General features: G+C 42.9%; 5 protein-coding genes across 17 annotated transcripts; 2 read left to right on the plus strand and 3 right to left on the minus strand.

Annotated features, from left to right (window-relative positions):
* Window positions 1–3,698: 3,698 nt before the first annotated feature.
* LOC129471684 (TATA-box binding protein associated factor 11 like protein 2-like) lies at window positions 3,699–5,099 on the minus strand. Its single transcript, XM_055260607.2, has one exon. It carries the CDS (start codon window positions 4,326–4,328, stop codon window positions 3,699–3,701), a length of 630 nt encoding a protein of 209 aa, XP_055116582.1. The 5' UTR covers window positions 4,329–5,099.
* A 125-nt stretch (window positions 5,100–5,224) lies between these two features.
* LOC129471340 (transcription initiation factor TFIID subunit 13-like) lies at window positions 5,225–6,401 on the minus strand. Its single transcript, XM_055259807.2, has one exon. It carries the CDS (start codon window positions 6,358–6,360, stop codon window positions 5,986–5,988), a length of 375 nt encoding a protein of 124 aa, XP_055115782.1. The 5' UTR covers window positions 6,361–6,401; the 3' UTR covers window positions 5,225–5,985.
* Window positions 6,402–12,590: 6,189 nt separating this feature from the next.
* Window positions 12,591–13,276, plus strand: LOC129471685 (histone H3.Y-like). The gene has a single exon (XM_055260608.2). The coding sequence runs from the start codon at window positions 12,698–12,700 to the stop codon at window positions 13,274–13,276; it is 579 nt and encodes a 192-aa protein (XP_055116583.1). The 5' UTR covers window positions 12,591–12,697.
* A 3,741-nt stretch (window positions 13,277–17,017) lies between these two features.
* Window positions 17,018–76,094, minus strand: LOC129471384 (TATA-box binding protein associated factor 11 like protein 2-like). 4 transcript variants are annotated; one of them, XM_063630513.1, is made up of 6 exons: window positions 75,773–76,085; window positions 72,789–72,895; window positions 55,376–55,447; window positions 50,914–50,988; window positions 50,493–50,565; window positions 17,018–18,865 (listed from the first exon to the last, which is right to left on the minus strand). In XM_063630513.1, the coding sequence occupies exon 6, from the start codon at window positions 18,162–18,164 to the stop codon at window positions 17,568–17,570; it is 597 nt and encodes a 198-aa protein (XP_063486583.1). In that variant the 5' UTR covers window positions 18,165–18,865; window positions 50,493–50,565; window positions 50,914–50,988; window positions 55,376–55,447; window positions 72,789–72,895; window positions 75,773–76,085; the 3' UTR covers window positions 17,018–17,567. The 4 variants fall into 4 exon arrangements, 1 of the variants encoding a protein (XP_063486583.1); XR_010118589.1 differs by lacking the exon at window positions 17,018–18,865 and adding an exon at window positions 43,476–49,136 and having other exon boundaries at window positions 75,773–76,094; XR_010118590.1 differs by lacking the exon at window positions 17,018–18,865 and adding an exon at window positions 43,476–46,138 and having other exon boundaries at window positions 75,773–76,069.
* A 100-nt stretch (window positions 76,095–76,194) lies between these two features.
* LOC129471252 (general transcription factor II-I-like) lies at window positions 76,195–102,044 on the plus strand. 10 transcript variants are annotated; one of them, XR_010118584.1, is made up of 8 exons: window positions 76,277–76,509; window positions 80,362–80,483; window positions 80,721–80,811; window positions 82,524–82,582; window positions 83,983–84,088; window positions 93,307–93,490; window positions 97,976–98,060; window positions 100,434–100,634. XR_010118584.1 is itself a non-coding variant. In XM_063630511.1 (6 exons), the coding sequence occupies exons 2-6, from the start codon at window positions 80,364–80,366 to the stop codon at window positions 98,046–98,048; spliced, it is 552 nt and encodes a 183-aa protein (XP_063486581.1). In that variant the 5' UTR covers window positions 76,277–76,509; window positions 80,362–80,363; the 3' UTR covers window positions 98,049–98,291. The 10 variants fall into 10 exon arrangements, 2 of the variants coding, with proteins under 2 accessions (XP_063486581.1, XP_063486582.1); XR_010118580.1 differs by lacking the exon at window positions 80,721–80,811 and adding an exon at window positions 82,141–82,388; XR_010118582.1 differs by lacking the exon at window positions 80,721–80,811 and adding an exon at window positions 82,141–82,388 and having other exon boundaries at window positions 100,459–100,634.
* The last annotated feature ends 42,135 nt before the right edge of the window (window positions 102,045–144,179 follow it).

The following is a 144,179-nucleotide window of genomic DNA, read 5'->3' on the forward strand; positions in this document are numbered from 1 at the left end:
TTCCTGCTAGTTTGCTATGAACGCACATTCAACTCTGCTTTCTAAAATACAAACAGACTCTGTATCCAGAGTCTGTTTAACAGAACTTAAATTTTTCAATGCTTCTCAAGTACAAGAGTTGAACATGGCATGGTAGGTGAGGGAGTAGGAGGTAGATTTTGACAAGATTTTTTCAATTCAGATAATTTCAAATTTTTTGTTTTTATCCAAACTACAGAAAATTTTAATCAGCTGTCAATTCAAAGATCATTACAAAAAAAATTTGAAGCTAAATCACAATGTAATTTTTGAATTATGATCTCAAAAAATTTGAATAATTGGATGGCATTGCTGTGACAAAACAAGGTTTTTCAGCTCTTTCATCTTTAAAAACAAAAACCTGATGTGGAATCATCTCGTTTTACCAAACAGCAGTCTGCTCCCTTGAATATGTGCCTAAGAAAAACTAATTAAAAACAAAAGAACTTCATCTATCTCATTAATAGGTTCATATAAAATAAAATATTTTCTTATCAAACAGACTGCTAGATATTCCTATACTCGGCACTAACTTGAAATTATATGACATGTCTCTCCAATATTCATGATAGTTATTAAACTATTACAAAAGATCTGACTCCATTCATTTTGTGAGAGCATGGCCCCCTTCTCCGCCATGTATGGAAGTTACCACTCTACTTTGTATCCTTCTTCATAGAAAACGTAACACCATCAAATTATTATTTAAACTTGTCTAATTGGGTTACAGCAGTTTGTTTGTTGTACTTTTGAAGACCAGACCCTAGATACTATGCACTTGGAAACAGTGCAGCTAGATTGTTTAAACTTTACTTGGGCACAGGCTAAATACTTTTGGGGGGCAAAGGCAGGCAGGGCGAATGTTAAGGTTATTCCAGAGTGATCATAAATTGTTGAAAATAACTGTGAAGTTGTAGGCCATACGCGCTGGGTCACACCTGTAATCCCAGCACTTTGAGAGGCGAGGCAGGTGGATCTCTTGAAATCAGGGGTTCAAGACCAGCTTAGCCAACATGGTGAAACTCCATCTCTACTAAAAATACAAAAATTAGCCAGAGTGGTGGCACATGCCTGTAATCCCAGCTACTCTGGAGGCTGAGGCAGGAGAATTGTTTCAACCTGGAAGGCAGAGGTTGCAGTGAATCAAGATCATGCCACTATATGCCAGCCTGGGCAACCAAGCAAGACCCCATCAAAAAAAAGAAAAAGAAAGGAGGGAAGGAAGGGGAACAGAAGTGGAGGGGAGGGGAAGGGGAAGGGAAAAAAGAAGGAAGGAAAGAAAGGAAGAAGGAAAGAAAGAAAGAAGGAAAGAAAAAGAAAGAAAGAAAAAGAAAGAAAGAAAGAAGAATAAAGAAAGAAAGAGAAGAAAGAAAGAAAAAGAAAGAAAGAAAGAAAGAGAGAGAAAGAGAGAGAGAGAGGGAAGGGAGGAAGGAAGAAAGGAAGGAAGGAAGGAAAGAAAAGCTGTGAAGTGCCATCCCTTCATTTGTTAGTCATCTCCTCACTACCTCACCAGTTCCAGCCAGAGGCCACATTTTTCTAGGCAGTCTCCAAATGTACATTATGAGATAGACTTTAATAATAGCAGTGAAGCTCCAGGAAAACTTACATTGTTATTAACATGTAATACAACCAGCCACGAAAGCTGTCAAAGATTTTTCCTGGAAAGATATCACTTTCTACAAATTTTCTTCTTGAGAATTGTGGCTATATGACATTACATATTGAGAAGGTTTAGAATGTGTAGGGACACTGAACCTTCTCAGCGAATCCGTTTTTCCTCTTTGAAAAAACAACACTGTGTTTCTGCTCCTGAACCGACCTGACCTCTGAGACCTTGATAGGATCTTGTTTCTGTCTTCAGCAGTTCAGCTTTACTCAAACTCCACACAAAGCATTGAGATCTACGTGGGGGCCAGAAAAACGTTCTAACCTTGTGTGTCCAATCACTACCCTCACTGCTGTCTGTAGATTTTTGTCCCCACCTCAGGTTGCTTGGGCAGGGTTCTCTTTACTTCTAGTGTTCAGCGAGCACTAGACCTGCCACATCTGCCAGAACACAGCTTCCAAGACTCCCCAGTGCCATGGAAAAAGGAATGAGCTGAGAGCAGTATAAAGCCTGGGTGATATTGAGATCTTACTTATTTTGGTTGCTCAAGCACTTTAATTTCTGAGAGAGCCCTCCCAACTCCATGAGTTCTTCCAAAAATCTGTACCCTCCATATCCCTCCCTTAGACCCAGTAGTCTAACTTGTTACATGCCTTTACAAGGAAGTTGGTAAAATAAAATGAAAGCTATGTAATGTCAAAACATGGTGGTGTGAAACAGAATTTCCCCATCCTTGGTAATGTTTAAAAGTTTCTGTAATACTCACCCAATCAAAGATAGGTTCTATGTACCATAAGTACCATTTGAAGAGCAAAAGCTAAGTTTAAAAATAAATAAAGCAACACTTTTGAGGGGGTATATTTGGCTTCAGGAAAAAATAATTGATGTTACTCTGTTCAATATTAGAACTGAACTGGAAGGGGTTTTAGATCTTTTTGCTCATACTCTGTGATTTACGGGGCACAGGGCAAAGGTGAACCGTCTGAACTAGCACCATCAATATCTGCGAGTTGTGCTGGGAATGTTCACAATGATTTGATAATAAATCTCAGGTGTTTATTTTATGGTGGAAAAGTCTTCTTTGCCATAATAAAGGGAAAGTAGAGTATGTACAAGGAGACTATGGGATAACTTTATAACTCCTGATGAACCTACTTTGTTCCATATCTCAATAATTTATTTTTTATGTTGCTGTACTCAGGTTCAATTTTCTGAACAGATTGCCTCTAGAAGGCATAAAATCAAGAATACTCTGTAACAGTGTTTTAAACTAAATTTGGTTGCCTATAGAAGCACTGGTAATATTACCACATGAAGCAAACCTGCAAGATCAATAGGCTCTCTTTATATGTGTCTTTTAAACTGCAGAGGATCATTACAAATGGGTGTTCACAGGTTTTTGGAATCTGTTTCTCTCTCTCTAGTCTTATAAGATTCTCCTATACTATGTTAATTTCCAATAATGTAGATGATCAACTTGCTGACATAAAGCAAAGTAGGGAGGAATACCTATGAGAACAGTCACATAAGAGAAAATAACGCTTTGTGATTTTGTTTTTATTTCCTCAGGATGGAAGCAGTTCAATGCTGATTCAAAAAAATCCATACAAGTATTTAAAATACATACAAGGACAATAATTGCAGTGCTCCTGCTCAGACACAGCCTTCAGGGCAGAAGAACACAAGAGAAAAGTCTCTGCAGGCTTAATTTATTGATACCAGAAATAATCATAAAAGATAAGACACAGCAACTCCAGGCTTCAGTATAAAACCATACAAGTACCCTGGAAGAGGTTTCCCTCTCTGAAAGCATCTGCCTGCCCACAAAAAACTCAAGGCCCATGCACCCATCTTCTTCCAACTAGAAAGACACAGAAAAATGCCTCTATATGCCCTAGGAAACCCAAATATTTAGTCAAAGTGATTATGAAACAAGCCACTGTCTTCATCTAGGGAAGGCCAATGTCAGAGTTTGAGAAAGACATTAAAGTCGTGTGTAAACCCAGGGTAGACTGAGATGCAGAAGCTCCAGAAAACACAGTCCTGTCACTGGAAGACGGATGCAGTACTGCCTTCACAAACAGAACTTTCCCTCTGGTCTTGGGCCTAAAAGAACATTTTTTTTGTAGTTGCTGTTGGGGAAGAGGCCCTTGGGTTCTAACCTGCCAATAGCCTCCCTTAAATGCTTGGGCTGCAATGGGGGCGTTTCTCCCCACATCTCACACACGTCCAGGGCCTCTTCCAGCACCTCTCTGACGAAGACCTTGGCTATTCCAGCCATGGCAATGGCCACGTTCTCAGGCACCGATCTGCCAGTGATAGACTGCATCAGACCTGCAATGCGTGCTTTTGGGAAAGCTGAGCGGCGAAACACTTCGGAGCGGGCAAGCTGCTCCTCAGACATGACAGACAGCAGGGTTGCCATCCTCTGAGCCTCCTCCGCATCCACGGTGGGCTTCCTGTCCTTCTTTCCTTTGGTGTCTCTTTTCCGTCTTTTCGCTGCAGGAGGAGCTGAGGCTGAGGCTTCATTGTCAGCTTCTGTGAGGTCCGTGACATCCTGACTGCTGAGCTCACCTTCCTGACCCCTGGGTTCTTCCAAGTTCCCATCTAGGTCCTCAGGGAGCCCATCCTTGTTGCTGCCCTTCAGACCTTGGGGCATGGCGAACATCTCAGCAGACACACCTGTTTGCCTGCCTGTCTCCATGGGTGAGATTCAGGTCTGCTCCATGACAGCAGCTGTAGAGGCAGAAGTTCCAGCTGGGGTGGTTTGATTATGGATCTGAAGTGAGATTTTGAGAACCTTTCTTTTTTTTTTTTTTTGATTTATAGATCATGTTTATTAAGCGGCACACAAAAAGTTAAGTTTCATAAACAATAACATTCAGTGATCTACTTAAATCCAACTGTAATCCTTACTTAAACTAAGGGAAATAATAATTTTATACATAGAGTAAATACACACAAAACCTGGGTATCCCGAACTACACACATGGTTTCCACAGCCACCTATGGTTTTAGTCAAGGACACATTTCCACGATGAAGAAGTACTTACAAATATGTTAATAAAACACTCACCCAAACGCTTACCCTGCCATCAGCTTTTTAAGCAATGCCATTCCTGCTGCTGAAAGCATTTATTTTTAGAAGCTTGAATCTGATCTGGGTAAACGGGTTCTCCTAAAACTTTAACAGGATGTTATAAATCCAAAAAGATTTTAAATCAAAAAGCCTTCCAACACCGCATTATGTATTGTGAAAGCAATGTGAAACTTTCTTTCCTTTTTTGGTTTGTTTGTTTTTTTTGAGACGGAGTCTCGCTCTGCCGCCCAGGCTGGAGTGCAGTGCTGCGATCTCGGCTCACTGCAAGCTCCGCCTCCCGGGCTTACGCCATTCTCCAGCCTCAGCCTCCCGAGTAGCTGGGACTACAGGCACCTGCCACTGCGCCCGGCTAATTTTTTGTATTTTTACTAGAGACAGGGTTTCACCGTGTTAGCCAGGATGGTCTCGATCTCCTGACTTCGTGATCCGCCTGCCTCAGCCTCCCAAAGTGCTGGGATTACAGGCATGAGCCACCACGCCCAGCCTAGTTCATTCTCTTTAATAATGAACTAGACAATAAACTAGTTGTTGTCTAAAAACTTCTGAATTCATGAAGCAGAAGTCTGAGCTGTGAAGTAAAAAATGCCATTTAGATTTCACATATTAAATAGCTACAGTAGGCCAGGCACGGTGGCTCACGCCTGCAATCCCAGCACCCTGGGAGGCCGAGGCAGGCGGATCATGAGGTTCAGAGATCGAAACCATCCTGGCCAACATGGCGAAACCCCATCACCACCAAAAATACAAAAAGTTACCCAGGCATGGTGGCAGGCGCCTGCACTTCCCAGCCACTCGAGAGGCCGAGGAAGGAGAATCACCTGAACCCGGGAGGCGGAGCCCGCAGTGAGCCGAGATCACACCACTGCACCCCAGCCTGGCGACACAGTGAGACTCCGTCTCAAAAAAAAAAAAGCTACAGTATATCTTACAAGGTTACAAGGTTATAAACATACCTAACACACAAATACTACTTTATCCTTTAGATAGTCAAAAGTCAGAAGGAACGACACGGTTTGCAAGGTACTTTGACTTACGTGTGGTCATTAAAACCCAGTAAGTGATTCAAGTATGGTAATACAAAGGCAGGCGATTACATGCACCAATATCACTCTAAAATCAAAGGCATAAAAATAAAGGCTGAAAACTTTGTGTTTCTCCATCTTTCGTTTACATGGCTAGATATCAGAACCTTACTTTAGAAAATATACTATTATTATATATGGTTTCCCCAGATGGTAATTTTCAGAAACTACAAAAACTGTCAAGATCCATAATTTGCTTCATCAAACGCTTTTCTAGCTCGTTTCAACTCTTCATTCATCGTAAGCAAGTCTTTCACCCTGGCAAACTTCCTTGGGTCCTTGCGAATCAAGAAGACGATATCTTCAACCTGTACTCGACCTTGTCTTCCAACTGACATTGCCTTGTGAGTCATTTCAGTGAGAAACTTTATGACAAGATCTTCAAGAATATCCACTGACTCTGTATAAGGATTCTGGTCATCCCCAAAGCCATACATCATACATCGCAATTCTTTAGAAAAAAGTCTCCTTCTTTTACCCTGTCCACCTTCTGCACCTCCTCCAGTTTCTTCATTTCCTTCCTCAAAGGTGGGGTCTTCTTCCTCGTCTGCCATCCCACTGGCCCGCCAACCCACAGCCGAGAAACTTTCAGAGATGTTGGCTGCTATGTTTCTGGCGAGGCTTAGTTTAGCCACCGCTGGACACAGCTCCCTGCCTCCCTTTCCCACAAACAAACACACACACTGGTTTTTCTCACTTCCACAATATGGAGAAACTTGTGGATGGAGAGTGTATTAGTTTTAGATCAATGCAGAATAAATTCTCACAAATTTTGGATATTGAAAACAAACCCCAGCTCACAGGTCAGAAGTTCTACTGGGCCAAGTGACTGCCTCCTGCTCAGAGTCACACGAGGGACCTCCAGGATGGGTCTGTCTGTGTGGTCGTTGCCTTCACCTGAGAAGGGTCTGGCTTCGATCTGATTCGAGTTGGTGGCAGAATTCAATGCCTCAGGTACGTGAAACCCAGGCCCACTTGTTTGTTCTGCCAGCTGCCAGGAGGACGCTCTGAGCTCTTACAGGTGTTGCCCAGGTCTGGGCCGTGCAGCTCCCTGGGTCTGCACATCCAGGGCTGAGGAATCACCCACAGGGGAATGGAATCTCAGGGAGGTTCAGTCCCTTATAAAGAGCTCAGATGATTCAATTAGACCCAGCCCTTAACAGCTATTGTTTCAGGGTATTCCTAATCTAATCCGGGGTTTGGGCGGGCTCCTCAATTCAAGGTTCCGCCCACACCCAAGGGAGGGGCAGAGGCAGGGCTAGGCTCTGGGGGGGGGCGGGAAATGCCGGGGGCATTTCAGAATTCTGTCTTCCTCACAGAATCGCAAAGTTCACATTTCACAACAATAAAGAAAACATTGACAGTAGAAATGAGACATTTTATGAAGTTGCACATTAGAAAACTTAAACGTCAGAGAAAAAAATCTCTGACTCATAGGGAAACAAGTGGTTTATCAGATACTCTGAATATAGACTGGGCTGGGTGAGGGGAATATGAAAGTATTATTTCAATTTTATTTTGTTTTATTTTATGTATTTATTTTGGAGACAGAGTCTCACTCTGTCCCCCAGGCTAAATTGCAGTGGCCTGATCTCAGCTCACTGCAGCCTCTGTCTTCTGAGTTCAAGCAACTCACCTACCGCAGACTCCAGAGTAGCTGGGTCTTAATGTGAGTGCGACCACACCCGGCTAATTTTTATACTTTTAAATTAGAGAAGAGGTTTCTCCGTTTTGGCCAGGCCGGTCTTGAACTGTTGACTTCAAGTGATCTGCCTCCCTTGGCTTCTCAAAGTGAAGGGATTACAGGCATAAGCCACTGCACCCAGACTTCAATTTATATATTACATATGTATGTATATATAGGTCACAGAGAAGCACCAAAGAGACATATAATTATGTCACGCACGAAGATATAAATCACATTTAGGGATAATTATGTTGAGAATTGGCATAAAAAGTACTTCAGAAGATAAAGAAGACACTCAAATATCTGACTTTTAAAGAGTTTTGTTTATTCAAAATAGTTGGTAGAATATATGAAATTACTGGCCGGGCGCTGTGGCTCATGCCTGTAATCTCAGCATTTTGGGAGGCTGAGGTGGGTGGATCTTCTGAGGTCAGGAGTTCGAGACCAGCCTAGACAACATGGTGAAACCCCTCTTTACCAGGAACACATATTTACATCGTAACCTTTGTAAGTCACGTAGGGCCTTTCCTTTCCAACATTTATCAGTACTGAAGGCATGATCGGTAGGTTATAAGCACGAACAAATGGCAACTCCAAGAGGGAGAACCATCCAAAATTTGAAAATTAACCCCTGAAATAAAACAAACACAGATACATAAACTTCTCATAAAAATTAATTACCATATACAGTTATCTCTCACTATACTCTAAAAAGACACTGAATTTATCTAAGCTTTATATACTCCTCATTTTTCTCTTAAACTCTAGTGGGTCTCTAGAGAGAGAAATACTCTAGAGAGAATTCTAAATTAATGACTTCTTAAATGTAAAGATAAGAAGGCCATATGCCCCCCAAAATATGCAAGATAATCAAGGCATAAAGAACAAAATTTAATGTTGATTTATGTTTATTTTTATCTAAGGAAAAATAATTAAATTAACTGATATTTATATACAAAATGACTATAGCCCATAAATAAAGCTTATAAAAAATAAGATATATATGTTGGGCTATTCAGAAATGTTTTACAGGCCGGGCGTGGTGGCTCATGCCTGTAATTCCAGCACTTTTGGAGGTTGAGGCAGGCAGATCACTTGAGCCCAGGAGTTCGAGATCAGCCTGGACAAGAGAGCAGAAACTCTTCCCTATAAAAAACACATAAATTAGCCAGGCACTGTGTGCATGCCAGTGGTGCCAGCTACTTGTGAGGCTGAGGTGGGAGGATCCCTTGAGCCCAGGAGGCAGAGGTTGCAGTGAGCAGAGATCTTGCTACTGCACTCCAGCCTAGGTGATAGAGCAAGAGCCTATCTCATTTTTTAAAAACAAAAAGCGCTTACTGATAAGATGCAAGTGGAAAAAAATAAGAAGAGCCTCCTAGATTAACTTTTCCAAAACATAAACCTCACAGATGATAGTAACTTCAGCCATCCACTCTCTTCTGAATGGATTAGAGAGATTTCCACAGAAACCTATAAGCCAGATCCAGGTCATATTTTACAGTGCTCCAGAGAAAAATTACAGACACTTTGTACCCTACAACACACTTAGCTGCCTTCTAAGCGTCAGTGTTAGGAACATATTTGAATTGCTTTTAAAGGGATAAACGCATTTAAAGTTTTTCCCATGAAAATAATTATCATTCTTTATCTCATTACTATAATTCTTGCTCTGAAATCCCTTCTAATGTTCTTAAGCATTTCTTCCATTGCTGTCTATGCCCAATTAAAAATTTTTTTCATTATGTCAGAAACACCATTATTATTTTGCTGAATGTGTACAAAGGCATTCATAACAAGCAGAGCCTTTCCGGATGCACCCATAAAGATGCTGGCAGAGGAAAGTGGTAAAACTGTTACACCCCAAAACCATTATGTGGCTCTAATTGTTAACTTAAGAATAAGAAACATACTAATTAGATGGCTGTTTTCTTGATCCCTGACATACCCTTTGTAGACAACAGACTCAAAAAACTATTTTTCAACAAATATTTATTGAACACTTTTGTACATGCTGTGTATCCTGGAGGAAATGCTGTATTTATGAAGTTGAGCTCTCCCACCCTAGAAATTTAAAAATCTGATATTTTCAAGTATTATTCTCAATTTTTTTTTCTATTAGTTATGCTGGGAATTTCTTAAAGGATTTGGTCTGTCAGAAAACCAGTCAATGTCTTAGAGGCTCTAAGTCTATCCAGTGTAGTTCCAGGCTGGTTTCTTGTATAGTTACTGCTTTAATTATTACACAAATACTGAATGTGGATACATAATTGACAGTGTGTTAGATATTCAGATATCATAAGTTTTTCATTTTATTATCATAGAATTTCTTATTGAGTAGAAAATGCTTCTGCACAACAAAAGAAATAATCCTCTTAGGAAACAAACATCCTATGATATGGGACAAACTATCTGCAAACTATGCATCTGACAAAGGACTAATAGATACAGAATCTACAAGGAATTCAAACAAACAAGAAAAAAAATATAATCCCACTATAAAGTGGGCAAGTGATGTGCATAGAAATTTCTCAAAGGAATATACAACAATTGCCAAAAAAAAAAGAGGTAAAGATGCCCTGCATCACTAATCATCAGAGAAATGCAAAGTGAAGCCACAATGCGGTATCACCTTACCCCACCTGAATGACCATCACTCAATAGCCAAAAGCAATAGAGGTTGGGGTAGATGTGGTGAGAGGCAATGCTTAGGCACTGCTGTGGGAATGCGAATTAGTGTAATCTCCATGGCAAACAGCATGAAGATATTGCAAAGTACATCTCCCATTCGATCCAGTAATCCAAATAGTAGGTAGACACACAAAACAAAAGAACTCACTCTACCTAACAGACCTGCACACATATGTTTATCCTAGCACAATTCACAATTGCGAAGATATAACATAAACCTAAGTGCACACCAGCTGATGAGTGAGTAAAGTTGAATGGGGTTCATGTATGCCATGGACTACTACTCAGCCATAAGCAATGAAATCATGTCTTTTACAGCAACTTGGATGAAACCACAGGCCATTATTCTCAGTGAAGTCATTTAAGAATCTACAGCCAAATGGTGCACATTCTCACTTAGAAGTGGGAGGTAAGCTGTGGGTAGGAAAGGCATAAGAGTGGTAACACGAACATTAGAGACTCAGAAGTGGCAGGGTGAGGGGGAGATGAAAAACTGCCTACTGGGTGCAATGTAGGTGTAGTAGTCACGTGATGAGCGCACTAAAATTCTTGACTTCGGCCGGGCGCGGTGGCTCACGCCTGTAATCCCAGCACTTTGGGAGGCCGAGGCGGGTGGATCACGAGGTCAGGAGATTGAGACCATCCTGGCTACCAAGGAGATACCCCATCTCTACTAAAAACACAAAAAATTAGCTGGGCGTGGTGACAGGCACCTGTAGTCCCAGCTACTCGGGAGGCTGAGGCAGGAGAATGGCGTGAACCCCAGGGGGTGGAGCCTGCAGTGAGCTGAGATTGCACCACTGCACTCCAGCCTGGGCGATAGCAAGACTCCATCTCAAAAAAAAAATAAAATAAAATTCTTGACTTCAACACTATACAATTCATGTATGGAAGAAAAACCACTTACGAGTGGTTTTTACAAGCTAATGAAACATAAATTTTTTTAAAAAACTAAACAACTAGAAAATAATAATACTAAGCTCTAATTTAAAAAACACTAACAGGAATTCATTTTGTAATATTGATATCATGAAATTTATCATTCTGTGCATGAAGTCTGCATTGAATTCAACAACAATTTCTATTACAGATATCACAAAAGTTCATTAAGAGTAAATTGAAATAGACTTCACCACCTTACAATTCATCTATGGTGCCAAAAACAATTTGGTACTGTCAAAGCTATTCAAATAATGAAATGTTTTCAATATTTACTTAGCTAAGCTGTGACCTCGGTTCAGCAATTCAGTGAGGTTGGGGCTGACTTCTCAGGATCTCATGGCGTTTTCACCCTGGGCAACAACAGGATAGCTCAGTTCAGGCATCAAATCCACATTCAGAGTGGAAAAGAAGCCAAAGGGGGCATCAGTGACAGTCACATGTCACCGTTTTCTCAGAACAGCTTTGCCTTCCCCAGGAGGCTACCAGCAGATTTGCAGGAGCATCACCGTTGAGGAAAAAATGCCCCAGGAGAATCCCTCACAGAGGAGTGGCCATTTCAGGTTTCCATATTCCCCTTCCCAGTTCACTTCATCCTCATGGGACCTGATGAAGACCTCATGATCTCAAGCCTTGGAGTTTTTCCACAGACATGTAAGTTGTCTAATATGCAACTAGCTTTTGTTTTTGTTTTTGAGATGGAGTCTCACTTTGTCACCCAGGCTGGAGTGGAGTGGTGTGATCTCGGCTCACTGTAACTTCCGCCCCCCAGGTTCAAGCAATTCTCCTGCCTCAACCTCCTGAGTAGCTGTGATTACAGGTGCGTGCCACCACGCCTGGTCAATTTTTTGTATTTTTAGTAGAGACGGGGTTTCACCATGTTAGCCAGGATGGTCTCAATCTCTTGACCTCATGATCCACCCGCCTTGGCCTCCCAAAGTGCTGGGATTACAGGAGTGAGCCACCACACCTGGCCTAACATGCAACTTTAAGTAACTATTTCCTTGATGTAAATAAAATGTAAGCTTTCAGAATCCATTCGGCACACAAAACGTTAAGTGACAGATCTCATTTACCATCCCTCCCACAATGCACAATCCAGAGGTCTGACCCTCTCTCTGCTGAGGAAGAATGCAGGGACTTAATGGGCTTTCACAGCCCTGATTAGGTTAAGCATCTGCTGAAGCACAGCACGCAGTGGAAGGTATCTGGGTCGGTCTAATCCAATCATCCAAGCCTCCTATAAATGGCTGAATTTGGCTGAGATCACAGAGATCTCCAGCTAGAGCAGGACTGCCCGGGAGAAAGATTCCCCACTGCTGTGTGCAGACCTAGGAATCCCAAGGCTACTCAAGTAGACTGAATACAGGGACCTCGGACCCACTGATCATGAGCTGGTAAGTATGGGGCTGGGTTGGAAGGGGCTAAGTGTATGGGAGCATCTTCTGCATAGATCCCAACACACAGACTCTCTGAATCCTGCCCACAACCCCACCACCGTTGCTGTCTGGTACCAGCACTGCCTCCAGTTAACCAGGCTCAGCCCAGCGACAAGGGAGAGGCCACAGCCCTTCACCATGGCTCCCATTAAGCAGACCGACCGCAAAGCCACCACCTGCCAGGCCCCCAGGAAGACCCTGGCCACCAAAGCCGCCGGCAAGAGGGTCCTGGCTACAAGAGGGATCAAGAAGCCTCACCGCCACAGGCTTGGCACCCTGGCGCTGCACAAAACCGGAAAGTACCAGAAGTCCACGCAGCTGCTTCTGCACAAGCCGCCCTTCCAGCACCTAATGCACGAGATGGCCCAGGCCATCAACCCAGACCTGCGCTTCCAATGTGCGGCCACTGGCGATTTCAGGGGAACAGCGAGGCCTACCTGGCCCCCCTCTTTAAAGACATCAACCCATGTGTTATCCATGCCAGGCGTGTCACAGTTATGCCCAGAGACATGCAGCTGGCCCGCCACCTCCGCGGAGAGGGTGCTGAGGAGCCCACGCTCCTGGGAAATGCTGCGCTCTAGACGACTTTGTTTCCGTTTAGTTGTGTTTTTCAATTTCTCTGTGGTAATCATAGTTCTGATATTAGCAGTTCTCTTCACTTGTGCTTTTATGTCCCTCACGGGGTCCAAAAGTAGCCCTGCACATGATTGGGAGTAACAACACAGGCAGATATAATGGGTATGAGTATTTCTGTTTTCTTTTGTTTGTAAACTTCCCATCTTCATTGATGGTCTAATGCGTTCATGTAATCTGGGAATTTCTCACTGAACGCCTTTCAACAGTTCAAATCAAGAACAATTGTGAAAAAATTTGTTCATTAATATTATTGAAAACCAAATAAATTTCTTATTGGTGGCAAATAGATAACGTCTCCTGCATTTGATCAAACAGCAGATGCGATCCACACTCGCAACTCTGTGTTTTCAATGTTCCCTGTCTCCTGTGATGTTTCCGCTACTCTGCTATGAAAATACATTAAACTTCATTTTCTGCAATTTAAATAGACTCTCTAAAAGTCAATGCATATTATGAAAGGCAGTGTGGGTAAAATCCAGTGGGGTATATCTGTGTGTTGAAGGGAGTGAGAGGAACCCACTGGGTGTCTGATGCAGTCCATCCCTGGTGGTCTAAATTCTGGAGTGTGGTCAATGTCATGGCTGGAATGGTCAAGGCCTTGGACACAAAGGTTGTAGAAGAGGCTCTGGACATGTGTGAGATTTGAAAAGGATTTGCCTCTGAGAAAGCTTGCCTGTACATTCAAGTTTAAGGGCCACATTTTTATCAAGTACCAAAAAATTATGTGATTTCCAGCCCCAGACTAGAAAGGTAATCCTGCTCCTGAGGGAAGAAGTACCGGCTCCATCTTCCCATAACAGAAGACTGTGTGCTGGAGATTCCATGTCTCACTCTACCCTGGACTCACCCTCAATTTTAACATCTTCCTCAAACTCTGGCATAGTCTCACCTAGGTCATGGAAGCAGCCTTTTTCATAATCACTTTGACTAAATATTTGTTCCTCCTTGAGTGAATTGAGTCATTTTTCTACATCTTCCTAGTTGAAAGGAGAAAAGTGCACGGTCCTTGAGCACCTTTCGATCCAACAGCTGCTTTGAGAGAGAAACACCTCCCAAGAGACTGTGACGGTTTCCCACTGAAGCCTGAAGCTGCTCTGCCTTACGATTATTTCTGGGTTTCCTTTTCTTGTCATAATCAGTTACTAGTTCATATTTTCTGTTGGATTTTTAAAAAGGACTTACTGATGTGATTATGGCTTTCTCATAAAAAATATTACTTTATTAGAGAGAAAGTGTATTAAAATGAACAGTACTTGAATTCCAGTACTTACAATAGTTGAACATGGCATGGTAGGTGGAAGTGAGAAGTAGAATTTGACAAACACAATTTTACCAAACATTATGTTCCCTTGAATATGTGGCTAAGAAAAACTAATTAGAAAAAAGAAACACTTTATCTCATTAATAGATTTGTTTAGAAAAAAATATTTTTTACAAAATGCTAGCTATGTCTTGATATTCCTAGACATGGCACTAACTTAAAATTTCATGAATCGTCTGTCTAATATCCATGTTACTTGAGAAACTACTACAAAGGATTTGACTGCATTCATTTTATAAGAGCCCTGCTCTCTCCTCCCCTGCATATGTATGTTAGCACTCCTCTGCGTTGTTCTCTCTTCTGTAGAAAACACAAATCCATCAATTTATCATTTCAACTTTTTTAGTTTGGGTACAACTTTTTGTGAGTTATACTTTCAAACTTTTTACATTATATTTTTAAAGACTAGACCCTAGATAATATGTGCTTGAGAATAGTGGAGCTAGATTGCTTAAACTTTATTTGGGCACATGCTAAGTACTTTTGTAGGGGCAAAGGCAGGCAGTGAGGATGTTAAGCTTATCCCAAAATATTGAATTATTGAAAATAGTCAAGTACAGTCACTTTACTTGTTAGATATTTCATCACCACCTTACCAGACACCACATTTTTCTAGGCAGTCTCCAAAGGCACATTATGAGATAGACTTTAAGAATAGTGATGAAGCTCCCAAAAACTTTATTGTCATTAATATGTAATACAGCCAGCCATGAAAGCTAACAAAGATTGTGCCTAGAAAGATACCACCTTCTACAGATTCCTTCCTCGAGAGCTGTGGCTATATGATGTTACATATTGAGAAGACTTTGAATGTGTAGGGACACTGATCCTTCCCAACAAATCCATTTTTCCTCTCTGAGATACAGCACTGTGTTCCGGCTCCTGAGCTGACCTCTGATCTCGATGGGATCTTGTTTCTGTCTTCAGCAGTTCAGCCTTACTAAGACCCACTCAAAGCATTGAGTTCTATGGGGGGTCGGAAAAACGTTCTAAACTTGTGTCCAATCACCACTGTCACTGCTCTCTGCAGTGGCTCATCCCCACTTCAGGCTGCTTGGGACAGGTTGTCTTTACCCTAGTGTTAAGAGACTGCTAGGCCTGCCACATCTGCCAGAACACAGCTCCCAAGACTCCTCAGTGCCATGGGAAAGGAATGAGCTGAGAGCAATCTAAAGACTGGGAGATAATGAGTCTCTTTGATCTTACTTCTTTTGGTTGCTCAAGCACTTTAATTCCTGAGAGAGCCCTCCCATCTCCACTAGTTCTTCCAAGAACCTGTGCCCTCCTTGTGTCTCTCTAAGACACACTGGTCTAACTTGTTATATGCCTTTACACGGAACTTGATAAAATAAAATGAAAGCTAAACAATGTCAGAATATGGAGGTGTGAAACAGAATTTCCCCGTGCTTGGTAAAATGTAGAAATTTATGTAATGCTCGGCCAAAGATAGATTCTATGTACAATAAGTTCTATTTTAAGAGCAAAAGCTGAGTGTATGAGGAAATAAAACAACATTTTCTGGAGGTATATTTGGCTTCAAGAAGAAAGAATAGATGTTATTATCCACTCAATGTGAGAGCTGAACTGTGGGAGGTTTTAGATCCTTTTTGCTTATACTCTATGATTCAGGGGGCGCATGGCAAAGGTAAACAGACTGAAATAGCACTGTGGATATCTGTGAGCTGTGCTGGGAAGGTTCACAGTGATTCCATAATAAATCTCAGGGCTTTTTTCTGTGATGAAAAGTATGCTTTTCCACAGAAAAGGTAAAGTAGAGTATGAATAAGTGGAGTGTGGAATAACTTTTTAACTCCTGATGAACCTACTTTGTCTGATGTTTTAATAACTTCTTTTCCTCTGTTGCTGTACTCGGGTTTGATTTTCTGAACGGATCACTGGCAGAATGAATAAAATTAAGAATACTCTAGGCTGGTCACAGTGGCTCACGCCTGTAATCCCAGCACTTTGGGAGGCCAAGGCGGGCAGATCACGAGGTCAGGAGATCGAGACCATCCTGGCTAACACGGTGAGACCTCGTCTCTACCGAAAATACAAAAAATTAGCTGGGCGTGGTGGCGGGCACCTGTAGTCCCAGCTACTCGGGAGGCTGAGGCAGGAGAATGGCGTCAACCCAGGAGGCGGAGCTTGCAGTGAGCCGAGATCGCACCACTGCACTCCAGCCTGGGCGATAGAGTGAGACTCTGTCTCAAAAAGAAAAAAGAATACTCTAAAGCAATGTTTTGAACCAAATTTGGGTACCTATAGAAGCACCACAGCAAAACTGAACTGTCAATACGCTCTTTCTATCTGTGTCTTTTAAACTGCTTAGATGATCATCACAAATGGCTCTTTGCAGAAAGATGGTTTTTGGATTCTGTTTCTGTCACTCTAGTCTTATAAGATACTCCCGTATTATGTTACTTCATAATAATGTAAAGGATCACTAGCTGACATAAAGCACAGTAGGTAGGAATACGAGAACAGTCAAATGAGAGAAAAAATGCTTTGTGATTTTATCTTTATTTCTGCAGGCTGGAAAACAGTTTAACAGTTTATCTGTTTTTAAGATGACTCACCAAAATCCATACCAGAATTTAAAATACATACAAGGACAACAATTCCAGTGCCCGTGCTCAGGCACAGCCTTCAGGGCAGAATATCACTAGGGAAAAGTTTTTGGAGGCTTCACTTATCAAAACCCAGACATAAGCATATGAACTAAGGCACAGCAACTCCAGGCTTCAGTATGAAACCATACAAGACTCTTGGAAGGGATTTCCCTCTCTGAAAGCAGCTATCTGTCTACAGGATGATCAAGACCCATGCATCTTTCTTCTTCTAACCAGGAAGACATATAAAATGACTCAATATGTCCTAGGCAACCCAAATATTTAGTCAAGGCGATTATGAAACAATGTCACAGTTTGAGAAAGATTGTCACTAAATCCAGGGTAGACAGATGCAGAAGCTCCAGCAAACATAGTCCTATCATAGCAGACTGGATGCAGTACTTATTCCTGCACAAACAGGCCCCTCCCTCTGGCCTTGGGCCTAGAACATGATTGTTTTGTAGTTGCTGTTGGGGAAGAGGTCCTTGGGCTTTAACCTGCGAACAGCCTCCCTTAAATGCTTGGGCTGCAGTGGCGGCGTTTTTCCCCATATCTCACACACGTCCAGGGCCTCTTCCACCACCTCTCTGAATAAGACCTTGGCTATTCCAGCCATGGCAGTGGCCACATTCTCAGGCACCGATCTGCCAGTGATAGACTGCATCAGACCTGCAATGCGTGCTTTTGGGAAAGCTGAGCGGCGAAACACTTCGTAGCGGGCCAGCTGCTCCTCAGACATGGCAGACAGCAGGGTCGCCATCCTCTGAGCCTCCTCCGCATCCACAGTGGGCTTCCTGTCCTTCTTTCCTTTGGTATCTGTTTTCAGTCTTTTGGCTGCAGGAGGAGCTGAGGCTGAGGCTTCATTGTCACCTTCTGTGAGGTCCATGACATCCTGACGGCTGAGCTCACCTTCCTGACCCCTGGGTTCTTCCAAGTTCCCATCTAGGTCCTCAGGGTTTCCATCCTTGTTGCTGCCCTTCAGACGTTGGGGCATGGCGAACATCTCAGCAGAGACGCCTGTTTGCCGGCCTGTCTCCATGGGTGAGATTCAGGTCTGCTCCGTGACAGCAGCTGTAGAGGCAGAAGTTCCAGCTGGGGTGGTTTGATTATGGATCTGCAATGAGAACCTTTCAAAGATTTTGGCTGCTGTGTTTCTGCTGAGCCATAGTTTAGCCACCAATGGACACAGATCCCTGCCTCCCACTCCCACACACAAACACACACACTGGTTTTTCTCACTTCCACAATGTGAAGAAACTTGTGGATGGAGGGTATATTAGTTTTAGATCAATGCAGAATAAATTCTCACAAATTTTGGATATTTAAATCAAACGCCAGCTCACAGGTCAGAAGTCCCACTAGTCCGAGTGACCGCCTCCTGCTCAAGGTCGAACAACGGACCTCTAGGGTGGGCCTGGTTGCGTTGACGTTGCCTTGACCTGGGAAATGTCTGGTTGTGATCTGATTCCGTGGTGGAATTCGATGCCTTAGGGTTGTGAGACCGAGGCCCGCTTGTCTGTTCTGCCTGGTGCTGTGAGGATGCTCTCAGCTTCCAAAGTTTCTCCCAGGTCTGGTCGTGGGGCTCCCTGGATCTGCAGAGCCGGCATAGGAGAATCTCCCACATGGGAGAAGGGGGGCAAATCTCCCTCTGGCTGGAGGGCTCTGTCATTTCAGGGGTTATAAGCAGAAACAAATGGCAACTCAAAGAGGGGAAACCATCCAGAACTTGAAAATTAACCCCTGAAATAAAACAGAGATACATAATCTTTTAATAAAAATCAACTACTGTATATAATTATCTCTCATTCTGATAGCTCAGATGATTGAATTAGACCCAGTACTTAATGCCCATTGTTTCAGGGTATTCCTAACCCAATCAGGGATTTGTAGGCACATTAATTTCATGGTTTCATCCACACTCAGGGGAGGGGCAGATGCAGGGCGTGCCTCTGAGGGGCAGGAAATGCATGGGACATCTCAGAATTCTGTCTGCCTCAGATATTCTGAATGTTTCCATTTCACAATAATAAAGGACATATTTTCTCTGAAAATTTGATATTTTATGAAGTTGCGTGTTAGACAACTTAAATATCTGAGCAAAAATCCCCCACTGATTTGGCAGCAAGTCGTTTATCAGGTACTCTGAGGATAAACTGGGCTGGTAAGGGGAATATGGAAATATTAATTTCAATTTTTATATTATATACATATATGTATACACAGATTACAGAGAAGCGCATAAGAGATAAAATTATTTCAAGCAGAAAAATATGTATCACATTTGGAGAAAATTATGTTGGGTAAAAAGCATAAAATTAGCTCAGAAGATAAAGTAGACACTAAAATACCTGACTTTTAAAGACCTTTCATATATTTTAAAACATTTGGTAGGAGATATGAAATTACTATATTATTGCCATTACACTGAACATATTTAAAATAATGATCTAGTTATTTTATTTTTAAATAACAAAATTTGCAATATGTCAAACATCTTTTGCAACTATTTAAACTTGTAATGAAAACTTAGATGTCTACATAAAAATATATGAGGATTATAAAGATTTAAAAACTTTTAAAGATTGAAAACCAATGCCCCCCATACTTTGTTTATGCCATTAATTACTAAACTGAGAATTACTCAACTTCTCAGTTCAATAAATTAATATAAATGTTAAACTTAGAAGTACTCAAATTCTAAGCAATTTGCCTTCTCAACATTTCTTTCCTAATTCTGGTTTTGCTGGTACAAAATCAAAGGTCCTAAAAAAATCTGAGAACTTGGCAGCACTTCACTGCATATGAATTAGTCTGTACTTGAATCAAGTAGTTGAAGCATTCTTTTGATGGGTTTTATTCTTCATTGAGAAAATAAAAATAAATTTATATTTTATTATATTGTCCTCTAATTAACATCATACTGAGTACTAAAGAAACTAGATTTTAATACTTCAATGTAAAAATTGGTCCATGTTTGATATGGGCTTCTTTGACTTGCCTTCTGGTATTTAATTGAATGCAGAACATGATGGCAAGACTTGGAACTCACGTGACAATGATATTTAACACAAGTTCATTTAATAATAACATTGTTGAAAATTTTTCCTTGCTATAACATTAAGGATAATCTAATCACTTGGATTACTGGTGCTTCCGGAATAAGATTAACAATGAGAATAACATAGTGATAGTCTTCAATAAATAGAGCTGAAAATGGAATCCATGACAGTCAATGAAAAGAATGACTCAAAGTTCTGAGACCTTATTATACCTTGATACTAAGTAACCAGTTTTACTTAACTCACCTGAGGGGGCATGAATGTGGTATAAGAACACCTGTGAAAGTCATGCATCATCCAACACCTTCACTCCCCCATCTCAGCAACACATATTTACATCACAGCCTTTGCAAGCCACCTAAGGCTTTCCCTTTTCAATATTTACTAGCACTAAAGGCATGAGCAGTAGGTTATAAGCAGAAACAAATGGTAACTCAAAGAGGGAGAACCATCCAAAACTTGAAAATTAACCCCTGAAATAAAACAAACAGTGATACATAATCTATTAATAAAAATCAACTACTGTATACAGTTATCTCTCATTATACTCTAAGGAGAGACTGAATGTATATAAGCTTTTCATATCGCCCTTTTCTCAAAGACTATGTGATTCTTCACCTGCAGGGTAGAGAAAGGCCTACATTTATGATTTCTAAAATGAAGTGGGGATGAAAAGGCTATATACCCCAAGAAATATGCAAGATAATTGAAGCATAAAGAAAAAAAATTAATGTCAATTTATGCTTAGTTTTATCTAAAGAGCAAGAATTAATTTCTATATTTAATATACAAAATATAGCACATAAATGAAGTTTATAAATAACAAGATATATGCTGGATTATTCCAAAATATTTTACTGGCTCATGCCTATAAGTCCAGCACTTTGGGAGGCCAAGGCAGGCAGATCACTTGAGCCCAGGATCTGGAGACCAACCTAGGCAAGATGGTGAAAACCTGTATTTATTGCAAAAACCTCAGTTGCTTTTGCACCAGGCTAATACAAAAATTAATAAAATTATCTGGGCATGGTGGCCTGTGCCTGTAGACTCAGCTACTTGGGAGGCTGAGGCGGGAAGATGGCTTGAGCCTAGGAGGCAAAGGTTGCAGTGAGCAGAGATTGCGCCCCTGCACTCCAGCCTACGTGACAGGGCAAGACTCAGCCTGAAAAAAAAAAAAAAGGTATATGATCTTCTGCACAGAATAGATAACCTCCATGTAAACTATCACAGATGGGAGAGAACCAGCTCACATTTTATAGTGCTCCAGAGAAAAATTACAGTCACTTTCTAAGCATCAGTGTCAGGATAATTTTTGAATTGCTTTTTAAAAGGATAAAAGCACTTAAAATTTTTTCCACCAAAAAGTGTCATCATTCTTCATCCCATTATGCTTATTTCAGAGCATTATTCTTGCTCTGAAATCCCTTGTAATGTTTTTAAAGCATTTCTTCCATTTCTATTCTATGCCCAATTAAATTAAAAAAAAATTATGCCAGAACTGCCATTATTATTTTGCAGAATGTTTGCAAAATCATTCATGACAGTCAGAGCATTTCTTGATACATCTATAAAAGTGCTGGCAGAGGAAAGTGATAAAACTGTTACTCCCCCAAAATAATGGTGCGACTCTGGTTTTCAAATTAAAAATAAGAAAGAAACGTACCAATTAGGTGGCTGTTTTTCAGGTCCTTGACAGCCTCTTTTTAGACGTATCCTCTTTTCTAAATACATACTCAAAAAATATTTTCAACAAATATCTATTGAACATTTTTCTACATGCTACATATCATGGAGGAAATGGTGTGAATATGTACAAAATTTAAACTCTTCCTCCCTAGACATGAAAAATCTGATATTTTAAAGTATTTTTTATTTTTTTTAAATTTTATCCCTGGCAGGGGAATTTCTTAACCGTCATGGTCTTTCAGAAAACCAGTCAATGCCTTGGATGCCCTAAATCTACCAAGCAAAGTTCCAGGCATTTATTTCCTACTTGGTTTATCCTGTTGTAACTTCTTTAATTATTTCACAGACATTGAATTTAAACACATAATTGAAAGTGTTTATGATATTCAGAAACCATAAGTGTTTCATTTTATTGTCGCAAAATTTCTTGTTGGGTATCAAATAGGTATAAGCAGAAGTTAGCTCTCTGATGACTCTAAAATGAATCTGAAGTTTACAAAAACCAACACTGTGCTTACAAATTATTTTGATGCTTCCTTTTTTAGCTGAACAATATAAAAGGGAGCTGGGAAAGAAAGATGAGTTCCCTTCATGGTAGAACATAGAAGCTACATGGACGGGGAAGATTAACTCCAACTCTTCATTCTACCAGATCTGAATCGACTCTGCTCTCTAGTGGGCACCCCCATCCTTTAACATTGGGGTATGGAAAGATCAAGACAGAAGAAAATAAGAAGAAAATAGGGGAAGGGAACAGAAAAGAAAGAGTGGTATGCTCCATAGGAACTGGCATTTACTTAGGAGTGGAACAAGAAAATTCAAACCCAACTACGCCCCTCCATCCCCTAACCTTTCCCTATCGAAGCAAGCTGCCTCCTCTCAACCACTGTACTGAGATCTCTAACAATGCTGTGCCAGCTTTCCCCTGCCTGGTTCCTCTAACAGCTCTCCTCCCATCCTTGAATAATGAGAATCAGCTGACGAACTCTGGGTCTAAGAGATCTGTATGCTTCACTTGTTTTTAGCATTGGGCATGAAGATCCAAGGGGGTGGACAATCACAGGGCATGGTAAGAAACACGTATTTATTTCTAAAGGCTTTCAGGTTGACTGTAGGGTGCATTTACATTGGATGATTTGATTTCTGGGGTGTGTGTGTGTGCGTGGGAGCATGTATGTATTGTGTAAGGATTGTATTACCACTAAAACTCTCTGGAATATAGGAAGACCAATTTAGATTTAACACTTCGGTTAGTTGGTTGATTTTATTTTATTTTTTCTCCATAAAAATAAATGATTATTTTATTTTATAATTTCTGTTTAGGTAAAATCACTGAGTGTTATTAAAAAGGGAAAAAAATGCAAGCTAAAAAGAAAAAAGGGAGAAAAAGGTAATTACCAACAAATTGTTAAGAGTATATACATCTGTTTTTTTAACATTGCTTATTAGCATTTATTCCATAAGTATTTAGTGTTCACTGAGATTATAGGAATAATCTCCAGCTTCTCAGCAGACCACATTGTCACCTCCCTCAAAAAATTATATATATGTATAATATACAGTACTTATATCTATTATATATTATACTTCTATATTATTTTTATATATAGGTATGTATATCTATATGCCTATATAGATATATACACACCTATGTGTGTGTGTGTGTGTGTATATATATATATATATATATATATATATATAGCACATATATATCAGATGGAAACGCATGGATTCCTACCCTTAAAGGTGTCTACATCTGTATCCAGATCAGAGTTTTCAGATTTCTCTCTTCTCTTTCATCACAGTGATGATTCCTCCCCCACCTATAAATTATTCTCTACCTGTGGTCTAAGTCTCACAGTAGCCTCTCTGAAAACGTCCCTTATTTATTTCTGTCTGTCTTTCCTATCTACTACCTTTATCCCAGAAGAAGTTAAATACTGTCAAATATCTCCTGCCTTGAAAATAATTAACTTCACTCTCCTCATCTACCCACTAGCTATTGGTTATTCTCCTCCCACCTAAGAACTGGGCTCTTTCTGAGAATTGTCAATCCGGCCTGTCTCCTCTTGGTCAACTTCTGTTGACTTCTCAATTCTTGCTTCTGCCTTCATCATGCCACTGACACTCCTCTCATATGTCAAATGCAGGATTTGACAATGTTCACCACTCACTTCCTTTAAAAAAATATCCTCTTCCTGTGGCTTCTGGATCAGGTTCCCAAACTATTCTAGGTTGATTTCCCTGTGTTGACATACTTCCTTTTTTTTTTTTTTTTTGAGACAGAGTCTCACCCTGTCACCCAGGCTGGAGTGCAATGGTGCCATCTCGGCTCACTGCAACCTCCACCTCCTGGGTTCAAATGATTCTCCTGCCTCAGCTACCTGAGTAGCTGGGATTATAGGTGCATGCCACCATGCCCAGCTAATTTTTTTGTATCTTTGGTAGAGACGAGGTTTCATCATGTTGGTCTTGAACTCCTGACCTTGTGATCAGCCCGCCTTGGCCTCCCAAAGTGCTGGGATTACAGGCATGAGCACCGCGCTAGGCCGACATACTTCTAAGTCTCCTACTGAGCTCATCTTTTTCTAGTTGGCTGAATGGTCATCAATTATCAGGGTCACTCTCTCAGCCTCTTAGTTTCCTCTTTTTCCTGGTTCTCCTGACAACTTCATCCATTCTAGCCTCTTACAACCATCACTATGCTAATGAATACACCTCACATTTTCTCCCTTCATTTTCAGCTCATAGAATTTCAAAAACTGAAGAAACACAATGGAAAGAGGAATTAAAAAATGTATTCCTCACACATAGGTCTGGCGCCAACTTTGAAGTTGTTTTATTTCCCCAAAACTTTGTAGCATTTCTGCATCTAAACATTGCATTACAGGCTTTGGTTGTGAAGATCTTGATAAAAGCAGAATTCTTTGCACAGTATACGTTTTCAAACTGGAGATTAAATTGTCAACAAACTGCTTATTATATGTTTAGTAATATGACAAGAGGGGTTAGATGATGTTAACTTTGAATTGAATTATTAAATGTTCAATCTGGGTAATGAGTGCATAGGGACACGTTATCTAGCATATGTTTAAATTTTCCATAAAAAAAGTTTCTTTCTAATTTCTACCCTCATAGTACTTACGTGCTACTTTACAAAATACAGAATTCTCAATTCAAAGGAATTGAACCAAAAATTAACCTAATCCCATTACCCTTCAATAGGACTAGAGAAACTAAGTGAATTTTTCATGTTTTCTAGTTTCTTACACAAAAGTATTGATGAAAATGACAGCATATAGACTCATCTACTAATATGAAATTTAACCAGGGCTGACTGTGTATTGAGCCCTTTCCAAGGGTAAAGAGAATTGAGATGAACCATTTGTGCAAAATTTATACTACAGACTTTGAACCAGTGAACAAGCTAGAATAATGTAGAACATTTGGGGCAGACATCTTTAAGGTTCACTATAAAAATCGCAGAGAAAGGAGCACACCACAAAAGCCTTCTACTCCTGACAACATGGAAAACATGGATTTCTGAATCAGCTTTGAGAAGGTGACAGCTTTGGGTTTAGTGCTTTGAGGACACCTCATTTAAAAACGAAGGTGCCTTGTGTGTGCACTGAACACCTTCCCAAATGTCACGTTGCCCGCAGGAATTTTTTTTTTTTTTGAGATGGAGTCTTGTTCTGTCACCCAGGCTGGAGTGTGATGGTGCGATCTTGGCTCATCACAACCTCCTCCTCCCAGGTTCAAGCAATTCTCCTGCCTCAGCCTCCCAAGTAGCTGGGACTACAGGTGTGCACCACCACGCCTGGCTAATTTTAGTATTTTTAGTAGAGACGGGCTTTCTCCATGTTGGCCAAGCTGGTCTCAAACTCCCGACCTTGGGTGATCTGTCCGCCTCAGCCGCCCAAAGTGCTAGGATTACAGGCATGAGCCACCGCACCTGGCGTCCTGCTTGAATATCTTAAACACTCCTATCAACATAGGTGCCTGTAGTGGGCTGAATGGTGGCACCCAAAAAGATACACACCCAGTATCATCTGTCTGGGCTCTCAGTGCAATCACATGTTCTGGGCTCTCAATGCAAACACCTGTATCCTTTTAGGAAAGGGTCTGAGTTTGGGGACAGACACACAGAGGAGAGATACACATAACAGGAGTAGGTGACATGAAGATGGATCAAGGATAGACACAGCCACAAGCCAAGGGACAGCTGCAGCCACCAGAAGCTGGAAAAGGAAAGGATCACATTCATCCCTAGAGCTTCTGGGGAGTAAGGCTCTGCTGATACCTTAATTTCAGACTTCTGGTCTCCAGAATTGTGAGGAAAGTAATTTCTGTTGTTTTAAGATATCTAGTGTGTGCTGATGTGTTATGGCAGCCCTGGGAAACTAATGCAGTGCTACATTTGAGGCCTTAGATTTAAGTCTTTAATACATTTTGATTTGATTTTTGTATATGGCGAGACATAGGAGTCTGGTTTCATTTTTCTGCATACTGATACCCAGTTTTCCCAGCACCACTTATTGAAGAAACAAGTCCTTTCCCCAATGTGTGTTTTTGGCACATTTGTCGAAAATGAGTTAACTACAGATGTATGGATTTGTTTCTGGGTATTCTAGTCTTAAGCCAATGGATTTTATCATGGCTCAAAAACAGAAACAATGAGAGAAATAAGTAGTAGAGAAATAAGTTGTAAAGAACTTGTAGAACACAAGAAGTGGATTCTAGGAGAAATCTGAATAAAAATGTTTCTGTATCTTATCCAACTGAGGGCTTTTCACTGATCATTAATTAGAAGGCAAATGAGTTTATTATCATATGCAATCATGTTTTAAGGTTTTATGGCAATTTAAGCTTCCATTAACTTCCTAGTAAAATGAATGTACTTTATATTACATGGTGTAATTCAGTCATACTCAATCAAACTTTTAGTCATCTCAAAATGCCATGAGGTTTAAAAAAATGTGTAATCACAGTTACAGAGAGCAATGTAGATCACTGTATAAATTCTGCCATCAAAGTCTAGCATTCCACAATAAGCAACTCCAGAAAACAAGAGCCATTTACAGAATGTTATCACAACCGAAAGTGTATTTCTATCTTGGCACTGTATTTCACCAAGCACAGGGGAGGATAGCACGAAGAGTGAGACAAAGACCCTGCCTCAGAGAGCTTACACTCCAAGAAACGAAACCAAAATAGATACTTCTATATCTATATATCAACCTGCATCTACATCTATAAGAAAAGTGGTAAATTCCAATGGAGCCTGAAATTTAGAAGTTGGAAATAATCTCAATACTTCTTGAATCTCTCGAAATTTTCAATTTTCTCATTCCAATCCAAGTACTGTTAGTTGCCCGCATCCTTTTGTCTGTTCATATAGTGATACATCTTCATGATGAGCCATCTCCTGGCTCACCAGGGCCCAGTTACATTTTCAATAATCGAAATCCTTTTGCCTCTCATTCTCTCAGAGGAAATCACCATCTTACTAATAGCTAACACTGATTGAGCACTCTCCTAATTCCTGGCATGAATTATCTCAATTAGTACTTATAAAAATGCACAAGGGAAGTACTTTAATGTTTGTATCTTACAATTGAATAAACTGAGGTCCATCGAATATAGGAAATTTGCCCAGCATCATGGGTAATAGGTGGAGGAGTCAGCATTAGGGACTGTGCACAGCTTGAACTCTTATTCTGTCTCTTGTACTGCCTCTGGATTAGGGAGAGCAGCTGCACTCTCAGTAGGTGAAATATTGTACCACATGTGCCAGAGTGAGAATTACAGCTTAGAACTGGGCCTCACGTACAGTAAATTATCAGAGCTTGCATTCTAGACACAGCTTCTTTCAGTGCTTTCTTATCCTCCCTTTTATGTACCTTATGTAATTCCTATCTCATACAACCTGGCCTCAATATTGAGATTGCTCCTTCACTGTGTTGTAGGGATATGTTTTGATAGAAAATTTGTTACTGATTATGCACTTTCCCAAGGTTTATTCAAAGCATTGACTCTTTCCCAATGAAATAATTGCTTCAGTGCATATGCTGTATTTTCCTGGGAGTGGATTGGGGATAAGAGTTCTATTCACATAATCCTGTACCTTCCTTATTCTTGGTAGAGTGCTTTGTTCTGACTACTCACTTTTGAGGCTGCATCCCCTCCATTCCCCATGCCTCCCCGCTTCCAGGTGCTATAAACCACCATTCTAAAAGTTTGAAACCTTGAACTCCTGTGGCCGGTAATCAAGCGAGGAACTACTCATTTAGTCCAAGCTGAAAACAAATTCCCCTATTCTGTAGAACATAAACAGGGTTACACCTATATCACACCTTTAAATACTTCTGATCTGAAGAATCCTGGAATTCATACTGTCTACTCATGTTCCTCCCAACATCACCTATGCTACCTTTATCACATATATGTGTTCTTCTCGTTAAAATGAAGGTGTATAAAAATGCTGCTTAAGTATAAATAATCAACACACACACACACAAACACACATGCACACTAAAGATTCTTTCCAGAATGCATGTATTTATGCCAAGTAAGACTTAGCAAAAAGAGAGTAAAATGTTTAGAGTTCTGATACGTTGGAGAGCTTCTTCAAAGAATAGAATATGGCCTCAAATTCCACCTGTAAACTGGCAACCCTGATTTACAAACAAGAGAACAGGGTAATATACTCCCATAATTAACACTACCCAAAGACTGTAAAAAGTAAAGTAATATGTAATGTACCTAGTAAATCTGTGAGTCAACCGTCCTTTGTCTTTTCATTGCATTTATGTTCTTAATCATTGGTGTTTGTGGGCCTTAACCATCGGAGCTTTGGGGCCTCAGTATTTCAAATATTTTGTCTAGAAAATCTTTTACATAAAAATATACTGTCATTCAGCTTTTTCATATCTTTGATCTTTTTTCTTTTTCTTTTTTTTTTTTTTGAGATGGAGTCTCGCTCTGTCGCCCAGGCTGGAGTGCAGTGGCGCAGTCTCGGCTCACTGCAACCTCTGCCTCCCGGGTTCACGCCATTCTCCTGCCTCACCCTCTCTGAGTAGCTGGGACTACAGGCGCCCGCCACCACGCCTGGCTAATTTTTTTTTTATATTTTTAGTAGAGACGGGGTTTCACCATGGTCTCGATCTCCTGACCTTGTGATCCACCCGCCTTGGCATCCCAAAGTGCTGGGATTACAAGTGCGAGCCACCGCGCCTGGCCTGATCTTTTCTTCTTAATTTTTTTATTTTGACCTTCATTTTGGTTCATTCCTTTAAGTATTTCAAACTCATCTTTCTGAAGGTACCCTCTCCCCTGATTTCACAACTCAAAGCAAATGAATACAGACAGACACGCACACACACACACACATCAAGATGGCAACGGATGAATCCAAATTCACAAAAGCAATCAATAGCAAAACAGACACACTTAAGTACAAATATTTTTACATTCTAATTCAATCAATGTTCTGCCCACTGAACCATGTGGGCAGTGGGACATCTAGTACATTGTTACTGATCAGCAACTGCCAAATGTTTAACTACGAGTAAAAACAGCTTTGTGTTCAGCTTATGAATGCTACCCAGGTCAAAGCCAAACGGCCTCCAACCACTGCATTATTATCCCATCTATTGTTCCCAATTCAATGCTGCAGCCAGCCAACACAAATCAGCCTTTCCTGGTGGGTTTATTACCTTTGTATCACAGCCATACCTCCCCCAGCAAGAATAGGAACCCTGACTAAAGCAAATCACAATGTTACCATTCTGGAAAGAGGGGCTTGAATGCAGGCAGCCACCAGTACCAGCATCTCCTGCCAGGTGGAAGCACAACTCTGTGTCACAGGACTTCTCAACAAAGACACATTTGGCTACCTCCTGACACAGAGGGTCAGATGGGTTTCATCAGCTATTCATTAAATTTTACCATAGTTCTTCATTTTCTCTGCCTACATCCATCTTCCCCTACCTGGAATTTTCTCAGATGAACTGAGCTTTTAGCAGCATCCACTCTACTTCCAAATCATCAGTTTATTACAGGATTTATTCACCGAAATGGGTGCAGTTAAAAACATATTCAAATGGTATACTTTTACTTTTGATAACTGTTCTACTGTCTTCAGAGAAAGTGGAGAAAGAGTATTTCAAGGAGGAAATAATTTGATAATTATAAAACGCTGGAGCCAGAAGGGCCTCAATTCCAACTGCTGTCTTGGAATTGTCTCTGTACCTCAGTATAGACAAGGTATAGAGAAGTTGAGGCAGTTTCAGGTCACACTAGAAAACTAGGCTAATATCTCAAACTGAAACTGAGGCCCCCAGACTCTCTGTAGAAACTTTTCATCACCCACAATGTGTTGCCACCTTACTGCACTATCAACATGAAGCAGCTGCTATCAGCAACCAGTCATTAGGCATCGGCAAGTGACTCTCATGATGGGCTGGCTTTTATTCTCATTATTAGCTATTTATTTTCTCCATATTAAGTAACAAAGATAAAAAAGTAATCCAACAGCTCTTGTAAATTTTATTTCCTATTCTTATTCACAAAACAAGTGAACAAGTATAAAGCTCCTATTACACGATAAATAGAAACACTCATTACATTCATAAGCATTTTCATTCATATATAGATAATGGCAACCAGAACCGTTAGCAATGGATTGCCTTTTTAAAAAACTAACTTGGGATATTCAAAAAGTTTTTTTCATTGTTAATCATTATGGTATCAGAATAGTAACTATATAAAACATCTTTTCATTCTGTAATTATTTAGAAAGAAAAAAATTAAATTAGCATCAATGGACCTGGTTACAGAATTTATTTGGTATCATGGGAACCATGGCATAGCACCATGGTTCTCAGTCTCAGCTGCACATTTGAAACATCTGAGGAACTTTTAAAATCTCAATAGCCAAATCATAGTTACAACTGGTTTTTTTAAAAGTCTATAGAGTTGGGATCAAACCGTCAGTAGTTTTAAAACTCCCCAAGAAATTTCAATCTGCAGCCAAGTCTGATAATCACTGGCATAATTACAAGCTTTATATAAAATATATACAACACTGGGGGCAGTGGCTCAGGCCTGTAATTCCAGCACTTTGGGAGGCTGAGGTGGGCAGATCACGAGGTTAGGAGATCGAGACCATCCTGGCTAACATGGTGAAACCCTGTCTCTACTAAAAATACAAAAAATTAGCCAGGCGTGGTGGCCGTGGCCTGTAGTCACAGCTACTCGGGACGCTGAGGCAGGAGAATGGTGTGAACCCAGGAGGCGGAGCTTGCATTGAGTGGAGATCCTGCCACTGCACTCCAGCTTCAGCTACAGAGCAAGACTACGTCTCAAGGCTGGGCACAGTGGCTCATGCTTGTAATCCCACCACTTTGGGAGGCCAAGGTGGGCATATCACAAGGTCAGGAGTTCTAGACCAGCTCTGCCAACATAGTGAAACCCCATCTCTACTAACAATACAAAAATTAGCTGGGTGTGGTGGCACATGCCTGTAGTCCCAGCTACTTGGGAGGCTGAGGTGGGAGAACCACTTGAACCCAAGAGGCAGAGGTTGCAGTGAGCTGAGACCATGCCATTGCACTCCAGCCTGGGTGATACAGTGAGACTCCGTTTCAAAAAATATATATATATACACACACACACACATCATTGAATTCTGCATCTGTCCCTTACTTTATAAACTTGGGCAAATTTGTTTTCACTCTGTGCCTCAGTTTCTTTTCGGTAATACGATGGTGATGATTGATGATGATGATGACAATGATGATACTTACCTTGTAGTTTTGTTATGTGGATCATTGTTAAGGTACATAAATTTCTCCCACAACACATGACAAAGGACTGGCAGGCAACCAATATTAGATATCAGTTTATGCAAAAATTCTATTTCCATTTGTGGTAGAATAGCTCGTATCAGACTAAATCTCCTATAATAAGAATTATAAACTCCAGACAAATTTTTTTTAAACTGTTTGAAGGCACTGGTGTACAATCCAAAGCAGGCAGAAACTGAAAGAGCACAGTATGTGAGCTCCATAATTAGTCGGCTTTTCCCCTGATAACACGTTCAGGCTCCCTGCAGTACAAGGAGAAAATGAATATCGAGCAAGAAATGTAATCCTATTGGGAAAAGGTCAGGAAGACAAGTTCAGAGATTCTAGCAGAACATGAAATTGGAAGAAAAATATTCAGAAAAAGGGAGACACAGAGGGGATACTGCCAAATCTGCAAACAAACTCTCCTCGAATCCTTGGCTTTTACCTAAACTGTCTGTTTTCATGGTGAGAATCTAAGCAATCCAGAAGAAAGCAGCACCTGAAAGGATAAAGAACTGAGAAACTATCTCAGCAGCTACCTAATGGCTCCCATTACAAAAAGAAAGAAAGAAAAAAAAACATAACAAGCATGTGACTCCTTCACCGGCAACCAAGGTATCCAGGTTCTCTCATCAGAACTGACTAGAAGGCTGGTGTGGCCCACGGAGAGGAGGAAGAGCAGTGTGGTGCTGCAGCCACGTGGGGCAGGGGAGCACCCTCCCCTCAGCCAAAGGAGGCAGTGAGTGAGTGTGCTACCTAGCCGGGGAAACCATGCTTTTTCCACAGAACTGTGCAACCCATGGATCGGAAGATCCCACCTGTGAACCCATGCCGCCGGGGCCTAGTGTACCAGCCCCAAAACACACAGATTCTCAACAGCTGGAATCTGCATAAACCCACCAAACCTCTGGGAGGAAGGTCAACCAGCAACACAGCTGAGGCTGCCTGCTGTCTAAGCCATTTGAGATCCTTGGAGGAGGGGCAGCAGCCAGCACTAGGACTTGAAACTGCCTAACATGGAAGCTCCCTGGGTGGAGGAAGGGTGGCATCCATCTCTGAAGCTCCAGGCTGCTCTTTTCCCCTACTAGAGCCAAGGAGACTGGATGGCTTGCTCCCAAGACTTGTGCCCACAGCCTAACACACCAGCTGTGGCAGTCAGCAGCGAGAATGTCTCTTCGGGCCTGACCCTCACTGGGCTGGGCTTCCCAGCAGAACTCCAATAACTCCAGTCAGAGGCTCAGGGAAATAAGCTGAATTTCCCTGGGCCTAGTCCCTAGGGAAGGGGGTGGCCACAGTCTCTGCGAACCTTTCCTCCCAGTAGTTCTGAGGAATCCGGGCAGCCTAGATGAGTGGGTTTCCCCCAGAGAAGCACAACCCCTCCACCAAGACACAAAGTGCTTTGTTAATGGGTCCTGGTTCCCGTGCCACCAAACTGGATGACACCCTCCAACAGGGGTCATCAGATACCCTATACAGAAGCGGTCCTACTGGCATTAAGTTAGTGCCCCTCAAGGTCAGAGGTCCCAGAAAAAGGAGCAGGCACCCATCTTTGCTGTTCTTCAGCCTCCTTGAGTGACATCTCTAGGCACCGGAGTGAATCAGATGAATAGAGCCTGAAGTGAACTCCCAGAAAACTGCAGCAGCCCTACGGAAGGACCTGACCATTTAAAGAAAAACAAACAAGCAAAAAATGACAACAACAGCATCAACAACAACAAAAAGCCCCCACAAAAATCCCATCTGAGGGTCAGCAGCCTCAAAGACTGAAACTAGAGAAACTCACGAAGATGAGAAAGAATCAGTGAAGAAATGCTGAAAACACAAAAGGCCAGAGTGCCTCTTCTCCAAATTATTACAAAGTCTCTCCATCGGGGCACAGAACTAGATAAGGGATCAGATAAATGAACTGACAGAAGTAGGCTTCAGAAGATGGGTAATAAAAAACTATGCTGAGCTAAAGGAGCATGTTCTAACTCAATGCAGAGAACCTAAGAACCTTGATAAAAGGTTAGAGGAATTGCTAACTAGAATAACCAGTCTACAGAGGAACATAAACTAAGGGAGCTGAAAACACAGCATGAGAACTTCGCAAAACATACACAAGTATCAATAGCCAAATCAACCAAGGAAAAGAAAGGATATCAGAGTTGGAAGACCACCTTGCTGAAATAAGATATGCAGACAAGATTAGAGAAAAAAGAATGGAAATGAATGAATGAAGCCTCCAAGAAATATAGGACTTCATAAAAAGAGCAAACCTGCAATTGATTGGAGTACAGGAAGGAGAAAGGGAGAAAGGAAATAAACTGGAAAACACACTTCAGCATATTATCCAGGAGAACATCCCCACCCTAGCAAGACAGGCCAACATGCAAATTCAGGAAATACAGAGAACACCATTAAGATACTCCATGAGAAGATCAACCACAAGATACATAATCATCAGATTCACCAAGGTCAAAATGAAGGAAAAACTGTTAAGGGCAGCCAGAGAGAAAGGCCAGGTCACCTACAAAGGGATGCCCATCAGACTAACAGTGGATGTCTCAGCAGAAACCCCATAAACCAGAGGAGATTAGGGGCCAATATTTGACATTCTTAAAGAAAAGAAATTTCAGCCCAGAATTTCATATCCAGCCAAACTAAGCTTCATAAGTGAAGGAGAAATAAAATCCTTTCCAGCCAAGCAAACGTTGAGGGACTTCGTTACCACCAGACCTACCCTACAAGACCTCCTGAAAGATGCACTAAATATGGAAAGGAAAAACTGGTACCAGCCACTGCACAAACACAACAAAATATAAAGACCAATGACACTATGAGGAAACTGCATCAACTAGTGTGCAAAATAACCAAATAGCATCGTGAAGACAGGATCAAATTCACACATAACAATACTAACCTTAATGTAAATGGGATAAATGCCCCAATTAAAAGACACAGACTGGCAAATTGGATAAAGAGTCAAGACCCATCGATGTGCTGTATTCAGCAGACCCATCTCACATGCAAAGACACACCCAGGCTCAAAATAAAGGGATGGAGAAAAATTTACCAAGCAAATGGAAAAGAAAAAACAACAACAACAAAAAACCCACGGGTTGCAAACCTAGCCTCTGACAAAACAGACTTTAAACCAACAAAGATCAATAAAAACAAAGAAGGGCATTACATAATGGTAAAGTGAACAATTCATCAAGAAGAGCTATTATAAATATATATGCACCCCAATACAGGAGCACCCAGCTTCATAAAGAAAGTTCTTAGAGACCTACAGAGAGACTTAGACTCCCACACAATAATAGTGGGAGACTTTAACACCCCACTGTCAGTATTAGATCAACAAGAAAATTAATAAGAATATTCAGGACTTGAACTCAGCTCTGGATCAAGTGGACTTAGTAGACGTCTACAGAACTGTCTATCCCAAATCAACATAATATTCATTCTTCTCAGTGCCACACGGCACTTATTCTAAAATTGACCACATAATTTTAAGTAAAACACTCCTCAGCAAATGCAAAAGAACTGAAATCATAAGAAACAGTCTCTCAGACCACTGTGCAGTCAAATTAGAACTCAGGATTAAGAAACTCACTCAAAACCACATGATTACATGGAAATTGAACAACCTGCTCTGAATGACTCCTGGGTAAATAATGAAGTTAAAGCAGAAATCAGGAAGTTCTTTGTAACCAATGAGAACAAAAAGACAATGTACTAGAATCTCTGGGACACAGCTAAAACAGTGTTAAGAGGGAAATTTATAGCACTAAATGCCCACATCAGAAAGCTAGAAAGATCCCAAATCAACACCCTCCCATCACAATTAAAAGAGATAGAGAGACAAGAGAAAACTAATCCAAAAGCTAGCAGAAGACAAGAAATAACTAAGATCAGAGAAGAATTGAAGGAGGTAGAGACAGGAAAAACCTTCCAAAAAAATCAATGAATTCAGGGGCTGGTTTTTTGAAAAAATTAACAAAATAGACAGACCACCAGCTAGACTAATAAAGAAGAAGAGAGAAAAATCAAACAGACACAATAAAAAATGATGAAGCAGATATCACCACTGACCCCACAGAATACAAACTACCATCAGAGAGTACATAAACACCTCTATGCAAATAAACTAGAAAATCCAGAAGAAATGGATAAATTCCTGGACACATATACCCTCCCAAGGCTAAACCAGGAAGAAGTCGAATCCCTGAATAGAAAATAACAAGTTCTGAAATTGAAGCAGTATTTAATAGCCTACCAACCCAAACAAGCCCAGGACCAGATGGATTCACAGCTGAATTCTACCAGAAATACAAAGAAGAGCTGGTACCATTCCTTCTGAAACTATTCCAAACAATTGAAAAGGAGGAACTACTCCCTAACTCATTTTATGAAGCCAGCATCATCCTGATACAAAAACCAGGAAGAGACACAACAAAAAAAGAAAACTTCAGGCCAATATCCCTGATTAACATGATCCAAAAATCATCAATAAAATACTGGCAAACCAAACGCAGCATCACATCAAAAAATTTATTCACCATGATCAAGTCAGCTTAATCCCTGGGATGCAAGGCTGGCTCCACATACACAAATCAATAAACATAATCCATCATATAAACAGAACCAAGGACAAAAACCACATGATTATCTCAATAGATGCAGAAAAGGCCTTTGATGAAATTCAACATCCCTACATGTTAGAAACTCTCAATAAACTAGGTATTGATGGAACATGCCTCAAAAACAAGAGTTATTTATGACAACCCCACAGCCAACATCATATTGAATGGGCAAAGACTGGAAGCATTCCCTTTGAAAACCGGTACAAGACAAAGATGATCTCTTTCACTACTCCTATTCAACCTAGTATTGAAAGTTCTGGCCAGTGCAATCAGGCAAGAGAAAGAAATAAAGTGTATTCAAATAGGAAGAGAGGAAATCAAGTTATCTCTGTTTGCAGATGACATGATTATATACTTACAAAACCCCATCATCTCAGCCCCAAAACTCCTTAAACTGATAAGCAACTTCAGCATTCTCAGGATACAAAACCAATGTGCAAAAATCGCAAGCATTCCTTTACACCAACAATATACACGAAGAGAGCCAAATCATGAATGAACTCCCATTCACAATTGCTACAAAGAGAATAAAATACCTAGGAATACAGCTAACAAGGGATGTGAAGGACTTCTTCAAGGAGAACTACAAACCAGTGCTGAAGGAAGTAAGAGAGGACATAAACAAATGGAAAAGCATCCCATACTCATGGATAGGAAGGATCAATATTGTTAAAATGGCCATACTGCCCAAAGTAATTTAAAGATTCAATGCTATTCCCATCAAACTACCATCGACATTCTTCACAGAATTAGAAAAAAAAAACTATTTTAAATTTCATATGGAATAAAAGAAGACCCTGTATAACTAAGACAATCCTAAGCAAAAAGAACAAAGCTGGAGGCGTCACACTACCTGACTTCAAACTATACTACAAGGCTACAATAACCAAAACAGCATACTACTGATACCAAAACAGACATATAGACCAATGGAGCAGAAAGGAGACCTCAGAAATAACACTACACATCTACTACCATCTGCTGTTTGACCAACCTGGCAAAAACAAGCAATGGGGAAATGATCTCCTATTCAGTAAATGGTGCTGGGAAAACTGGCTAACCATATGCAGAAAACTGAAACTGGACTCCTTACTTACACCTTATACAAAAATTAACTCAAGATGGATTAGAGATTTAAATGTAAAACCCCAAACCATAAAAACTCTAGAAGAAAACCTAGGCAATATCATTCAGAACATAGGCATGGGCAAAGGCTTCATGACAAAAATGCCAAAAGCAATGGCAACAAAAGCCAGAATTGACAAATTGGATCTGATTAAACTAAGGAGCTTTTGCACAACAAAAGAAACTATCATCAGAGTGACAGGCAAACTACAGAACAGGAGAAAATTTTTGCAATCTACCCATCTGACAAAGGTCTAATATCCAGAATTTACAAGGAATGTAAACAAATTTATAAGAAAAAAACAACCCCATCAAAAAGTGTGCAAAGATATGAACAGACACTTCCAAAAGAAGACATTTATGTGACCAAGAAACATGAAAAAAAGCTCAACATCACTGATCATCAGAGAAACGCAAACCAAAACCACAATGAGATACCATGTCATGCCAGTCAGAGTGGTGATTATCAAAAAGTCAGGAAACAATAGATGCTGGTGAGGCTGTGGAGAAATAGGAATGTTTTTACACTGTTGGTGGGAATGTAAATTAGTTCAATCATTGTGGAAGACAGTATGGTGATTCCTCAAGGATCCAGAACCAGAAATACAATTTGACCCAGCAATCTCATTACTGGGTATATACCCAAAGGAATATAAATCATTCTACTATAAAGACACATGCACATGTATGTTTATTGCAGCACTATTTACAATAGAAAAGAAATGGAACCACTCCAAATGCACATCAATGATAGACCAGGTAAACAAAATGTGGTACATATACACTTTGGAATACTATGCACCCATAAAAAATAATAAGATCATGTCCTTTGCTGGGACATGGATGAACCTGGAAGCCATCATCCTCAGCAAACAAACATAGGAACAGAAAACCAAACATTTCATGTTCTCACTCATGAGTGGGAGTTGAACAATGAGAACACATGAACACAGAGAAGGGAACAACACACACCAGGGCCTGCTGAGGAGTGGGGGGTAAGGAGAGGGAACTTAGAGAATGGGTCGATAGGTGCAGCAAACCACCATGACACACGTACACCTATGTAACAAACCTGCACATTCTACACATGTATCCCATTTTTTAATACAAGAAATAAAGAAAAATAATAAGAAATAAATAAAAAAACAAATACAAATACAAAGATTTGCTGGGTGTGGTGGTGCGTGCCTGTAATCCCAGCTACTCAGGAGGCTGAGGTGGGAGAATTGCTTGGACCCAAGAAGTGGAGGTTGCAGTGAGCTGAGATCTCCCCAACACACTCCAGCCTGCGTAATGGACTGAGACTCTGTCTCAAATGTAGATAAATAAATAAATAAATATTAAAAATTAAAAATTAAAAAAAGAAAAGAGCACAGGAAATGGCATTTGGGTAATAAAGACCAAATAAGGGTCAGTTATTTTTTTTGAGATGGAGTTCACTCTTGTTGCTCAGGCTGGAGTGCAATGGTGCCATCTCAGCTTACTGCAACCTCTGCCTCCCAGGTTCAAGTGATTTTCCTGCGTCTGTCTCTCAAGTAGCTGGGATTACAGGCATACACCACCACACTTGCCTAATTTTGTATTTTTAGTAGATACAGGGTTTCTCCATGTTGGTCAGGCTTGTCTCGAACTCCCGACATCAGGTGATCTGCCCCCCTCAGCCTCCCAAAGTGCTGGGATTACAGGAGTGAACCACCTCGCCCAGCCAAGGGTCAGTATTTAAAGGTCAGTTGGTTGGCCAGTCCATTAGCTGGCTGGTTAAATAATACTACCGGAATCTCAGCACACTCAGATGCTCATGCCATGAATAACACCCAGAAACTGAGGCTGAGATTACAGCTTTACATCACCCTTCTCATTCTCATGGCAGAGCACATGCTCACTGGGTGACATGAAAGGCACAGTCATTTTCTATATGTAAATTCTTATTTCTTCTCAAGTTGTAGTAGAATCTGCATGTCTTAAATGGGCATATAACATGAATCCATTGTGTCAACAGAGTTCATTCTTGACAGCATAGCTTTAGCATTCACTGGGTCGTAGAAATCAGGAAAAGATCCATGTATTCATGAACAATTAAGAACAATTAACAACAAAGAAAATATAGATTAATATTTCTTATGAATCTCTTTTTTTTTTTTTTTTGAGACAGAGTCTCGCTCTGTTGCCGAGGCTGAAGTGCAGTGGTGCAATCTTGGCGCACTGCAGCCTATGCCTTCCAGGTTCAAGAGATTCTCCTGCCTCAGCCTCCTGAGTAGCTGGGACTACAGGCCATCATGCCTGACTAATTTTTCTATTTTTAGCAGAACGGGGTTTCATCATGTTGGGCAGGCTGGTCTCAAACTCCTGACCTCAGGTGATCCACCCACCTTGGCCTCCCAAAGTGTAAGATTACAGGCATGACCTACCAAGCCCAGCCATGAATTTTTTTTGTTTGTTTGTTTTGAGACAGGTTCTCACTTTGTCACCCAGCTGGAGTGTAGTGGTGTGATCACAGCTCACTGCAGCCTCAACTTTCTTGGGCTAAAGTGATCCTCCCACCTCACCCTCCCAAGTAGGTGGGACGATAGGCATGTACCAGCAAGCCTGGCTAATGTTTAGTATTTTTTGTAGAGATGAGGTTTTGCCATGTTGTCTATGTTAATCTCAAACTCCTGGACTCAAGCGTTCCATCCACCTTGGCCCCCCAAAAGTGCTGGGATTAAAGTGTGAGCCATCATGCCCAGCCATAAATTTCTCATAGTACTTTTATTTTTAGTTTGTTTTTCCTCTTGTCTATTCCTCTTCTCTTCCCACCAAATGGAGGAGAAGATAGGGAGTAACCCATCAGAAAAAAGACTGGGCTGAATTAACATGGTTCTGGTATAAAGGATTAAATTTAAGGACACCAAAATGTATAAATACAAATTCTCCTTATAATTTAACTTGGGAAGAAGAGTCGGTGTGTAGTGGCACTTCAGTTCCAAGGCAAACATGAATCCTCACCCTTCCATTCTGAAGACTTCCACTTCCCTTCCCTCTTCTTTATGGTTCTTCCTATTGCCAATATCATCATCTTGCCCATTTGCTGTCCAAAGTCCCTCATGTTTACCAGAACAAAAGAAAAACAAGCAACACTTCTCTTTCCAAATCCCTACCTTATCTCCTTTGGATAGAGTTTTTATCTGATGAATAATTCACATTCAGTTTGGCCAAGAAAAATACTACAATACCACCTGGGTAGAATTTGTAGTTTAAAATAATTTGCTACTCAAAATAGTCTTTGCTTATAGAGGAGCATGCCTCAGTTCTAGGTTTATTCGTTGCAACCCCAACACATCCTATGCTATGTTTTCATGCACACTAACACACACACATTGTAGTAAAATCAGAACTAAATAAAAACAGCTATTCTTTCAGGAGAATATAATAACTGGCTCAAAAATGCAAGTCAAAAATACAACAGTAAGGAGAGCCTTTTAGACTTTATTTCTGGCAAACCACTTGAGCCAGAGCCCAGAAAAAAACGCCATTACATTTTTTAGTCTAGTATTTCCTGCTAAAATTATTTCAAATAATAAATGTAAAGGAAGCCACCAAATTGATTTCTTCATCCAGTTTGGGGATTTTGACCAACTTCTATATGGCCGTACAATCAATCATGACTCCCATTATGGATGTCCAACCTCACTATTATCATAGCTAAGTGGTTCAGTTAATTCATACTCAAATCAATATTTTAGTTATAAACCATCACCTCCGGCTCTTATAATTTTATCCTGTTTCTCTCCATTGTCATCAGTTTTCTGGTAAATTTCATAATTCCCCATAGCTTGAACTTGCCTCAACAGCGGCTCCATTTTTAATTGCTAACATTATTAGAGAGATGGACTTCATTATTGAAAATTGAAAAGACAAATAATGAAAGTTATTAATTAAAGTGAATTTGCAAGATGTTAAACATATCGACATGTAGTAGACATTGAATAAATATTTGATGAATGTATAAATGAACTAATGAATAAATGAATGAGAAAATATTTCTAGGCTTTAATATAAAGAAATGATACTTTCAGGAGGATTACACCTTTTTCTTACCTGAGCATAACCATACACTTTGACAGTGCGCCTCTGGTTTTCCTTTATAATTATAAATATATTCCAGTTTGAATTATGCACCAGAAATTTACTTCTCTCCATTTGTTCAAGCACCACACTTAGGTCAGACAGAACTTACTTTTTGCAAACCTCATGCTCAGGCCTTGTGGAAATTGCACGTCAGTTCTGTGCATACACAGGAAAGAGAAGATCCTGTGGCACTGAGCTTGGAACCAAGTTTCATTCTTGTACCTGACGCCCCACAACCCAGCACCTGTGCTGATATCCACAGCTTTCCTTCCTGGAATCTTTGACCAGGCTTCTTGATCTTTTCTTCGCAGCCTGTAGGTCTAGACTCTGGGTTCACCACACATTTCCTCTGGGTTTCTGATCCGTTGCCTGACTTCCCCATTGCCTGCCTTAGCTGCTGAGACCCATTGTGCACATTGACTGCTCCACGATCAACTCAATTCTATGAGCCAGAAATCTTGACCTAGTCCAAATTTCAGAACCAACCTCCTCATCCTATTATGTGCTTTTGCCATGTCCAATGCCACCTAGTATTTTAGCTGTTCATGAAAGGAAAACCAGGGCAGATGCACTGCCTTTATGAGTTAGCCCCTGAACTGGCCTTTCTCTTGTCTACAATAGAGTTGCATCTCTTTCAACCCCATTCCCACCCTTACTACAATTTCTCAGTAGTGAAACTTGCTTTCTCAGTAGTGAGCTTTGTTTTCTCAGTTTTCTCAGTTTGATGAACCACTTATTCAGGTCTTTCCAGTTCCCACCAGCCTCCTTTATTTCCCAATTATGACTTTGTCCTCTTTTTTGGCCAGTGATTATTTGGACTGGTACAGTAGTGAAAACAAACAAATAAAAATAAGCAAGCAAACAAAAACAAGAAAAAGGCAAAAAATGCTTCTTTACTTGGATCAAAACATCTCATCCTTACAACCTGCATAGATAATACTGACTAGGCACAATTCCACAGAGATCTCTGGTGTAAAAAATGCTTTTGCTGCAAAGGAGGTGGAGTGTGATTGTCTTCAATTCCTCATGTTCTGAGAGCAGGTACCGCACTTTAGTGCAAATTAGAAAATTTCCCTGTTCAGGTGGATGATTCCCCCCAAAAAAATACTCGCTCTGAGTGTTTGATGCATTGCAAGTTGACCCAATTCTAGCAAACAGAGCCCAGACTACCCTGCCACACCCTAAGCTAAGCGCTTCCTAATTACAGGTAAACTTTCGTGTGATATCTAGAAATCCAGAATCCAGTGGAATAACGTTCTAAAGTATAATAGAATTTATAAAATGTGTGTGTGTCCATGTAAAGCAGGCTTCTTGATTTTCTGTTTTCCTCCACCTTAAATTCTGATTACTTATTGCTCCTTGTGGCAGACTATTTTTGGAAAAGGCACAACAATTGCTTCATATTTAATACTGAACAGGAAAGGCGAGATGTTGACCTGAAATTTTTATTTTTCTGTGTACATGTCATTACATATTTGTCTAAACCCCTAAGATATACAACTCCAAGGAACCCTAAATTAAACTCTGTGCTTTGTGTGATAATCATGTGTCAGTATAGGCTCATGCATTGTAACAAGGGTACCACTCTGGTCAGAGGTGTTGATAATGGGGGAGGCCAGGTGAGGGGGACAGGAGGGATATATGGGAAATCTCTGTTTTTTTCTCTCCATTTTGCTATGAACCTAAAAGTGTTCTTAAAAAATAAAGTTTTTAAAAAATGTTTTAAATTATTCTCATTCTGACCATCTAATTCCTAACAAAAGACAAGCATGGCTGGAAAATGGCATGGAAGATGCAGACAAACACACAGGAAGAAAGCATGCTTGCTGCAAGTTTATATGTGTCTACTTGAGAATTTCTGTATGCAAACATAAAGAGAGAGATTGCAGACTAATCAGATGAATTCATTTTATTTTACATTTTCACAGTTGCTGTGTATTCTTCCCCTCAAAGTAAGAAAGAAATCCTCATCAGTGAGAAGCGGGAAGTTGGAAGAGGAGTGATATAAAAATCCTAGATAACTGACTTCAAGTATTCCGATTTATAGTGTTTCAAACAGTTGCAAGCATTTTTTCTCTTTTCAGATAGGGCAGGCTGAAGACTGATTTCCATCCAAATTTTGAAAAATAAAGCTGATCCTCCAACCGGGTGAGACAAGAGAGAAAATTCTTGTTTTATAAATTAGAAGGCGTATGACAAATGGAACAGTTCTAACCAAAGACTTTTTTTTGCACTATTTTATATTTGGTATTACAATATGGAAGTGTCTTGTCCTTCACATGCAATTAGTGCTGTGGGAAAGTTGCTCTGCGATTTCTACTCACATTCCAGTCTTTGAAGGGACTCAAGACAAATATGACCCATGTGACTCATTTTACACTGCTGAGAGAAATAGGCTGTTCAAAATCCATCCTTAGATTTTGAGAGCCATGATTATAAAAAGTCACATGAAAACAAATACTTGAGAAAGACTTCCCTAGAAAATGTATCAATAATTGAGAGAATGAAAAACTTTAGAATCAAACATCATAATTAAAGTGAATAAAGTACACATTTTAAGCATAATTCATAACTGAATTGCAAAAATAATTGTCATCATAGTTTCACTGCTTAATCAATTTCCATACTCAAGTACACTAATTCCCACCTTCTTTTTTGTATGACTTTTTTTTCCTTTGAAGCTACTTAATCTTGATGTTTTTTTCAAATTTATTCCATGTATCTCATTTATGTGAGATCATGAAAATATTATTTGGTCTTTCTGCTCCAATGGATATGAAAGAGAAGGAAATACCAAAAAGAGGACCCTTAAAAGGAAAACAGAAATCAAAGCAAATAACCCAGGAAAAGAGTAAAATATTAATGCTGATAATTAAAAAAGTAAATAAAATAGGAAACTAACAAAAACTCCTCAGTAGAAATTATTCACAAATTGCTCAATATCAAGGGCTTACACACATTATCAAAATCCGTTTGGTCAAAGGGTACGTGTAAGCCTTTGGGGGTGTTGGAAGTGTTTTGGGTCTTGATGGTGATGGTGATCTTACAGGCATGTTAAACTGTCAATATTCATAAAACTGTACACTGGATGCAATCTTTTACACATAAATAACACCTCAATAAACTTGATTACAATAAGAAAGCAAAACACTTCTTTATGGTGCTTAGATAAAAGTTAAATTCACTGAAAATAAATGAACTATGAGTGATAGCAAATATTCATATTTCACAGAAGCCATTGCTTTAAATGTACACTTACACTCCAATATTTCTCAGTGAGACGTTTCAAAATTCGTGATATGTAATAAATGTGAGGCACCATATTCATCTGCAATCACAAGGACAAGCAGATGTAGTAGTTTTTGACTTTTTTGTTATTTCATCTATGTATCAGTCTGTTTTGACACTGCTGATAAAGACATACTTGAAACTGGGATGAAATAGAGGCTTAATTGGACTAACAGTTCCACATGGCTGGGGAGGCCTCAGAATCATGGCAGGAGATGAAAAGCACTTCTTACATGGTGGCAGCAAGAGAAAAATTAGGAAGAAACAAAAGCAGGAAACCCTGATAAACTCATCAGATCTCGTGAGACGTATTCACTGTCACAAGAATAGCACAGGAAAGACCAGTCCCCATGATCCATTTACCTCCCCCTAGGTCCCTCCTACAACACTTGGGAATTCTGGAAGCTACAATTCAAGTTGAAATTTTGGTGGGGACACAGCCAAATCATGTCAATCTGCAACTTAGAGTTCCATCCTCTCAATGCGGAAAAGTTGGGATGTTTCATATTTTATGGTAGAATAGAGTCTACGGATTGGAAGATAAGACACTAAAGTGCATTAACCATCAAAAACTGTGAAGGAGGCCTGGCGCCATGGCTCATGCCTGTAATCCCAGAACTCTGGGAGGCCGAGGAGGGTGGATCACGAGGTCAGGAGATCGAGACCATCCTGGCTAACACGGTGAAACCCCGTCTCTACTAAAAATACAAAAAATTAGCCGGGTGTGGTCGCACACGCCTGTAGTCCCAGCTACTCGGGAGGCTGAGGCAGGAGAATCGCTTGAACCCAAGAGGCAGAGGTTGCAGTGAGCTGAGATCACGCCACTTCACTCCAGCCTGGGCAATAGAGCACTACTCCATCTCAAGAAACAAAACAAAACAAAACAAACAAATAAACAAACAAAAAACTGCAAAGGGTCTGAGAGTTCACCCTTCTTGATACTAACCAGTTAGCCTGACAAAAGTTTCATGAATGCTGGTAGAAGACACAAGACTCCTGGGTCACAGACAAAGAATAGTTTAGTACTCATGACAATAGCAGTAGCAAAAGTATTAGCATTTTTTGTACCAGTTAACCAGGACTCCATTTTTGTAAAGTGATAAAAAGAGAACCAGATGGTATCTACATGTTCAATGATTGTGCTATAGAAGAGGAATGTTTAATTTAGGGAATCTGAATGCTTCATAATGGGCAATGAGCATGCCTGGCCTTTGCTCCGGAGAGAGACACTGGCTCTATGTTCCAAGACTGTTCACCACACAAATATCCCTGAAAAGATAGTTCAGAATGAAGGACAGTTAGTTGCTCACTCACAAGAGATGCAGAAATACAAAAAGTCTGTGGAGAATTGACCTCCAACAATAACAATTCAATCATTAGAGAAAGTACTTCAGGGTACCTTGAATTCTTCAAAGAAAATGTTGGCTAACTTATTAGAAATCTCTGCTTTTCCAGGTCCAAGTTTTACATTAATATGTGTATATAAAAGTGTATACATTTTCTCAATTTGAGTCAGAATACCAAAAACTACACAACAACATTTGTATTAATTAACAGAAAACAGACGTGGCAAGTATTAGCACACTACATGCATGTGCTGGACCTCCCTGTAAATCACCTCACGTAATCAATGACAATCCAACTGTTACCATCTATTTCAAATGATGAGTTCTTGTCCATGAAATTTATTTCTTATTTATCAAGGTAACAGGAGTAGAAATGAATCAATCTTCAAACCGGCTGCTCATAATCACAAAGTACATTTTATTAACGTGCTAGAAGAACCAATGTTGGAAAGTTTTATTTGGCTTCCAACTTGACCCTACTTAGAAATAAGGTGACAGTATATTCCACTTCAAAAAATATATATTCCCCATCAGCTTAATAGCCCAAGCCAAAATATACATCATCCTAGATTCCACTCTCCTTGTTACTTTTCTCACATGTGGTCAGTTGCCCACTTCTGCCGTCTTTGTTTAATAAATAGTTATCATATCTGCTTCTGAACAAGACTGTGCCTTTTATTTGTATCAAATGCACCTCCCATTATGCTGATGCATAGTAAGCATACAATAAAGTTTTGTGAAATGAATAGATCTACTGCTTTATCGATGTCAGAAAATAATGCACATGGGAATGTAAATTGGTACATCCGTTATGGAAACCCATATGGAGATTCTTCAAAAAATTTGGAAAGAGCTACCATATTATCCACCAATCTCATCTCTGAGCATACCGCATATATCCAATGGAAATGAAATCCATGTGTCAAAGAGATATCTGCACTCCCATGTTCATTGCAGCATTATTCATAATAGCCAAAAGATGGAATCAGCCTAAATGTCCAACAATGGAGGGATGGATAAAGGAAATGTGATATATATGCACAGTGGAATACTATTCAGCCTTAAAAAAGAAACTCTGTCATTTGTGAAACATGGGTGAACCTGGAGGACATTATGTTAAGTGAAATAAGCCAGGCACAGAAAGACAAATATCACATGTGGAATCTAACGAAGTTGAACTCACAGAAGCAGAAAGTAGAATGGTGGTTACAAGGAACTGGTGGGGAGAGAGGTGGAGGTTGGAGACATGTTTGTCAAAGTATACAAAATTTCACCTGGACAGGAGTAGTAAGTCCAAGAGTTCTATTGTGCAATATGGTGACTACAATTAATAACAATGTACAGTATTGTATTCTGGAAAATTTCTAAGAGAGTAGACTTTAAGTGTCCTCACCACAAAAATCATAATTATGCATATGAAAATTAGCTACATTTAGCCATTCCAAATATATGCATATTTTAAAATATTACATTGTACACAATAAATGTATACAATTTTTGTTTAATTTTTTCAAATAAGCTTTTTTAAACAGAAAACACCATTAAAAATGAAAAGGAAATTGTAAAACCACAGTGCACAAAGAGAGATATGGAAAAAATGGATTTTTCCTGGCAAACGTGTGCTTTATCTTTCTAACAATTATAGATATTTTCACATAATCGATAATACAGGCATACATTTTGTGTGGTAAAGACAAACCCCATTCAAAATGGTGAAATTTTTTCCTGCAGCTCCTGTTAGCAATCTGGTTGCACTTATCGGTTAAACATCAGTTTCCTAGAGAAGAAGATACTATCATTTCAAACTGCAGCAAACAAAATATTCTACATGACACATAAATCCTGTATAAAACCTGAACTTTGAGCTATGAAATTCTGGTGGCTTTCTCAACCCAGTTAGTTTGACACTGTGAAATCTAAGACTACACCAGAAATGCTCATTCATTTTAAGGTATGTGTGTTTATTTAAGGCTATTTTGCTTTTAACCAAGTGGTTATCCTCAAAATATACAGCTTCTGTCAGGGAGGATAAAAGGAGAAAAATCAAAGTTTAATCTCCAGTTCTCATGGGAAACATCTGAAGAGCAGTTGTCCTCCTTTAAAAAAAGTTAATAAAAAATGTTTTCATGAAAAGATAAGATCCTGGCATGTTAAGACAATTTAACCATTTTAATCTGATGCAATAATTTCCTCTAAAATAGATACTGCATTTGCTATCCAATGGGCAGTGGTTTGGGAGAACATTTCTGAAAGATCCTTTGGTTAGTAGTTGCCTAGGACAGAATATACCTCGGAAACAACAATATCCACACACAGTGATTATTCCCACTATTCTTTTGACTACACAGCTTACGCTAAGGTAATAAAAACATCAGCTATATTTTCAGGATGCAGTCAAGACTCCATCCAAAAATAAAATAAAACTTACATTTTAAATTAACTTAAATGTCTGTATTTTATTCAATTTGCTTCTTCAGTGCTAATGTTCATCTGTCAAATAAAAACTGTACAATCTATACAGTCCAAATAAGAAGAAAATGAAGCACAATGATCAGGAAGCTTCTTCAGACAAGTTACATTCATAACTCCAACAGTAGCATAAAATGTTTGAAAATTAATTTTTCAAGTTTTGATGCACTTTTCCAACGTAAATGTCTAATTTTTATATTTTAAATCACATGAGCACTACAGGAACAAATATAAATAATAAATAAAATAATCTTTCAGCCTACCTACCCTGACTTCATACCCCCAAACACTTTTTTCTACACATTTGCATAGAAAATACTAGAATATTTGACTGCCTATTATATACAGTATCATTTATTCAACAGAAAGAGCTACCAAGTGAAATGGTACACATTAGAAGAGAGTGATTTTGCAATTGCTGGATCACTTGACTGTGACTTGAGAGAAGGTTTCTAGAAGAAATTCAAAGTTTGGATTAATGCCTGAGGGTAGTCTCTTCTTACCTTAATCTACATGTTTCTAACCCATCATTATCTCAAAGTTATGACACACACATACACACACACACACGCACACACGCACACACCCAACACAGTTTCTCGACTTCACTGAAACCCACTGTCCCCTAAGGATACTGCTTCTCCTCTCAAGTGGGGGCTGGGAGATGTTTTCCATCAAACTCCAAATATCCCAGTATCAGAACCAAGGCATTGTCCTCCTGACTACCCAATGCCACTTGCAGACAAATGACTGCACTCTCTTTTGTAAGCTGCTCCTTTGAGTGTTGACAATAAGAGCCTCTTCTCCCTCTAGTCCTCACTTAATCATTTGATCATTCCTTAAAGAATTTAGCACCCAACTCAAAGTCTCCTTTTCACCCAACCCTACCATCGTGCTAAGCAGATTTAACACCACTTAGATGCACCATCAACACACTGCCCAGCAGTTCCTTACCCTGATACCCACTGATAGTCGTCATAATTCACCTCAAGCACCAACTTCCACAGTCACACCATGAATTTTGTCAACATTGGAAACTGCACTTCAGATAATTCTGCAATAATATAAATACCTTCACAAACACCACCACCACCTTCAACTTCCCTTTCCAATGGCCTTGTTTTCGTCCCCTCATACAACACTTCTACCTATCAAGAACTGCAATCCAGTGACACTTCAACTTTCTCTACATTCATCAGCCTCCTCAGCTCTCCACATCTCTCCATCAGTACAATGTCACCTCCCTCCCCCATGTCTACCTCCCACTCCTGGCTTCGTATTTTATCTGGCCTATTCCTATTCATCCTTACTCATAGCACTTTCTTAGAAAGGGGCTATCCAGACTTCTAAGCTAGATGAAGTTCTTCTGTTAAGCCATCTTGTAAGTTCTTTGTGTTTTTCTTAGCTATTCTTCAAACACAACAATGATCATATTGCAATTAATGTCATTGTGGATTTGAACATGGAAGGTCTATTTTATCCTAGATTGTAAATTGATTAAGAGCAGAAATCATGACTGTTTTATTCTCAATTACATATGTCAACCAACACCATGTCTGGCACATAGAAGGCACTCTAGAAATATATGTGGAGTCACACACACACACACACACACACACATTCTTATGCATACACACTCATACACTTACCCATGAAGATTTCTTCTAGTAAATGGGTATCTGTATTATGCAAGCAACGTGAAATAAAAAAGAACATTTTGGGGTTTTTGCTGCCTAACACCAAAACTAATTGCAGCCACTCTTCAAATAATGCAATAACTTTATAAACAGCCACATCCTGATTCTTACGGTAGAAAGCTCTCCATTCTCTGCTGAATATTCATCCGTTGGGAAGGACACTCGCCTAGGAGCTCAGCACTATCTGAAAAGAGAAGCAGCATGAATAGAAGATGTGTGGAGAGGAAAGAAAGTCAAAGGCAGGCTCCCGCAATGGAAAGGTGCCAGGAAAAAGGATGCAATCCCAGGCTGTGTAACACAGGATGGAGGAGGGAGATCTCACTTTTATTGTAAATTGCAGAATTATTTAAAGGTAGCTACATTAGCAATCAGACCTCAAAGATGGTGGAAACAAAAACACCTCCTTTCTCATTAAGGGTAGGGGGCTCCAGCATAATTTCTCTGGACCAGGAAGATGGAGGAGTCTTACTTCTCTTCCCTTCCAACTGCATCCCCCACTGAATCCTAGATTGCACAAGGAAGTCAACACTACCTCCCCCAACACGCTCCAAATCCCTGTCTTCACAGCATTGTCAATTGATTCTCTTCATCCAATCTTGGAAACAGTCTGGAAAAAGAAGCAGAAGAGAGAAGAAAGGGGAAAAGTTCAAAAGTACTTTAAACTGTGCAAAAAAAAATCAATTAATACCAATATACACTGAGAAATGAATGATAGAAATCATCGCAGCAAGGTATTTCCTCATGACTCCTTCAACTGGCCAGAGCCAAACCAAGGTGTGCAAATAATCTGAGCAACTGTACACTTTGGCACACCTTTGTGTGCATACCTTCAACATGTATTTACAGAAGCTGGAAATTGCACAGGGCCGGACCAGGAAAGAACTGGCAGAAATGTTCAACTGCATGGCCAATATCCTGAGCTTTAGCCCCAGAGTGTGTGTCCTACTCTGAAGCCCTACAAGTCACAGGACCCACTCACCCCAGAGCCAGTGTAGCCTATTTCTTTGAGATCTCAGTCCCATCCCTCTAATGGTATCGAAGTACCCTCCATTTACATATATGCTCTTTTTGAAAGGAGCCATGATAGACTTTAATCCAAATTTACAAAAAGAAAAACTGGAGTCCAAAGAACTATGTAATTAGCATAAATACTGGGACTACACACTGCCACATAATAAAACAGAAAGCATCAAAATATATAATTAGGCCGGGCGCAGTGGCTCACGCTTGTAATCCCAGCACTTTGGGAGGCCGAGGCAGGCGGATCACAAGGTCAGGAGATCGAGACCACGGTGAAACCCCGTCTCTACTAAAAACACACAAAAATATTAGCCGGACGTGGTGGCGGGCGCCTGTAGTCCCAGCTACTCGGAGAGGCTGAGGCAGGAGAATGGCGTGAACCCGGGAGGCGGAGCTTGCAGTGAGCCGAGATCGCGCCACTGCACTCCAGCCTGGGTGACAGAGCGAGACTCCGTCTCAAAAAAAAAAAAAAAAAAAAAATATATATATATATATATATTTATGCATAGCACCTATACACTAGCATAGGTCAAACAGCTGAATGATTTAAAGGAGTTTTGTTTTGTTTTGTTTTAATCACTCAACTCGGTACTTCTTAATGCAGTCACTTTGGCATGATACAAACAAAATCTTTCAAACTACAACACATCTTAGAAACAGCAAATACTACTGCTGTTCACATAGCAAGGAAGGTTACAAGTAAATCTCCCAATATCTCAGGTGTAAAGAAGTGTTCTAACAAGTTCCATTTGTATTAAATCAAATCACCAGACTAAAGCATCTATTTTTCACCATTTACTCAGAGCAACAGACAGAAAGACAGGGCTTTGGGTTTATTTATATAAACATTCTTCCACAAGTAGTCAGAGGAGGAAGGAGTACAATGTAATTTGATGGTGGATGAATTTGCACAAAAAGGAGACTAAAAAAGAAAGGCTATTGTGACCCAACACTCACTCTTTACTTTTTAAAGTTGTGAGGAAAAGAAATGGCAAAGCTTTCTATTACGGTAAGCTTTTGTTCTAAAGAATTGAACCAAAAATAACAATACCTAATCATCTCTAAATTACTTCAACTAAAAACACCACTAAAGACCTTATAATGTTTTTTTAAAGAATTCATTTTCATAATTTCTTCCTTGGCCCTGAAAACGATTGTTTAAAAATAGCTTGATTTGCATCTTATAGTGACTTTCTACAAATATATTTTGAAATGCTTACTTATGGAAAAGCTGTTGCCTGCTTAGATTTCACCATGTATGAGATCGCACTACTTCGCTCACCTGGAACTGTCCTGTTCTCTGTTCCCAGCAACATGAAGGACTGCCCGATAAGGAGCATCCTTGCTAAATGTTATGTTTAAAGTATGTATAGCTGCATGTATTTTCAAATGCATAACCGATTTCTCAAGAGAGAAGGAAACTCATGCCAGAAGCAAGGAAAAGATTGAAAGGCAGGGCTGGAAACAGAGCTGGCCCAGTAGCAGCTCCAAATATGGCAAAATGCTAGTGTTATTTAAGACACCAATACAATATCCCTGATGATGAAACAGGAAACGTTCCCTTGTCCCCCTCGCAGGCTGTGCAACAGGAGGAGTGACTCGCTTTTTCTGTGCCCCGCTGCTCAACCTCTAGGAGAGCATGCTGACGACTGGGTTGTGGGGCCCAACCCAACAGCAGTGTCTAGGGGTGAATGTTTACAGCTGAAGCCCCAGTGGGCACACGTGTGCTACCGGGTGCTCTTTTAGTTTTGCCATCTGTAGGAGACTTGTGTTAGTCAGCTCAATTAGACCCCCTGGCTTATCTCAAGGACAGAGGACTTTCTGTATCCCAGGGTCCTTGCCTTGGTGTACAGGAAGAATCAGATCACACGTGGGCTTGGAGAATGAGTGCTAGGTTTTATTGAGTGGAAGCCGCTGTCAGCAGACAGGGGAGGCAGAAGGGAGTTGGAGTGGGAAGGTGTATTTTCCTGGAGTCAGGCCACCTAGCGGCCTGGCTCTCCTCCGACTGCCCAGCCAAACTCCATATCCTTCCGCCAGTCGATGGCCTGCCAGGGTCAGCCTGTCGGTGTGTTCTTCTTGATGTCCTCTGGATGTCCAGCCGCTTGTGTGAGTGCCCACTAGGGTTTCGGGGTTTTTCTAGGCACAGGATGGGTGCGTGACGGGCCAGGGTGGTCTTGGGAAATGCAACATTTGGGCGCAAAGGCAGGAGTGCCTACCCTTACCTAGGTCTGTGGGCACAGGCACCAGGGTGGAGCCCTCGCCAGAGACCTGCCTTTCTCCTCCCAGCACTTCCCTGCCCCCCTCCCTTACCAATAACATCTCCATTTGTAGCTGGGTAACCAGGGTATTCTTCATATAGCTGCAAGTGTCTGGCTAATATATTGATAGAGTTTGGATCTGTGTCCAGGCCCAAATCTCATGTTGAATTGTAATCCCAGTGTTGGGGGTAGGGCCTGGTGTGAGGTGATTGGATCATGGAGGAGTATTTCTCATGAATGGTTTAGGACCATCCCTTTGGTGCTGTCTGCAAGACAGTGAGTGAATTCTCAAGAGAGAGTTCTGGTTGCTTAAGAGTGTGTGGCACCTCGCTCGCTCTCTTTCTTGCTCCTGCTTCGGTCACATGAGGTGCCTGCTCCCATTTCACCTTCCACCATGAGTCAAAGTTCCCTGAAGCCTCCACAGAAGTAGACCCAATATGTTTCCTGTACAGCCTGCAGAACCGTAAGCCAATTAAACTTCTTTTCTTATAAATTACACAGTCTCAGGTATTCCTTTATAGCAATGCAAGAAAAGCCTAATACACACATTATGTCTTCAAGTGGGGGTGAAGACATGCTGAAGATTTACTTCTTGAAATATCCACTATATGATGGTCAGGGTGTTGTATGTTTAAAGCATGTATGTGTACAGCTTACATTATTAAAAATTATTGTTTTAGAATAGAAAAAGGAAGAGTGATAAAATATTAGGCTGAACCATATGAGATTGCTGATATTTTATAATTTTTAGGCAACAAAATTCTCGAAGGAGAGCTTTGGGTCCAATACATTTGCTTTGCTCCAGGCAACTTGCCCCACTAGTGTAATTCAGGGTCAAGCCGTGTTCAAGGCCATCAGACGTTTTGCACATCCAAGCATGACCACTCCATGCTATATTATGCTAAGACAGTCTCTGTAACTTTCTCTGCCTTGTGTTAAGTTACTTAAGTCCTCTTTCTGTTACCCAACCTTTGTGGGTGCCAGGTCCCTGAAAGGAAGCTATAGGAGCAGGTAGAATTTCTTTCCACGTTTATTTGTGTGGAATTTTTACTTTTTGACTGTATACCAGATGTAAGGAAGTGTTCTTGCTCTAGGGACATCTGTCATTGCAGAGGTAGGATAGATTCACATAATGATAGAGTAGAAAAAAATAAGTAAAGTGACCCAGGTTTAAATCCTGTCACTTTCTGTTATTGGTTGTGTTTCACTTCTTGACCTACAGAATCCTTGTCTATAAAACTGAACTGGGGACTGTACCTAGTCATGAAAGTTCATTGTAAAATTCAAACAAAACAAAGTCTGTCAAGGATTTTGAAATGCCAAGATACAACCATGTGATCAGGGAAATTTACATAAAGAACACAGTTGGGATAACATGATGTTAGAAAAACCAGAAAGCAGTTAGACACAATGGTTCACATCTATAATCCCAGCACTTTGGGAGGCCAAGGCAGGTGGATTGCTTGAGTCCAGGAATTCAAGACCAGCCTGGGCAACAAAGCAAGAGCTTACCTTTATAAAAAAAAATTTAAAAAAAAACAAATGGAAAACCAGAGTGGGCCAAAGTTAAGGACACTAGAGGTTCAATTCCAAAAGGAATATGTATTCAGAACACATCAAAGGGTCTACTGGAATTGGAAACACGTCATCATTCTTAAGGATAAGGACAGCCAGTTCCTTCGATGCAGGTCCTCTGAGTCAGTGGACTCCACACACCTGGGCTTGCATCCAGATTGTCGACTTCTGTACTGATGCTTGCAGGGGAGGCTCCGTGGACTCCCTGTATCTCTGGACACACAGAAAAAAAGGACAGTCAAGTTTTTCATGTGGGACAGTAAGAATTTAATTTGTAATCTCTATTTGTCACATATGTCCATACTTTTCTTTGTGATAGTCTCATCTGAAGCTTCTGGAAAAATAGGGGAAGATCTTATGGACTGTTAGGTTGGAAGGACATAGCTGCACAAGGCTTCTTAAAAGTTGACCCTAAGGGGACTTGTGGTTATGAATAGAATGCCTTTGGTTGCAGGAGAACACAATCCTGTTAGACTAACTAAAAAAGATAAATTAATTGCAAAAAAAATCCATTTAAAGAGATCAGTGAATTATGGAAACAAAAAGAATTAAAAGAACAAAAATTCCAGAGAGCAAAGTGTTTTGCCAAGATTATCTACCTTTCACAGGCTATTTTCTTTCTTGGGATATTTGCTGATTTGAAACACAGATCAGATCTGGTTCATGCAGAAGCACTGTAGGAAGGCAAGAGAAGCCAGCAAAGCTTGTGGCATTCATAGAAGCAACCACAACAATTTGGAAACAAAAGTATCCCCAAATGCCTTGCCAATTTTCCTCACAGTACCCTTGCTAAATTGAGACTGAGTAAAAGGTTAGGAGTTTCTGCAAAGTAAGTTAAAATCTTCAGAAGTCCCATAATAATTGGGAGGAAAACTTCCACTGGAGGAAAGGAGTCTGCTCAGAACATGGCTGGTCTCCCCAAGATGCTCATCAAATTTGGATGGAGCATATGGCAGGATACTAAACAGCCTGAAACTTCCACTGTCTTTCAGAGCTGTCAGTCAACAGTGTGGAAGAGACAGGCCTGAGGAATAAAAACATAACTAGAAGTGGAGGGGATCTTACTAAAATGTCACCCCAGTCTTGATCTAGCTCAGCTTCTTGGATTGGGGTGATGATCTCCTCACCTTATCTGCCCCACAGAGAAAGCACAGATTCCTGTCTGGTCGAAGTAGCATCATACAGAGCTTTGACATGTGCTTTGTCCACAATATCTGGCATATAGTCACATATTACTAACATAAAATCAGTCAAGAGATTGTGATCAATTACCAGGTAAAACATACAAACAATATAAGCAGATGCAAAGAAAGAAAATGATATTTTCTTTAGCATCTTAAAATTACATTTTGATACAATGATCAATATATTAAAGAGATTGAAAGACAATATGAACGAAAGTGATGAAAAGATGTGGGGTTTAATCATTGAATCAAAATCTGTAAAAAGTAATCATTCTAAGACTGAAAAATACAATACTTGAAATTAAGACCTCATTGGATGAGTTGAACAGTATAGCTGAAGATTGGCTCAGTGATCCCAAAGACAGATCAACAGGAAATATTTGAGTAGAGCACAGAGAATACAAAAGAATACACATATCAGTCACATGCAAGTCATAGTGCAAATCCCTTTATTCCTATTATCGGAGTTACTAAAGAAAAAAGAAAGAATAGGGTGAGACAAATATGTAAAGAAAACATAGTCAAGAATTTCCCAAAACTCTTAAAGCTAGAAATCTTCACATTCAAGAATCTTAGCCAACTCAGGATAGCTATAAAGAAAACCACAACTAGGCATTTTACAACTAAACTGCTGAAGATGAAAGACTTGCTGTTTCTAATGGTCTAGATGATCAATGTGCCACAGTCCTTATTTTAAATCCAAATAAAATATTTCACAAATTATTTGAATATCGCTAGTTTAAAAAGGAAATTCATTTCAACAAAGTCAAAACAAGGAACAGATGAAAGATGGATAAATTGTGTTTATAATTTGAAGGTTGTAGCTGCTTTTCAAAACAAATAGAAACCATTTGTTTCTAACTGTCTCATAACTGAGATAAAATAAAACCAATTTTACGGAGAAACCTTATGCCTGACGAGTATGAGTTAATTGGAACATTGAGAAAATAATTCAAAAGAAGTAGAGTTTAGAACTTTACATCTTAACTCTTACTTTGTTGTGTTTTGTTTTTTGTTTTTGAGACAAAGTTTCCCTCTTGTTGTCCAGGCTAGAGTACAATGGCGCCATCTTGGCTCACTGCAACCTCTGCCTCCTGGGTTCAAGCGATTCTTGTGCTTCAGCCTCCTGAGTAGCTGGGATTACAGGCATGTGCCACCACGCCCAGCTAATTTTTGTATTTTTAGTAGAGACGGGGTTTCACCATGTTGGTCAGGCTGGTCTCAAACTCCTGACCTCAGGTCATCCACCCGCCTTGGCCTCCCAAAGTGCTGAGATTACAGGCGTGAGCCACCGCACCCGGTCTTAACTCTTACTTTGTATGTTGACTTTAGAAAGCACAGACATACACTGCAGAAAGCTTGACTGAGATTGCTCACATACCAGAATAATAGAGAATCAGGTATAATTGTGGGTAGAATCAGAAGTGAGAAACCAGCATTCACTGAGCCCTTAACAGTGCCAGGCATTAGACTACATTTCTTACAGAGAGCATTGCAGATATGAAATGAACTTCACATAGATCACACATGGATGTGGAAATAAACTCATTCATTAGCCTGAATGCCCATAAGGTAAATCATTTCAGACAGTATAATGTCTTCAGCTCCATCTCAGTTCTTTTTTCATTCCATTGAGAAATAAACATTCATTTTAGCTGCCAGCTTCTGGATTTGTCTGAATTGTTGCAGATGCGAGTGGAATCAGCCTGGATTCCCATCGATTTCTTTCCTCAGGAACTAAGCTTGTGTTCCTCTTCTTCTTCCTCCTCTCAGAAACTACCAAGCCCTCTCTCTCTTCACTTGCACCATCCCCTCCCCACCCACAAGCCTGACTATGAAATGGGATGTAACCCTACTTTTGCTTCTCCTTCCAGCACATATATTCATTTTGTCTTAAACTGTTTCCGCTAATCACTTTGGAAACAGAGATAATTAAAATCATAACCATGAAGGCAAAAAAAATGAAATCATAAACATGAAGGGATTCAAAAACTCATCATTTTCCTGGAGCCGTGCTTCCTGGAGCACTCTTTATTCTACATCTCAAATTATAACTAAGCACAGTGGGATTCTGCCCATCTTCCCACACTGTCTCAGCTAATTTATTTCTGGGTCCTATTCGTTGATTGAATTAAATCCTACTGATGTCATGAAAACATCCAATGTTTCCCTGTTCCAAGTGCGCAACTCACAACTCTGAGGCCCACCAGAAAAGGTCTCTGCTGACTCTACCAGCTATTTCCTCCATAAGGTGGAAATCTCCAAGGTAAACAATCCACCAGAACCTAGTACCTCTCCTTACCCTGCCTCCTTGGAAGAAAGGGAAAAGAGAATTTAGCAGAAAAAAATTCCTCAAACTTAACAAAGTGTACCAGCCTCTTTGGACAGACCTATTTACCCATCTGTCATAGGTAAACCCATACAACAAGAATGTTGCCATGTCTTTAAAAATTCTTGAGGTCCAGCTGGGCGCAGTGGCTCATGCCCGCAATCCCAGCACTTTGGGAGGCCGAGGTGGGTGGATCATGAGGTCAGGAGACAGAGATCATCCTGGCCAACAAGGTGAAATCCCATCTCTGCTAAAAATACAAAACTTAGCCAGATGTGGGGGAGCAGGCCTGTAATCCCAGCTACTCAGGAGGCTGAGGCAGGAGAATCACTTGTACCCGGGAGGTGGAGGTTGCAGTGAGCCGAGGTCAGGCCACTGAACTCCAGCCTGGCGACAGAACTACACTCCGTCTCAAAAATAAAAATAAAAATAAATAAAAATTCCTGAGTTCCTGGCTTTCAAACCCTCAATGTGTCTCCCCTATTCACTCAATTGAGTCATTATCTTTCCAAGCTAGACACATAGGAGCTATCTTTTCCTCCTTCCTTATCCTTTCCATTTGATCTATGGTCATCACTTATTCCCCTATTTATTTTATTGCCCCTTTTATCCTCACTCTTTTTCTCTTGTATGTTGAATGTATTTGCTAGTTATATGTTAGTCACCCTTGAACTATCTTGAAAGAAACTGACAACAGCTGATGTTTCAAAGTTTGACTTTCTGTACCTGTTCTGTACTTTCATTTTAGTGATCATTTATTCTATTGTTTTAGCTTAAAACTGTTGTTTTCATACCTTAAATAACTTTGTTTCCCACAAAGTAAAGAGTTTTTTTTTTTTTTTTTTTTTTTTAGCATTTCCTATTTAACGCTTTATAAACACAATAACCTAGGAAACGGGGTTACTTTCTATCTACCTTCTGCTCCTCCAGCTTTGATTCCTGGCACACAGCATGAAAAGCAAGCAGAGGAACATAGCAGTTAGCAACTTTCGCCACTTTTCATCTGTTCTTCCCCATTATTGAATCTATCTAAAGAAGACATCACTGTGACTGCCAGGAGATGTCAGACCTCAGAAAGTTGAAAATTATGTAAGAAATGAGCCTGGTGACCTCCATTTCCTTGCCTCCTTGATAAATAATTTGTGGTTTTCCGAAACTGGAGGCATATTTTAGAGTTCAAGCAAGCTTGGCAGTAAATTGTCCCAAGGCTCATAAAAATGTGCACACAGGGTTTTGCAGACACCAAATCAAATAACTAAGGTGAAGTGAAACCAAAACAGAGCAGATGCGTGTATGCCAGACATACCCCAGTCCCAGAACTGCAGACAGAGTTGTCTATCTTTTACTGTGTAACATAAATTCTAGACTATTAAACAGTTCAGTGGTAGGGAGGTTCAAGTCGCTCTTTCTTTAACCTCTAAAATAATTCTAACATCCAGTTTTGACTGTTTTCATAAAAGAGATAGCTAATGGGTTAGAACTTCGAACTTCAGAACAATTCAGGACTTAGTAAAGCCATTGTCCACTGTTCTCATCTTCTGCATGTGCTAAGAGAGATTGGGAAGGGAAGTCAGAGCTTTTAGTAAAGAAACTATGAGGACAGAGGTGGGTCAAGCAAAGGCACATGCTCTGGTGTTGGAAAAAAAGAAAAACAAACTTGAGGATCCTAGCAGGCTACAGATGACAGGGATTAGGAAGAAATTGGCTCAAACTTAAATACTAAGTGTTCACTTCTATTTCCCTTCTGAATAAAACATGAAGTGATTGTGCCAATACCCTCCAGCAGTTAACAGAAGAGTTCCAACTAGAATACAGAACTCGAGACAGTAAGTTCACGGCTCAGTGGACATATACTCAGATCGCAAACCCTTACAAATAGGACTTTCTACATCCTCCCAGTCCCTCTTATGTTTTTCTCAAGGCACCTACCAGAGTGATCCTCTTCAAGAGAAACCAGGTCATAAGGCTTGTTCACTTCTCAGCTGCAACCATGCAATGGAACTTGAAATCACACAGAGGGAGAACCAGAGCCTCACAATGGCCTCCAGGGTGTCCACCATCTGCTGAGCTTACACATCCACCTGCCCTGCCACCCTCACCTCTCAGGCCCCTCCAGCTGAACCCCTCTTTCACTCTGTCCCAACCGGATGGGGCTCATCGCCATCTCTGTGTCTTTGCACTTTCTACTCCTCCCCCAGAGATCTTCTCACCCTGTTCTCTCTCCTCCCATAAGTCTCTGCTCAGACATTACCTTTTCAGGGAGGCCTCTCTGACCATATCATCTAAATGGGTAAATGACAACTCTTCAAGACTCTTGCCCCCACCTGGCTCTGCTTTTGCATACACTACTTACCCCCTTCTTTTTTTTTTTTCTTTGAGATGGAGTCTCGTCCTGTCACCCAGGCTGGAATGCAGTGGAGCGATCTCGGCTCCCTGCAGCTTTCACCTGATTTCAAGTGATTCTCATGCCTCAGCCTCCCAAGCAGCTGAGATTACAGGCATGTACCACCACACCTGGCTAATTTTTGTATTTTTAGTAGAGACAAGGTTTCACCATATTGGCCAGGCTGCTCTTGAACTCCTGACCTCAAGTAATTCCTCCACTTAGGCTTCCCAAAGTGTTGGGATTACAGGCATGAGCCTCTGTGCCCAGCCCTCACCATCTTATATTCTGTATATTTGTTGTCTCCCTCACCAGAGTGTGAGCTCTGTGAAGCCAAGAGCTTTCCTCCCTTTCCTTCACTGCTGAATCCCAGCATAAAAAATTATGTCTTGTACACAGTAGGATTCAACAAGGAGATCTATGTGTTATTTATATATAATATAAATATATCTCATTTACATATATGTTGTTTACATATATATCTTTCTTTCATGTATCTCATATAGGTATATACACAAATGGTCCCTAACTTATGATGGTTTCAAGTTTACAATGCTATGAAAGTGAAACACATTCAGTAGAACCTGTACTTCAAGTAGCCGTACAACCATTCTGTTTTTCATTTTCAGTACAGAATTCAATAAATAACATGAAATATTCAACACTTTATTATGAAATAAACTTTGTGGTAGATGATTTTGTCCAACTGTAGACCGACGTAAATATTCCACATTTACATGTTAAGTGTCTAAGCACATTTACAGTGGACTAGGCTAAGCTATGGTTTTCGAAAGGTTAGGTGCATTCAATGCATTTTTGACTTGGAATATTTTCAGCTTACCGTGGGTTTATCAGAACACATCATAAGTTGAGGAGCATCTTTCTCTCTCCCTCTCTCTCTATATATATATACATACACACATATACATATATATACACACAGATATATATGCTCTGTATATATATATATATATATAAAGAGAGAGACAACTCTGTTCTCTGAGTGTGTGTGTGTATATATATATGCACAGAGAAGAGACAGAGAAATCAAATCATCCATGGCTAAATTTGAGAATAGATTTGTGTAATGATCTTTATTTTCCCAATCAAAAACTTAATGAAGAAATGAAACGGACAAAAACAAGTACCAAGCAATATTGTACTTAATTAAGGTTTTTCTCTTTGGATTTAATGACTAGACTTATTATAACTTCTTCTTATGAAATGAATTATTGAGCAGGACACAGCTTTGTTGGGGACTAGGACTTTTCAGACATTCAGAAGTCTATCCTAGTCTATCCTCTGGGTCTAATGGACAGTTACTTGCTCAATGTTTATGTGAGCCAGGAACCAGCAGAAGTGGGTGGGTAACTTCAGTCAAAACACAGGGAGATTTTAGAGGATGATGGCTGTCGGAAGTCCAGTTGCATATCTGGAAGCCATCTCTTCCTTGATTCATGACTTTAAGGACGACTGGACATTTTTGAAAAGGTACATGGTGGTTTCTTTATAGTTTGGCACTGTGGACTCAGGCACTGTGGACTCAGGGTGTCCCAGACACAGGAAGCAAAGTGGTTGGCAGGGGAATCTAAGGGTGGTTCGTGATGACTGTTTGATCTAGCAGACACTTTTTAGACTTCTAAAAGTTTGGCATTTTATGGCCTATTTAGTCATTTAAATCCTCATGGGCCTTTGACCAGCAGAAGTGGGTGAATAACCACAGAGCAGTTCAACCTGAACTTCCAATTACAAAAAAGAAAAAGCGAGGGGGCAGGGGTTTGCTGGTGAATGATAGTCTCTTCCCTGAAAAATAGAACAAAAGTTAAAATAAAACAAATTAAAGACTACTGAAAACTAATCTAATAATATTGACATTTCTTCCCCCAAAACATCAGCTTTAAAGAACTGAATAGAGAGTGGTGGAGAGACTGAGCTTTCCTTTGTTATTGTTCTCTTTTGATCATTTCACTTCTCCTACTTTATTTTAATAATGCGTCCAAAGACTGATTCAACCTCTCTCTCCCACTTTAATAAAGGTACATTAGTGGATTAGGAGAGATTTGAAACCGAGCCCAGTGGAGTCAGCAGAGACAAGTTCCAAACGGTCATTCAGCACATTTTGAAAAGCGCCAAGCTAGCAACCTGGAAAGGAGCCACCAATAAAATGTAGGTGTGCTTGTGTACATGGAGCCCCAGTGGAGAGACAAAGCACCCCCACTTCCAAGAGGGGTAACATGGCTCATTGAAAATGTCCAAGGCAAAGATTGTTGTGTCTACTTTGAGCCAACCCCAACAAAATAAATATAGCCCATCCATATGGAAAATAAGGGAGAAACTAATGACCACATACATTATTATAATCAAAATAAGTGAATAAGTGCAGCCACTTGTGCTACTCTGGGATCCCAGCATCCTCTTTGAAATCTACAAGCCCTTCTCCATAGTAGCAGGTCCCATAGTCCTACCTGGCCAACAGAGAGGGTCCATCACAGGTGTTTGCAAGCATGTAGGTGGTTTACATATCAATGCTTCACTTCCTTCTAAGCCTTCTCCAAGGGTGAAACTAAGGAGGGAGATGTTTTTTTTTTGTTTGTTTGTTTAATTTTACCCTTTTCTTTCTTTTTTTTTATTTTTTTAAATTAATTAATTTATTTATTATACTTTAGGTTTTAGGGTACATGTGCACAATGTGCAGGTTTGTTACATATGTATCCATGTGCCGTGTTGATTTCCTGCACCCATTAACTCGTCATTTAGCATTAGGTATATCTCCTAATGCTGTCCCTCCCCCCTCCCCCCACCCCACAACAGTCCCCGGAATGTGATGTTCCCCTTCCTGTGTCCATGAGTTCTCATTATTCAATTCCCACCTGTGAGTGAGAACATGCGGTGTTTGGTTTTTTGTCCTTGCGATAGTTTACTGAGAATGATGTTTTCCAGTTTCATCCATGTCCCTACAAGAGGGAGATGTTGACTTCAATCTTTTCCCCCTGTTTCCACAGGTCTTATCAAAATTATTTCTGATTATATTTTCAATATGTACATAAAAATTCTACTTCTATTAGTATTACCAATGATAAGAAGCTAACAATTGAGCACTTGTGAATTTTTCTAAGAATGTTACAGCTGTTAGCTCATTTAATATCCAGAATCCTGTAACACACTATAACCCACACTCTTGATTGTCTGACTTAAGCCCTATCTATAATCTCCTTTCTCTCCCAAATTCAAGCAAAGGTGGTCAGGAGACACAAATCAGGCCCGTAAGTGAGTTTCTGCTTATTGGAAATTTGAGAAAAGCTTTGATTTTCTGATAAAAAGACCAACTCAGCTAAAATTCTCCCATGTCTCTTTTCCCTTCTTTTTGTATGAAAAGTAGAATCGCACACAAAGTATGGCAGAGAGAAAAAACCTCATTTCTCTCACACTATTGATCAGCAGCACCCGCTCTTTGGGTTTCTTTTTGTTTAAGCTACTGTAAGTCATACTTTCTGGTACCTTCAGGTGAAGATATTCCTATCAGGTGCCATTTACAGGTGAAGAAGCTGAGACATGATAAAATGAAGCCATCTGTCCAAGATCACCCAGGTGGGAAATGCAAAAGCTTAGTTTAAACTCAAACTCTTTTTTTCCCAGAGCCCACATTACTAACCACTATGACATGCCGTGATGCCCCTGGCAGCCATTAGATTAAAAATATGAACATTCTAGGCTGGCCCAGTGGCTCACACCTATAATCCCAGCACTTTTGGAGGCCCAGGTGGGCAGATCACTTGAGCTCACAACTTCGAGACCAGCCTGGACAACATGGCGAGATCCCATCTCTACTAAAAACACACACACAAAGAACTCAGGCATGACGGTGTGTGCCTGTAGTCCCAGCCACTCAGGAGGCTGTGGCAGGAGAATTGCTTAAGCCCGGGAGGCAGAGGTTGCGGAGAGCTGAGACTGCACCACTTTACTCCAGCCTGGGCAATAGAGCCAGAAAGGAAAGAAAGAAAAAGAAAAGGAAGGGAAAGGAAGGGAGGAGGAAGGGAAGGGGAAGGGAGGCTGCGCGCCACCACGCCCAACTAATTGTGTCTTTTTAGTAGAGATGAGGATTCACCATGTTAGTCAGGCTGGTCTCAAACTCCTGACCTCAGATGATCTGCCCGGCTCGACCTCCCAAACTGCTGGAATTGCAGGTGTGAGCCACTGCACCCAGCCTATTGTGATTCTTTTACTCAAGTTCTCTATACAACTTTCGTATTAGCTACAGAAACACAAAGTCAAGTTCTGGATCCTCCTGCCTCTGCTTGCAGCTCCATTGCCATCTCACCCATCCTGGATCTAGCCAATTCCTCCCTTTAATTCTTTACTTTTAAATTATTTTAATCTGTGGGATATGCCAGTATGCCAGAAGTTTCCTAACTGTAGTCATTTATATGATGCCAAGGGAAAATGGAAAGAGGAAGAAAGGAAAGGGGGTGGGGATGGGAAGGGGAAGATGAGGGAAGAGAAGGAAAGAAACCATTTTTATAACTAATTTTACCCAAAGTGATACATTGTGTTGGGATAACCTTTCTAACTGTCTATTTGGAAAAAAATTTTAACATTACAAAAAAGTGGCAAAAATAAAAATAGTACAAAGATCATCCATCCATTTAGCCTTTACCCAGATTTTGCTGCTGTTAACAGTTTATTCCCATTTGCTTTGTCATTTGCAATAGATGGTAGATGATCAATAGATCAATAGATTCGTAGGCTGACAGATGATTGATAGACAGATAGATAAATAGATACTTTTTTTCTGAACATTGTTTTTTACCCCTAAATACTTCAGTATATCCTACAGGATATTCTTTTCTACAACAACAATGACCATAGGCTTATCAACTTCATACATTTGCGTCGATACAATAATTTTTTCTAATCTAACAATCATATTCTAGTTTTGTCCATTGACCAAATAATGTCCTTTCTTGCATTTTCTCCCTCCAGTACAGAATTGGTAGAGCTTCATTATAAAAGTGTTTGTTGCTGCTGTTGCTGCTGCTGCGACTGTTTATATAGTAGTTAAATTATTTGATGGAAAACTTTTAGCCCTTGAATAGGGGCCAACCTGTGGACAGCCCTTATCAGGACTCAAGCTTCCAAAAGTAGTTCATACTTGACCTCATCTCTTCCATGCCTAACCTCTGTTTTATCCTTTCCACCCTTTTTGTTGCAGAAATAAAAAAACAGCAGGGCTCACTTTAGACCCTGATGAGCTGGGCTCCTCCCTCAGTCCTCATGATTCAGGGGCCCATGAAAATATCTTTCATGATAGTTTCTGAGACCCGCACCCCTACCCCCAACCCTCTGGTTCCTGGGCCTGGCTGGAGCTGGTAGTGTGGTCTAGGCAGGTTTCCTGAGCCCAAATGGGGATTTGCTTGGACCCAGTCCTCCTTTCTTCCCTTTAGAGTTCTTTCCGACCCACTTTCTTATGCATGGGGTGGGCTTGACATTCCAAAGAGCTCCAGAACTCATGCCTGCAAGGTCATCCTGGGGCCCTGGGGCTGACCTCCACTTCCAGAAAAGCAGCCTAGTGAGTGGATTGATTCTTCTGACTGGCACAGGATTGCTCTCATGGGATGGTGTGTGACTGGGCTGCCAGAGTGGTGCTGACATCCTGATTTTGAATGATTCTCACTCACTTGGTCACAGGATGAGTTCAGGACTCTGGGCTCCCAACAGCCATCAGCCAGCTCTTGGGTTCGAGCTGATGTGAGGTTCCCTGCCTCCTCAGTTATCCCCCTTGCTGCTACTGTGGTGCTGTCTCTGCTCTGCAGCATCCGCGGTGGCAGGCAAGGTTTATGCTGTGCACCCCCTGCTGCTGAAACCCAGGGCCATCCCCCATCCTTCCAGGCTGCATCACAGTGCTCGAGGGTGGCTGCACCCACCTCCTCCAAGGGCTTTCCAGATTGTTGTTCTGCAACACCAGCAGGCTCTTCCAATCCATGTTCATTCTTTCCTCCAGCTGATGTGGTGACTGTGCCCTCCCAGGTTAAGCTGAGCCAGATAAGGGTCAGGGATTCCTTGCATAAATGGGATCATTCTTCTTCCTCCACCACTGGAAACAGTGTGAGGAAACCAGGGGTGCAGTCAACATGAAAAGAGATCACATTTTAGGAGTGCTGTGATTACAGCCTCAAGGGTTCAAGAGAAGACATGGTTGGAAAATGTGTTGTTCTATATTTATACCATAAAGTTCCAAAGGGTAAATTTAACATAACCATAAAATAAATGACTGTGCGCATTTTCCTGCATACTCTGTGCATTTGTGGTCGCCTTCAAAGAAGCACTGGCACAATCTCTGAAAAAGCCATTGGAAGCCAGTATTCACAGCATCATGAGTAATGATGTAGCCAGCATGAAACAAATAGCACTGGGGACTTTAGAGGCAAGAAGCATCAGAATTTCTCAACACAGACAGGTTCTGACAAGCTATAGGTCTTGAATAATAACAAGAAAATGCTACCATTTTCTCACAGTGGGAGATATGAATTACTCAGGAACAGCACATTTGACAATAATTAATAGGAAGAGATGATTCCTGGATCCAGAAGGAAAGAGGTGGTGTCAGGATGCTACAAAGAATTATCAAGTAGTCTGGACAACAAACAAATACACCAGTACCTCTTTACCCATAATTCTAAATCTTCAGTGATCAATCACTAAACCTTATATATGTTTAAAATTTTGCAAAGCATTTTTCAAAGGAATTGCTTGTATAAATGAGAGACCCACAAAAAATATACTTGCCCAGAGTCCCACATATCCTAGTGTGGGCCCTAAAGAGGTAGGGTAGACACGTTCTCCATGTCCTAATTCTAAGAATGGCACCACAAAGTGTGAAAGTATTCCAAAGACAACTCTGAGTTTTCTTACATGGTGATCAATTCCCATTGACTTTTAAGCATTGTAGAAAGTTGAAAAATTACAACCGGAAAATGTGTCTGGAACACAGGCAGATACACACTGAAACTTGAGACCAGATTAAGAGAGACTGACTTCAGCTCAAAACAGTGAAGTCTCCAAGGCCTCATGCACACCCTTTGAACAAAGAAGAAGATATGGCTGTGCAATAGCACAACTTGAGGAATAGCACATGGGGGATAGGCTGCCAGTCTAGCTGGAGAAGGAAGTATACAATCCCATTACTGTAAGCTAAGGAGAAGCACAATTCATCATGACAAGGTTCTGTGGCAATGTACTTTATTCAATAGTAAAACAAAACTCAGAAAAGAAGTTGATCTGTTTTCACAACTAGGTGAGCCCTTGTCACCTGTTCCTTGGAAACGGCTTCATTTTCTTTCTGCTTCTTTTGTGCTACACCCACGTTTTCTTCCCCTTCCCCGCCGGGTCTCCTGTTCTGCAGGATTAGAGCTCAGCCCAAAGCGGTATGTTCTGTTCCTCCCTAGCAGCAACGCTTCCACATTCGGAAGTGCCAACCTATGCGCAATTCTTCTCATGTCAGTTTCGTTGTTCTTTCCCTCCTTCGCTTTGTGATAATTATGCCTATTGGTATCTCCATTTATTTTTCCAAAGAGCACTAAGAAATGTATAACCCCAGAGCAACAGAAGCACAACCCACCACTACTTCCTTTTTTTGGAGTCTTTGGCTTGGATCAAGTTACCATTTGCTGTATTCATATGTGGGCAGGAAGAATTACAGAAATAAATAAGTTAACCCTCACTTCAACAATGACTGGAAACCATGATTAATTCAAACGAAAGATATGTGCAGTGACTTTAACATTTAGAAGGGCCAAATTATGCTATCCTTCCTTTATTGAGTAAAGCATATTCTGCTAAGGAGAGCCTAATTTCTGTATTTCTGTCACTTAATTGGTAGTAGAGGATGTCTACAGCTCTTTTTGGAAAAACTCAGATGTGACAGGGAAAAAGAACAAAAAATTAAACAAAACAAAGAGTATGGTAAAACTGAGAGGAAAAAGAGGAAACAGAAAGAAATGAAAGAAAGCGCTATGTCTGATATGATGGAGAAGGAGTCAGTTCCATGTAGATAGAAAGCCTCTTGGGATATGATTATTGGCCAGATGCCATATATGTTGTATATGAAACTGGGATAGCAATAGCAGAGGTTCTTTTGAAAATGAATTGGCTAATGGGAATTTGCTGCACGCCTATCTTGCGCTATGTATAAGCCCGGTTGTTACACATCAGTACTTTCTCTTATTGTTACATGTCAGTGTCCCTTTTTAAATCACAGTGAGGGTTGCGATGCAGGAAAAATGAAGCCTGGGTTCACCTAGCACAATACCCTTTTTTCTCAGCAATTCTATTAACATGACAACTGCACCAAATGTCATAATACAAATGCCAACAGACAGCTGGACACGGGGGCTCCTGTAATCCCAGCACTTTGGGAGGCCAAGATGGGAGGATTCTTTGAGCTCAGGAGCTCAAGACCAGCCTGGGCAACATAGTAAGACCTCATCTCTACTAAAAATAAAAAAATAAAAATTAGCCAAGCATGGTGGTGTGTGCCTGTAATCCCAGCTACTCAGGAGGCTAAAGTGGGAAGATCACTTGAGCCCAGTAGTTCAAGGCTGCAGTGAGCTCACACAATTGCACTCCAGCCTGGGTGACAGAGCAAGGCACTGTCAAAAAAAAAAAAAAGGCTAACCAAAGAATTTGAACACATTGTTTTTATTCTGGCTTTACAAGGAATTTCAGTATATGAAGAGATTTCCTCGCTTAAATTATTTTGCTAAAATATTTAAATAATAGCTGGCATTATTGAGTGAGTGTGATGTTCTAGGTATACTTTCAGGTACCTTAAATGTAATAATTTATGGAAACCTGACAATAGCTCTACCCTCATTTTGCAGATGAGGAGACTGAGGCTCAGAGGGACTAAGTAACCTTCCCAAAGTTTCCCATCTGGTAAGAGATGAATCTGGGTTACAACCACAAAGCAGCTTATTCAAAGCTACTTTTGAACTCTCAGATATTCCAACACATTAAATCAATTAGCATCAACTAGCATTTTTAATGACTTTTTGATTTGGTTCTACTTGCTACATCTGCAGTCATTGTCATACATCCACAAAATAAATATGCTTTCTCGCTCTCCTGATTTTTAAAGTGCTCTGTTCTCCTGAACTTGACAAAAGCTGAATATTCATTCAGGAAGCAAATAACTGGTGAAATCTATTAAACCATCCGGGGACTTTTCCATGCCATAGATCTGAAACTGTCACGGGTAGTTTAGTAATTTTTGAGAATCCACAATGCCCTTAGAACTGCACAGAAGATGAAAGAATATTATCTCTACCTCACCCTCTTAAAAAAGCCAGAGAAAAACCAGCAGAACTTCTTGTTCCTGTTATCTGGTGGCACATCATATGCTTTTAGATATGATCATCGAGACAAGCAGAGTTTTAATTTTCTTTTTAAGCCCCACCCTACAACCAGCAGAAGAGAAAGTTTTCTAAATCATGCAGACCCATGTTACTTTTACAGTGGAGCTGGTGAGGGAGTAGGGTGCTGTTTTTAATTCTGGAAACCAACACACACAGTGGAAATCTGATCCTACAAAACCATACCTCTGGGATAGCATCACCTTTCAGTCTCATAATATTTAATTGCCTATATAATTCACACTTTTAGAATATAATTATGGGTTAATATCACATTTGCACACAAACTTCACACAGACATAATAAATCAATTACAGCAACCTGAAAAATCAAAGACACGTCTCTGAGGTATCTACTTATCCACAGGCCTGTTTAGAAAAATTTTCCCTCCCGTTTTAGTTTGTCTCCAGGGCTAATACCTAAATCCAGAAGCCTGAACCATCCCATCATTTCCATATCTCTTTTACTCAAGGAGCGCTCTAAACTCCGTTTTAGGACCTTTTCTCAAACAGGTTATCTTAATGGTAATATTCAAACAAAGGTAGAAATATTTCAATATTAATAACTAGTCTTTAGTGGGCTTTATCATTTGCAATTTACTACCTCATGTATTTTTCTTGTAACACACCAAGCAACCCTGTGAAATGTCATGTGAGTGACATGCGATTATCAGCATTTTACACATAAAAAATGTGACCTGAGAGAGGTGATGTAATATTATTACTGGTTACATGGCTGGGAGATATTACAGTCAAGATTCATACCTAGGTTTTCCGAGGCTGAAATGTTCAGCAAAAATCCACTTTAATTTGAATCAGGTCACATGGACATACATTTTATTAAGCAAAAATCTAGAAAATATCCCAAGAGTAGATTGTAAGCATTCCCTGAGGTATTTTCTATGAATTCAAGTATACTACAGCTACCACCACATAAAAGACAGACATGAAACCAGACTGGAAATGACAACCAACAGAACTATTTTTATTACCCATGCTTTGTATAAAAAGCAAGAGGAGAAAAAAGCCTGAAGATCAAATGACAAAGAACTTTCTAAATCTGTCACTTAGTAATATATTGCTAAATTCTTGTTTTCTTTGTCCCAATATGTTAAAAGTCTGCCTTCTACAGAAGATTTTATATTCTTTCTCTCTCTCTCAACACTCTACCTTCTTGAGTGCAATGGGAGAATGACAGGGTGCCTGATTAATACATGCATAATATGAAAAATGTGTAAGACATGTGTAAAGAGAATTTTTTTTTGTCTTTGACACTGCCTGTGTTCCTCCCATTTTTACTAATTTTTCAGCTATGGGTATTGTATAATGAAGATCCAGGATACTGCAAAGCCAATTAAACATAGGCAATAAGTGGCAAAGTTCGTATACGAACCCAAGTCATGTTACTTGAAGTTAGGTGACCTTTGCTAAGATGAGAAGTGGCTACAGGCTGCTGTACCATTTAATAAGAAGTGCACATCTAGAGTCTAGCTCCTTGCTCTATAAAGTGTGATCTACCATCCAGCAGCATCAGTATTACCTGGGATCTTGTTAGAAATGTAGAAATACAGCCCATCTCAGACCTACTAGAAGAACTAAATTTAACAGGATACCCAGGATTGGAATGCATAGCAAAGACTGAGAAGCAGTAAATTAGATCATATATACCTTGGGAGTCTTACAGAATTGCTATTGCCATTCAACTATGATATGGTATTACCCCACTGACTAATATAGAACACTGTATTTAAATAACAATAGCTTTTCTATAAATCATGTTTTCTCTACATCGTCCAACGCAATTTTCTGCAATGATGAAAATCTTCATATATGTGCTGCACAAAATGGCAGCCACTTGCCACATGTGGCTGTTGAGCACTTGAAATGTATCTGGAGCAAATGAGAAATTGCATTTTTAGTTTAATTAATTTTAACTGATTTATACATATGGCAAATGACTATCATACTAGATAGCAGAACTCCAGGGGAATTGGTTACTATGTCACAGTGTCATCTCTAGGAGAGTCCTTAGGACAAATTTGGAAAGTTCTAGTCAAGATAATTCTTCTGATTAACTGTACTTCTTCTCCTTTTTTTTTTTAATTTGATGAAGTCATATTTACCATCTTACACTGGCTAAGGGCAAGTTTGCATCTTACCTCTAAGGAAGCATAATAAAAGTTACAACATGTGCTTTTTGTGTATTAATATTATTCCAGCTTATCATCAATTAACAATACTAATATCCATACCTGTACAGTCTTTTTAATTCTGTGAGAAGGACCTGGATACTCTGCAGAATACAAATCTATGAGGAATAATGAGTTGATTAATGTCGACTTTCCCAATCCACATTCGCCTAAAAGAAATAAGGGAAAATATCTGTTAAACTCACCCACTTTACTCAACCTTAAATATTCAACAGATGCTAGAATCGAACTGGCATTATGCAAGTACTTCTTGGTGAGACAATGAAATGACTTTAGAAAATATGCTACAAAGAATAAGTATCTTGTCCTCAGTTTCTTAGCTATCAAATTAAACTAATGTTTCCAAGGATTCTTTCCAGCCTTCTAATTATACCACTTATATTCATTAAAAATAATGTATCTAATAATCTACATTTTTAACAGTAATGTATTCCCAAAGAGAAAAGTCAGTCATTATTAAAAAACCTAACTTGGATTATATATCGCTGTTTCAGTGAAATAAAGTTTTTGTTTATTAATATACAACAATGAATGAATCATAAACAAGAAATCATGCAGTTATAAAAAGCAAAAATCTGCTAATTCAAAGAATAATTAATCACAATGAACATCTCCGTATAAAATTCTAAATCACAAAAAATACTTTCTAATTTAGCCACCCATTAGCCTAAATATAAGGGTGCTTCTCCACAAACCAGAATCCAAAAAATCTTAGGTAATTACTTTTTCTACTGCTTCTACTTGAGGTAGGAGGTAGACACGAAGGAAGCTAGGGCATGAGTTCTACTCTGATCACATACTCTTTTTGACTCTCCATGTCTAGTCCAATACACATAGTCTAGTGTATAGTAACCATTAAAAGTATACCAAAATATAAATGGCTTCAAGGTACATATAACCGAAGGTTAAAACAAATCGTAAATCATATTATGATAATTAACATGGCACAGAGTTAAAGTATTTATTGTTAATAATTCACTTAGCATAATAGGCATGTTTAGCCTAAGTAACTGATGTCACAATGCTTATATCTAGGAGGAATTCTTTTTATATTAGCTCTCAAGAGAGATAAGATCCTTTCCACGTGGTTTGGGCTTGCCCCTTTGACTGAGAGCATGCCACTTTTTACTAGAGGTTGATGTATGACTCAACTCAGAGTTGAGGATGGAAAGTGGGGATAACAGCACCTGCCTGTACCCTGGTACAGATGATATGATGTTGACTTATTTACTTGTGGACTCAGCGTCTCGCTCTGTTGCCCAGGCTGGAGTGCAGTGGCACGATCATGGCTCATTGCAGCCTTTAACTCCTGGTGTGGTGGTGCGCACCTGTAGTCCCAGCTACTCGGGAGGCTGAGGCAGTAGAATCGCTTGAACCCAGGAGGCAGAGGTTGCAGTGAGCCAAGATCACGCCACTGCACTCCAGCCTGGCGACAAAGCAAGACTCCATCTCAGGGAAAAAAAAAAAAAAATTAAATTAAAAAGTTCTAGTATCTAAAATGAGCAAAATCACCGGGCATAGTGGGTCACACTTGTAATCCCAATACTTTGGGATGCCAAGGTGGGTGGACCATCTGAAGTTAGGAGTTTGAGACCAGCCTGCAGTGAGCCAAGATTGCACTACTGCACTCCAGTCTGGGAGACAGAGTGATACTCCATGTCAAAAAAAGAATTAGCCAAGTGTGGTAGCATGCACCTATAGTACTAGCTACTGGGGAGGCTGACGGGGAAGGATTCCTTGAGCCCCAATGTCAAGGCTGCAGTGAGCCATGATTGCGCCACCTCACTCCAGCCAGGGCAACACAGCAAGACCCTGTCTCAAAAAAGAAAAAAACACACACACATACATGCAAACAAAACACATAACAGGACAGAACAGCATCATTTCCTTATCATTAGTTTGAAGAAGTGAATTGCCTGTAAAAGTTTCCATTTTCAAAAAAAGCATTAAAATATAGTGTAAGGCGAGGCACGATGGTTCGTTCCTGTAATCCCAGCACTTTGGGAGGCTGAAATGGATTGCCTGAGCCCAGAAGGTGGAGGCTGCAGCGAGGATCGAGGCTCAAGCGATCCTCCCGCCTCAGCTCCGCAAGCAGCAGGGACTACAAGCGCGTGCCACCACGCCCAGCTAATTTTTTGTATTTTTGTAGAGACAGGGTTTCACCATGTTCCCCAAGCTAGTCTGGAACTCCTGAGCTCAAGCGATCCGCCGGCCTCGGCCCCCCAAAGTGCTGGGATTAAGGGCGTGAGCCACGTGTCCTGGCCCAATTATTTTCTTCAATCTGAGCATGAGCGCTGGAAGAAAAGCTTTCACTTACATATAATTTTTTAGAGACAGAGGCTCCCTCTGTCACACAGACTGGAGTGCAATGGCACAATTTCGGCTCACTGTAACCTCAACCTCCTGTGCTTCATTGCTTATATAATCTCGGCTCACTGTAATCTCAACCTCCCGGGCTCGATCGCATATATATATAAATACATACATATATTTGTTTGTTTAGACGTTATCTCAGTCTGTCCAACAGGCTGGAGTGCAGTGGTGTGATCTCGGCTCACTGCAACCTCCGCCTCCCGGGTTCAAACAATTCTCTGCCTCAGCCTCCCGAGTAGCTGGGATTACAGGCGCCCGCCACCACGCCCGGCTAATTTTTGTGTTTTTAGTAGAGACGGGGTTTCGCCATGCTGGCCAGGCTGGTCTTGAACTCCTGACATCATGATCCACCCGCCTCAGCCTCCCAAAGTGCTGGGATTACAGGCGTGGGCCACCGCGCCCCGCCGATCGTTTGTATTTTTTAAAAGATGTTTTCTTCGTTTTCTAGCCCCTTCTAACTCGCTACAAAGTTTCAAAGGCTTAATGCTATCGCAAAGGGCCTTCAGAGGTCAAGCTCGGGGGTGCAGCTCCCTAATGACGGGCAGCCTCAGAGGGGACCGACCCCGCCCAGGATGAGCGGCACCAGGTAGCGGGGGGACGCTCCCGGGGGTCCCCGGGCCCTGGCTGGGGGAGGTGTTGTGGGGCGCACGTACCCAAGCTCAGGTGAGGCTAGTGCGCGGCAGCTGCTGCAGCTGGCCCTGGCCATTGAGGAGCTTCTGCGCCACCGTGCGATGGTGCCCGCCAGGTGCCGGCTGGTTGGCGCGTAGCGTCTGTTCGCGCAGAGTCTGGCCTTTGCTGCTCCCGGCCAAGTCGTAAAGCTCCTCCTCGTAGCTTACAGGCGACGGCGGCCAGGCCGAACCCTCCTGACACAAAAGCGCCAGTCCAGCGGCGGGTTACAGCCAGCCCGGCCACCTGCAGCCAGCCGTCCACACATGCGCGCTCCTGGAATCCCCCAGCAGCCCCTCCGCGAGTTCCGATTGGCTCCGCGTGAGAGGCGGTCCTTCGTGACGCCATAGATGTGGGCCTTCGGCGACGTCACAGGCGCGGGCGTTCGGCGACGTCACTGGGGCGGTACGGTTTTTGCAGCCGGGCAATCTTCTCAGCGTGTAGCCTGGTAACCCTTACCTCTCTGCCAGGTCGTGTGTGTTGCTGGCTGGAGAAGGGTAGTTGAAAACTCAGACCAAGCACAGTGTTTATGTTGGTCAAAACTAGAAGACTATGTCCGGGCGCAGCCGAGGCTGGAGGATCCCTTCAGGCCAAGAGCAGCCTACCAATATGGCACGACCGGATCTCTGTAGTCCTACCTCAGCCCCCCAGCTACTTGAACCCCAAGGTTCGAGGCTCCAATGAGCTATGATCCCACCACAGCATTGCAGCCTGCCAGACTGAGGTAAACCCTGTCTAAAATAATAATAATAAAAAAAAACTATCCAAGTGTGCAACAGGGAGGGACTGCTTAAATAAAACATGAGGCTGGCTGGGCCTTGTAATCCCAGCATTTTGGGAGGCCGAGGTGGGAGGATGGATGGCTTGGGCTCAGGAGTTTGAGACCAGCCTGGGCAACATGATGAAACCCAGTCTCTACAAAAGATACAAAAATTAGCCAGGTGCGGTGCGCACCTGGCCAAATTTTTGTACCTTTTGTAGAGATGGGGGTCTGGTGATGTTGCTCAGGCCCGTTTCGAACAACTGGGTTTAAGCGATCTTCTCACCTTGGCCATCAGAGTTGTCGGGATTGCAGGCATGAGGGACCACGCCCTGCTTTGGTTAGGCTATTTAATAACATAAAATGCTCGTCCCGGCTCGTTGGCTGACGCCTGTAATCCCAGCACTTTGGGAGGCCGAGGCGGGTGGATCACCTGAGGTCAGGAGTTCGAGACTAGCCTGGCCATGGTGAAACCCAGTCTCTACAAAAAACACAAAAATTATCCATATGTGGTGGTGCATGCCTGAAGTCCCAGCTACTCGGGAGGCTGATACAGGAGAATTGCTTGAACCCAGGAGGCGGAGGATGCAGTGAGCCAAGATCACACCACTGCACCTCAGCCTGGGCGACACAGCGTGACTCCAGTTTGACACCAGCCTGGGCAATGTAGTGAAACCCTATCTCTATAAACCAAACAAAAAACCGAGGTGTAAATGTGTCCACCTGTGGCCCTAGCTACTTAGGAGGCTGAGGCAGGAGGATCACTTGAGGCCAGGAGCTCAAGGCTGCAGTGAGCTATTATCATCCCACTGCTCTCCATCCTCAGCAATAGAATGAAAGCCTGTCTCTAGATAGCTAGCTAGCTAGATAATTGATACGTAGTTTTCTTTCTTTCTTTCTTCTTCTTTCTTCTTTTCTCCTTCCTTATTTTTTTTTTTTTTTGAGACAGAGTCTTGTTCTGTCACCTAGGCTGGGGTGCAGATCTTGGCTCACTGGCTCACTGCAACCTCTACCTCCTGGGTTCAAGCGATTCTGCTGCCTCAGCCTCCTGAGTAGCTGGGAATTATAGGCACACGCCACCATGCCCGGCTAACTTTTTGTATCTTTATAGAGATGGGGTTTCACCATGTTGGTCAGGCTGCTCTGGAGCTCCTGACCTTGTGATCTGCCCGCCTTAGCCTCCCAAAGTGCTGGGATTACAGGCATGAGCCACCTCGCCCAACCAATATGTAGTTTTCTATCAGAAATTTTTTGCCTAGATTTGAACAGGTTTTTCTGAAGTAGCATTCAACACATCAGCATTTTACAGTGTTATTAGTTGTTAATATGATTATGTTTTTCTGAAATACGGTATCCTTTACAAAAGCAGTTTTGTCTTTCAAAGCACATAGATAGGTCCTCAGATGAATTTCTCTGATGTTGACGACCTTGGTACCCTTTTGTCCACTTGATTGGAACAGTTAGTCAGTAATTTCAGGTCACTATTGGCCTTAGAGGAAGAGCCCAAAGGCAACAAGCAAGGGCGCTGGTGTCCAGTTGCCTTCTAGAAGCATTTTCACATAGAAGTACTGTATGTAGAATTGACCCAGTGCTGCCCTGGAGACTTTATATTAGGCCAAATTTACATTTCTTACCTTTATGAGAGGCACCCTGGTAGGCTAGTGGAGTTACACACGAAGTCTGATCTCAGCTGCACTGTCCAGAAATGCAACACTGTCCAATGAAATAGCATTCTCTGAACCGGTTTCTTTAGCTGTAAAATAAGAATAACAAATATACTCATCTAAAAAGACAGCTTATTGTATCTGAGTGGTCTTTTATTTTCTATGAAACTTTAACACAGTATTTTCATTGCCATACCACGTTTTTTGTTTTATTTATTTTTATTTATTTATTTATTTTTGAGATGGAATCTGTTTTTGTTTTTGCAATGGAGTCTCACTGTTGTCACCCAGGCTGGATTGCAGTGGCATGATCTCGGCTCACTGCAACCTCTGTCTCCCAGGTTCAAGTGATTCTGCTGCCTCAGCCTCCTGAAAAGCTGGGATTACAGGTTCCCAACACCACAACCAGCTAATTTATTTATATATATCAGTAGAGATGGGGTTACATCATGTTGCCCAGGCTGGTCTCAAACTTCTGACCTCAAGTGATCCACCCACCTCGGCCTCCCAAATTGCTGGGATTTTCGGCATGAGCCACTGACCCCAGCTCGTTTTTAAAAAAGGATTTCTTGACCAGTCTTGGTGGCTCACACCTGTAATCCCAGCACTTTGGGAGGGAGAGGTGGGTGGATCAACTGAGGTCAGGAGTTCGAGACCAGCCTGACCAACATGGAGAAACCCTGTCTCTACTGAAAATACAAAATTAGCCAGGCATGGTGGTGCTTGCCTGTAATCCCAGCTACTTGGGCCTGGTAATTGAACCCCTCAGACCTGAGGATGAGAAACCTTGCCTCAGTTCTTCCCCAGGTGATCAGCCCAGGGGTAAGGAAGGAGAGACCGGAAAAGAGGACCCATGAGAAAAGCCCCCTCCTGGAGTTTGAGGCCCACTCCCTCCTGCCCTGGCCTCTCTTCTGTCTAGGACCCCTCCCTGCTCTGCCCGACTCCTGGAGACATGATTCATGGGAGGCTGCGTTTAAGTACACGCCTCAGTGACATCCCTAAGCCCAAAGTGGGCAGGCTTACCTGCAAGGGATCAGAGTAACATGGCAGAAAGGGAGGGTGAAGGCCACCCTGGAACCGCACCTCTCTACCTCACATCACTCGGGTGCATTCCTCCCTCACCTCACTCAGGCAGCGGCATGAGTTCAATAGGAATGATGCCCTGCTCCCTCTGCTGCCTCTTTTTAGTCTTGGGGCTACCATAACACTTTCTCTTTCCCAGCACTGCCAACCTGGTGTGACATTGGGCTTCCCTCTCCCAGGGTCCTGGGGACAGGCCCATCCCGTATCATACCTGCAGAGAGACACTTTTTCCCCCAGATCAGCCAGGTTTCATGAGTTAAATGCAGACCTGAATCATACCAAGCTGAGACTGGGGTACACACTCTCCTCTACTGAAAAGTAGTGAGGGATTCCAACTTGGTGAGAGGAAGAGTGGGGCAGAACCAGACCAGACAAGAGTGCTCACCTGGAAAAAGCCTGCTATCAAAGGCCTTGGTGAGTGCTGGGTGTGGTGGCTCACTCCTCAGCACTTTGGGAGGCTGAGATAGGTGGATCACTTGAGGCGAGGAGTTTGAGCCCAGCCTGGGGAACATGACAGAATCCTATCTCTACTAAAAATACAAAACTTAGCTAGGCATGCTATGCTCCTGTAATCACTGCTACTCAGGAGGCTGAGGCAGGATAATCGCTTGAACTGGGGAGGCAGAGGTCGAAGTGAGGCAAGATTGTGTCACTGCACTCCAGTGTGGGTGACAGAGTGAAACTGTGTCTCAAAAAAAAAAAAAGAAAATGTCCTTGGCAGAAGGACTGGCCTGGCAGTGCCTTCCCTTGAGTTTCTCCTGGGTAGGTCCCTGCCATGAGGAGGCGCTTCCTTCTTCCTGTCCATGGCCCACAGCAAAGGAATGTGTGCTTCTAAGGGGTTTGGTGGGGCACTGTTGACAGAACTGAAAACTTTCTTCAGGTGGGTTTTTTGTTGTTGTTGAGATGGAGCCTTGCTCTGTCCCCAGGGTGGGGTGCAGTGGCACAATCTTGGCTCAATGCAACCTCTGCCCCACCCTGGGTTCAAACAGTTCCCATGTCTCAGCCTCCTGAGTAGCTGAGATTATAGGCATGTGCCACCACGCCTGGCTAATTTTTGTATTTTTTTTAGAAATGGAGTTTCACCATGTTGGCAAGGCTGGTCTCGAATTCCTGACCTCAAGTGATCCACCCACCTCAGCCTCCCAAAGTGCTGGGATTACAGGCATGAGCCACCATGCCCGGCCCCTTCAGGTGAGTTTTGAGGCTTCACTACAATACTAGTTTCCCGTGGCTGCTGCAACAAATTACCGCACACTAAATGTCAGTGCTTTTTATAAGGTGAAACAGATTAGCCTGTGGGGCTTTTGTTGTGATGGTGATTTATTAGATTATTTAAAGACAGTAATGCTCAGGTGTTGTAAAATTATGAAAACAATCTTCACATTTCATAATTTTTTTTTCAGACAAAGTTTCACACTTGTTGTTTAGGCTGGAGTTGCAATCTCGGCTCACCACTACCTCTGCCTCCCAGATTCAAGAGATTCTCCTGCCTCAGCCTCCCAAGTAGCTGGGACTACAGGTGTGTGTCACCCCGCCCAGGTAATTTTTGTACTTTAGTAGAGACGGGGTTTCACCATGTTGACCAGGATGGTCTTGATCTCTTGACCTCATGATCTGCCTGCCTCGGACTCCCAAAGTGCTGGGATTACAGGTGTGAGCCACCCCTCAGCCCACATTTTATAACTTTAAAGCAGTATTAATGGTAATTGCCTTAGGGAAAGATAATTTTGTTGTGATGTATAAGTATGATATTCAAGTATATTGTACAGCAAAGGACGGTAAACCTAAGTCAGCACTAATGTGTTATATGGTACACTTAAAACTTTAATACAAATATTAATGTTTAGCAAATTGACCTTAACACAATGATAGCAAAAAAATGGAGCTGTTTTGTTGAAAGACCACTGGTTCTGTCTGATTTTAATACTCCCCATGCTCTTGACTTTTTCTTTTTTTCTTTGAAACAATCTTGCTGTCTCACCCAGGCTGGAGTGCAGTGGTGCGATCTTGGCTCACTGCAACCTCCACCACTCAGGTTCACGTGACCCTCCCACCACAGCCTCCCTAGTAGCTGGGACTACAGGCGATTGCCACCATGCCTGGCTAATTTTTATATTTTTAGTAGAGATGGGGTTTCACCATGTTGGCCAGGCTTGTCTCAAACTCCTGACCTCAGGTGATTCACCTGCATCGGCCTCCCAAAGTGTTTGGGTTACAGGCATGAGCCACTGCACCTGGCTACCTCTTGACTTTTTATAGCTGTTATATTATTTTCATCTTAAGTAAATAAATGTTAGCTGAAATGATACAGTTCAGGAGAATCTTCTGCTTCTGTTACTAAAAAAAATTATTTTTATAAGTCCAATAAGGTTACGCTAATCTTTATGTTTGGAAAATACTACCTTTTCTGGCCAGGCCTGGTAGCTCATGCCTGTAATACTAGCACTTTGGGAGGCTGAGGTGGACGGATCTCCTGAGGTCAGGAGTTAAAGACTAGCCTGACCAACATGGTGAAACCCTGTCTCTACAAAAATACAAAAATTAGTAGGGCATGGTGGCAGGTGCCTGTAGTCCCAGCTTCTCGGGAGGCTGAGACAGGAGAATTGCTTGGACCCAGGAGGCGACGGTTGCAGTGAGCTGAGATCCTGCCACCGCACTCCATCCTGGGTGACAGAATGGGATGCCATCTCAAAAAAAAAAAATACCTCTTCCATTTAGTACTATCTGTATTAAATAATATTAGACGGTATGTTTTTCTGGCTTTGTAATGTGGTTCAGATTTCTGTAGAAATTCTGGCTGTATCTACATTGCCTTAAAGTAATGGGATATTTCTTTTGTTTTTTTCAGCTGGAGTTTCACGTTTGTCGCCCATGCTGGAGTATGATCCTGGCTCACTGCAATCTCTGCCTCCGAGGTTCAAGCGATTCTCTTAGCTCAGCCTCCTGAGCAGCTGGGATGACAGGCACCTGCCACAACGCCTGGCTAATTTTTGTATGTTTAGTAGAGATGGGGTTTCACCATGTTGGCCAGGCTGGTCTTGAACTCCTGACTTCATGATCTATCTGCCTCAGCCTTCCAAAGTGTTGAGATTACAGGTGTGAGCCACCATGGCCAGCCTTTCTTTTGTTTTCAAAGCCACCCTTGGTGATGAAATGTAAAATATGCACCAGTGAATATTACTTTGCTGAATATTGCCTAGTGAATATTAAGTATTTATTCTCACCTTTCAGACATGAACTTATGAATTCAACACATGAAGACTTACAACTTGATAAACCAGCTTTAGGAGGTAGGTCTTCGGTCTTAAATCAGATTAGAAGATTATGTGAAATAATTATTTAATGCTTATAATGATTTTTTTAATGGTACATTTCACATGAAATAAGATCCCTTTTACTTTTGATTATGTTCCAGGACAGGAGAATTCATGTTATCAAAATTCTAATACTCCTTAGAACAATAAACTCATTTTCTTTTTATTAACCCCTTATAAATATATGTAAATGTTGCATTTATGGGTAGACATAACTAAAAGCACAATAGTTGCCCTACTTTTGACATGCAAGATTTATCTGGCATAATGCATTGAACAGTTTATAATTGAAGTCTACACTAGTCAACTGAACAAGCATTCACCAAATGTCTACGATACCCAGAACATAAGAAGGTTCCTTTCAGAGTATGGAGCCATGCATATCATCTCTTAATTGTTAGATGTGTTTTGAAACAAATAGAAATATAATGGATTTTCTTACTTGTTTTGGCTCTGGAGTGGAGTGCAGACAAAAAAGAATGGAATCGCACTGTTTAGATTTACTAAAATGGAAGGATTGCCAGCAAGATCATATCCCTAGTCTCCCCATAGCAAATGGCACCTGCTAACTGTTCACTGTTTTTTTTTTTTTTTTTGAGATGACGTTTTCCTCTGTTGCCCATGCTGGAGTGCAGTGGTATGATCTCAGCTCACTGCAAGCTCCACCTCCTGGGTTCAAGCAATTCTCCCTACCTCAGCCTCCCAAGTAGCTGGGATTACAGGCACCTGCCACCATGCCTGCCTAAGTTTTTTATTTGCAGTAGAGTTTGGGTTTCACCATGTTGACCAGGCTGGTCTGGAACTGCTGACCTCAGGTGATCTGCCCGCCTTGGCCTCCCAAAGTACTGGGATTATAGGCATGAGACAGCCTGTCCTGCCTGCTAGTGGTTCTTGAGCACACAGTTCTGCTTTTTCCTAGCTTTAACGAATGCCTGGTTCTTCCTTTTTTTGTGCAGTGTATGTCAGCATTGTTTCAGTAATAAATACAATCTGGATCTTAGAAATAATATTAGTCACAGGTGCCCGGTGCAGTGGCTCACGCCTGTAATCCCAGCACTTTGGGAGGCTGAGGCGGGTGGAGCACGAGGTCAGGAGATTGAGACCATCCTAGCTAACACGGTGAAACCCCTTCTCTACTAAAAATACAAAAAATTAGCCAGGTGTGTGTAGTCCCATCTACTCGGGAGGCTGAGGCAGGAGAATGGCGTGAACCCAGGAGGCGGAGCTTGCAGTGAGCCAAGATTGTGCCACTGCACTCCAGCCTGGGCGACAGAGCGAGACTCCATCTCAAAAAAAAAAAAAAAATTAGTCACAGGAAAGAAAAATACTGCCATTTTATAATAATATTTAATAACCTAAGTTATTAAACCCATTAGATTGAGAAAACTTGTATTCCTGTGATTTCGATAGTGAAGGAAGTATGGTATACCAGAATCACTAAATTATGAAAGATGGTGGATCAGCTTTTTGCAAAAAAATTTGGTAAGTCTGTTTTTTCCCCTTCAATTAAGTTATATTACTGAGTAATGTTTTTTATAATGATGTTTTATTTAGGAAAGTAAATACAATGAGTAGTACTCAGCTCCAGTTTTCTCTTACTGTTTTGTTTTTGAGACAGAGTTTCGTTCATGTTACCCAGGCTGGAGTGCAGTGGTGTGGTCTGGGATCACTGCAACATCCACCTCCCAGGTTCAAGCTATTGTCCTGCCTCAGCCTCCCAAGTAGGTGGGATTACTGGCACCTGCCACCATGCCCAGCTAATTTTTGTATTTTTAATAGAGATGGGGTTTCACCATGTTGGTCAGGCTGGTCTCGAACTCCTGATCTCAGGTGATCCACCCACCTCAGCCTCCCAAACTGCTGGGATTATAGGCTTGAACCACCACGCCCAGGCTCTCATACTGGTTTTTTTTTTTTTCGAGATGGAGTCCATGCTGGAGTGCAATGGTGCAATCTTGGCTCACTGCAACCTCTACCTCCTGGGTTCAAGCGATTCTCCTGTGTCAGCCTCCTGAATAGCTGGGATCACAGGCATGTACCACCACACCTGACTAATTTTTTTTTTTGTATTTTTTGTAGAGATGGGGTTTCACCATGTTGGCCAGGCTGGTCTTAAACTCCTGACCTCAGGTGATCCACCCGCCTTGGCCTTCCAGAGTGCTGAGATTACAGGTGAGAGCCACCGAACTCCACTAGGAGTGGATTATTTTTATGATTCAACTTTTAGACCATAGATAATAACTTCCTGATGTTGCCATGGCATTTGTAAACTGCCATGGCGTTGGTGGGAGTGTAGCAGTGAGGATGACCAGAGGTCACTTTCGTCGTTATCTTGGTTTTGGCTGGCTTTTTTACTGCAACTCATTTTATCAGCAAGTTCTTTATGACCTGTATATTGTGCTGACCTCCTCCATCACCCTGTGACTTAGAAAGACTTAACCATCTGGGAATGCAGCTCAGTAGGTCTCAGCCTCATTTTACCCAGCTCCTATTTAAAATCCAGTTGCTCTCATTCAAATGCCTATGACAGTATTGCTGCTTTCTTTAAGGTTCCTGAAAGGGAGAGAGGAAATATTAGATTTTTCATGGCTGTGAACCACTGCAAGTATTGAGGAAATATTTACTACTTCCGGCCTCATAATCCTGCAGTCATTTGGCACCTGTGAGTCAGGTGCCGGGTGTGGGGGGAGGGGGAACTGCCCCATACATTCTGGAGCATTCAATCTGGTGGGGAAATGTATAGTAAGTAGGAGATATTTACTACATAAGGTGTTAAGGTCTGGGATAGAATTAAGTAGAATAAGGGGATGGGGAGGCAGGGGGTGTGATTGGGGCAGCCTTGATGATACGTGAGGAGCACATTCTGCAATTGGCCTCACCTCTTTCTGAAACTTCCACTTTTTTCACTCTCGACTTCAACAATTGGTTCTTTTTTATTTTATAGAAAGTTTGTTAGAATTAGGTTTATATATTTTCTTGTTGAATTAACAGAATAATTTTATTTAACATCACTCTCTAGTGTGATTGAAAGCCTCTAATCCTTTACTGTTATTTGTTTATGGGCATATTTGTTTTTACAGCTATGATAATTATTTTATTTTGTGTGGTTTCTCAAAAACACGTGTTTCTTATATCAAAGAGTCTGTATATTAGAGTCTTTCAGATTTGGTGCTAATAACATTAAGTAAGAATTTAAGACAAGTCTTGAGATGTTAGAGGAAAGCCAGTCTAAGAACAAATAAATTAATTATTATTTATTTTGAGTTGACATTTAAGTTGAGGTGTGGAGGTGGAGGAGACAGTTGGATAAATGAGTTTAGAAGTAAGGAGAAAGATCTGGGAATAGATATAATTTTGGATTTTATAGTGGTGTTTTGATAGCAATTGTTGATATCGCCAAAATAATTCATCAAGGAGCTCCCTGACAGCTCCCCAACCTTTCTTTTTAAAGAAACAGGGTTGGCCGGGTGCGGTGGCCAATGCCTGTAATCCCAGCATTTTGGAAGGCGGATCACCTGAGGTCGGGAGTTTGAGACCAGCCTGACCAACGTGGAGAAACCCCATCTCTACTAAAAATACAAAATTAGCTGGGTGTGGTTGTGTGTGCCTGTAATCCCAGCTACTCAGGAGGCCGAGGCAGGAGAACTGCTTGAGCCCAGCAGCCGGAGGTTGCAGTGAGCTGAGATCACACCATTACACTCCAGCCTGGGCAACAAGAGTGAAACTCCATCTCAAAAAAAAAAAAAAAAAGAAACAGGGTCTTCTTATGTTGTCTGGGCTGGACTAGAACTCCTATGCTCATGTTATCCTCCTGCCTCAGTCTCCAAGTAGTAGCTGGGGCTACAGGCACATGCCAGCATGTCCAGCTTTGAGCCACTCCCACCCATCATGTTGCAAAATATTTAAATGTTACATACAGAGGTGTGAGGGAGATGTGCATATAAGCAGCACCATGTAAATTGCTTGAATCTTTTTTTTAGAGTTCTGTTTGGATGTGGCTTCAGAGCAGGGATTAGTCAATTCATTTTTACTTTTCTTTCTTTTCTTTTTTTTTTTTTTTTTGAGGTGGATTCTCACTCTGTCACCCAGGCTGGAGTGCAGTGGCAAAATCTCAGCTCACTTCAGCCTCTGCCTCCTGGATTCTCTTGCCTCAGCCCCCTGAGTAGCTGGGATTACAGGTGCCTGCCACCATACCCGGCTGATTTTTTGTTTGTTTGTTTTTTGTATTTTTGGTAGAGACAGGCTTTCACCATGTTGACCAGGCTTGTCTCGAAATCCTGACTCATGTGATCCACCTGCCTCAGCCTCCCAAAGTGCTGGGATTACAGGTATGAGTCACAGCACCCGGCTGTTTTATTTTACATTTTTAAATTACAATTTTTATACCTATTCAAAAGTAGAGAAAATAGTACAATGACCACTAAAATACCCATTCCTCAATTTCTGTGATCTTTAAGATTGTCTCACATTTTGTTCTATTCCTTTACCTCCCTTTGCAGGAATATTGCAAAGCACATCAGTCATCACATCATTTTATCTGTTCAGTGTGCATCCCCGAACAGCATTTACGTATTCCTACACAGCCAGTATCTCATCACATCTGACAAAATTGACAATGATTTTTTTGGTGTCAGCTCATATGCAGCCCTTAGTTGAGTTTCCTCACTCTTTTCTTTTCTTTTTCTTTTTTTTTTTTTTTTGAGACAGAGTCTTGTACTTCACCCAGTCTGGAGTACAATGGCGTAATCTTGGCTCACTGCAGCCTCTGCCCCCTGTGCTCCAGCTATTCTCCTGCCTCAGCCTCCTGAGTAGCTGGGATTACAGGTACATACCACCACGCCTGGCTAATTTTTCTATTTTTAGTAGAGACAGGGTTTTGCCATATTGGCCAAGCTGGTCTTGAACTCCTGACCTCAGGTGATCCTCCCACTTCGGCCTCCCAAAGTGCTGGGATTACAGGCATGAGCCACTACACCCAGCCAAGTTTCTCACTCTTACATGGACAGTATCTCATTTTCTCATTATCTGAAAAATTTTGCTTTAAATCTGGATCCAAAAAATCTTCATGTGCTAACTTTGGTTTTTATGCTTCTTGTAGTCTAAACTGGCCTCTGCTTACTTTTTTTATTTCCCTTTCCATGAATTCTGTGTGCAAAGTTTTATATATATATATATACATATATATATATATATCTTGCTCACGAGGTTGAAGGGAGTAAAGAACATTGATCTTGTTGTTTCAGGGTAGATGAAAGTTTAGCCTGAAATGTGCCAGTTTGCAGCAGCAAATGGAGGAGGGTTATTACAGTCATGAACAGTTCATAGCAAAAGGCTGCTTCCAAATAGTATTTGCAGGCCGGGTGCAGTGGCTCATGCCTGTAATCCCAGCCCTTTGGGAGGCAGAGATGGGTGGATCACTTGAGGTTAGGAATTTGAGACCAGCCTGGCCAACATAGTGAAACCCCAACTCTACTGAAAAGTACAAAAGTTAGCCAGGCATGGTGGTAGGTACCTGTAATTTTAGCTACTCAGGAGGCTGAGGCAGGAGAATCACTTGAACCCAGGAGGCAGAGGTTGGAATGAACCAAGATCATGCTACTGCACTCCAATCTGGGTGACGGAGCAAGACTCCATCTCGAAAAAGAAAAAAAAATAGTATTTAGGTTGTATTCTTTATTGTCTATAATGATTTTCTTTCTCTCTCTTCTTCCTAAGGATATTGAAAAATAGAGTTCAATCTTTTAAGATCTTAGAGTTATTTTGTCTTGGGACCAGGGCACTTAAATTTGCCAAAATCAGGCTGTTAATGATGGGTAATTTTTATTTATTTATTTATTTATTTATTTATTTATTTATTTATTTATTTATCTGTTTATTTATTTTTGAGATGGAGTCTCGCTCTGTCACCCAGACTGGAGTGCAGTGGCGTGATCTCTGCTCACTGCAAGCTCTGCCTCCCAGGTTAATGCCATTCTCCTGCCTCAGCTTTCTGAGTAGCTGAAACTACAGGCGCCCGCCACCACACCCAGCTAATTTTTTGTATTTTTAGGAGAGATGGGGTTTCACCGTGTTAGCCAAGATGGTCTCAATCTCCTGACCTCATGATCCGCCCGCCTCGGCCTCCCAAAGTGTTGGGATTACAGGCATGAGCCACTGTGCTTGGCTATTATTATAATTATTTTAGTTTTTAAAATTTTTATTTCTCAGCCTTGGGATTCTGATACGTAAAAATGCAAGTATCTTCAAAGATAGAAAACATATACAATTATCATTAAAATGGGAGAACTCAGAATACACAATCATGGAGCAGTGCCCTCCACCAGCACCCCAGCTAACTACACCTGCAAGCATGATTCTCATGCTCTCTTGTACCTAGTGTTCAACTAGTGACGCAGCTTCTTCACTCATGGGGAAGGGCCATCAGCAAATGGCACTTAAGCATGGGGGCTTGAGAAAGATCCCACACACTCGAGGCCATGTTGGAGACGTTTCATGAAAGGATTAGGTGGGTTACCCCTGGCTTTCTGCCCCAGAGTTTATCAAGACTGATATTAAAGTAAATGCATTGTAAGCCACACATACAAGTTGTGGAGTGAAATAAACTGAGTGATTTTTTGTTTGTCCTGTTTTATAGACTTTAATTAAATTGTGGCCTTGGATTGGGGGTAGGATTTTGTGATTATTATTATTTTTATTATACTTGAAGTTCTGGGGTACATGTGCAGAAGGTGCCGTTTTGTCACATAGCTATACACACGTGCCATGGTTGTTTGCTGCACCCATCAACCCCTCATCTACATTAGGTATTTCTCCTAATGCTATCCCTTCTTTAGCCCCCAACCCCCCGACAGGTCCCAGTGTGTGATGTTCCCCTCCCTGTGTCCATGTGTTCTCATTGTTCAACTCCCACTTATGAGTGAGAACATGCAGTTTTTGATTTTCTGTTCTTGTGTTAGTTTGCTAAGAATGATGGTTTCCAGCTTCATCCATGTTCCTGCAAAGGACATGAACTCATCTTTTTTATGCCTGCATAGTATTCCATGGTGTATATGTGCCACATTTTCTTTATCTGGTCTATCATTGATGAACTTTTGGGCTAGTTCCAAGTTTTTGCTATTGTGAATAGTGCCACAATGAACATACTTGTGTATGTATCTTTATAGTAGAATGATTTATAATCCTTTAGGTATATGCCCAGTAATGGGATTGCTGGATCAAATGGTATTTCTGGTTCTAGATCCTTGAGGAATCGCTACACTGTCTTTCACAATGGTTAACCTAATTTACACTCCAAACAACTGTGTAAAAGTGTTCCTATTTCTCCACATCCCCTTCAGCATCTTCTGTTTACTGACTTTTTAATGATCACCATTCTAACTGGAGTGGTTTTGATTTGCATTTCTCTAATGACCATTGATGATGAGCTTTTTTTTCATACGTTATTTTGCTGCATGAATGTCTCCTTTTGAGAAGTGTCTGTTCATATCCTTTGCCCACTTTTGATGGGGTTGCTTTTTCTTGTAAATTTAAGTTCTTTGTAGATTCTGGAAATTAGCCCTTTGTCAGATAGACAGATTGCACAAATTTTGTCCCATTCTGTGGTTTGTCCCATTCTGTAGGTTGCTTGTTCACTCTTTTGATAGTTTCTTTTGCTGTGCTGTGCTCTTTAGTTTAATTAGATCCCATTTGTCAATTTTGGCTTTTGTTGCCATTGCTTTTGGTGTTTTAGTCATGAAGTCTTTGCCCATGCCTATGCCCTGAATGGTATTGCCTAGGTTTTCTTCTAGGGTTTTTATGGTTTTAGGTCTTATGTTTAAGTCTTTAATCCATCTTGGGCTAATTTTTGTGTAAGGTGTAAGGAAGGGGTCCAGTTTCAGTTTCTGCATATAGCTCAAGCAGTTTTCCCAACACCATTTATTAAATAGGGAATCCTTTTCCCATTGCTTGTTTTTGTCAGGTTTGTCAAATATCAGATGGTTGTAGATGTGTGATGTCATTTCTGAGGCCTCTGTTCTGTTCTATTGGTCTATATATCTGTTATAGTACCAGTACCATGCTGTTTTGGTTACTGTAGCCTTGTAGTATAGTTTGAAGTCAGGTAGCGTGTTACCTCCAGCTTTGTGCTTTTTGCTTAGGATTGTCTTGCATATGCGGGCTCTTTTTTGGTTCCATATGAAATTTAAAGTAGTTTTTTCCAATTCTGTCAAGAAAGTCAATGGTAGCTTGATAGGGATAGCATTGAATCTATAAATTACTTTGGGCAGTGTGGCCATTTTTACAATATTGATTCTTCCTATCCATGAGCATGGAATGTTTTTCCATTTATTTGTGTCTTCTCTTATTTCCTTGGGCAGTGGTTTGTAGTGCTCCCTGAAGAGGTCCTTCACATCCCTTGTAAGTTGTATTCCTAGGCATTTTATTCTCTTTGTAGCAGTTGTGAATGGTAGTTCACTCATGATTCGGCTCTCTGTCTATCATTGGTGTATAGGGATGCTTGTGATTTATGCACATTGATTTTGTATCCTGAGACTTTGCTGAAGTTGGTTATCAGCTTAAGGTGATTTGGGGCTGAGACGATGGGGTTTTCTAAACAAACAATCATGTCATCTGGAAAGAGAAATTTGACTTCCTCTCTTCCAAATTGAATACAATTTATTTCTTTCTCTTGCCTGATTACCCTGGCCAGAACTTCCAATACTATGTTGAATAGGAGTGGTGAGAGAGGGCATCCTTGTCTTCTGCCACTTTTCAAAGGGAATGCTTCCAGTTTTTGCACGTTCAGCATGATGTTGGCTGTGGGTTTGTCATAAATAGCTCTTATTATTTTGAGATATGTTTCATCAATATCTAGTTTATTGAGAGTTTTTAGCATGAAGGGTGTTGAAATTTGTCGAAGGCCTTTTCTGCATCTATTGAGATAATCCTGTGGTTTTTATCATTGGTTCTGTTTATGTGATGGATTACATTTGTTCATTTGTGTATGTTGAACCAGGCTTGCATCCCAGGTATGAAGCTGACTTGATTGTGGTGCATAAGCTTTTTGATGTGTTGCTGGATTTGATTTGTCAGTATTTATTTTTATTTTTTTATTTTTTTGAGACGGAGTCTCGCTCTGTCGCCCAGGCTGGAGTGCAGTGGCGCAATCTCGGCTCACTGCAAGCTCCGCCTCCCGGGTTCACGCCATTCTCCTGCCTCAGCCTCCCGAGTAGCTGGGACTACAGGCACCCGCCACCACTCCCAGTTAATTTTTTGTATTTTTAGTGGAGACGGGGTTTCACCATGGTCTCTATCTCCTGACCTCGTGATCCGCCTGCCTCAGCCTCCCAGAGTGCTGGGATTACAAGCGTGAGCCACCGTGCCCGGCCGTCAGTATTTTTTTGAGGATTTTCACATCGATGTTCATCAGGGATATTGGCCTGAAATTTTCTTTTTTGTTGTGTCTCTGCCAAGTTTTATCTGGGTGATGCTGGCTCATAAAATGAGTTAGGGAAGAGTCTCTCTTTTTCTATTGTTTAGAGTAGTTTCAGAAGGAATGGTACCAGCTCCACTTTGTACTTCTGCTGGAATTCAGCCATGAATCTGTCTGGTCCTGGACTTCTTTTGGTTGGTAGGCTATTAATTACTGCCTCAATTTCAGGACTTGTTACTGGTCTGTTCAGGGATTTGACTTCTTCCCGGTTTAGACTTGGGAGGGTGAATGTGTCCAGGAATTTATCCATTTCTTCTAGATTTTCTAGTTTATTTGCATAGAGGTGTTTATAGTATTCCCTGATGGTAGTTGGTATTTCTGTGGGATCAGTGTTGATAGCCCCTTTATCATTTTTTTTATTGCATCTATTTGATTCTTGACTTTTCTTCTTTGTTATTCTGGCTAGTGGTCTATTTTGTTGATCTTTTCAAAAAATCAGCTCCTGGATTCATTGAATTTTTGAAGGGTTTTTCTTGTCTCCTTCAGTTCTGCCCTGATCTTAGTTATTTCTTGTATTCTGTTAGCTTTTGAATTTGTTTCTTCTTGCTTCTCTAGTTCTTTTAATTTTGATGTTAGGGTGTCAGTTTTAAATCTTTCCTGCTTCCTCTTGTCGGCCTTGAGTGTTATAAATTTCTCTCTAAACACTGTTTTAAATATGTCCCAGAGATTCTGGTATGTTGTGTCTTTGTTCTTATTGGTTTTGAAGAACATCTTTATTTCTGCCTTAATTTTGTTATTTACCCACTACTCATTCAGGAGCCGGTTGTTCAGTTTTCATATAGTTGTGTGGTTTTGAGTGAGTTTTTAAATCCTGAGTTCTAATTTAATTGCACTGTGGTCTGAGACACTGTTATTATTTCCGTTATTTTGCATTTGCTGAGGAGTGTTTTACTTCCAATTATGTGATCAATTTTAGAATAAGTGCGATGAAGTGCTGAGAAGAATGTATATTCTGTGGATTTGGGTGGAGAGTTATCTAGATGTCTATTAGGTCTGCTTTGTCGAGAACTGAGTTCAAGTCCTTAATATCCTTGTTAATTTTCTGTCTCGTTGATCTGTCTAATGATGGGTCATTTATAGTTGCCTTTGCTTTAAGTCTGTTTCAATAGTTAGTAAATATGTTTCTAGAGTTTTTCCAATTAAAAAAAAATTGACCTGTACCTTGCTTTTGATTGTACTAAAATCTGATTTCAACACAAACATAATCTTCTGAATTACTTTGGTTTTTCAGCTGAAGCCTTGGGGAGCACTGAAGCCAAGGCGGTACCATACCAAAAATTTGAAACACATGTGAATGAGCTGAATGTGGAAGGACTACCGGAAAACATTCCTTTCAGAAGCCCCTCATTGCATGGAATCCCAAGGCTCGAAAGCATCTTTCAAGTGGGCAATCGAATTAAGTTTGTTATTAAGAGGTAAAATGATAATCTGCAGAAACAAATCCATTGTCTTCCCTAAGGAAAGATTAATTTGACCAAGATGGGCCTTTTGTTCCCCTCTCATCATGACTTCTTTATATTAAAATTAACATTTAGATTCATTTATTGAACAAACATTTATTTAGTATAAGCATCAGATGTGCAAAATTGGTTCTAGCAAGAACCCTGTCCTTGAGAGGCTTAATACTCAGAAAAATGCAATGAAGAGTTATTGAGGATTTTTTGGGGAGAAGGCAAGGATGGCACACCCAGATCAGTCACTTGTGCGTCCAGAAGGGAGGCAGTGTGTTTCAAATATGAGTAAAGGCAGAGAGGAGTCAAATATGCTCACATATTCACATACATTGCCCATTCTGTGTGGAGTGAGGAGTGCCATGTGGGCGTGGTGGGATTGCTTAGATAGACGTTTGTGGCCAAATAGAGGAAGGCCTTGGCTCCTACAAAAGCAGTGGCAGTCATTAAATGGTCTCATAGCAGTTTCCTCTTAAAATAATTTGGATCTGCCCTTTAGAAAAGTTATTCTGGCTTGATTTTGAAGGGCAACACATGAGTAGTTGGAGTGTTGGGGGGTAGGAACAGAAAGCCTCTCTCTGCTCATGGAAGGAATGTTGAAGTGGGTAGAGTCTTGCTTACTGATTGAAGTTGTGCATCTGTGTATGTTCATTGGGACTGAGTTATAAGGGAGAGGAAAGTTTTAAGATGATAAAGCAAGCTGCTTCTGGCTGTGCTGTGGGACAGTTCATCTAAGATTCAGAAATATAATTGGGCTGGTTTGGGGGAAAAGTGACTTTTGCATATTTATCTTACAAAAAAGATGACTTTGGAGACATCCAGGTGGTCTCACCTGAATGTCTGAAAATTTCTATTTTCAAAATTCAAGTCACCAAAATGATTTTTTTCACTGTAAAATGAAGGCAGAATGGATTATGTTTAAAAATTGGCCAGACGCAGTGGCTCATGCTTGTAATCCCAGCACTTTCGGAGGCTGAGGCAGGTGGATTACCTGAGGCCAGGAGTTCAAGGCCAGTCTGGCCAACATGGCAAAATCCTGTGTCTACTAAAACTACAAAAATCAGCCAGGTGTGGTAGTGTGAACTTGTGGTCCCAGCTACTCGGGAGGCTGAGGCAGGAGAATAGCTTGAACCTGGGAGGCGGAGGTTGCAGTGAGTCGAGATCGTGTCACTGCACTCCAGCCTGGATGACAGAATGAGACTCCATCTCAGATAATAATAATAATATTTAGCAGTGCAAAGCTGTGTGAGAAAGACCTGTAAATATCTTCTAAATGTTTTGTTATAATATTAATATCAACTGTTTTTCACAGACCAAAACTTCTTACTCACACTACAACTGAAGTTACTCAGCCAAGAACAAATACAACAAGTAAAATAGTTGTGAAATCCTTTCTAAAAGCACAGATTAATCTTGAAGCTTTTAAAAATTAATACTTTACATGATGGAACTGCTCCTTCCTTCACCTCCCCAAGAAATCTTTTGCAGAAGCTCAATATAGGCACTCTGTTATTTATCAATATGAACAGATGCAGTGTAGGGATAACCCAAGGTTTTTTTTTTTTCTTTCTTTTTTTGATACAGAGTCTCACTCTGTCACCCAGGCTGGAGTGTGGTGGTGTGATCTCGGCTCACTGCAACCAGGCTCAAGCAATTCTCCTGCCTCAGCCTTCCGAGTAGCTGGGATTACAGGCTAAGTTCGCCATGCCTGGTTAAGTTTTTTATTTTGTGTAGAGATGAGTTTTCACCATACTGGACAGGCTGGATTCAGGTGATCCTGCTGCCTGAGCCTCCCAAAGTGCTGGGATTACATATGTGAGTCACCGCACCTGGCATTAAGCTTTGAATTTTGACCGGTGGTATCCAAGAGAAATACAACGTGTGCTGTAAAGGCAAGCCACATACATAATTTTATATTTTCATGTTCAACCTGAAATCATTATAAATACACAATGAAGTATTTCACATTGTTCATTTGCGTATATTCTTTTTGTTGACAATTGGTGTGTCTTTCATACTCACAGCATATTGCAGTTTGAAGTAGCCGCATTTCAGCTGTTTAGGGATAGCAGTTACTATTTGCCTTTAGACTTTAATGTTTATTCATGTGTGCCCTGTTCCTAAAATGACAAATACTGTAATTCTGGCCTGCACACGAATATCACAGCCTAATAGAAAAAGATCCAATAAGTCTCTGTTGAACAAATAATGTTATTTTCTTTTTGCGGGGAATGAAGTATTGCTCTTGTTGCCCAGACTAGAGTACAATGGTGCGATCTCAGCTGACCGCTACCTCCGCCTCCCAGGTTCAAGTGATCCTCCTGCCTCAGCCTTCCGAGTAGCTGGGATTCTAGGTGCATGCCACCATGCCTGACTAAATTTTGTATTTTTAGTAGAGATGGGGTTTTGCCACGTTGGCCAGGCTGGTCTCGGACCCCTGTCCTCAAGTGATCCGCCCACCTCGGCCTCCCAAAGTGTTAGGATTGCAGGCGTGAGCCACCATGCCCAGCCTAGTTTCTTTATTCGAGCTCTAAGTGTACCTTTCTTTCCCATCTTTTTGTTTGCCATTGTGCATTGTCAGAGTAAGTGACCACAATTTGTAGATCATCCATTGCCTTAGGAATTTATGTTGCCAGGAACTAATAAATGGCCATTTAGTATGAAGTTTTGTATTGTCAGGAAATAAGAGTTGGGAATCAAGTATGAATTATGTGTGTGTATTAGGTGTTTACAAATTTGTGCAGTTAATCATTCTCATGAATGCTAAGGTGAATACGTGTTCTCAAGTTGGGATAATGGGTGTATCCTAAAATACTGCTCCTTCAGCTTTCACAGTACCTTGGGGCAATTACTTAAGGTCAGTCAGTGTGCCAAATAGATTTTGTGTGGATTATGACATGGAAAGTGGTTGAGAAATTCTGTAGTAGGGTAAGAAAATTATCCTTGTCCAATAGTTCTGCAATGGAGAAGACAAAACTCAGTGCTTAACTCATAGGTTAAGCATGGTTTTCGGTTTTTTTTTTTTTTTTTTAAGACAGAGTCTCATTTTGTCACCCAGGCTGGAGTGCAGTGGCATGATTTCAGCTCACTGCAACATTTGCCTCCCGGGTTCAAGCAATTCTCCTGCCTCATCCTCCTGAGTAGCTGGGATTACAGGTGCATGCCACCATGCCAGGCCAATTTTTGTATTTCTAGAAGAAATGGGATTTCACCATGTTGGCCAGGTTGGTCTCAAACTCCTGACTTTCTCATGCACCCACTTTGGCCTCCCGAAGTGTTGGGATTACAGGTGTGAACCACCACACCTTGCCCTCAGCATGCTTTCAATTTAGCCAAAGAATCAAAGCATTGGTGAAGAATTGAAGATTGGAAGTTACACATTTCTTGCTAAGGGAAGTAATAGAGAAAGAAAAATATTCCTGGAGGTAGATCTTCAGTTTGCATTAGTCTGAAGATGATGAAACCTGTAGAAAACTTCATTTCTGAAGACAAAGCTCAAATTCAAGGTTGTGAGGAGTGCAGTCACCATTTTTGTTAAGGGCAGTTGTGACAGTTATTGCAGAAAGTGAGAATGTGAAACCTGTACTATATAAAGAATGTTCAAGTGTCGTAGAAGACACTGCAAGGATTGCGTGCTGGAGCAGTGCTGGACTTGCCATCATCACCAGAGTACAGCAGGTGCCACCAGAAGGAGAATCTTCTTCTTGCCATCACTAACAGCACTTGACTCTGTCCCACTCATAAAAGACCTTGGAAGGAATTAAAGGTGCTTGGTGGTTCCTCATTTTAACATAACCTTACTTGGCCTGACTGTGGACCATGCATTAGTGTTTGGACAGGACAATTAAAATCACAGAGCACATGACAAAAGAATTTTGTGGCCATCAGAACTGTCTCCTTAAACACACCATGGGTGCACTGTGTCCTCAGCTTGGTGAAAGGTAGATGTCATACGTGAGAAGGCAGTGGAGCCAGGCAAATGATGGAGACTCGAAGAGTGGGAGGTGGCACCTGGCTGTGTGAGGAGGGCGTGAAGTCCTCCATGGGAGGAACATATGCCAGCAAAGGAGGTAAGGATGGGCAGAAGAGGAGGCTGAGCAGCAAGTGAATAGAAGCGCTCGACCTCAGAGGAGGAGAGTCCCATGTCTTTATTGGTAGTATTCTAATGTGTTCATACTGGAGTTATTTTCTGTGGCTGAATGGTCCAGCTACTGAAATGGGTGTGGGGTGGGGAACAACTCCTACTAAACCTTTTAGATGCTGAGTTTTCTTTTAAAGTAAAGGACATATTATAAGATTTTCTGAAACTGCCGACCTTTAGCAATATTTTCAGACCTTCTCCAACATTTTCCTTTGTCAGCAATCAGAGATGACCTCCACACTGAGGCGAACCTTCCACTCCCCTTACCCTTTTCCTTTTGTCTCTCTTTCCCTCCTTTCTTCATCCAGTGACTCCAGTGAGCCTCCATTGTCTCCAAGCTGCCTTTCGTCCTCATCCACAACTCCTCCACACAAGCTCTGAACACCTATCCATGTAAGTGACATCCTGTATGCCTTTATTTTTATTTTATTTTATTTTTGAGACAGAGTCTTGCTCTGTTGCCCAGGCTGGAGTGCAATGGTATGATCTCGGCTTTCTGCAACCTCTGCCTCCCAGGTTCAAGGGATTCTCATGCCTCAGCCTCACAAGTAGCTAGGACTACAGGTATGCACCACCACGCACACCTGATTTTTGTAGTTTTTGGTAGAGATGGGGTTTCACCATGTTGGCCAGGCTGGTCTTGAACTCCTGACTGCAGGTGACCCACCCACCTCAGCCTCCCAAAGTGTGAGCCACGGTGCCTGGCACACGATTTACTATTCATAAGAACATGAGCTTACTACTTGTATAACATTTATCCCTGTATTTTAGTTGGAAGTTACTGAGGTGGTATGAGGTTTGATGACTACATCTGGCCTCTCAGGGAAATGGCCAAGTTGTTCAGATTTTCAACTGTATTATATGAAGTTGTTTGTCAGCTTCATTGCTTATTACTGTGAAATAAGTTATAAAGGGAATTTTTTTTATAAAAAGAAATAGATTCAGGCTGAGTGTGGTAGCTCATGCTTGTAATCCTAGCACTTTGGGAGGCCAAAGTAGGTGGATTACCTGAGCTCAGGAGTTTGAAACAGCCCTCAGCAACATGGTGAAGCCCCGTCTCTACTAAAACACACACACACACAAAATAAGCTGGGAATGGTGGTGGGTGCCTATAGTCCCAGCCACTGGGGAGGCTGAGGCATGAGAATTGCTTGATCCTGGGAGGCGGAGGTTGCAGTGAGCTAACATTGCGCCACTGCCAGCCTGGGTGACAGAGCAAGACTCTCAAAAAAAAAAAAATGAGAAATAGATTTACTCAGGGGAGAGAATCCATTGTTCCATTGTTAGTAAAACATGTCTAGTACCACATGCTTTTTGGTTTCCTAATGACCTATCAAACTACAGGGTCTTTGGCTTTGTAATATATTCAGTTCCACATTTATTCATTCAAGAATTGAAGACATTTTATATCCCCATTATATGCCAAGCACTGGGTGGGGACAGTAGGTGACAGAGATGAACAAATCCCTGATCCCAGGATTTCACAGTGGATGTTGGAATTTAGTGCCATTTAGCTTCATTCGATTCTGCAGTAGTCCCAAGATTTTCCAAGGTCATCCTGTCCTCCAGTGCCTGGTTGATTCAACTTCAGTATATATCCCAGAGTCTGTCCTTCTTCACTCCTCACTGCTGCCACCCTGGACCTATATGCCATCATCTCTCACCTGGATTATCTCAACAGTCTCCTAACTGGTTTCCTTGTTTCCATGCTTGCCTCTTTCAGTCTACTGTCTCTCTCTCTCTTTTTTTTTTGAGATGGAGTCTTGCTTTGTCACCAAGGCTGGGTGCAATGTTGTGATCTTGGCTCATTGCAACCCTCATCTCCTGGGTTGAAGTGATTCTCCTGCCTCAGCCTCCCTAATAGCTGGGATTACAGGCGTGAGCCACCAGGCCTGGCTATTTTTTTTTTTGTATTTTTAGTAAGACAGAGTTTTGCCCTGTTGGCCAGGCTGGTCTTGAACTCTTGGCCTCTAGTAATCTGTCTGCCTCGGCCTCTCAAGTGTTGGGATTACAGGCATGAGCCACCGCACCCACCCAGTCTACTGTCAGTACAACAGCTAGAACAATCCTTTTACAGTGGAATTCAGATCATGTTTACCCCTCTGTTCAAATTCTCCAGTGGCTTTGTTTTCTACATTATCTGGTCCCCTACTACCTGTCTCACTGTGCTTCCTGCTACTCTCCTGCTCTTACTCCTCTTTATAAACACTGAGCTCATGGTGTTTCCTTTAACATGCCAGGCATGCTTGACCTTGTCCTGTCTCTGGGCCTTGCTGTTCCCTCTGCCTGGAACATTCTTCCCCTTATGTCTACATGGCTCACTCTCACTGATTTGGATTTTGGCTCAAAAGTCACCTTATCAAGGGCCTCCAGGCTGCTCTGCATAAAATATATCCTCAACTCATATTTCCTATTTGATACTTGACTCCTCTTCCTCTTTCACTAAAATGTAAGCTCCATGAGGGAAGGGATTTTTGTCTGTTTTGCTCTGTTGTATACCTAAAATCCTAGAAGTTTCTCAGTAAATATTTTTTGGTTTAATGACTTAATCAGTCTATTATTGAATCAGTCAATGTCCTCTGTAGCAAGGACTTCTCATACCAGTAGTGCATATCTGTATGATAGCTGGTGTAGGGAGGGACATGGTCAGAAGGGCTCCGTGTGGAGTAATTTTGCATAGCATAATCCCAGCAGGCTCCTATTGGGGTTCAGCCACAGTTTTAGCCTTACTAGTATCACTTTTCTTTTTTTTTTCCTTTTTTTGAGGTGGAGTTTTGTTCTTGTTGCTCAGGCTGGAGTGCAATGGTGCGATCTTGGCTAACCACAACATCTGCCTCCCGGGATCAAGAAATTTTCATCCCTCAGCCTCCAGGGTAGCTGGGATTACAGGCATGCACCACCACACCTGGCTAATTCTGTAAAAATAGTAGAGACAGAGTTTCTTCATGTTGGTCAGGCTGGTCTCAAACTCCCCACCTCAGGTGATCTGCTCACCTCAGCCTCCCAAAGTGCTGGGATTACAGGCGTGAGCCACTGCACCCAGTGAGTATCACTCTTTAATCATAAACTCAGAGTATGTCAAGATTGGAAGGGATATGGGAGACTGTTTAGTTCACTTTTCTCATTGATGAGAGAATAACAGAGCATTGAAAAGTAAGGTAATTATTCACAATCTTAAAGCTATATGGGTCAATCTGAAATTAGGCTTCTTACATCAGATTCTGTAGTCTTTCCTACATGTGTTCCCCCCAGACTGACACAGTTCATGGGCCTTCAGGTTTGACAGTTTTCTCTCCATTCTCTAAACAGGAGCTTTTATCTGGACATTCTAAGTTAGCATAGATGGACGATGACCCTGCAATGTGTAGAAAATCCCAAAGGTTGACCACTGTCAGTGGGAACCACCCCAGATGTGTCAGGAGCACCACAGGCATGCTCACTCCTCCATTCACTGGAGCTGTGTAGGGTGGAAAGGAAACCCAAATCAAGACCCGCTGCTGCTTTTGTTATTTTATTGCATGTCACAATCCAATGTGTCTCCATTTAAATTCAGATTTTTTGATAGATGGTCAGACCAGCTGCAGGCCCTTTGGGCCAGAAGTCTTGATCTTTTATTTTAATTTTATTATTATTATACTTTAAGTTTTAGAGTAAATGTGCACAATGTGCAGGTTTGTTACATATGTATACATGTGTCATGTTGGTGTGCTGCACCCATTAACTCGTCATTTAGCATTAGATATATCTCCTAATGCTATCCCTCCCCCCTCCCCCCACCCCACAACTGTCCCCAGTGTGTGATGTTCCCCTTCCTGTGTCCATGTGTTCTCATTGTTCAGTTCTCAACTATGAGTGAGAACATGAGGTATTTGGTTTTTTGTCCTTGTGTTAGTTTGCTGAGAATGATGATTTCCAGCTTCATCCATGTCCCTACAAAGACATGAACTCATCATTTTTTATGGCTTCATAGTATTCCATGGTGTGTATGAGCTACATTTTCTTAATCCAGTATATCATTATTGGATATTTGGGTTGGTTCCAAGTCTTTGCTATTGTGAATAGTGCCGCAATAAACATACGTGTGCATGTGTCTTTATAGCAGCATGATTTATAATCCTTTGGGTATATACCCAGTAATGGGATGGCTGGGTCAAATGGTATTTCTAGTTCTAGGTCCCTGAGGAATCTCCACACTGACTTCCACAATGGTTGAACTAGTTTACAATCCCACCAATGGTGTAAAAGTGTTCCTGTTTCTCCACATCCTCTCCAGCACCTGTTGTTTCCTGACTTTTTAATGATGGCCATTCTAACTGGTGTGAGATGGTATCTCTTTGTGGTTTTGATTTGCATTTGTCTGATGGCCAGTGATGAGTATTTTTTCATGTGTCTTTTGGCTGCATAAATGTCTTCTTTTGAGAAGTGTTTGTTCATATCCTTTGCCCACTTTTTGATGGGGTTGTTTTTTTCTTGTAAATCTGTTTGAGTTCATTTCCCGTTCACTCTGATGGTAGTTTCTTTTGCTGTGAAGAAGCTCTTTAGTATAATTAGATCCCATTTGTCAATTTTGTCTTTTGTTGCCATTGCTTTTGGTGTTTTAGACATGAAGTCCTTGCCCATGCCTATGTCCTGAATGGTATAGCCTAGGTTTTCTTCTAGTGTTTTTATGGTTTTAGGTCTAACATGTAAGTCTTTAATTCATCTTGAATTAATTTTTGTGTAAGGTGTAAGGATGGGATCCAGTTTCAGCTTTCTACATATGGCTAACCAGTTTTCCCAGCACCATTTATTAAATAGGAAATCCTTTCCCCATTGCTTGTTTTTGTCAGTTTTGTCAAAGATCAGATAGTTGTAGATGTGCAGCATTATTTCTGAGGGCTCTGTTATGTTCCATTGGTCTGTATCTCTGTTTTGGTACCACTACTATGCTGTTTTGGTTACTGTAGCCTTGTAGTATAGTTTGAAGTCAGGTAGCTTGATGCCTCTAGCTTTGTTCTTTTGGCTTCGGATTGACTTGGCAATGCACGCTCTTTTTTGGTTCCGTATAAACTTTAGTTTTTTCCAATTCTGTGAAGAAAGTAATTGCTAGCTTGATGGAGATGGCATTGAATCTATAAATTACTTTGGGCAGTATGGCCATTTTCATGATATTGATTCTTCCTATCCATGATCATGGAATGTTCTTCCTTTTGTTTGTGTCCTCTTCTATTTTGTTGAGCAGTGGTTTGTAGTTCTCCTTGAAGAGGTCCTTCACATCCCTTGTAAGTTGGATTCCTAGGTATTTTATTCTCTTTGAAGCAGTTATGAATGGGAGTTCACTCATGATTTGGCTCTCTGTTTGTCTGTTATTGGTGTATAAGAATGCTTGTGATTTTTGCACATTGATTTTGTATCCTGAGACCTTGCTGAAGTTGCTAATCAGCTTAAGGAGATTTTAGGCTAAGACAATGGAGTTTTCTAGATATACAATCATGTCATCTGCGAACAGGGATAATTTGACTTCCTCTTTTCCTAATTGAATACTCTTTTCTTCTTTCTCCTGCCTGGTTGTCCTGGCCAGAACTTGCAACACTATGTTGAATAGGAGTGGTGAGAGAGGGCATCCCTGTCTTGTGCCAGTTTTCAAAGGGAATGCTTCCAGTTTTTGCCCATTCAGTATGATATTGGCTGTGGGTTTGTCATACATAGCTCTTATTATTTTGAGATATGTCCCATCAATTCTTAATTTATTGAGAGTTTATAGCATGAAGGGTTGTTGAATTTTGTCAAAGGCCTTTTCTGCATCTATTGAGATAATCATGTGTTTTTTGTCTTTGGTTCTGTTTATATGCTGGATTACATTTATTGATTTGTGTATGTTGAAACAGTCTTGCATCCCAGGGATGATGCCCAATTGATCATGATGGATAAGCTTTTTGATGTGCTGCTGGATTTGGTGTGCCAGTATTTTATTGAGGATTTTTACATTGATGTTCATCAGAGATATTGGTCTAATATTCTCTTTTTTTGGTTGTGTCTTCCCAGGCTTTGGTATCAGGATGATGCTGGTCTCATAAAATGAATTAGGGAGGATTCTCTCTTTTTCTATTGATTGGAATAGTTTCAGAAGGAATGGGACCAGCTCCTCCTTTTACCTCTGTTAGAATTGTGCTGTGAATCCGTCTGGTACTGAACTTTTTTTGATTGGTAGGCTATTAATTATTGCTTCAATTTCAGAGTCTGTTACTGGTCTATTCAGAGATTCAACTTCTTCCTGGTTTAGTCTTGGGAGGGTGTATGTGTCCAGGAATTTATCCATTTCTTCTAGATTTTCTAGTTTATTTGCATATAGGTGTTTATAGTATTCTCTGATGATAGCTTGTATTTCTGTGGGATCAGTTATGATATCCCGTTTATCGTTTTTTTTTTTGCACCTATTTGATTCTTCTTTGTTTTCTTCTTTATTAGTCTTGCTAGTGGTGTATCAATTTTGTTGATCTTTTCAAAAAACCAGCTCCTGGATTCATTGATTTTTTTAAGGTTTTTTTGTGTCTCTATATCCTTCAGTTCTGCTCTGATCTTTGTTATTTCTTGCCGTCTGCTAGCTTTTGAATGTGTTTGCTCTTGCTTCTCTATTTCTTTACATTGTGATGTTACAGTGTCCATTTTTGATCTTTCCTGCTTTCTGTTGTGGGCATTTAGTGCTATAAATTTCCCTCTACACACTGCTTCGAATGTGTCCCAGAGATTCTGGTATGTTGTGTCTTTGTTCTCACTGGTTTCAAAGAACATCTTTAGTTCTGCCTTCATTTCGTTATGTACCCCGTAGTCATTCAGGAGCAGATTGTTCAGTTTCCATTTATAATTTCTATTCTTTTCCATTTGCTGAGGAGTGCTTTGCTTCCAACTATGTGGTCAATTTTGGAATAAGTGTGATGTGTTGCTGAGAAGAATGTATATTCTGTTGATTTGGGGTGGAGAGTTCTGTAGCTGTTTATTAGGTCTGCTTGGTGCAGAGGTGAGTTCAATTCCTGGATATCCTTGTTAACTTTCTGTCTCATTGATGTGTCTAATGTTGACAGTGGGGTGTTAAAGTCTCCCATTATTATTGTGTTGGAGTCTAAGTCTCTTTGTAGGTCTCTAAGGACTTGCTTTATGAATCTGGGTGCTCCTGTATTGGGTGCGTATGTAGTTAGGATAGTTAACTCTTCTTGTTGAATTGATCCCTTTACCATTATGTAATGGCCTTCTTTGTCTCTTTTGATCTTTGTTGGTTTAAAGTCTGTTTTATCAGAGACTACGATTGCAACACCTGCTTTTTTTTGTTTTCCATTTGCTTGGTAGATCTTCCTCTGTCCCTTTATTTTGAGCCTATGTGTGTCTCTGCTCGTGAGATGGGTCTCCTGAATACAGCAGACAGATGGGTCTTGACTCTTTATCCAATTTGCCAGTATGTGTCTTTTAATTGGAGCATTTAGCCCATTTACATTTAAGGTTAATATTGTCATGTGTGAATTTGATCCCGTGATTATGATGTTAACTGGTTATTTTGCTCATTAGTTGATGCAGTTTCTTCCTAGCATTGATGCACTTTCCAATTTGGCATGTTTTTGCAGTGGCTGGTACTGGTTTTTCCTTTCCATATTTAGCACTTCCTTCAGGAGCTCTTTCAGGGCAGGCCTGGTGGTGACAAAATCTCTCAGCCTTTGCTTGTCTGTAAAGTATTTATTTCTCCTTCACTTATGAAGCTTAGTTTAGCTGGATATGAAATTCTGGGTTGAAAATTCTCTTCTTTAAGAATGTTGAATATTGTCCCCCACTCTCTTCTGGCTTGTAGTTTCTGTGGAGAGATCAGCTGTTAGTCTTATGGGCTTCCCTTTTTGGGTAACTTGACCTTTCTCTCCTGCTGTCCTTAACATTTTTTCCTTCATTTCAACTTTGGTGAATCTCACAATTATGTGTCTTGCAGTTGCTCTTCTCGAAGAGTATCTTTGTGGTGTTCTCTGTATTTCCTGCATCTGAATGATGGCCTGCCTTGCTAGGTTGGGGAAGTTCTCCTGGATAATATCCTGCAGAGTGTTTTCCAACTTGCTTCCATTCTCCCCATCACTTTCAGGTACACCAATCAGACGTAGATTTGATCTTTTCACATAGTCCCATATTTCTTGGAGGCCTTGTTTATTTCTTTTTACTCTTCTTTCTCTAAACTTCTCTTATTGCTTCATTTCATTCATTTCATCTTCCATCACTGATACCCTTTCTTCCAGTTGATCAAATCAGCTACTGAAGAATATGTATTCATCATGTAGTTCTCGTTCCATGGTTTTCAGCTCCATCAGGTCCATCAGTGTAGAGAATTTAAGGACTTGTCTACACTAGTTATTCCAGTTAGCCATTCGTCTAATCTTTTTTCAAGGTTTTAACTTATTTGTGATGGGTTTGAACTTCCTCCTTTAGCTCGGAGAAGTTTGATCATTTGATGCTGTCTTCTCTCAACTCATCAAAGTCGTTCTCTGTCCAGCTTTGTTCCATTGCTGGTGAGGAGCTGCATTCCTTTGTAGGAGGAGAAGCACTCCAATTTTTGGAATTTTCAGCTTTTCTGCTCTCTATTTTCCCCCACCTTTGTGGTTTTATCTACCTTTGATCTTTGATGATGGTGACGTACACATGGAATTTTGGTGTGGATGTCTTTTCTGTTTGTTAGTTTTCCTTCCAACAGTCAGTACACTCAGCTGCAGGTCTGTTGGACCTCTTTGCCAGAGGTCCACTCCAGACCCTGTTTGCCTGGGTATCAGCAGTGAAGGCTCCTGAGAAGCTAATATTGCTGAACAGCAAATGTTGCTGCCTGATTGTTTCTCTGGAATTTTCATCTCAGATGGGTACCTGATCATATGAAGTGTCAGCCCCTATTGGGGGTGCCTCCCAGTTAGGCTACTCAGGATTCAGGGACCCACTTGAGGAGGGAGTCTGTCTGTTCTCAGATCTCAAACTCCATGCTGGGAGAACCACTTTTCTCTTCAAAGCTGTCAGACAGGGACATTTAAATCTGCAGAGGTTTCTGCTGCCTTTTGTTCGGCTATGCCCTGCCCCTAGAGGTGGAGTCTACAGGGGCAGGCAGGCCTCCTTGGGCTGTGGTGGGCTGCACCCAGTTTGAGCTTCCCAGTCACTTTGTTTACCTATTTAAGCCTCAGCAATGGCGGGTGCCCCTCTCCCAGCCTCACTGCTGCCTTGCAGTTTGATCTCAGACTGCTGTGCTAGCTATGAGTGAGGCTCTGTGGGCTTGGGACCCTCCAAGAAAGGCATGGGATGTAATCTCCTGGTGTGCCATTTGCTAAGACCATTGGAAAAGCACAATATTAGGGTGGAAGTGACCTGATTTTCCAGGTGCTGTCTGTCACACTGTTGCTTGGCTAGGAAAGGGAATTCTCTGACCCCTTTCACTTCCTGGGTGAGGCAATGCCTCACCCTGCTTTGGCTGACACTTGGTGCATTGCACCCACTGTCCTGCACCCACTGTCTGACAAGCCCCAGTGAGATGAACCGTGCACCTCAGTTGGAAATGCAGAAATCACCCATCTTCTGTGTCGCTCATGCTGCAATCTGTAGACTGGAGCTGTTCCTGTTCAGCCATCTTGGAACCGCTGCCCACATTATTTTTGTTTTGTTTTGAGTTGGAGTCTCGCTCTGTCACCCAGGCTGGAGTGCAGTGTTATGATCTCAGCTCACTGCAAGCTCTGCCTCCTGAGTTCATGTCATTCTCCTGCCTCAGCCTCCCAAGCAGCTGGGACTACAGGCACCTGCTGCCACACCTGGCTAATTTTTTGTATTTTTAGTAAAGACGGCATTTCACTGTGTTAGCCAAGATGGTCTTGATCTCCTGACCTCGTGATCCACTCACCTCAGCCTCCCAAAGTGCTGGGATTACAGGCGTAAGCCACCACACCTGGCCAATGAAACATTATTATTGGAATAATATAGTTCATAGATTTTAATGATAAACTTGGGGGATGTGTTAGTTGCCATCAGATTCAGGTGAGTAGAACACATACATGGAAACAAAAATTGAAGAAGCTTGAAATGAGGCAGAAATGTATATCTTCTTTACATCAAAGAATTCTGGATGTAGGTAGTCCAATATGGAGGGAATAATTCCCTACACACCAAGGACCCAAACTCTCCGTATCTTTACACTCTACAATATTATTATATGTCTTCAATTCTTAACATTGCTTCATGTTCCAAATTGGCTGCTGAATCTACAGCCTTTATATCTGCTTTGCAGGCAGGAAGAAGAGGGAAAAACAAAAGGAAACAACTCTTAGCTGAGTCAGCATTACTTGTAGAACCTTCCTAGAAGAAACACCCTACTAACTAGATACATGGAGCATGGAAAATGTAGTCTTTTAACTAGACAGCCTAACAAAAATATTGGTGGGAATTACATCCTAACCAAGATGTTGGTTCAGGAATATGGCTATTGATTAGGCAGCTTCAGCCTCTGTCAAAGGAGTAAAGTAGTATTTTTATGAAGCCAGAGAGGAGACACTTTGAAGTCTGTTGGCCTCTTTCAGTCATTGTCTTTTTCTTACATAAATATTTTCTTAATGCAAATACTTGGTTCTTTTTATGTTATGACAGAATCATCCTATGAACAAGTAATATGTCGTGCAAGATGACATATTGCTGGCTTCTGATAAAATGGTACTGCTACCCTCAACATGTGTAGTGAGATTGAATGGACACTGGGAAGGCTTATCAGACCAAAACCACTCATAATGTATTGCCTGAAGTGTCCATCATAAAAGTTATTGCTTCTGCATCAAGATGATGTGCTTTTAAAAAAACTCACTTAAACTGAGTATGTCTTAACCATTATGCCATTCAATTCCATTAATCCATTTCTCTGTATTAGTTTATCAAATATCGTCATGGAAAATATAGTGCGAGGCTCTGAGGGAATAGAAACGGGTTAGGTACATTTCCAAGAGGTAGATGGGAGAGAAGTTGAAGGCAGGGTGTGAAAACAAGGGTGAATTTGGGAGAATCCACCTAGCGAGACAGAGTATGTAATAATAATTTCATTTCTGAATAAATGAATGAATGAAATAAAAATACATGCACAGAATAACTTCTCAATAAACTTTTCTGGTCGACTATCAAATAAATGCAAGAAGAGACAGATGAATGTATGAATAAATCCTCAAAGGTGAATTTTATCAATGATGATTCTTTTATTTCTTCATGCCACTATTCTTGCTGGTATGTGTGCTTCCTATAGCCATCGTTGAGAGTTACTGATTATGCTAAATATTAGAGTAACAAATACAAAAAGGACACTCAGAACCATAGATCACATCCCAAACTAAGGGATGGAAGCACCCATAAGGCTAGCCAGAGAAGTAACCATTGGGTTATTACTATCAGCTTTAACATGTAATTCTTTCATCCAGCACTGAAACAGAGAGACACTCAAAATATAAACACTCAGCATAAGACTAAGAGACAAAGACTTTTCTCTCTTGACTATGATCAAATGGGTGTTTTCAACTTAACTGTGCAGTATATCATAACTTTGAGTAGGACTTCCTTTTGTGGCCTGGAGGCTGCATAGAATAATAGTTAAACACGTAAGTTATGGTTTCAGGAAAACTTGAATTCAAATGCTGCATCTCCACTTACTAGTTCCACAGCCTTGAGCAAGTTACTTAACTGTTTCACATCTAAGCTCCCCCATCTTTAAAATGGGAGGAATGCTATTTCCTACCTTGTAAGTAATTGTGAGGATTAGTTGAGGACTCAATGATATCAGCCACAGTTATTAGTCATTATGTGCGGGGATCATGAGGGACTGTATAAGCCAGAGTTCTTCTGAGAAACAGAACCATTAGGAGACATATATGAGAGACTTATTTCAAGGAAATGGCTTATGCAACCGTGGGAGCTAACCAGTCTACATCTGTAGGGCAAGCTGGCAGGCTGGAAATTCAGTTGTGTTGGTGTTGCAGTCTTGAGTCGGTAGGCTGGGAACTCGGGCCGGATTTGTATGTTGCAGTCGTGAGTCAGAATTGCTGCTTTCTTGGGAAATCTCAGTCTTGGCTCTGAAAGCCTTCAACTCATTGAATGAGGCCTACCCACATTATGGACACAAATATGCTCTACTTTAAAGTCAACTGATTTAAATATTAATCACATCTAAAAATATTTTCATAGCAACATATAGACTGGCATTTGATGAAACAACTAGGTGCTGTAGCCTCACCAAGTTGACACATAAAATTAACTATCACAGGGACACAACAAATATGCCCATCCACACCCACGTTCTTCTCACAGAAACAAGACACAAGAGTTGCAGATTGGAAAGTGCAACTCTAATCTGTATGACAGATAAAGACTAGAATGGAAGCTGTGGTTTGTATTTGCAGGATTCAACGGTTTCAGGTACTCCCACCCTCAACCCTCTGGCAGGTAGATTCACACAACCAACCCAGGCAGTGGTGCCACATAAGACTTACAGCATGGAGAAGCTGGCAAGAACTCACATTTCTGCTGATGACAACATCAGAGAGGACGAAAAGAAAGAGCTAGTATTTTTTTCTGAAATTTTCCAACCAGATAAGGCCCTCTCCTTGCTAAGGTAGAGAAAGTGATGCCACAGGTGAAGCCCCACTGTTTCTGTCAATTGCACACTTTCACAGAAAGGAACTATCATGAGCCAAGAAGAAACATTTCCCTCAGTATTCTCCTCTCCTCACTACCGCCATTGTTTTTATCACCAGCAGGCTGTACTGTTTATATTTCTTGTTGGGACCCTCAAAGACTTAGCCTCTGAAATTGAAACTCTGGAGGGTTCTGAGGCTTCCAAAACCGAAGGAAATTTTCCAAGACATATCGAGATGTACAATCCTATATTCAACCAAAGGCATATTTCCCCTATCCTAGAAATCACCCTCCTTCCCCATCCCCTCAAAACTTCAGTTGGGAAACAGCTGGAGTTTATAGCACCAGGCTTAGTGTGGATCTCTTGACACCTCTGAAACAAGTTCCCCGTCAAATGGGAAAACTGCTCTGTCCTTCCACACCAGTCCTTGGAGCCTCTGCCAGCTTGATGCTGAAGAAGCCTGACATCCCCCAGGTAGGGGACAGCTGAGACTCCCAGAAGCTTCATCATCATCAGGATGGTGAGCCCCAGCATATTCATCATCGGGGTGGTGATTACCAAAAGATTCATCATTGGGGTGGTGACTTCCAGAACCTTCATAATCGGGGTGGTGATTCTCAGAGGCTTCATCATCGGGTTGGTGATTCCCAGAAGCTTCATCATTGGGGTGGTGAATCCCAGAAGCTTCATCATCAGGGTGGTGTCTCCCAGAAGCTTAATCATTGTGGTGGTGATTCCCAGAATCTTCATCATCATGGTGGTGACACTCAGAAGCTTCATCATCGTTGTGGTGAATCCCAGAAGCTTCATCATCAGGGTTGTGACTCCCAGAAGCTTAATCATCGGTGTGGTGATTCCCAGAAAGTTCATCCTCGGGGTGGGGACTTCCAGAATCTTCATCAACATTGAGGTGGTGACTCCCAGAAGGTTCATCATCATCGGGGTGGTGACTCTCAGAAGCTTCATCATCATCGCCATGGTGACTCCCAGGAGCTTCATCATCATCCGGATGGTGACTCCCAGGGGATTCATCATCATCGGGGTGGTGACTCCCAGAAGCATCATCATCGGGTTGGTCCTTCCCAAAATCTTCATCATCGGGATGGCGACTCCCAGAATTTTCATCATCGGGGTGTTCATTCCCAGAATCTTCATCATCGGGGTGGTGAATTTCAGAAGCTTTATCATTGGGATGGTGACTCCCAGAAGCTTCATCATCGGGATTTTGACTGCCAGAGGCTTCACCATCGGGTTTGTGATTCCCAGAAGCTTCATCATCCCGGTGGCGAGTCCCAGAAACTTTATCATCGTGGTAGTGACTCTCAGAAACTTCATCATCGGGTTGGTGATATCCAGAAGCTTCGAAATCGGCGTGGTGACTCCCAGAAGCTTCATAGTCGGGTTGGTGACTCCCAGGAACTTCATCATCAGGGTGGTGATTCTCAGAAGTCTCATCATCGTGGTGGTGACTCCCGGAAGCTTCATCGTCAGGGTGGTGACTCCCAGAAGCTTTATCATCATCAGGGTGGTGAATCTCAGAATATTCATCATTGTGGTGGTGAATACCAGCAGCTCCATCATCAGGGTGCCGATTACCTGAAGCTTCATCATCGGCGTGGTGACACCCAGGAGCTTCATCATCGCGGTGGTGAATTTCAGAAGCTTCTGCATCGGGGTTGTGACTCTCAGAAGCTTCATCATCATCGGGTTGGTGACTCCCTGAAGCTTCATCATCAGGGTGGTGATTCTCAGAAGCTTCATAATAGTTATGGTGACTCCCAGAAGCTTCATCATCGGAGTGGTGATTCCCAGAAAGTTCATTATCTCGGTGGTGGTGACTCTCAGAAGCTTCGTCATCATCCGCGTGGTGACTCCCAGAAGCTTCCTCATCACCGGGGAGGTGACTCCCATGAGATTCATCATCATCGGGGTGGTGACTCCCAGAAGATTCATCATCATCGGGGTGGTGACTCCCAGAAGCATCATCATCATGGTGGTGCTTCCCAAATCTTTCTCATCGGGGCAGCGACTCCTAGAAGTTTCATCATCAGGGTGTTGCTTCCCAGAAGCTTCATCATTGGGTAGTGACTTCCAGAAGTTTCATCTTCGGGGTTTTGATTCCCAGAAGCTTCTTCATCGGGATGGTGAATTGTAGAATCTTCATCATTGGGGTGGTGAATCCCAGAAGTTTTATCATCGGGGTGGGGGGCACTCTCAGAAGCCTTATCTTTGGGGTGGTGACTCCCAGAAGCTTTGTCATTGGGGTGGTGACTCACTGAAGCTTCATCATCGGGGTGGTGACTCCCAGAAGCTTCATCATCATCGGGATGGTGATTCCCAGAAGCTACATCATCACCACGGTGGTGACTCCCAGAATCTTCATCATCAAGGTGGTGAATCCCAGAAGTTTCATCATCAGGTTGGGGACTCCCAGAAGCCTTATCATCGGGGTGGTGACTCTCAGAAGCTTCATCATCATCGGGGTGTTGACTCTCAAAACCATCATCTTCGGGGTGGTGATTCCCAGAAGCTTCATCATTGGGGTCGTGACTCCCAGAAGCTTCATCATCGGGGTGGTGACTCCCTATAGTTTCATCATTGGGATCGTCATTCCCAGAAGCTTCATCATCGGGGTGGTGTTTCCCAGAAGTTTCATCACCGTGGTGGTGAAGCCCAGAAGCTTCATCATTGGGGTGGCGATTCTCAGAAGCCTCATCATCATGGGGGTGGTGACTTCCTGAAGCTTCATTATCAGGGTGGTGATTTCCCGAAGCTTCCTCAGCATTGCGGTGCTTCCCAGAAACTTCGTCATTGGGTTGATGACTCCCAGAAGCTGCATCATCGGGGTGTTGACTCCCAGAAGCTTAATCATTGGGGTGGTGATTCCCAGAAAGTTCATCCTCGGGGTGGAGACTCCCAGAATCTTTGTCATCCTCGGGGTGGTGACTCCCAGAAGCTTCATCATCATCAGTGTGGTGACTCCCAGAAGCTTCATCTTCATCACTGTATGACTCCTAGAAGCTTCATCATCATCGGGGTGGTGACTCCCAAAAGAGTCATCATCATCATAGTGGTGATTTGCAGAAGCTTCGTCATCGGGGTGGTGAATCCCAGAAGCTTCATCATTGGGATGTTGACTCCCAGAAGCTTCATCATCGGGGTGGTGACTCCCAGAAGCTTCATTATTGGGGCAGTGACTCTCTGAAACTTCATCATTGGGGTGGTGACCCCCAGAAGCTTCATCATCATCGTGGTGGTGACTACCAGAAGTTTCATCATCATCGGAGGGGTGACTCCCAGAAGCTTCATCATCATAGGGGTGGTGATTCCCAGAAGATTCATAATCATCGGGGTGGTGACTCCCAGAAGCCTCATGATCATGGTGGTGCTTCGCAAAATATTCATCATTGGGGTGGCGACTCCCAGAAGTTTCATCATCGGGGTGGTGAATCCCAGAATCTTCATAATCAGGGAGGTGACTCCCAGAAGCTTCATCATCATCGGTGTGGGGACTCCCAGAAGCCTTATCATCAGGGTGGTGACTCCCAGAAGCTTCATCATCATTGGTATGGTGACTCCCAGAAGCTTCATCATCGGGTTGGTGACTCCCAGAACTTTCATGATTGGGGCAGTGACTCTCCGAAGTTTCAATATCGTGGTAGTGAACCCCAGAAGATTCATCATCGCCAGGGTGGTGACTCACAGAAGCTTCTTCATCGGGGTGGTGACTCCCAGAAGCTTCATCATCATCGGGATGGTGACTCCCAGAAGCTTCATCATCATCAGGGTGTTAAGTCCCAGAAGCTACATCATGGTCGTGTTGTTGACTCCCAGAATCTTCTTCATCATTGGGATGGTGACTCCCAGAAGCTTCATCATCATCGGGGTTGTGACTCCCAGAAGATTCAACATCATCCTGGTGGTGACTCCCAGAAGCATCATGATCAGGGTGGTGCTTCCCAAAATCTTCATCATCGGGGTGTTGACTCCCAGAAGTTTCATCATCGGGTTGGTGATTCCCAGACGCTTCATCATCGGGGTGGTGACTCCCAGAAGTTTCATCATCAGTGTGTTGACTTCCCGAAGCTTCATCATCGGGATCTTGAATCCCAGAATCTTCATCATTGGGGTGGTGACTCCTAGAAGCTTCATCATCGGTTTTGGGATGCCCTGAAGCCTCATCATTGGGGTGGTGAATCCCGGAAGCTTCGTCATCGGGGTAGTGACTCACAGAACCTTTTTCACTGGGGTGGTGTCTCCCAGAAGCTTCGCCATACTTTGGGGGGTGACTCCAAGAGGCTTCATCATCGTCGGGGTTTTGACTCCCGGAAACTTCATAATCATAGGGGTAGACACTCACAGAATCTTCATCATCAATGCAGTGGTGACTCCCATAATCCTCATGATGGGATTGCTGAATCCTAGAACTTTCATCATCGGGGTGATGTATCCCAGAAGATCCTTCATCAGGTTGATGACTCCCAGAGGCTTCATCTTCAGGGAGGTGAATTCCAGAGGCTTCATCATCGGGGTGCTGACTCTCAGAAGCTTCATCATCATCACGATGGAGACTCCCAGAAGCTTCATCATTGCGGTGGTGATTCCCAGAAGCTTCATAGTAATGGAGGTGACTCCCAGAAGCGTCATCATTGGGGTGGTGACTAACAGAAGCTTCATCATCATCAGGCTGGTGACTCCCAGTAGATTCATCATCATCGAGGTGGTGACTCCCAGAAGGATCATGATCAGGGTGGTGCTTCCCAAAATCTTCATCATCGCGGTGGTGACTCCCAGAAATTTCATCATCAGGGTGATGATTCCCTGAAGCTTCATCATCATCAGGCTGGTGACTCCCAGTAGATTCATCATCATCGAGGTGGTGACTCCCAGAAGGATCATGATCAGGGTGGTGCTTCCCAAAATCTTCATCATCGCGGTGGTGACTCCCAGAAATTTCATCATCAGGGTGATGATTCCCTGAAGCTTCATAATCGTGGTGGTGACTCCCAGAAGCTTCATCATCAGGGTGGTGACTCCCAGAATCTTTGTCATCAGAGTGGTGACTCACAGAACCATCTTCATTGGGGTGGTGTCTCCCAGAAGCTTCATCATCATCTGGGGAGTGACTCCTAAAAGCTTCATCATCATCAGGGTTGTGACTCCAAGAAGTTTCATCATCATCAGGGTGGTGAGTCCCAGAATCTTCATCATCATCGCGTTGGAGACTCCCAGAATATTCATCATTGGGGTGTTGAATCCTAGAAGTTTCATCATCGCGGATATGAATCCCAGAATCTTCATCATCGGCTTGGTGACTCCCAGAAGGTTCATGATCGAGATGTTGAATCCCAGAAGCTTCATCTTCGGGGTGGTGACTCTCAAAAGCTTCATCATCATTGCGGTGGAGACTCCCAGAAGTTTCATCATCGGGGTGGTGATTCCAGAAAGTTCATCATCGTTGTGGTGACTACCAGAAACCTCATCATCAATGTGGTGACTCCCAAGAGCTTCATCATCACGTTGGTGTATCCCAGAAACTTCAACATCTGGGTGGTGATGCGAGAAGCTTCATCATCATCCGGGTGGTGACTCCCAGAAGCTTCATCATCATCGGGGTGGTGACTTCCAGAAGATTCATCATCATCGGGGTGGTGCCTCCCAGGAGCATCATGATCAGGGTGGTGCTTCCCAAAATCTTCATCATCAGGGTGTCGACTCCCAGAAGCTTCAACATCAGGGTGGTGATTCCCAGAAGCTTCATCATCGGGGTGGTGACTCCCAGAATCTTCATTGTCTGTGTGTTGACCACCAGAAGCTTCATCATGGGATTGGTGAATCCTAAAAGTTTCATCATCGGGGTGAGGAATCCCAGAAGCTTCGTCATCGAGTTGGTGACTCCCAGAGGCTTCATCATCGGGGTGGTGAATCCCAGAAGCTTCATCATGGCAGTGGTGATTCCCACAAACGTCATCACTGGGGTGATGATTCCAAGAAGTTTCATCATCGGGGTTTGGACTCCCAGAAGCTTCTTCATTGTCGGGTTGGTGACTCCCAGAAGCTTCGTCATCATCAGGGTGGTAACTCTCAGAAGCTTCATCATCATCAGCGTTGTGACTCCCTGAAGATTCATCATCAGGGTGGTGATCCCCAGAAGATTCGTCATCGTTGTGGTGACTCCCAGAAGCTTCATCATCGTGCTGGTGACTCCCAGAAGCTTCATAATCGGGGTGGTGACTCCCAGAAGCTTCATAATCGGGGTGGTGACTACCAGAAGCTTCATCATAGGGTTGTTGATTCCCAGAAAGTTCATCATCAGGGTATTGACTCCCAGAAGCTTCCTCATCATCGGGGTTGTGACTCCCAGAAGCTTCCTCATCATCGGGGTGCTGATTCCCAGAAGCATCATCATCATTGGGGTGGTGACTCCCAGAAGCTTCATCATCATCATGGTGGTGACTCCCAAAAGCTTCATCATCATCGGGGTGGTGACTCCAAAAGTCTTCATCATCATTGGTGTGGTGACTAACAGAAAATTCATCATCATCGCGGTGGTGAGTCCCAGAAGCATCATCATCGGGTTGGTGCTTCCCAGAATCTTCCTCATCAGGGTGGCGACTCCCAGAAGTTTCATCATCAGGGCGTGGATTCACAGAAATTCATCATCGGGTAGTGACTCCCAGAAGCTTTATCATTGGGATTTTGACTCCCAGAAGCTTCATCACCGGGATGGTGAATCCCAGAATCTTCATCATCGGGGTGTTGAATCCCAGAAGATTTATCGTCAGGGTGGGCACTCCCAGAAGCCTTATCATCGGTGTGGTGACTCCCAGAAGCTTCATCATCATCAGGGTGGTGACTCCCAGAAACTTCGTCATCGGAGTCGTGAGTCAGAGAAGTTTCATCATCGGGTTGGTGACTCCCAGAAGCTTCATCATCATCAGGGTGTTGTCTCCCAGAAGCTACATCATCACCATGGTGGTGACTCGCAGAAACTTCATCATCGCGATGGCGAATCCCAGAAGTTTCATCATCGGTGTGATGAATCCCAGAAGCTTCATCATCCGGTTGGTGACTCCCAGAGGCTTCATCATCTGGCTGGTGAATCCCAGAAGCTTCATCATCAGGGTTGTGACTCTCAGAAGCTTCATCATCATCGGGGTGTTGAATCTCAGAAGCTTCATCATCGGGATGGTGATTCCCAGAAGCTTCATAATCGGGGTCGTGACTCCCAGAAGATTCTTCATCATCTGGGTGGTGACTCCTAGAAGCATCATCATCGGGGTGGTGCTTCTCAAAATCTTCATCCTCGGGGTGGCAACTGCCAGAAATTTCATCATCGGGGTGTTGATTCCCAGAAGCTTCATCATCTGGGTAATGACTCCCAGAAGCTTCATCAGCTGGATTTTGACTCCCAGAAGCTTCATCATCGGGATGCTGAGTCCCAGAATCTTCATCATCGGGGTGGTGAATCCCAGAAGCTTCATCATCGGGTTGGGGACTCCCAGAAGCCTTATCATTGGGGTGGTTACTCCCAGAAGCTTCATCATCAGCGGGGTGGTGACTCCCAGAATAGTCCTTATCGGGGCAGTGACTCATGGAAGCTTCATCATTGTTGTGTTGACTCCCAGAAGCTTCATCATCATCAGGGTGGTGACTCCCAGAAGCTTCATCATCACCGCGGTGGTGACTCCCAGACTCGTTGTCATTGGGGTGGTGAATCCCAGAAGTTTCTTCATCGAGGTGATGAATCCCAGCAGCTTCATCATCGGGTTGTTGACTCCAAGAGGCTTCATTATCCTGTTGTTGGATCCCAGAAGCTACATCATCGGGGTTGTGACTCTCAGAAGTTTCATCATCGCTGTCGTGACTCTTAGAAACTTCATTATTGGGGTGGTGATTGCGAGAAGCTTCATCATTGGGGTTTTGAATCCAAGAAGTTTCATCATCAGGGTGGTGACTCCCAGAATTTTCATCATCGGGGTGGTGATTTCCAGAAGTTTCATCATCGGGGTTGTGAATCCCAGAAATTTCATCATCGGGGTTGTGAATCCCAGAAATTTCATCATCATGGTGTTGACTCCCAGAAGCTTCATCATCCTAGTGGAGTCTCCCAGAGGCTTCATCATCGGGTTCGTGATTCCCAGAAGCTTCATCATCCGGGTGGTGAATCCCAGAAACTTTATCATCGTGGTGGTGACTCTCAGAAGCTTCCTCATCGGGGTGGTGATTCCTAGAAATTTTGAAATTGGCGTGGTGACTCCCAGAAGCTTCATCATTGCGGTGGTGACTCCCAAAAACTTCTACATCACGCTGTTGATTCTCAGAAGTTTCATCATCAGGGTGGTAACTCCCAGAAGTTTCATCAGTGTGGTGACTCCCAGAAGCTTTACTATCATCGGGATGGTGATTCCCAGAAACTTCATGATCATCAGGGTGGTGAATACCAGCAGCTTCATCATCGGGGTGGTGATTACCTGAAGATTCATCATCGGTGTGGTGACTACCAGAAGTTTCATCAGGGTGATGAATCCCATAGGCTTCAACATCGTGTTGGTGATTCCCAGAGGCTTCATCATCGGGTGTTCAATCCCAGAATATTCATCGTCAGGGTAGTGACTCCCAGAAGCTTCATCAATGGGGTGGTGTTTCCCAGAAGCTTCGTCATTGGGGATGGGACTCCCAGAAGATTCATCATGGCGGTGGTGAATCACAGAAGACTCATCATAGGGGTGGTGACTCTCAGAAGCTTCATAATCACTGAGGTGGTGAATCCCAGAAGCTTCATAAATGGGGTGGTGAATCCCAGAAGCTTCATCATCATCGTGGTGAATCCCAGAGGCTTCATCATCGGTTTGGTGATTACCAGAAGCTTCATCATCCGGGTGGTGACTCCTAGAAGTCTCATCATCGTGGTGGTACCTCTCAGAAGCTTCATCATTGGGGTGCTGACTCCCAGAAGCTTCATCATCGGGGTGGTGATTCCCAGAAGCTTTATCATCATCGGGGACGTGACTCGCAGAAGCTTCATCTTTGGGGTGGTGAGCCCCAGCATCTTCATCATCGTGGTGGTGACTACCAAAAGCTTCATCATCGGAGTGGTGACTCCCAGAAGCTTCATAATCGGGGTGGTGATTAATAGAGGCTTCATCATCGGGTTGGTGATTCCCAGAAGCTTCATCATTGGGGTGGTGAACCTCAGAAGCTTCATCATCAGCGTGGTGTCTCCCAGAAGCTTAATCATTGTGGTGGTGATTCCCAGAATCTTCATCATCGTTGTGGTGACACCCAGAACCTTCTTCATTGTGGTGGTGAATCCCACAAGCTTCATCATCAGGGTTGTCATTCCCAGAAGCTTAATCATTGGGGTGGTGATTCCCAGAAAGTTCATCTTCGGGTTGGGGACTCCCAGAATCTTCATCATCATTGGGGTGGTGACCTCCAGAAGCTTCATCATCATCGGGGTGGTGACTCCCAGAAGCTTCATCATCATCGCCGTGGTGACTCCCAGAAGCTTCATCATCGGGGTGGTGACTTCCAGAAGATTCATTATCATCGGGGTGGTGACTCCCAGAAGCATCATCATCAGGGTCGTCCTTCCCAAAATCTTCATCATCGGGGTGGCAACTCCCAGAAGTTTCATCATCAGGGTGTTCATTCCCAGAATCTTCATCATCCGGGTGGTGAATCCCAGTAGCTTCATCATCGGGGTTGTGACTCTCAGAAGCTTCATCATCATCGGGTTGGTGACTCTCTGAAGTTTCATCATCAGGGTGGTGATTCTCAGAAGCTTCATAATCGTTGTGGTGACTCTCAGAAGTTTCATCATCGTGGTGGTGGTTCCCAGAAAGTTCATCATCGGGGTGGTGACTCTCAGAAGCTTCTTCATCATCCGGGTGGTGACTCCCAGAAGCTTTCTCATAATCGGGGTGGTGACTCCCAGAAGTGTCATCATCATTGGGGAGGTGACTCCCTGAAGCTTCATCATCATCGGGGTGTTGACTTCCTAAAGCTTCATCATCATCAGGGTGGTGACTCCCAGAATCTTCATCATCATCGGGGTGGTGACTCCCAAAAGATTCATCATCATCGGGGTGGTGATTCATCATCATCGGGGTGGTGACTCCCAAAAGATTCATCATCATCGGGGTGGTGACTCCCAGAAGCATCATTATCGTGGTGGTGCTTCCCAAATCTTCCTCATTGGGGTGGCGACACCCAGAAGTTTCATCATCAGGGTGTTGATTCCCAGAAGCTTCATCGGGTAGTGACTCCCAGAAGTTTCATCATCGGGGTTTTGACTCCCAGAAGCTTCATTGTCGGGATGGTGAATTGCAGAATATTCATCATTGGGGTGGAGAATCCCAGAAGTTTCATCATCGGGGTGGGGACTCCCAGAACCCTTATCATTGGGCTGCTGACTCCCAGAATCTTCATCATCATCGGGGTGGTGACTCCCAGAAGCTTCGTCATCAGGGTGGTGACTCACTGAAGCTTCATCATCGGGGTCGTGACTCCCAGAAGCCACGTCATCATAGGGATGGTGATTCCCAGAAGCTACATCATCACCACGGTGGTGACTCCCAGAATCTTCATCATAGGGGTGTTGAATCCCAGAAGTTTCGTCATCGGGGTGGGGATGCCCAGAAGCCTTATCATCGCGGTGGTGACTCTCAGAAGCTTTATCATCATCAGGGTGTTGACTCTCAAAACCATCATCATCGGGGTGATGATTCGCAGAATCTTCATCATCGGGGTGTTGACTCCCAGAAGCTTCATCATCGGGTTGGTGACTCTCAGTAGCTTCATCATTGGGGTGGTGACTCCCAGAAGTTTTATCACCGTGGTGAATCCGAGAAGCTTCATCATTGTTGTGGTGACCCACAGAAGCTTCATCATCATGGGGGTGGTGACTTCCTGAAGCTTCATTATCCGGATGGTGATTCCCAGAAGCCTAATCATCGTTGCCGTGATTCCTAGAATCTTCATCATCGGGTTGTTGACTCCCCGAAGCTTCATCATCGGGGTGGTGACTCCCAGAATCTTAATCATCAGGGTGGTGATTCCCAGAAAGTTCATCCTCGGGGTAGAAACTCCGAGAATCTTCGTCATCCTCCTGGTGGTGACTCCCAGAAGCTTCATCCTCATCTGGGTGGTGACACCCAGAAGCTTCATCATCATCGCCATGATGACTCTCAGATGCTTCATCATCAGGGTGGTGACTCCCAAAAGATTCATCATCATCATAGTGGTGATTCCTAGAAGCTTCATCATCAGGGTGGTGACTCCCAAAATATTCATCATCATCGTAGTGGTGATTCCTAGAAGCTTCATCATCGGGGTGGTGATTCCCAGAGGCTACATCATCAGGATGTTGACTCCCAGAAGCTTCATCATTGGGGTGGTGACTCCCAGAAGCTTCATTATTGGGGTGGTGACTCTCTGAAGCTTCATCATTGGGGTGGTGACTCCCAGAAGCTTCATCATCATCGTGGTGGTGACTGCCAGAAGTTTCATCATCATCGAGGAGGTGACTCCCAGAAGCTTCATCATCATAGGGGTGGTGATTCCCAGAAGATTCATAATAATCGAGGTGATGACTCCCAGAAGCATTATGATCCTGGTGGTGCTTCCCAAAATATTCATCATCGGGGTGGCGACTCCCAGAAGTTTCATCATAGGGGTCATGATTCCCAGAAGATTCATCATCGGGTAGGTGTCTCCCAGAAACTTCATCATCGGGGTTTTGACTCCCAGCAGCTTCATCATAGGGATGGTGAATCCCAGAATCTTCATCATCGGGGAGGTGATTCCCAGAAGCTTCATCATCGTTGTGGGGACTCCCAGAAGCTTCATCATCTGGGTGGTGACTCACAGAACCTTGATCATTGGGGTGGTGTCTCCCAGAAGCTTCATCATCATCGTGGGGTGACTACTAAAAGCTTCATCATCATTGGGGTGGTGACTCCCAGAAGCTTCTTCACCATCAAGGTGGTGACTCCCAGAAGATTCATCATCATCGAGGTGGTGACTCCCAGAAGCCTCATGAGCAGGGTGGTGCTTAACAAAATCATCATTGGTATGGTGACTCCCAGAAATTTCATCATCGGGGTGGTGATTCCCAGAAGCTTCATAATCGGGGTGATGACTCCCAGAAACTTCATCATCATTGTGGTAACTCCCAGAAACTTCATCATCGTTGTGGTAACTCCCAGAAACTTCATCATCATTGTGGTGACTCCCAGAGTCTTTGTCATTGAGGTGGTGACTCACAGAATCGTCATCCGGTGGTGTCTCCCAGAAGCTTCATCATCATCGTGGGGGTGACTCCTAAAAGCTTCATCATCATCGGGGTTTTGACTCCCAGAAGCTTCATCATCATCGCGTAGGTGACTCCCATATTATTCATCATCTGGTTGGTGAATCCTAGACGTTTTATCAGGGGGGTGATGAATCCCAGAAGCTTCATCATCGGGTTATTGACTCCCAGAAGCTTCACCATTAGGGTGGTGACTCCCAGATGTTCCATCATCGTGGTGGTGATTCCCAGAAGCTTCATCATCAGGGTGGTGATTCCCAAAATCTTCATCATTGGGGTGGTGACTCCCAGAAGCTTCATCATCTGGGTGGTAAATCCCAGAAGCTTCATTATCAGGGTGGTGACTCCTAGAGGCAACATCATCAGGGTTTTGACTCCCAGAAGCTTCATCATCTGGGTGGTAACTCCCAGAAGCTTCATTTTGGGGCGGTGACTCTCTGAAGCTTCATCATTGGGGTGGTGACTCCCAGAAGCTTCATCATCATCATCATGGTGACTGTCAGAAGTTTCATCATCATCAGGATGTGACTCCCAGAAGCTTCATGATCATGGTGGTGCTTCCCAAAATATTCTTCATCGGGGTGGTGACTCCCAGAAATTTCATCATCGTGGTGGTGATTCCCAGAAGATTCATCATCAGATAGGTGTCTTCCAGAAGCTTCATCATCGGGGTTTTGGCTCCCAGCAGCTTCATCATCAGGGTGGTGAATCCCAGAATCTTCATCATCAGGGAGGTGATTCCCAGAAGCTTCATCATCGGTGTGGGGACTCCCAGAAGCCTCATCATCGGGGTGGTGCTTCCCAGAAGCTTCATCATCATTGGGATGCTGACTTCCAGAAGCTTCATCATCGGGGTGGTGAATCCCAGAAACTTCATCATCATTGAGGTGATTCCCAGAAGCTTCATCATCTGTGTGGGGACTCCCAGAAGCCTCATAATTGGGGTGGTGACTCTCAGAAGCGTCATCATCATTGGGGTGCTGACTCCCAGAAGCTTCGTCATCGAGGTGGTGACTCACAGAACATTCATCATTTGAGAGGTGTCTCCCAGGAGCTTCATCATCATCATGGGGTGACTCCTAAAAGCTTCATCATCATCAGGGTGGTGACTCCCAGAATCTTCATCATCATCAGTGTAGTGACTCCCAGAATCTTCATCATCATCATGGTGTTGACTGCCAGAATATTCGTCATCCCAGTGGTGAATCCTAGAAGTTTCATCATCAGGGTGATGAATCCCAGAAGCTTCATCATCGGCTTGGTGACTCCCAGAGGCTTCATCATTGGGGTGTTGAATCCCAGAAGCTTCATCGTCTGGGTGGTGCCTCTCAGAAGCTTCATCATCGTCGTGGTGGAGACTCCCAGAAGTCTCATCATCGACGTGGTGATTCCCAGAAGCTTCATCGTTGTGGTGACACCCAGAAGCTTCATCATCCGGGTGGTGACTCCCAAAAGCTTCATCATCAGGTTGGTGAATCCCAGAAACTTCATCGTCCTGGTGGTAACTCTGAGAAGCTTCATCATTGGTGTTTTGAATCCCAGAAGCTTCATAATCAGGGTGATGACTCCCATAAATTTCATCATCGCTTTGAGGACTCCCAGAAGCTTCTTCATCATCAGAGTGTTGACTCCCAGAAGCTTCGTCATCCTGGTGGTGACTCCAAGCAGCTTCATCTTCGTCGGGGTGGTGACTCCCAGAAGTTTCATCATCATCTGGGTGGTGATTCCTAGAAGCTTCATTATTGAGTTGGTGAATCCCAGAAGCTTTATCATCGGGGTGGTGACTCCCAGAAATTTCATCATCGGGGTGGTGACTCCCAGCAGCTTTATCATTGGGGTGGTGACTCCGAGAAGCTTCATCATGGTAGTGACTCCCAGAAGTCTCAATATCGGGTAGTGATTCCCAGAGGCTTCATGTTCATCGGAGTAGTGACTCCCAGAAGCTTCATCATCATCTGGGTGGTGAATCCCAGAAGATTTATCATTGGGATGGTGAATCCCAGAAGTTTTATCATCGGTGTGGTGAGTCCCAGAATCTTCATCATCGTGGTGTTGTCTCCCAGAAGATTAATCGTCATCGGGTTGGTTACTCCCAGAACTTCATCCTCGGGATGATGACTCCCAAAAGCTTTATCATTGGGGTTTTGACTACCAGAAGCTTCATCGTCAAAGGGTTGGTGACTTCCAGAAACTTCATTATCGTGATGGTGATTCCCAGAAGCTTCATCATCAGGGTGATGATACTCTGAAGTTTCATCATCGGCGCGGTGATTACCAGAAGATTCATCATCGTTGTGTTGACTCCCAGAAGCTTCAGCATCGGGGTGGTGACTCCCAGAAGCTTCATCATCATCACGGTGTAGACTCCCAGAAGTTTTGTAATCGGGTGGTGATTCGCAGAAGCTTCATCATGGCAGTGGTGATTCCCAGAAACTTCATCATAGGCATGATGATTACGAGAAGTTTCATCATCAGGGTTTTGACTCCCAGAAGTTTCATCATCTTCACGTTGGTGACTCCCAGAATCTTCATCATCGTCGGGTTGGTGACTCCCAGAAGCTTAATCATCATCAGGGTGGTGACTCCCAGAAGATTCATCATCATCGGGGTGGTGACTCCCAGAATCATCATGATCAGGGTGGTGCTTCCCAAAATCTTCATCATCGGGATGGTGAATCCCAGAAATTTCATCATTTTGGTGGTGATTCCCAGAAGCTTCATGATCCGGGTGGTGACCCCAAGAAAATTCATCATCGTTGTGACGCCCAGAATCTTTGTCATCTACCTTGTAACTCACAGAATCATCATCACTGGGGTGATGTCTCCCAGAAGCTTCATCATCATTGGGGGGTGACTCCTAAAAGCTTCATCATCATCGGGGTTGTTACTCCCAGAAGCTTCATCATCATCGCGTAAGTGACTCCCAGATTATTCATCATCGGGGTGGTGAATCCTAGACGTTTCATCAGCGGGTTGATGAATCCCAGAATCTTCATCATCGGGTTGGTGACTCCCAGAAGCTTCATCATCAGGGTGGTGGCTCCCAGAAGCTTCATCATCAGGGTGGTGATTCCCAGAAACTTCATCATTGGGGTTGTGACTCCCAGAAGCTTCATCATCATCGGGATGGGGACTCCAAAAAGCTTCATCATCGAGGTGTTGACTCCCAGAATCTTCATCATCTGGGTGGTGACTCCCTGAAGGTTCATCTTCGGAGTGGTGACTCCCAGTAGCTTCATGATCAGGGTGGTGATTCCCAGAAACTTCATCGTCGGGGTGGTAACTCCAAGAAGCTTCATCATCGGTGTTATGACTCCCAGAATCTTCAACATCTTCGGGGTGGTGACTCCCAGAAGCTTCATCATCATCAGGGTGCTGACTCCCAGAAGGTTCATTATCACTGGGGTGGTGGCTCCCAGAAGGTTCTTCATTATCTGGGTGGTGACTCATAGGTTTCATCATCATCGGGGTGGTGACTCCCAGAAGCTTCATTATTGGGGTGGTGACTCTCTGAAGCTTCATCATCGCGATGGAGACTCCCAGAGGCTTCATCATCATCGTGGTGGTGACTGCCAGAAGCTTCATCATCATCAGTGTGGTGACTCCCAGAAGATTCATCATCATCTGGGTGGTGACTCCCAGAAGCATCATGATCAGGGTGGTGCTTCCTAAATTATTCAACTTCAGTGTGTCGACTCCCAGAAGATTCATCACTGGGGTGGTGATTCCCAGAAGCTTCATCATTGGGTTGGTTTCTCCCAGAAGCTTCATCATTGGGGTTTTGACTCCCAGCAGCTTCATCATCAAGATGGTGAATCCCAGAGACTTCATCATCAGGGAGGTGATTCCCAGAAGCTTCATCATCAATGTGGGGACTCCCAGAAGCCTCCTAATTGGGGTAGTGACTCCCAGAAGCTCATCATCATCGGGGTGGTGACTCCCAGAAGTTTCTTCATCGGGGTGGTGATTCACAGAACCTTCGTCATTGGGGTGGTGTCTCCCAGAAGCTTCATCATCATCAGGTGGGTGACTCCTAAAAGCTTCATCATCATCGGGGTGGTAACTCCCAGAATCTTCATCATCGTGGTGGTAACTCCCAGAATATTCATCATTGGGTTGGTGAATCCTCGAAGTTTCATCATCGGGGTGATGAATTAAAGAAGCTTCATCATCGGGTTAGTGACTCCCTGAGGCGTCATCATCGGGTTGTTGAATCCCATAAGCTTTATCATCGGGGTGGTGACTCTCAGAAAGTTCATCATCATGGCGGTGGAGACTCCCAGAAGTTTCATCATCGGGGTGATGATTCCCTGAAGCTTCGTCATCATTGTGGTGACACCCAGAAACTTCATCATGGGGGTGGTGACTCCCAAAAGCTTCATCATCTGGTTGGTGTATCCCAGAAACTTTCTCATCCTGGTGTTGACTCCGAGAAGCTTTATTATCAGTGTTTTGAATTCCAGAACCTTCACTATCAGGGTACTGATTCCCATAATTTTCCTCATCACGGTGATGACTCCCAGAAGCTTCTTCATGATCAGGGTGGTGACTCCCAGAAGCTTCATCATCGGGTTGGTGTCTCCCAGAAGCTTCATTATCAGGGTTTTGACTCCCAGCAGCTTCATTATCCGGGTTTTGACTCCCAGCAGCTTCATCATCGGGGTGGTGAATCCCAGAGTCTTCATCATCGGGGAGGTGATTCCCAGAAGCTTCATCATCGGTGTGGGGACTCCCAGAAGCCTCATAATCGTGGTAGTGCCTCCCAGAAGCTTCATCGTCATCGGGGTGGTTACTCCCAGAAGCTTCATCAGCAGAGTGGTGACTGACAGAACCTTAGTCATTGGGTGGTGTCTTCTAGAAGCTTCATCATCATCAAAGTGTGGGTGACTCCTAAAAGCTTCATCATCATCAGGGAGGTGACTTGCAGAAGCTTTATCATCATCGGGGTGGTGACTCCCAGAATCTTCATCATCATTGAGGTGGTGACTCCGAGAATATTCATCATTGGGTTGGTGAATCCTAGAAGTTTTATCATCGGGGTGATGAATCGCAGAAGCTTCATCATCAGGTTGGTGACTCTCAGAGTCTTCATCATCGGGCTGTTGAATCCCAGAAGCTTCATCATCGTGGTGGTGACTCTAAGAAGCTTCATCATCATGGCGGTGGAGACTCCCAGAAGTTTCATCATCGGGGTGTTTATTCCCAGAAGCTTCATCATCGTTGTGGTGACACCCAGAAGCTTCATCATCCGGGTGGTGACTCCCAAAAGCTTCATCATCAGGTTGGTAAATCCCAGAAACTTCATTATCCTGGTGGTGACTCCGAGAAGCTTCATCATCAGTGTTTTGAATTCCAGAACCTTCACCATCAGCGTAATGACTCCCATAATTTTCATCCTCGTGGTAATGACTCCCAGAATCTTCTTCATCATCAGGGTGGTGACTCCCAGAAGCTTCTTCATCGGGGTGGTGACTCCCAGAAGCTTCATCTTCGTCAGGGTGGTGACTCCCAGAAGCTTCATCATCATCTGGTTGGTGAGTTCCAGAAGCTTCATCATCGGCGTGGTGACTGCCAGAAACTTTATCATCGGGGTGGTGACTCCCAGAAGCTTCATCATCGGGGTAGTGACTCCCAGAAGCTTCATCCTCATCTGAATAATGACTCAAATAAGATTTATCATTGGGGTCGTGATTCCCAGAAGCTTCATCGTCGGGTTGGTGACTCCCAGGGCTTCATCACTGGGGTGGTGAATCCCAGAAGCCTCATCATCGCAGTGGTGATTCCCAGGAACTTTATCATCGGGGTGATGATTCCGAGAAGTTTCATCATCGGGTTTTGGACTCTCAGAAGCTTCTTCATCTTCGGGTTGGTGACTGCCAGAAGCTTCATCATCATCGTGGTGGTTACTCCCAGAAGCTTCATCATCATCGGCGTGGTAACTCCCAGAAGCTTCATCATCATCTTGGTGGTGACTCCCAGAAGCTTCATCATCATTGGGATGGTGACTCCCAGAATCTTCATCATCATCGGGGTAGTGATTCCCAGAGGAATGAACATCTTCGTGGTGGTAACTCCCAGAAGCTTCATGATCAGGGTGGTGCTTCCCAAAATCTTCATCATCAGGGTGGTGACTCCCAGAAGTTTCATCATAGGGGTGGTGATTCCCAGACGCTTCATCATCGAGGTGGTTGCTCCCAGAAGTGTCATCATCGGTGTGATGACTCCCAGAATCTTCATCATTGTGGTGGTGACTCCAAGAAACTTCATCATCAGTGTTGGGACGCCCTGAAGTTTCATCATCGGGTGGTGACTCCCAGAAGCTTCATCATCGCGGTGGTGACTCACAGTACATTTATCGCTGGGGTGGTGTCTCCCAGAAGCTTTGCCATCATTTGGGGGATGACTCCTAGAAGTTTCATCATCATCGGGGTGTTGACTCCCTGAAACTTCATAATCATATGTGTGGACACTCAGAATTTTCATCATCAACGCGGTGGTGATTCCCAGAATATTCATCACGGGATTGCTGAATCCTAGAACTTTCATCATTGGGGTGATGAATTCCAGAAGCTTCTTCATCAGGTTGGTGACTCCCAGAGGCTTCATCATCGGGGTAGTGACTCTCAGAAGCTTCCTCATAATTGCGATGGAGAATCCCAGAAGCTTCCTTTTCGGGGTGATGACTCCCAGAAGCTTCATTATCGTCGGGGTGGTGACTCCCAGAAACTTCATCAGAATTGGGTGGTGACTCCAAGAAGCTCCATCATCGGGGTGGTGACTCCCAGAAGTTTCATGATCGGGGCAGTGTCTCCCAGAAGTTTCAACATCGGGGTAGTGACGCCCAGAAGCTTCCTCATCATGAGGGTGGTGACTCACAGAAGCTTCATCCTCGAGGTGGTGACTCCCAGAAGCTTCATCATCATTGAGTGGTGACTCGTAGAAGCTTCATCATCATCAGTCTGGTGACTCCCAGTAGATTCATCCTCATGGAGGTGGTGACTCCCAGAAGCATCATGAACAGGGTGGTGCTTCCCAAAATCTTCATCATCGGGGTGGTGACTCCCAGAAATTTCATCATCGGGGTGGTGATTCCCAGAAGCTTCATAATCGGGGTGGTGACTCCCAGAAGCTTCATCATCAGGGTGGTGACTCCAGAAAATTTGTGATCAGAGTGGTGACTCACAGAACCATCATCATTGGGGTGGTGTCTCCCAAAACTTCATCATCAACTGGGCGGTGACTCCTAAAATCTTCATCTTCATCGAGGTTGTGACTCCAAGAAGCTTCATCATCATCAGGGTGGTGACTCCCGGAATCTTCATCATCATCGCTTTGGAGACTCCCAGAATATTCATCATTGGGGTGGTGCATCCTAGAAGTTTCATCATCGGGGAGATGAATCCCAGAAGCTTCATCATCGGGTTGGTGACTCCCAGAAGATTCATCATCGAGGTGTTGAATCCCAGAAGCTTCATTTTCGGGGTGGTGACTCTCAGAAGCTTCATCATCATTGCGGTGGAGACTCCCAGAAGTTTCATCGGGGTGGTGATTCCAGAAACTTCATCGTCTTTGTGGTGACTCCCAGAAGCCTCATCATCAGTGTGGTGACTCCGAAAAGTTTCATCATCGTGTTGGTGAATTCCAGAAACTTCAACATCTAGATGATGACTCCGAGAGGCTTCATCATCATCAGGGTGGTGACTCCCAGAAGCTTCGTCATCATCGGGGTGGTGACTCCCAGAAGATTCATCATCATCGGGGTGGTGACTCCCAGAAGCATCATGATCAGGGTGGTGATTCCCAAAATCTTCATCATCGGGGTGTCGACGCCCAGAAGCTTCATCATCGGGATGGTGAATCCCAGAAGCTTCCTTATTGGGGTGGTGAATCCCAGAATCTTCATCATCAGTGTGTTGACTCCCAGAAGCTTCATCATTGGGATGGTGAATCCCAGAATCCTCATCACTGTGGTGGTGACTCCCAGAAGATTCATGATTGGTGTTGGGATTCCCAGAAGCCTCATCATCGGGGTGGTGACTCCCAGAAATTTCATCATTGGTGTGTTGACTCCCAGAAGCTTCACCATCGAGATGTTGAGTCCCAGAATCTTCATCATCGGGGTGGTGACTCCCAGAAGCTTCATGATCGGTGTTGGGATGCCCAGAAGCCTCATCATCAGGGTGGTGACTCCCAGAAGCTTTGTCATCGGGGTGGTGACTCACAGAACCTTTATCACTGGGGTGGTGTCTCCCAGAAGCTTTGCCATCATTTGGGGGGTGACTCCTAGAAGCTTCATCATCATTGGGGTGTTGACTCCCAGAAACTTCATAATCATAGGGGTGGACACTCACAGTATTTTCATCAACAACGCTGTGGTGATTCCCATAATTTTCATCATGGGATTGCTGAATTCTAGAACTTTCATCATCGGGGTGATGAATCCCAGAAGATTCTTCATCAGATTGGTGACTCCCAGAGGCTTCATCATTGGCGTGGTGAATCCCAGAGGCTTCATCATGAGGGTGGTGACTCTCAGAAGCTTCGTCATCATCGTAATGGAGACTCCCAGGAGCTTCATCATCGGGGTGGTGATTCCCAGAAGATTCATCATTGGGATGGTGACTCTCAGAAACTTCATCATCTGTGTTTTTGAATCCCAGAAGCTTCCTCATCAGGGTGCTGACTCCCATAATTTTCAACATCGTGGTGATGACTGCCAGAAGCTTCTTCATCATCAGGGTGGTGACTCCCAGAAGCTTCGTCATCGGGGTGATGACTCTCAGAAGCTTCATTATATTTGGGGTGGTAACTCCCAGAAGCTTCATCAGAATTGGGTGGTGACTCCCAGAAGCTTCATCATCAGTGTGGTGACTCCCAGAAGTTTCATGATCGGGTCAGTGACTCCCAGAAGTTTCAACATCGGGGTAGTGACCTCCAGAAGCTTCATCATCATCAGGGTGTTGACTCACAGAACCTTCATCATCGGGGCGGTGACTCACAGAAGCTTCATCATCATCGGGGTGCTGACTCCCAGAAGCTTCATTATTATCGGGGTGGTGACTCCCAGAAGCTTCATCATCAGGCTGGTGACTTTCCACTAGATTCCTCATCATCGAGATGGTGACTCCCAGAAGCATCATGATCATGGTGTTTCTTCCCAAAACCTTCATCATCGGGTTGGCAACTCCCAGAAATTTCATCATCAGGGTGATGATTCCTCGAATCTTCATAATCGGGGTGGTGACTCCCAGAAGCATCATGATCAGGGTGCTGCTTCCCAAAATCTTCATCATCGGGGTGGCAACTCCCAGAAATTTCATCATCAGGGTGATGATTCCCTGAAGCTTCATAATCGTGGTGGTGACTATCAGAATGTTCATCACCAGGGTGGTTACTCCCAGAAACTTTGTCTTCGGAGTGGTGACTCACAGAACCATCATCATTGGGGTGGTGCCTCCCAGAAGCTTCATCATCATCTGGGGGGTGACTCCTAAAAGCTTCATCATCATCGGGGTTGTGACTCCAAGAAGCTTCATCATCATCAGGGTGGTGACTCCCAGAATCTTCATCGTCACTTTGGAGACTCCCAGAATATTCATCATCTGGGTGGTGAATCCTAGAAGTTTCATCATCGGGGAGATGAATCCCAGAAGCTTCATAATTGGGTTGGTGATTCCCAGTAGCATCATCATCGAGGTGTTGAATCCCAGAAGCTTCATCTTCGGGGTGGTGACTCTCAGAAGCTTCATCATCATTGCAGTGGAGACTCCCAGAAGTTTCGTCATCGGGGTGATGATTCCAGAAACTTCATCATCGTTGTGGTGACTCCCAGAAGCCTCATCATCAATGTGGTGACTCCAAAAGCTACATCATCGAGTTGGTGAATCCCAGAAACTTCAACATCCGGGTGGTGACTCCGAGTAGCTTCATCATCATCGGGGTGGTGACTCCCAGAAACGTCATCATCGTGGTGGTGACCCGGAGAAGCTTCATCTTCGGGGTTTTTACTCCCAGAAGCTTCATCATCTTCGAGATGGGGACACCCAGAAGCTTCATCATCATCGGGGTGGTGACTCCCAGTAGCTTCATCGTCATCGGTGTGCTGAATCCCAGAAGATTCATCATCATGGGGGTGGTGTCTCCAAGAAGCTTTATCATCTTAGGGGTGCTGTCTCCCAGATGCTTCATCATCATCAGGGTGGTGACTACCAGAAGCTTCATCATCATCAGGGTCGTGATTCCCCGAAGCTTCATCATTGGGATGGTGATTCCCAGAAGGTTCATCATTGCGGTGGTGAATCCCAGAAGCTTCATCATTGGGGTGGTGATACCCAGAAGCCTCATCATCATCAGGGTGGTGACTTCCTGGAGCTTCAACTGGGTGGTGATTCCCAGAAGCTTAATCATCGTTGTGGTGAGTCTCTGAAGCTTCATCATCGGTGTTGTGATTTCCAGAAGCTTCGTAATCGTGGTGGTGAGTCACCGAAGCTTCATCATCTTCACCGTGGTGACTCCCTGAAGTTTCTTCATCGAAGTGGTGATTCCCAGAAGCTTCATCATCAGGTTGGTGACTCCTTGGTGCTTCATCATAGGGGTGGTGATTCCCAGAAACTTCATCATCGGGGTGGTGACTCCAAGAAGCTTCATCATAGGGGTTTTTACTCCCAGAAGCTTCATCATCTTCGAGATGGTGACACCCGGATGCTTCATCATCATTAGGGTGGTGACTCCCAGTAGCTTCATCTTCACTGGGGTGTTGAATCCCAGAAGCTTCATCATCATCGTGTTGGTGACTCCCAGAAGCTTTATCATCATAGGGGTGGTGTCTCCCAGAAGCTCCATCATAATCGTTGTGGTGACTCCCAGAAGATTCATCATCATTGGGGTGGTGATACCCGGAAGTATCATTAGCGGGATGGTGCTTCCCAAACTCTCCATCTTCGGGATGGTGACTCCCAGAAGATTCATCATCAGGGTGATGAATCCACGAAGTTTCATAATCGTTGTGGTGACTCACAGAATCTTCTTCATCAGGGTGTTGACTCCCAGAAGCTTCATCATCGTGGTGGTGATTTCCAGAAGCTTCATCATTGGGGTGGTGACTCTCTGAAGCTTCATCATCGGGGTGATGACTCACAGAAGCTTCATCATCATCGGGGTGCTGAATCCCAGAAGCTATGTCACCGGGGTGGCGACTCCCAGAGTCTTCATCATGGGGTTGGTAATTCCCAGAAGGTTTATCATCCAGGTGGTTATTCCCAGAAGCTTCGCCATCGGTGTGGTGACTCTCAGAATCTTCATCATCAGGGTGGTGATTCCCAGAAGCTTCATCATCGTTGTGGTGACTCCTAGAAGCTTCATCATCAGGGTGGTGACTCCCTGAGCTTCATCATCATTGGAGTGGTGACACCCAGAAGTTTCATCATCATCGTGGTGGTGACTCCCAAAAACTTCATCATTGTTTGGGTGAACCCCAGAAGCTTCATCCTCGGGGTGGTGATTCCCAGAAGCTTCATCATCGGGTTGGTGAATCCCAGAAGCTTCATCATCAGGGTGGTCACACTCAGAAGTTTCATCCTTGAGGTGATGACTCTCAGAAGCTTCATCATCATCAGGGTGGTGACTCCCAGAAGTTGCAACATCAGGGTGGTGAATCCAAGAAGCTTCATCATCGTCGGGATTGTGACTCCCAGAAGCTTCATCATCATCGGGTTGGTGACTTCCAGAGGCCTCATCATCTGGTTGGTGACCCCCAGAATATTCATTATTGGGGTGGGGACTCACAAAAGCTTCATCATCGGGGTGATGACTCCCAGAAGCTTTGTCATCGGTGTGGTTACTCCCAGAAGCGTCATCATCATCAGGCTGGTGACTCCCAGAAGCTTTATCATCGGAATGGTGCCTCCCAGAAGCTTCATCATCATCAGGGTGGTGACTCCCAGAGGTTGCATCATCGTGGTTGTTGATTCCCAGTTGCTTCATCATCATCGGTGTGGTGATTCCAAGAAGACTCATCATCGGGATGGTGATTCCCAGAAGCTTCATTGTCATGGTGGTGACTCCCAGAAGCTTCATTATCGTGGAGTTTACTCACAGTGGCTTCTTCATCAGGGTGGGGACTCCCAGAAGCCTCCTCTTTGGGGTGGTGACTCACAGGAGATTCATCATCATTGGGGTTGTGACTCCCAGAAGCTTCATAATCGGGGTTGTGACTCCCAGAAGCTTCATCATCTTCGGGGTGGTGACTCCAAGAATCTTCATCATCATTGTGGTCGTGACTCCCAGAATCTTCATCATCGGTGTGGTGAATCCCAGAAGCTTCATCATCAGAGTGGTGGCTCCCAGAAGCTTCATCATCGGGGTGCTGACTCCAAGAGGATTCCTCATCGGGATGGTGGTTCCCAGAAGCTTCATTATCGTATTGGTTACTCCCAGAAGTTTCATCGTCTGGGTGGTGACTCCCAGAATCATCATCATCTTAGTGGTGATTCTCAGAATATTCCTCATTAGGGTGGTGACTCCCAGAAGCTGCAACATCGTGGTGTTGACTCCCAGAAGCTTTGTCATCATCACAGTGGTGACTCCCAGAAGCTTCTTCATCATCGGGGTGGTGATTAACAGCAGCTTCATCATTGGGGTGGTTACTCCCACTGGATTCATCATCATCGGGGTGTTGACTCCCAGAAGTATCATCTGCGGTGTGGTGCTTCACAAAATCTTCATCATCGCAGTGGTGACTCCCAGAAGTTTCATCATCGTGGTGTTGATTCCCAGAAGCTTCATCATCGGGTGGTGACTCCCAGAAGCTTCAATGGGGTGGTGATTCTTAGATGCTTCCTTAACGGGTTGGTGATTCCCATAAGCTTCATCATCGGGTTGGTGCCTCTCAGAAGCTTCATCATTTGGGTGGTGACTTCCAGAAACTTCATCATGAGGGTGGTGTTTCTCAGAAGTTTCATCATTGGGGTGGTGAATCCCAGAAGCTTCCTCAGGGTGGTGGTGAATCCCAGAAGCTTCATCATCGGGGAAGTGACTCTCAGAAGCTTCATCATCATCGGGGTGGTGATTCACTGAAACTTCATCATCGAGTTGGTGATTCCCTGAAGCTTCATCATTGTTGTGGTGACTCCCAGAAGCTTTATCATCGGGGTGGTGACTCCCAGAAGCTTCATCATCGTGGTGGTAATTCATAGAAACTTCATCATCCGAGTGGTAGTCCGAGAAGCATCATCATCAGTGTTCTCAATCCCAGAAGCTTCATCATCTTCGGGGTGGTGACTCCCAGAAGCTTCATCATCATAGGGGTGGTGACTCCCAGAAGCATCATGATCTGGGTGGTGCTCCTAAAATCTTCATCATCGGGGTGGCAAATCCCAGAAGTTTAATCATCGGGGTAGTGATTCCCAGAAGCTTCCTCATCGGGATGGTGACTCTCAGAAGCTTCATCATCGGGGTTTTGACTCCCAGAAGCTTCATCATCTTCGAAGTGGTGACTCCCAGAATCTTCAACATCATCGGTGTGGTGACTCCCAAAAGCTTCATCATCATCGGGGTGGTGACTCCCAGAAGCTTTGTTATCATCAGGGTGGAGACTCCCAGAAGATTCATTATCATAGGGGTGGTGACTCCCAGAAGCTTCATCATCAGGGTGGTGACTCCCTGAAGCTTCATCATGGCAGTGGTGAATCCCAGAATCTTCATCATTGTGGAGGTGACTCCCTGAAGCTTCTTCATTGGGGTGGTGATTCCCAGAAGCTTCATCATTGTTTTGGTGACTTCCAGAAGCTTCATCATCGGGGTGTTGATTCCCAGAGACTTCATTATCTGGGTGGTGATGTCGAGAAGCTTCATTATCAGGGTTTTGACTCACAGAAGCTTTATCGTCCCGGTGGTGACTCCCAGAAGCTTCATAATCGGGATGGTGACTCCAAGAAGCTTCATCATTGGGGTGGTAAATCCCAAAATCTTCATCATCGTGTTGATGACTCCCAGAAGCTTCATTATCATCAGGGTGGTGACACCCAGAAGCTTCATCATTGGAGTGGTGACTCCCAGAAGCCTCATAATCATCAGGGTGGTGACCCCCAGAAACATTTTCATCGGAGTGGTGACTCTCAGAAGCTTCATCATCATCTGGTTGGTGATTCCCAGAAGCTTAATAATCTTCGGGGTGGTGACTCCCAGAAGCTTCATCATCATCGGGGTGGTGACTGCCTGAAGATTCATCATCAGGCTGGTGATTCCCAGGAGTTTCATCATCGTTGTGGTGATTCTCAGAAGCTTCATCATTGGTGTGTTGACTACCAGAAGCTTCATCATCGGGGTGGTAACTCCCAGAAGCTTCATCATCGGGGTGGTGATTCCCAGAAATTTCATCATCTCGGTGGTGACTATGAGAAGCTTCGTCATCGGGTTTATGTCTCCCAGAAGCTTCATCATCCTTGAGGTGGAGACTCCCAGAAGCTTCATCATCATTGGGATGGTGACTCCCAGAAGCTTCGTCATCATCGGGGTGGTGACTCCAAGAAGCTTCGTCATGATTGGGGTGGTGACTCACAGAAGCTTCATTATCATTGGTTAGGTGACTCCCAGAAGTTTCATCATCATCTGTGTGGTGAGTCCCGGTAGCTTCGTCATCATCGGGGTGGTGACTCCCAGAAGATTCATCGTCATCTGGTTAGTAATTCCCAGAACTTCATCCTCGGGGTGCTGACTTCCAGAAGCTTTATCATTGGCATTTTGACTCCTGGAAGCTTCATCATCATCAGGGGGGATGACTCCTAATAGCTTCATCATCAGGGTGGTGATTCCCAGAACCTTCATCATCAGGGTTGTGATTCCCTGAAGCTTCATCATCAGAGTGGTGATTCCCAGAGGCTTCATCATCGTTATGGTGTCTCCCAGAAGCTTCCGTATCGGGGTGGTGACTCCCAGAAGCTTCATCATCATTGGGGTGCTGACTCCCAGAAGATTCATCATCATCTGGGTTGTGACTCCCAGAAGCATCATGATCAGGGTGGTGCGTCCCAAAATCTTCATCATCGGCATGGGGACTCCCAGAAGCCTCATCATCAGGTTGGTGACTCCCAGAAGCTTCATCATCAATGATTTGTTGACTCCAAGAAGCTTCGTCATCAGAGTGGTTACACACAGAACTTTCTTCATTGAGGTGGTGTCTCCCAGAAACTTCGTCATCATTGGGGGATGACTCCTAGATGCTTCATCATAATTGGGGTGGTGACTTCCAGAAGATTCACCATCATCTGTATGGAGACCCCCAGAATTTTCATCATCATCACGGTGCTGACTCCCAGAATCTTTATCATCGGGGTGGTGAATCCTTGAAATTTCATCATCGGAGCGAGGAATCCCAGAAGCTTCAACATCGGGTTGGTGACTCCCAGAGGCTTCATCATCGGGGTGGTGTATCCCAGAAGCTTCGTCATCGGGGTGGTGACTCTCAGAAGCTTCATCATCATCGTGGTCGAGACTCCCAGAAGCTACATCATTGGGGTGCTGATTCCCAGAAGCCTCATAATCGGGGTGGTGATTCCCAGAATCTTCATCTTCGGGGTGGTGACTAACAGAAGCTTCGTCATCGGGGTGGTGACTCTCAGAAGCTTCATCATCATCGTGGTCGAGACTCCCAGAAGCTACATCATCGGGGTGCTGATTCCCAGAAGCCTCATAATCGGGGTGGTGATTCCCAGAATCTTCATCTTCGGGGTGGTGACTAACAGAAGCTTCATCATCGGGGTTGTGATTCCCAGAAACTTCATCATCAAGGTAATGACTCTGGGAAGCTTCATTATGAGGGTGGTGACTCACGTAATTTTCATCATCGCAGTGATGACTCTCAGAAGATTCTTCATCATCAGGGTGGTAACTCCCAGAAGCTTCATCATCGGGGTGGTGATTCCCAGAAGCTTCATCATCAGGATGGTGACTCCTAGAAGCTTTATCATCATCGGCATGGTGACTCCCAGAAACTTCAACATCGCCAGCGTGGAGAATCCCGGCAGCTTCATCATCGGGGTGGTGCTTGCCAGAAGCTTCATCATCGGGGCAGTGACTCCCAGAAGCTTCATCATTGGGCTGGTGATTCCCAGAAGCTTCTTCATCGGGGTGGTGAATCCCAGAAGCTTCATAATCGGGTTGGTGACTCTCAGAAGCACCATCATCATCGGGTTGGTGACTCCCTGAAGCTTCAGCATCGGGGTGGTGAGTCCCAGAAGCTTCGTCATTGAGGTGGTGACTCTCAGAATCTTCATCATCGTGGTGGTGAATCCCAGAATTTTCATCATCGGGGTAATGACTCCCATAAGCTTCATCATTGGGGTATTGACTCCCAGAAGCTTCATCATCATCCGGGTGGTGACTCCCAGAAGCTTCCTCATTGGTGTGGAGACTCCCAGAAGCTTCTTCATCATAGGGGTGGAGAATCCCAGAAGCTTCATCATCATCGGGGTGGTGACTGACAGAAGCTTCCTCATTGGGGTCGTGATTCCCAGAAGCTTCATCATAGGGGTGGTCATGACCAGAAGCTTCATCATTGCACTGGTGAATCCCAGAAGCTTCATCATTGGGGTGGTGACACACAGAAGCTTCATCATCATCGGGGTGGTGACTCCCTGAAGCTTCACCAACTGGATGGTGATTCCAAGAATCTTCATCATCGTTGTGGAGAATCCCCGAAGTTTCATCATCGGGATGGTGACTCCCAGAAACTTCATCATCATCAGGGTGATTACTCCCAGAAGCTTCATCATCGGGGTGGGGACTCCCAGAAGCTTCATCATCCTTGGGGTGGTGACTCCCAGAAGATTCATCATTGGGGTGGTGATTCCCATAAGCTTCATTATCGGGGTGGTGATTCCCAGAAGCTTCGTCACTGCGGGGGTGAATCCCAGAAGGTTCATCATTGGGTTTGTGACACTCAGAAGCTCCATAATCATCAGGGTGATGACTCCCTGAAGCTTCATCAACGGGGTGGTGACTCCCAGAATCTTCATCATCGGGGTGGTGACACTGAGAACCTTAATCATCGGGGTGGTGACTCCCAGAATTTTAATCATCTGGTTAGTGACTCCCATAGGATTCATCATCGGGGTAGTGACTCCCAAAACTCCATTGTCATCAGGGTTGTGACTCCCCAAAGCTTCATCATCAGTATGGGGACTCTCAGAAGTTTCATCATCATCTGGATGGGGAGTCCCAGAAGCTTTATCATTGAGATGGTAATTCCCAGAATTTCTTTTTTTTTTTTTTTTTTTTTTTTTGAGACGGAGTCTCGCTCTGTCGCCCAGGCTGGAGTGCAGTGGCGCAATCTCGGCTCACTGCAAGCTCCGCCTCCCAGGTTCATGCCATTCTCCTGCCTCAGCCTCTCCGAGTAGCTGGGACTACAGGCACACGCCACCACGCCCGGCTAATTTTTTGTATTTTTAGTAGAGACGGGGTTTCACCATGGTCTCGATCTCCTGACCTCGTGATCTGCCCGCCTCGGCCTCCCAAAGTGCTGGGATTACAAGCGTGAGCCACCACGCCCAGCCAATTCCCAGAATTTCATCATTGGGGTGGTTACTCCCGGAATCTTCATCATTGCGGTGGTGAATCCGAGAATTTTCATCATTGCAGTGGTGACAGTCAGAAGCTTCATCATCATTAGGGTGGTGACTTCCAGAAGCTTCCTCAACGGGGTGGTGATTCCCACAAGTTTCATCATCATTGTGGTGACTCCCAGAAGTTTCATCATTGGTGTGGTGAATCCCAGAAGTTTCGTCATCACTGAGGTGATTCCCGGAAGATTCATCCTCGGGGTGGGGACTCCCAAGAGCTTCATCATTGGGGTTGTGATTCCCAGAAACTTCATCATCAGGGTTGTGACTCTGAGAAGCTTTATCATAGGGGTGTTGACTCCCTGAAGCTTCATAATCTTCTGGGTGGTGACTCTCAGAATCTTCATAATCTTCAGGTTGGTGACTCCCAGAAGCTTCATCATCATCAGGGTGTTGACTCCCTGAAGCTTTATCATCATCAGGGTGGTGACTTCCTGAGGATTCATCATCAGAGTGGTGATTCCCAGGAGATTCTTCATTGTTGTGGTGACTCCCAGAATCTTCATCATTGGGGTGTTGATTCCCAGGAATTTCATCATCTGGGTGGTGACTCTGAGAAGCATCATCATCGGGGTTATTACTCCCAGAAGCTTCATCATCTTTGGGGTGGTGACTCCCAGAAGATTCATCATCATCGGGGTGGTGACTCCCAGAAGCATCATCATCATAGGTGTGGTGACTACCAGAAGCTTCATCATCTTCGGGGTGGTGAATCTCAGAAGATTCATCATCTTCGGGGTGGTGACGCCCAGAAGCTTCATCATCATCTGGGTGGTGACTCCCAGAAGCATCATGATCTTGTTGGTCACTCCTAGAAGCATCATGATCGGGGTGGTGCTCCCAAAATATTCATCATTGGTGTGGCGAATCCCAGAGGTTTCATAATCGGGTTGGTGATTCCCAGAAGTTTCATCATTGGGGTGGTGATTCCCGGAAGCTTCTTCATCAGGGCTTTGACTCCCAGAAGCTTCATCATCTTCGAGGTGGAGACTCCCAGAAGCTTCATCATCATCGGGACGTTGACTCCCAAAAGATTCATCATCATCGGGGTGGTGACTCCCAGAAGATTCATTATCATCCGCCTGGTGACTCCCAGAAGCTTCATCATCATAGGGGTGGTGACTCCCAGAAGCTTCATCATCAGGGTCGTGACTCCCAGAAGCTTCATCATGTCGGTGGTGAATCCCAGAAGCCTCATCATCGGGGTGGTGACTCCCAGAAGCTTCATCATCATCAGGGTGGTGACTCCCAGAAGTGTCATCATTGGGTTGGTGACTCCCAGAGTTTACGTCATTGGGGTGGTGACTCCAAGAAGCTTCATCATCATTGCGTTTGTGACTCCCAGAAGCTTCATCATCATCTGGTTGATGACTTCCATAAGCTTCATCATCAGGTTGGTGACTCCCAGAATCTTCATCATCGGGGTGGGGATTCACAGAAGCTTCATCATCGGGTGGTGACTCACAGAGTCTTCATCATCGGGATGGGGACTCCTAAAAGCTTCATCATCATCAGAGTGGTGACTCCCAGAAGGTTTATCATCGGAGTGGTGACTCCCAGAAGCTTCATCATGGGGGTGGTGATTCCCAGAAACTTCATCATCATCAGCGTAGTGGCTCCCAGAAGATGCATCATCGTGGTGGTGACTCCCAGTTGCTTCATCACAATCGCGGTGGTGATTCCAAGAATCTTCATCATCTGGGTGGTGACTCCCAGTTGCTTCATCACAATCGCGGTGGTGATTCCAAGAATCTTCATCATCTGGGTGGTGACTCCAAGAAGCTTCATTATCGTGGTGTTGACTCACAGAGGCTTCATAATCGGGGTGGGGACTCCCAGAAGCCCCATCATCATAGGAGTAGTGACTCACCGAAGATTCATCATCATCAGGGTGGTGACTCCCAGAAACTTCATAAACGAAGTGGTTACTCCCAGAAGCTTCATCATCATCGGGATTGTGACTCCAAGAAACTTCATTATCATGTGGGTGGTGACTCCCAGGTTATTCATTATCAGGGTGGTGAATCTGAGAAAATTCATCGTCGGGTTGGTGGCTCCCAGAAGCTTCATCATTGGGGTGTTGACTCCCAAATGATTCATCATTTGGATGGTGATTCCCAGAAGCTTCATTATCGGGTTGGTTACTCTCAGAAGCTTCATCAACGGGGTGGTGTCTCCCAGAAGCATCATCATCAGAGTTGTGATTCTCAGAAGATTCCTCATTGGGGTGGTGAGTCCCAGAAGCTTCATCGTCGTGGTGGTGACTCCCAGAAGCTTTATCATCTTCGCGATGTGACTCCCAGATGCTTCAGCGTCATCGTGGTGCTTACTACCATCAACTTTGTCATCGGGGTGGTAACTCCCAGAAGATTCATCATCATCGGTGTGGTGACTCCCAGAAGTATCATTAGTGGGATTGTGCTTCCCAAAATCTTCATCATCGGGATGGTGACTCCCAGAAGATTCATAATCCGGAGGTGACTCCCAGAAGCATCATCATCGGGGAGGTGACTCTCAGAAACTTCATCATCAGGTTGGTGATTCCCAGAAGCTTCATCATCGGGGTGGTGACTCCCAGAAGCTTCCCCATGGCGGTGGTGAATCCAAGAATTTTCATCATGGGGTAGTGACTCTCAGAAGCGTCATCATCATTGGGGTGGTGATTCCCTGAAACTTCATCATCGAGGTGGTGATTCCCTGAATCTTCATCATCGTTGTGGTGACTCCCAGGAGCTTCATCATCGGGGTGGTGACTTCCAGAAGCTTCATCATCAGGGTGGTGATTCATAGAAACTTCATCATCCACCTGGTGAGTCCAAGAAGCTTCATCGTTGGCGTTTTGACTCAGAAGCCTCATCATCTTCGGGGTGGTGACTCCCAGAAGCTTCATCATCATCGGGGTGGTGATTCCCAGAAGCTTCATCATCACTGGGGTGGTGACTTCCAGAGGCATCATGAGTGGGGTGATGCTGCCAAAATCTTTATCAGGGTGGGAAATCCCAGAAGTTTCATCATCGGGGTGGTGATTCCCAGAAGCTTCATCATCGGGGTGATGACTCTCAGAAGCTTCATCATCAGGGTTTTGACTCCCAGTAGCTTCATCATCTTCGAGGTGGAGACTCTCAGAAGCTTCATCGTCATCGGGGTGGTGACTCCCAAAAGCTTCATCATCATCGGGTTGATGATTCCCAGAGCTTTATTATCATCGGGGTGGTGACTCCCCAAAGCTTCATCATCACAGGGGTGGTGACTCGCAGGAGCTTCATCATCAGGGTTTTGACTCCCAGAAACTTCATTATGGCTGTGGTGAATCACAGAAGCTTCATCATGGGGGTGGTGACTCTCAGAAGCTTCTTCATCATCTGAAAGGTGAATCCCTGAATCTTCATCATCGGGGTGGTGATTCCCAGAAGCTTCAGCATCGTTTTGGTGACTCCCAGAAGCGTCATCATTGGGGTGGTGATTCCCAGAAGCTTCCTCATCGGAGTGGTGACTCTGAGAATCTTCCTTATCGGGATGGCGATTCCAAGAAATTTCATCATCTGGGTGGTGACTCTGAGAAGTTTCATTTTCGAGGTTATGACTCCCAGAAGCCTCATCATCTTCTAGATGGAGACTCCCAGAAACTTCATCATCATCGGGGTGGTGACTCCAAGAAGCTACATCATCATCATGTTGGTGAATCCAGAAGGTTCATCATAATTGGAGCGGTGACTCCCAGAAGCTTCATCATCATAGCGGTGGTGTCTCCCAGAAGCTTCATCATCACCGGGGTGGTGACTCCCAAAAGCTTCATCTTCATCTGTGTGGTGACACCCAGATGTGTCATTATGGGGTGGTGCTTCCCACAATGTCCATCATCAAGGTGGTGACTCCCTGAATACTCATCATTGGGGTGGTGATTCTCAGGATAATCATCATCGTTGTGGTGACTCCCAGAA

Source organism: Symphalangus syndactylus, chromosome 21 (assembly GCF_028878055.3).
Source record: "Symphalangus syndactylus isolate Jambi chromosome 21, NHGRI_mSymSyn1-v2.1_pri, whole genome shotgun sequence".
Taxonomy (NCBI): Eukaryota; Metazoa; Chordata; class Mammalia; order Primates; family Hylobatidae; genus Symphalangus; species Symphalangus syndactylus.

Excerpts from the sequence above, each read along its gene's own strand:
- LOC129471340 (XM_055259807.2), bottom strand. The coding sequence starts at position 6,360 with ATGGCAGACGAGGAAGAAGACCCCACCTTTGAGGAAGGAAATGAAGAA.
- LOC129471384 (XM_063630513.1), bottom strand. The coding sequence starts at position 18,164 with ATGGAGACAGGCCGGCAAACAGGCGTCTCTGCTGAGATGTTCGCCATG.
- LOC129471685 (XM_055260608.2), top strand. The coding sequence starts at position 12,698 with ATGGCTCCCATTAAGCAGACCGACCGCAAAGCCACCACCTGCCAGGCC.
- LOC129471684 (XM_055260607.2), bottom strand. The coding sequence starts at position 4,328 with ATGGAGACAGGCAGGCAAACAGGTGTGTCTGCTGAGATGTTCGCCATG.
- LOC129471252 (XM_063630511.1), top strand. The coding sequence starts at position 80,364 with ATGGAGTTTCACCATGTTGGCAAGGCTGGTCTCGAATTCCTGACCTCA. Across the intron at positions 80,484-80,695 it reads ACCATGCCCGGCCCCTTCAG|ACAAAGTTTCACACTTGTTG; the intron begins GTGAGTTTTGAG and ends TTTTTTTTTCAG. Across the intron at positions 82,583-93,306 it reads TGATAAACCAGCTTTAGGAG|CTGAAGCCTTGGGGAGCACT; the intron begins GTAGGTCTTCGG and ends TTGGTTTTTCAG.